This window comes from Peromyscus eremicus, chromosome 8b, assembly GCF_949786415.1.
Source record: "Peromyscus eremicus chromosome 8b, PerEre_H2_v1, whole genome shotgun sequence".
Classification (NCBI taxonomy): domain Eukaryota; kingdom Metazoa; phylum Chordata; class Mammalia; order Rodentia; family Cricetidae; genus Peromyscus; species Peromyscus eremicus.
In genome coordinates, this window is record NC_081424.1 from 45,218,972 (window position 1) to 45,363,150 (window position 144,179).

The following is a 144,179-nucleotide window of genomic DNA, read 5'->3' on the forward strand; positions in this document are numbered from 1 at the left end:
AGAATAGAGAAACCATGAAGGTTAGTGCATGGACCAAAAGGTAAATGAGCAGAAAATGGCGTATGATTCATTGATTGACTTTTTATTAAGACTCCATTAGTTCTACAACTGCACTATATTGTGTGGTGGGGGAAGCATCATCCACATATCCCTGTTATCTTCATCGATAAATTCTAAGTGGGCTCAGCTTAGCACTCTAAGTAAAAAGCTATACCAGTCTAGTGTGTGTCACAAGATACTTAATAACAATATTCATTGAGATTTATGAAGCCATGTGCTTTAATCACACTATCTAATTTCATCCTTCCAGCAGGCCTGTGAAGCATCGTACTACAAGCATCCAACTCATTTGAAAGAGGAAATTCCCTGGCTTGCAAGGTTCAATAGCTTGCCCTGGGCCATACAACTGCAGAGATTTAGAGTCACCAAGCCCGAACGTGTCACTAAGAGTGCAAATAATCAAACCAGTTTGAACATTTCTCAAAAGCCTCCAGTTCTGTGTGGTAGGTACACGGGTAGGCTGAAGGTGCATCCTAAAACGCTGTGAAGATGATGGATGTGAGAGAAGCTTTCTCCAAGACCTGGGTTTGTGATGATGAACAGGATTTCATGATCATAGTAAGAGTGAGTCTCAGTTGTAGATACAGAGTCTTGGCTTGCACCGGTTTCTTGGTAACTCTCCAAAATGGAGGATACAGTGGAAACACAGCAGCTTCCATCTCTCCACACATCTGTCTTAAGCACAGACTAGAGATGTCAAGCTGACTTGTTCTCCTCTTTCCCCTATACCATCTGTGGCATGCACTCTGAACAGGAGGGCCTGAGCCCCTGAATTCCCTTTTTTGTGTGCTCTCTGGCACATTGCTAACTGCTGCATACTCTTCCATGCCATGATTTTACTTGTCCATTTTCCAAGGGCTGAATGATGAGTGCCTTCCAAGGTCCTATCGCTATAAGTGACATGACAGTCAACATTTTATACCCTTTTTGGATGAATTTTGGAAGGATGTACCTACTACAGTAGAATTGTTGAACCTGTCAGCCAGCCTTGATGTCACAGGCATTGGCTCCCCTCTATCAACATACATATCTATATGCTTAACAAATATAATACATGCATTATACTTGGCATGTCATTATACTTATCAAAGTAATTTTACAACATTTTCCTCACAGTCGTTAATGCATCTAGGCTAAAACCACTCAGATCATTCATCACTATATCCAAGCTGCAGACCAAATTGCTAAGCATGCCACTGGTTGGGTATCCATCATCCATTGCTCTTCATTCATTCATCATCAGCTCTTCATTATTATTTTTTATTTTAGTTTTAAGACAGGGTATCACTATATAGTCCTAGCTAGCCTGGAACTCACTATGCAGACCGGGCTGGTTTTAGAACTCACGGAGATCCACCTTCCTTTGCCTCTCAAATGGTAACATTAAAGGAGTATACCATCATACCCAGTGAGCTCTTCATTCTTAGCGCTAGCTAAGCACATCCTCATTGTGTTATCTTTGGTATTCAGATATTTGTGATTCCTGTTGGATCACAAGTTTTCAGGAGCAGGGAATAAGCAACCTCATCTTTTAATATCAAGAGAACTCAACCCTGTGCACAGCATAGGGGCACTTGGTCCATGACTTGAATATATAGAAAACAGAAGAACTATTTGAGAGAGAAGCAGATTATAATTTTGGTGTGTGGACCTAGATGAGAAATTTAATTAACAGTGAGATGTTTGTGTTTCTTTGTTCCATGGGAAACCCAGAACTTTGGTTTTAAAATAAAAGAGATATTTTGTGCACTGGGCTTTCTCTTGGGGGCCAGCAACCAACTTCCAAACCATGACACAGAGACTTATTATTAGCTACGAATTCTTGGCTTTAGCTTATGCTCATTTCTGGCTAGTTTTTTTTCCTTTAACTTAAACTAACCTGTTGCTCTTCATCTACATTTTGCTTTGGGGCTTTTTATCTTTCTTTGTTTATGTACTACTCCATGTCTGCTGCCTGGCAGCTGCCTGACTGGCCCCAGGCATCTCCCTTTCCTTTCTCCCTCATTCTTCTTTTCCCTCATTCCTAGATTTCTTCTATTTATTCTCTCTGCCCACCAGCCCCGCCTATCCCTCTTCTGCCTGCCTAGCTGTTGGCCATTCAGCTTTTTATTAGACCAATCAGGTGCCTCAGGCAGGCAAGGTGAAACAGCAACACATCTTTTCGTAAACAAATGCAGCATAAACAAATGCAACACACCTTTACACAGTTAAGGTAATATTCCGCAGCACAAACAAATATAACACAGGTTTACATAGTTAAAATAATATACCACAACAGTTTGGGGGACAGAGTGGCTTTTGAGTCATTCACAGAGAGTCTGTGAGTTGCATGGGGAAGAAGCATACTGAGAGAACTATGGAAATCGGGATGGTTTTCTACCAGAGAGGGCCAAAGGAAGAGGCTCAGAAAGTAAAAGCTGGGGAGGACAATCAGTGGCTTGTCATCTCAACAAGGGGGTTACATAGCGGGAGAAACCAGTGTCCAGTACCACAAGGCAATAGGTCAGCATGAAACCAAACAGAGGTTGCAGAATCTGACATCGTCAATGTATCCTATTAATGTATGCTGTTACTACAAATGTATAACATTTTTTTCTTTTAATTATTGAAAACATTCCCTACTTCCCAATTGTTTTAACTTCGTTGTGTTGAAATACTTGTAGAGGGAAACAACAATTCAGAATCTAATAGCTTTATGAAAAACAGAATTTATCTAAAACAAGTTATATTAAAATATTTTGTTTATAGATTTCTCTGTTCTGACCAAGCATTTTTAAAAAATGTGAGTGTGGGTGCCCACAGAGGACAGAGGAGTCAGATCCCCTGGAACTGGAATTAACAGGTGGTTGTAATTCAGCTACTGTGGGTTCTGGAAACCAAACCTGGGTCCTCTGAAAAGCAGGGCTGGCTCTTAACCACTAAGCCATCTATCCACCTCCACTCTCCCAGTTTACTTTTAATGTTAGCTAGTTCCTTTGGCTCATCATATTGCATAAGTTTCTCTGAACAGTGGAGTCATGTGTTTTTTTTCTCTTTAGAAGATGCACATATTTTAAGGAAAGGCACAGAATTTCCACCACACACTCACACTGACATCATTTATTTCAAAGAATCTGCCTCCCCCACCTCACAATTCCACAAGGAACTAAAAGATATATGAACATATATATTCATTCAAGGTTACATAATCTATCATTACATTCTTATTTATCATCTAGTGTCTTCCTCGTTGGGTTTCCATTTTAATGCACACTCTAAGTTTTTTGTCAAGAAAAATAATAAAAATCCCCTGTCTCCATTAATCTAGTGGGGCTTCTGGAGAGCATAGTTTTTGCAAAGATCTTAAATTTTTACCTCTTCAGGAAAAGGTCTACTTTACAGCTTTTATATTTTATAAACCCCTCGTGGTGATTCTCATGAGTTATTCTCACCTTCCTTTTACCAATCAAAAGCAAAATTCTTTTGGATTTTCTGGAAAGAAAAAAGAAATTGCCTTAAGTCATTTTCTATTATTTCCAGGAATAGAATTAAATTAATGCAATAAAAGTTAAGAAAGTCTCGCTTTCATCCAGCCTCTGTGCTCCTTTTTCTTTTATTTCTTTTGTCCCTGGAATTTATGTCTCTGTGCCCAGTCAGTGACTTATAAATTGTCTTCGCTCATTGACACCACTGATCTCAGGCCCTGGGAAAAGACTTCTAAGACCTGTAATTTCTGCTTCTGCAGTGTTTGTTGGATGGCGGGTTATGTTAAGGTGGGTTGTGAAAGTTGCGTTCTCTGAAATTCCATCAGGGCTTAATCGGCCCTTGTTTCTCTGATGTCAGGGCTGGCACCTCCTTCACTGTACTGTAAGTGTTGTGTAAGTGACTGTAACTTGTGCCAAATGACTGTAACTTGTCCCTTCTAGACTACCAAGGTTACCAGTATGGCTTTGCTAGGTGATTTATCTAAACAAGGCCTTTCAAAAATCATCACCTTGTGTCCTACTTAGGTGTCTGTTGCTGGGATAAAACACAATGATCAAAAACAACTCGGAGAAGAAAGAGTTTATTTCAGCTTCCGGCTTCCAGTTCCTCCTGAAAGGAAGCGAGGGCAGGAACTCAAAGCAGGAACCTGGAGGCAGGAACTGAAGCAGAGACACTGGAGTTACCAGCTTGCTCCTCATGTCTTCCTTTCTAATGCAGCCCAGGACCACAGCCCAGAGGAAAGAAACCTACAGAATTTGTGACGTACTTGTGGTAAAAGGAGATTCATTAGACTAACTTATGTTTATCTGGTAGGCCAGCAATGACTATTTTTATGCGGAAGAGGCTGAGAACCAAGTAGACCCAAGGGTTCTCAACCTTCCTTACACTGCAACCCTTTAATACAGTTCCTCATGTTGTGGTGACCCCCAACCATAAAATTGTTTCTTTGCTACTTCATAACTGTATTTTTGCTACTGTTATGAATCATAATGTAATGTAAATATAGATCGGATACACAAGCCCTGTGGGGGAGTCAGGATCCACAGGTTGAGAACTCCTGCAGTAGACACTCAGTACCCAAGACTGGGCACATTAACAATCTTAACCCAGTGCTGAAGACTTGCAGGATTCTTGGAGAGCCCCTGGTCTTCAGTCCATTTTGGAAACTCAGAGAAGCTGGGTTCTGATACCAGGTAAGGAACACAGTGGCGGCTTCAGCAGTCGAAGTTGTAACAACAAGAGGGTAGGTGAGACAATAAAGGGCATAGACGAAGGTGCTATCAGTAAATGAAATAACTCACCATTGAGATGTGCACGCACGCAGGCAAACAGCCAAGCCCCTTTCCTCAGACCTCTTATCAGGCTGCCACCTGAAGGTCCCACCCATAATGAGGACAGCTCTTTCTTGGTCAAGTAACCTGTTCAAAAACATCCCTTACATGGGTGCCCAGCAGCTTTCCTCTCAGTTGGGTCCAGATGCAAAGAACTTCAGAACCCAGATTAACCAACAGGAGGTAACAACCCATTCATCAAAGTGCTCACGCTCAAGAGTCACCCTTGAGTCCCTTTTTTTCCTCACTGGCTGTTTCCAGCAAACACCACAAATTCCACAGGCTTCTTGCCATCTTGACTACGGTTGTGCCGAAGTTCAAGTGGCTCTTTTCTTTCTGGGCCTAACTTGATTCCTAACTGGTCTTTCTACTCCAACTCTTAGCCACTGGGGCTTCTGCTCCATGAAACATTCAGAAAGGTCCCGCTAAATGTTGGATCGGCTCTGACTGCCCCTGTGACTAGACCTTCAGGAGCTCCAACAACACACATGCAGCAGGCTCTAGAACCTTTAGGGACTTGGCCCTGCCCCCTCTTTCTATTCCAGGCATTGTCACTCCCCAGTCTCACCCTGCTCCAGCTCACAGGCTTTCCAAATACACCAAGCTTAGTCCTGGCTGCTCTACATTCTTCTCCCAGCTATCTTGTGTGACGTTTTCTTCATATTTTTTTTTTAAAAACATCACTTGTAATGAATGTCATACAATGCTGTCGTCTTCTGGTCTTGTACCTATGCCAAAGGAGAGTACAGTTGGATAGAGTCTAGGTTTCATTGTTGACAAGGGGAGGAAAAAGGGGCGTGCATCCAGGCAGGGATCCCAGGTTGCTAACAGGTTGCTAGGGACATTGCTCAGGGAAGAATGTGTATACACGGTACATGCTAGTGAAGAATCTAAGCTATCAAGTGCATTATTAAAAGAGGGGTTTGTGCATAGCCCAAGCCAAAAGGAGTCCACAGTTACTAAACTATTTCCTATGTTTCTCTGCCTCACTTGAAATGGTGATTACCTCAGACAGGCAGGCATGGGTCCTTTCCTTCATTGTTTCCCAGCTATAAAATCGTCTGGGTCTGGCCTGAAGAATTTTGTCTTAATATCAGCAACGTTCTCTTAGCTAATTTAAGTTTTATGAAACCAGTACAGGATCCCATATTCGATGAACTTCGGCCCGTCGTGCTTATCATCCTTGTTGGTAATCCTCACACTATTGTACTGGGCTAGGTGGGCACTCACTGAAGTTAGTGCCTAGAATTGAAGCTCTCTTTTCACCATTTATATTTAGACAGTACCTCACAATTGGTCCAAGCTGGCCTTGCCCAGGCTACCTCTGCCTTGGCACCCCAAGGAGCTGGGATTACAGTCTTGTGCCAGCAGGCCACATTCATTTTCTTTTTCTTTTTCTAACCTTAGTTTGTGAGAATAGCTCTGCATCTTATCACCTTGCCAAAGAGTTTGTTGCTAAACTTGTGAATTTTTGAGAATTTGATAGATATCAGTAGGTTTGTCCTAGTAGTTCGAGAGCCTCTGCTTCTCTATTTTATTATATTTTGAATTTTATTCGTTTATTTATTTGTGGGAGTGGGTATGCGCATGTCACGGCTTGTGTGCGGAGGTCAGAGGACAGTTTGTCTCTGTCCCTGTCTCTGTCTCTCTGTCTCTGTCTCTCTCTGTCTAGGTCTCTGTCTCTCTGTCTTTCTCTCTCTGTTGTTCTCTCTCTTCAGTTAAATTTGTCTGTTAAGGGCAGGTGGCTAGGGAGGCTGTCAGGGCTGCCACAGCAGGCTGTGACCCTAGTAGTTCTGGTTATACCAACAGGGTAGGTCCGCCACTCATTGTTAACACCGTAGTTAAAGAGATAAGCAATAAGGAAAAGCAGAGAGAGATGATTTAACCAACGTGGTCATTGTGGGTGGAACAGATCAGGGGCCATCATCACAAGTCCTTCTTTGATTGACAGGAGCTTTAGGTTTAAGTAGAGGATGAGCTGGGGCAGGGAACATAAGAGGCCGGCATAATTAAGCAGTCCTGGTCCAGCAGAGCTTGGTGATTACTGTCTCACTTCTGGTCCTGTAGAAGTTGGTATCATGGTTACCACTTGAGGGGAACAATCTGGTTCTCAGGATCTGATCGTTCTTGCCCCAGAGTGTGACCTGCCATCATGGATAACAGCTAACGGCTCTCAGTTAGGAGCAGTCTGTCCCGCAGGCTACTGGCCCAGTGGTTGTCAACAGTTTCTAAATTTTGTCATACAGACGTTTATCCATCAGTCCTATTCTTTTTTTTTTTTCAAGACACGGTTTTTCTGTGTAGCTTTGCACCTCTCCTGGAACTCACTCTGTAGCCCAGGCTGGCTTCGAACTCACAGAGATCCGCCTGCCTCTGCCTCCCAAGTGCTGGGATTAAAGGCGTGCGCCTCCACCACCTGGCCATCGGTCTTATTCTTAACATCCAAGGTGGCTAAGGAATCAAATGCAGAACCAGAGGGGGAAACCATTAGTGAGACCAGGGCCTATGTTCTTCACTCCCTACAAGAAGGAATAAAATGTTCCTGCAGAAACATAAGGCTCCTTTACCCTCAAAAACAGATTATCAGCAGCCTCCAGTCCTCAGGAACCACAGGGGCCTTGGAGTCAGGAGCCATTTGTCCTAACTCCTGCCTGGAAATAAACCCACACCTGGGAGCAGCTGTTCTCTGCTGAAGTCTAAGGATTTTATTGTTGTGATGACATATTTAACTCATTTTTCACTTGCCTAAAAGAGCTTTTTTTATCAATATCATTTCACTTGTTGGAAGTTACATAACCTAGCTTCTAAGTGCTAAGTTAGCTTTTCTTAGACTGAAAAAGAAAAGAAAAAAGGGTATTCCCAAGTGTTGCTCGCGCTACCTAGCAGAGCCCCGCACCCCCTATTTTTTACCTCGGGAAATGCTGGGTTCATCTTTGGGGTGCATTTCAAATATAGTTTGGAGATGAGCAGAGATAATGGGACAAGAGTGTTTTTTCATGGGTTTCGTTTTATTCTCTATCACGAATATAGTCTCTTGTTCTCCTCTTGGTGACCTCTAAGCCAAAGACTTCTAGAACATTCTTCACCGGCTTTGTGCCTTCCTTTAGAAAAGAAAGGCCTACTAGGTAATAGCAAGCCATAATCTCATGGCTTCCCGCTGGTGCTCCCCACTGCTCCTTGCCTCTCCCTCTTTCAAATATGTTGTCACACATAAATATAACATCCAGAGCCCAAGCCCATTAACAGAAACCCCCACCCAGCCTGCCCCTAATTAAGGTGCCAGCCCCAACCCCCACTCCCATCCACTGAAGAACAGATTGCCTGTTACATCACTCAAGCACGTTACTCTCCTTTCTCCCCGTGGCATACAGCCCTTTCGGATGCTTTCTGCTTGTGGTTTAAACAGAGGCGAGACATATTTAGCATTTTAAGATTAAATTATATATGCTCGACTTTTACAAGGCTAGATACCCAGGGGACTGACGTTTAATAGATGTTAATGGAATTTAATTTTTATACACACTAGGTATGAACATTTATCTTCTAAATAAAGTAGTATGGAACCTTACGGAACACCAGGAAAATTTCAAAACAAATTATTTTTTTCATCTGGCAACCCCGAATCGAGTTCCTGAGCAGAAAAGCTGCTTTCTGATATTTAGACTTTAAAACCTGAATATAATTATCATTAATTACACTGAGAATGTCAGTGTTAACTTTGCATGTTCCATAGTTATTATCATTGCAAAATAGTTCTGAAATGGTATTTAAATAGAAACTTTCTCCGCAATCTACTTTCCCAGGGATTTTCGTTTAAAGAAGAGTCACTGTTGCAAATACAACAAAGCCCAGTTAAATCAAGGAATCAATCAAATGAAAAGAGCCCACACCTCAGTGTATTAAATAATAATCAGCATTGGTTTTTAATTTTCTTTAATGAAAAAACTCTAAGAAAGCATTATCCATCAAAAATACCTTGTAAAGAAGTAAAGGTACTTGACAAGGTGTGTGGGGTAAATTATCTTGGTGTTTTAAGGCTGTGAGCAGGATCATCAGAGACACTTGAAAGTGTATGTGAGGCGTTCTAAAAGTCAAGGTTCAATTTCAAAATCTGGTTAATATATGTGTCTTAGTTAGGGTTTTCACTGCTGCGACAAAACACCATGACCGAAAAGCAAGTTGGGTAGGAAAGGATTTATTTGGGTTACACTTCCAGACCATAGTCCATTATTGGAAGGATTCAGGGCAGGGCTGGAACCAGGAGGCAGAAGCTGATGCAGAGGCCATGGAGGGGAGCTGCTTACTGACTTGATTCCTTCCCATGGCTTGCTCAATCTGCTTTCTTATAGAACCCAGGACCACCAGCCCAGAGATGGCACCACCTACCATGGGCTGGGCCCTCCCCCATTAATCACTAATTGAGAAAATGCCTTAGAGCTGGATCTCATGGAGGCATTTCCTTAACGGAGGCTTCTCTCTCTGATGACTCTAGCTGTGCCATGTAGACACACAGTACCTGCCAGTACAGTACGATTTCCAAAACCCACAGGGTACAGGTCTACAACTACACATCCCTTGGTGTGCCTGATCTTGGAAGCTAGTCCAGGTTAGATGTGATTGGTACTAATGAAGAAAGGACTGTTTGTTTCTTGCTTTGGTGTCTGGTACTGTCTACTCTATAAACATTGATGAATAAATATGCTTTTGACAATAACCAGGTAAAAGTAGGTAGTGTTGTACAGGGCCAGGGGGGAGAGAAATGGGGTCTGTCACACATGTGAACTTCAATAGGAGACTTGAGTTTCCTAGACATCTACTTCCTCGATATAAATTTGGGTGCTGCGGTGGCTAAGGAATGGGCTTTTAGCTCCTGAAGGCTTCTAAATCTTAAAATCAGTCACTTCTCTGCATGTGTGCACATGGTGATTGCCTGTATGTGCATGTCTGAGGCCATAAGTCAACCTCTGAAAACTTCCCAGCTCACGATCAACCTTATTTTTATGGAGAAAGGGTCTCAGTAAACCTGGACCTCCCCATTTCGGCTCTCAAGTGTCCCTGGGATCTACCTGTCTCTGACTCCTCCCCCTTCCCCCAGCACTGGCATTCCAGGCCCATGCCCATGCCCCTGCACCCAGCCTAACTCTTTTTAGTTAGGTGCAGAAGGATCTAGACACAGGATAGGGACTCCATGCAGCGAGTTACTCTGTTCATTGAGCCATCTACTCACCATCCCCTATTATTTGCCTTTTCATTCTGGACTAGGTGTCTCCAAGGGAAGTAGAGACAAGTACAGGGTGCAGAAGTTTTGCATTTTTGACTTCAGAAATAAATAAAGTCTATCAAGAGTCTCTCTATGGCAGCAGCAGAGAGAGGCATAGAATTCTCTCAGCTTCACACAGAGACTTGAGCAAGCACGGGGAAAGTGTGCAAAAGAGGAAAGCGAGAAGTCAAAAGCCAGGAGATTTTATTTATGACTGATTAACAAATGATTAATTCATAAAAGCCGTCCCCTCCTGAGAGAGATGCTTTATTTCCCAATTGGGCAGTGCCCTGAACATAAATAAGGGAGAATTCTTGCCACCTACGGAGGAGAGGCTTCCACAAGACCGGCTTGTTCTTGTCTCTATCCTGATTTACCACATGACCTTGGGCAAGCCATCCATCTTCCTCCAATACAGTTTCCTTAATTGTAAAATGGAAATAAAAATACTCACTGGCTTGCTGAAGATTAACGAGACAAAATGAATGTCCTGAAGCTCCCTGAGGGGAAGAGGCTGTGTTTGAGAAGGTGAAGGACTATTAAGTAATGTTATTGGACTTTTCACACAGCTTGGGAAAGAAAAACCATGGCAATAAGCTCAAAAGCTTTAAGCTTCCTTTTTCAAAAACAAACAAACAAACAAACAAACATCAAGAATAAATAAGAGACGAAGCTTTTACAACTAGCCCGATGTTTTCTGCTTGTTACTCTCTAGGAGCAGTTGGGGATCTGGAAGTCCAGTAGCTGGAAGCCTGGCCCTAAGTTCCCCTCTTCATAGTTCTCTACCCCCTGACTCTATAGTGAGCAAATGCGGAGGGAATGTTTCAGAGATGTATCGTCTTTTTCTGGAAGCTAGCGGATAGTGCTATTATGTACCACATATGTTTAGACATACATGGAGATGCCTGGCATACGATACCAACTTCCAAGTGGGTATCTGCTGATCGCTTCTGTTCCCTTGCAGAATTATTTTGAAACGACTGGAATATTCGCCTCTCCAAAAACACAAAAGTTTTCCTGACAAAGCACTGAGATGCGGAGGTATCCATGAGGACATCATCTGTACTTTAAGGTGACTAGGAACCACAAAGCCCTCTTCCTTCTGCTGAACAAAACAAGTTTGGTACTTGGGCAACGCCTTAAAATTCCAGCACTTGGACACGAGGGGGCACTGTGAGCTTGCTTTGGCAAGGCACAGAAGGCTAGCTGAGATCTGTGTTAGATAGGGAGGGTCGGGTGCTACCCAGAGCATTGCACTGGAGGAGGACCTTAATCCAGGCTCTGGAAAGGGCAACTCAGGTGATATAGGGCTAGGGACAGCTACAGCTCCACAACTACCCACGTTGTCTTTCTCCTCTTCCCAAATATAAGGTCCTTTCTGGTAGCTCTTTTTCAATGTGAGATTCTTGGGTCCAGGAGCTTGGGAATGGAGACACCCAGCCACCCCCCCCCCTCCTCCCGCAACTGTAGAAATATGGGAGCATTTTAGGTGCATCTATAACAGGTATTTTCCAGACCGTAAAAATATCATCTGATTCTCAGTGTTCATGTTCCAAGGGGGCTACGCTAATTTAGAGGAAGAGAAACACAGATAATCCCTTCCCCACAACCTAAGGCCCTGAAGATAGGGAAATGACACTAAAACCACTAGTTCTCACCCATCAATGTCATGGCAAGAGACAGTCAAGGCCCCATGAGGACTCCAGGAAAAAGGTATGGGTCAGGTCTTCAAACACTAGCTCAAGAGTGAACCTGGCTCTTACTTCTGTGAAAAGGGAGGAAATTGTTGCCGCCTGTAATGTTTCTTAAGGTTTTATCTTTTTCCCAAAAGATCAGAGCCAGGGAAACGCTGTCCAGGAACTCGGGTCCCCCGCCCCACACCTTCAAAGCTGGGACATTGGCACCAGGGGGAATCTCGGTTGATTTTGTTGCTCTCATCTAGACAGAAAGTGCTAGATGCCCTAACGTTCTTTTTAAAGCAAGCTGCATGGTGGTGTATCGATTAACACGCGATCCTGGGGCAGAGAAGGGAGAGTCTGCTGTGATCCTTGTCTCAGAGGCAGAAAACCTCACATGTCCCTGGGCATGCAGCCACCCACCCGGGGTAGAATGATTGTGATGAGAGGCGGGGGAAAAAGCAGAAGGCAGGCGAGATTGAGGGGGTCTGACACAACGCGGTGTGTGTGTGGCAGGATGGGGGTGGGTGGGTTATGGAGACCAGGTAGGGATGCGCTGGCCAAGGAGAAAGTAACAGCCCATCCCAAACTTTCGCAGATCTGATGGTCCTGGAAGGGCAAGGCAGCCAGGAGCAGCCGTGCCCCTCCCGATGCGCACCCATCGTGACTAGCTGTAGCGAGGAGGGGCTGCGCGCCCATCGGGCTGGACGGTCCCCACGTTGCGCCCACCCTGCTGCCGAAACGCTGCTGCTCAGGGCACAGAGCGCGGGATCACAGAGGCAGACACACCGTGCGACTCGAGACTGGCAGCAGGCTCCTTGGAAGGGACATTCTGCGTGCACCGAGAAGGGAAAAGGGACACTGGACTTAACAGCTTCGCTCAGCCCAATGAGGTGGCGGGGACCTGCCCTTGGACGCGCTGGCGAGAGTCACTGTAGGCTTGGGAACTGAGCTAAGAGAAATCTAAGGGTTTAGAGAAGTCGGATTCAACAGAAATGTCGAAAGATATCAAAGGTAGCCACCGGAGTCCGGAAGCTTAATAACCGCCGGGTCACTGTGACCCCGGGAACGACAGTGACTGACACGCGCGCAGACCAGGAGCTCGCCCGCATCCCCGGGTCTGCCGGCCGGAGCCACCTCCCCCGCGTGGGACGCGGGTGCAGACGCCCACGGCGGGGGCCAGAAAGCGACATGCAGCGCGCAGCCTCCGGACTGTCCGGGCTGGGGAAACTCCTGGGCGGCGCGGCGCGACGGTGACCCGCGCGGGTGCGAGGGGTGTGCCCGGCCCCGCCCGCGCGCCCCTCCCCGCGGAGGCCGCGCATCCAGGGGCGGCGCGGAGCCGAGCCGCTCGCCCAGCCGCCAGTGCCCGCGAGCGCCGCGCCTGCTCGGGGAATCCTCTTCGCCGCTGCTAGACGCTTCTCGCTCACGCTTGCTCTCTCCCAGGCTGCTTCCCATGGCTTTTGCTCTGCGGCCGGAGCCTAGCCACTAAGCAAGAAACTTTTCCAGCTGTCTCTTCTCCCCACCCCCTTCCAGGAGAGGATTAAAAGTTCCAAGAACTGGTGCCGCCAGTGCCACTTGGGTACTCGCCGGCGAGTTGCTAGTCTCAGCCATGTGCACCAACATAGTTTACGAGTGGCTGAAAGCGTTACAGCTCCCGCAGTACGCCGAGTCCTTCGTGGATAATGGCTACGATGACCTGGAAGTGTGCAAGCAGATCGGAGACCCGGACCTGGACGCCATCGGGGTGCTGGCTCCAGCGCACCGCCGGCGCATCCTGGAGGCTGTGCGCCGGCTGCGGGAACAGGACGCGGCCGCCGCCGGCCTCTACTTCACGCTCGAGCCGCAGCCCGTGCCACCCGCACCGCAGGTGGACGCCGTGCCCCCAGGCCGCCGGGGGGAGCCATGTGGCGGCTCGGCCCAGGGTACTCGCGGGGACCCCCGTGGCCAGGCGAGCGCTCCCCGCAGCAGGGAGCTGGTGAGCTACCCCAAGCTGAAGCTGAAGATCATGATCCGGGATAAGCTGGTCCGAGATGGCATCCACCTGAGCAAGCCCCCGTACTCGCGCAAGGTAAGGAGGCGCCGCCGGGGCGGCCTTGGGGGCGCGGCGGGAGGGGGACCAGGCCTGGCGCTTCTGCAGTGGCTCAGCAGATAGTCTAGGCGACAACTGAGAGACCAGGGTGTTTGGGGTGTCTGGGACTCTTCTATTTTCTGCGTTATCTATGTATTCTGTCCGTCCTGGCGTCACTAAGAGCTGGTCAGTCAGATTCTGCATCTAGACAACTCTGAGTCAGGCACACAGCACCCTGTTGTATGTGGGCTTGATGGTCAGGTCCTGGGCAAGGAATAGGTGCTTGCTTTTGGCGACCACTGGAAAATCCGAATGCCTCTAGTAGTGTTTGCATTTGAAGAATACCAAAAAGATGGGTCAGGTCTGCTTTATTTTCAATCTTCTTTTTTCTTTTTCTTTACTTTTTTTTTTCTGAGTTTTGAGAAACTTCAAGAGGAATGGGTGGCTATTCCTGAAGGAGAAGGGAAATTCAGGTCCTGCTGGTCTCAGTTCCCTGCTACTGAGACATGTACCATTAACCTGAGGGTAAGAGTTGGGGGAATTAAACACAAGGCAGGTGCCTATTCACATGAGACAGGTTCCTTAGGCTGAAGTATTCCGGGATGATGGGGTGCTGAACAAATGGGATAACTGGACTTCAGAGTATGCTTTTGGGATCTGTGGTATAACAAGTTTGACTCATTGATCCAGACGAAAGGACGGTAGATCCTTCTAGAAAGTCTAGAGTGGATCTGTTTGGGAAAGGACAGACGGAAGCAGCATTTCAGTTCCCAGAAAGGAATTCTTGCACGTGAGGCCAGGCTACAAGTTCTCACAGTTGCTCTGTGAGACACGCTGTCATGTGGAGTGTGTGTGTGTGTGTGAGTGTGTGTGTGTGAGGGGGTGGTGGTGGTGGTGGTGTTGAACAGTTAAGTACCAGAAAGTTCATTTTCACACCAGAGCGCTGCCTCTAGCTCCGACTGGCTTGGTTTAGTTAAGCGGGTTGGTTTGTGGCAGAGACGCTGGTTTGCCCCGAACTCATAGGAAAATGAACATATCTCAGCCTGGAAGTAAGGGCCTGGAGAAGTTGAAAAGCCCTGGCAAGAAAGCGTAGCTGGCCAGGAGTGTTAACACAACACTGCAGGAGGCAATGCCCGCTCTAATTATCCTGTGGGCGGCACCTGCCCTGGAGGTGCCCTGTAGCCTCAAGTGAAGGTGATATCGCCTAATGGAAGCACGTTCAAGGGTCAGCGCTGCAAAAAGTAGAGACAGTAAAAGGAAACGAAGGTTTATTATTATCCACCTGTTATCTTGCAGGTAGGGGAGGCAATTGAGATCACCTGTCTGAGAACGTGCATTGCTTTTGTAAGGATAGGTGGAGGAAGGTTTGCCTCAAATACGTGTGCCAGCCACCTGCTCTGACTGTACCATTGATGGGTGCTGGGGGTATCAGGAATGGAGAGGCGCAATCACATGCATCACTGGCAGCTAGCCTTATAGTGTGTCCAGTGTGGTTAGAAGGACCATGGTCAGCAGAACATACACTCGGTCCAGGACTAAAGGAGCAGGAGGCCAGCTCCATGTTTGTTACTAATATCCCAGGAAGGAAAGGGAGGTTGTGCCAAGAGCCAAGCGAGGACCAGTGGAATCTCCAGGACAGCTATTGTGAGATGTGGCTGAGAGGATGGGAGGCATGGGCTGGGATGAGAGTGGATGGCATAAAGTAATGCGCTTTGGTTCCATTGTTATAAAGCACAAAAACAAAAAACAAAAACAAACAAACAAAAACAAGCCTAAACTTCCAATTTCCAAGCTGGAAAGTGTAAAAGGGACAGATGCAATGTTTAAGCAGAGGCTCTGAGCTGTGAGTCCTGCTTACAGCAGTAAGTAAAATGGCAAATGCATTTCCCTTTCTTTCTTGTGGCAAGATCTTGTAGCTTCGGAACTCACTGTAGAGCTGAGGCTGGTCTTGAACTCCAGATCCTCCTGCCTCCGTCTCTTGAGTTCTGGGATCACAGGAGTGATCATCACACCTAATGACAATATATTTTTGTAAGTCAGATTTGTATAAAAACAATCAGTTTGCAGGGGCCAGGCAGTGATGATGCATGCCTTTAATCCCAGCACCTTGGGAGGCAGAGACAGGCAGATCTCTGAGTTCTGAGCTCAAGGCCAGCCTGGTCTTCAGAGTGAGTTCCAGGGAAGCCAGGGCTTTTGAAAAACTAATAAAATAAAATAAAATAAAATAAAAATAATAAATAAAAAAATTTAGCTTACATTGTAATACTGTTTACTTTCCATGTAAAGAATTACTTCTGTCAACTTTATTTAATTAAGCTATGTAGTCTAAACTGTCCTCAAACTCATGACCCTCCTATCCCAGCCTCCCCAAGTGTTGGGATCATAGGCATGCACCGCCATGCATCACTTCTGAGTTTACTTTTACCTAAATATCTTATAACAGTAATGCTTAATGATAAAACCTGTCCACTTTCACTTTCTATTTTTTTGTTTTGTTTTGTTTTGTTTTTCTAGACAGGTTTTTTTCTCTGTGAAGTCCTGACTATCCTGGAACTAGCTCTGTAGACAAGGTTAACCTCCAATTTACAGAGATCCACCTGTCTTTGCCTCCTGAGTGCTGGGAATAGAGGCATGGGCCACCACCACCCAACCATTTTTGCTTTCTGTATGTATTTAATTTTCCTTCTTTAACTGACAGAAGACTCAAACAGGGGCAGTAATGGCCTCATTATCTCCTTCAGGAAGCTCCTTCTGGGGACTGAAAGAATGGAGCTGGAAGACTTAATTGTAAGAAAGAAAAGCACAAATAGACATAGGATTTAAAAATGTAATTGATGGATATAAAACTAAACATACAATTATGAAGTAGCAAATCACATTGCTCCTTTGGAATTTGCTGTTTATATATGATGGCCTCTTAAGTTCTAGAGTTTCAGTTGTGTGGGAGTTTGTTTTCTGATAACAGTTCTCTTTCCCACAGACAGTGCTAGGCCTTTTTCTTTAAAATGTGACCACATTCTAGTTCTGATTTTCATGATTTCCTTGGTTCTGTCATGGTCATGGTCAGAATGTGCATTGTTCATTATACTGATTTGGAGTTCAGCTCGGTAGAGCAGGCTCCCTGTTCCTGGCAGTCATTAGCATGGTCCATCCTGGAGATTTTGTACTGCAATGAGAACATTGTGTGGCTTGGAGGTGATCAAGCCAAGGATGGTCACAGTGGGGATGGTGAGCCTCTTGCAGAGAAGTCTGAATTGAGTAATTTTTTTCAAGGATGACCTGAAATGGTTGTAAAATTCGCATCAGTAAAAAAGCCCAGGTTTCCAGATCAGCGAGCTAGACTTTAAGAAAAAAAAAAAAAAAAAAAAAAAAAAAAGAATGCTTCTCCCATGTTTTCTTCAAATGGAAAATCAAGAGCTTGGGAAGGCCAGGCTTCAAGTCAAGAGCATAGATGACCCTATGGCTGCTCTTTTTAGGTTTTTCCATTGCTATGATTTCTACCTCTGTAATGGGACATACTTATATGCACATACATACAAATATAAATGTATATAATTTTCATATACATTTTTGTGTGTATAACTTTTTTATGACTGAGCTTCTCCAACCAATACCTTCTTTAGGCTCCAGCCTCCTGTGGTTGGCAGGGTGCAGGCAGGTATCCTGCCCTCAGAGATTGTGAGATCTATCGGGGAAGATCTAGATAGAATCCACAGTGGTGACCCTGTGTGGCATTGCCCTGATGGGAAGCATAGGATACCATGAACAGTTGCATCCAACTTTTTTTTTTTTTTTTTTTTTAAACAGGGAACTGGGAGCATGGGGCATGTTAGCGGAGAGGTAGGAGGAAGTGGAATTCTGGAAGCTGTTAGAAGCCATGATATTTCAATGCAGAGAAACTATTCAAGAAGTCACATTGTGGCCGAGTAGGACATTAATGGGGTGCATTGATAAAGCCCTTGAAAATTTTAATTTGTTTATTATTATTACTATCATCGCTCTGTGGGTGATATGTATGTGTATAAGGGGATGTTGCATGTGCTATGGCATATGCGTGAAGATCAGAAGACACCTTTGTGAAGTTGATTCTCCTCTTCAGCTTTTATTTGGGTTTGAGTGTAGGTCATCAGGTTTGCCCAGTGAGCTCTGACACCTGCTAAGCCATCTTCTGGACAGACTTCTGGAGTTCTTCCCTGGAAAATGTCTCCTTGCTTCTCTACCAGTGGGAGCTATTTGAAATGCTATAGCTTTATTTAATAATGCTATAGGAATGTTAACCATCATTCACACATTAGTATAAATTAAATTAACAAGGCTCCATGGTAATAAGGCTATGAGGAGGTAGCCCAAGATGAAGGAATTTGGAGAGATGAAGTTGCTTCGAAAGCTGCTCTGCGTGGAAGGCCTTAGAAAGGAAGAGATCCTGGCAAAGACATGCTGTGGCCTTTGGAATTTTGCCTGGGGTCTTGGCAGAAGCCAGCATGACAATAAATATTATTCCTCCCAAGAATCTCTTCTGCCTGTGTGACATTACCAGGACAGATTGAAAGCTGGCAAACTTCAGTTTCTACAGTTCAACCAATATCCTCACTCTAGCTCCTTCTAGGCTTTTTTTGGTTTGGGTCCAGTTGGAACACTGGGAAGAAGAAATGGGAGGATGCAAGAGCTGATATTCTGGACAGTTTATGATCTGTAGAGTTTCCATGTAAGTGGACCCTCTGCTGTCCACCAACATGTTCATTTGTCATATCCATCCATCCTTCTTTGCATCCATCCATTCTTGTTTCCTTTAAGCTACCTGCATAGCTGTTCATCTGTTGACCCACCCACCTGCCCATCTTACCTTCCATTTAACCAATAGTGAGTGTCTATCATGGATTAGGCCCTAGGAGTCGGATTACAGCATGCTATACAGACATGATCTTTGCCTGTAGGTGGAGGGCCTACCCTAGTAGCTGACATATGGTAGTTGTAGCATATCAAAGGTCAATGTGATTTTTATAAACATTAGATGTCAGAGAAGTTTTCCCTTGTATTTATTTCAGTGACAAAAAGGATCAATTGTGGTGAAATGCCATTAAAAAAAATTTATCCCTTAAGAGTTGCTGAAGAAGGCTCAGGAATTAAAATTCTGGTCCTGTTGGACACTCAGAAAAAGACCTCTGCCGTGAGGGAGTCAATGGGGTGCTCAGGGTGTTTGGTTTAAAGAGGTGCTCATTTTCAGAGTCCTCCTGGAGTAACAGCCAGGATCCGAATAAATTCCTTTTGAACTATCAAGTGTGAGTAGGCATCATAAGCATCTCTGGGGCCACCCATAAGCAGGCTTCTGTCTTCCTCCACTTACTAGCTACTCTGGAAGTAATGTGCTGAGAGCAGGACTGCCAGTGCTCTCCCAAACTTCACCAGCACGTGGTTTCTGTGACTTACATGAATCTCAGAGTTCCCCAGGTAAGAAAAGCACTGTGCATTCCTATCCCTCCCTCTGAAGACACTGTAGTGTAATGGTTATGGGCACAGCCTCAGACTAGATGCTAAATTTAAGTCCCAGCTCTATTCCGTGACCGAGCTAGGTCACCTTTGACAGCATCGCAGAAAAAGACAACCTGAGTGACTACCTCATAGGGTTGCTACGTGGGTTAGATGAGTTCACGCTCTTGAACTTAGGAGATCAAAATCATGTCAGTCTAGAGCTGTTCCAACAAGAACCACACACAGGCTGTTAGGCATTTAAATTTGTTCTCTACCAGTTCTGGAGGCTACAAGTCCAAGATTAAGGAACTAGCAAGACCTTGCTTGAAAATCCTAAGGGCTTTTTGTATGATTCACCTAACAGGGTCTTGCCAAGGACTCCAAACAGCTTCCTTTTTTGTCTTTCCTGAACACCACAAGCACCACTGAATCTACAGAATCATATGGCCCGAGTGACTGAGTGGCTTCACTGTGGCCTGGAGCTGTTGCAGATCTTCTATTGTTTGGGGACTTACTCCAAACTAGCAGCTTCTTGGGTTACATGCTAACAGGCCAGAGTAGCGCACTCAAGGAGGAATACGTTGCCTCTCAAGTGCAGAAAAGCACTTTGGACACTCAGTATGGGAGGAAGAAAGCTGCTACAACTTACCCTCCACCTTGGAAGAGGTATTGCATTGTGCACCACTCCAAACAACTGGACACCTGAAAATCCCCAGAGGCAGAAGCCTTCCAAATTTTTGTCAGATTTGTTCCTCACTTTCTCACCTGCAAAAGTATTACCAGGAGGGCTGGAGTAATTGTTTCCTCTTGCTCACTTGCCCAAACCATCAATGTCCGGGACCAATGTGAGGTATATAGATGGAGATGTGGTGTGTGTGTGTGTGTGTGTGTGTGTGTGTGTGTGTGTACATGCATGCATATGTTAGGTTTTTGAGAAGGGATGTTCTATAGCTCAAGACAGCCTAGAACTCAGAGAAAACCTGTCTGCTTTCATGTCTTCAGTGCTGGGATTATAGGCATGAACTGTCAAATCTGGCTAGAGATGATACACATGTGTAAGGTCAGGCAGGGAGATGCACTGCTGGAGTTGCTAGCTGAAAGCAAAAGGCTTCTGGTGAGCTGTATTACCAGGCATTCTGGAGGAGCACTTGGTAGATAAAGAGTCTGGCTTAAAAAAACAAACAAACAAACAAACAAAAAAACGGCCGGGCGGTGGTGGCGCACGCCTTTAATCCCAGCACTCGGGAGGCAGAGCCAGGCGGATCTCTGTGAGTTCGAGGCCAGCCTGGGCTACCAAGTGAGTTCCAGGAAAAGGCGCAAAGCTACACAGAGAAACCCTGTCTCGAAAAACCAAAAAAAAAAAAAAAAAAAAAAAAAAAAGAGTCTGGCTTATGGTAAGTGCTTGGCTAGGTTATCCCCAGTTGCTCTTACATGGAGGCTTGCTCAGGTACCTCAACTCCATATGCTATGTAACACACACACAACTATACGCAGCTGAATGCAGATGCACTGGATGTAGAATGGCCTCCTGACACCAATGGTAGGGGGATTTGGTAATACCCATTTATTTGGTAATAAACCCATGGTAGACTATTCATACAAATGATGTCTAATCAATTCTCTGCCATGAAGATTGTGATAATGAAAATTATTTCTTAAAATAAAGCTATTTTGGCTGGGTGGTGGTGGTGCACACCTTTAATCCCAGCACTTGGAAGGCAGAGGCAGGCGGATCTCTGTGAGTTTGAGGCCAGCCTGGTCTACAGAGTGAGTTTTAGGAAAGGTGCAAAGCTACACAGAGAAACCCTGTCTCAAATAATAATAATAATAATAATAATAATAATAATAATAATAATAATAATAAAGATTTCAAAATTGCATTGTGATCTTTAAACTATTTACTTATAAGGTTTTATTTAGTATTGCTGATATTTGAAGCATTTCTTGAACTCCACACATACAAAGATGTTTTTGGATGGTCTTCCATGATGGCAAGCTCTGATTCTTCTCAGGTAGATCTAATTTGGGATAAACATCTACTATAATTGAAACCCAATCAGGTAATTAAGAGGAATGATGTAATTCTGTTGTAATGTATAGAGTGGGTTTTATGCTGTATGGTATTTATAATCCTTTTTGTATTTTTACAACAATAAGAAACATGCTTGCCAACGTGGAAACTCACCCAAAGAATTTGTAACCTACAACTGTCAGGTCCACGGTATTTTCAAATAACAAAGCCCCAGTACTGATCTCTGCCAATTATGGTAAAGGTGTCTGTGGAACACTGGGGAGGACTTAGGTAGACTGTGGAGGACATCCATTAACTGTGCTTCACTCAATAGATTGCTCAGCATTCAGATGGTGTCACAGTATCCTTAGGGCTTGGCATTTGCTTCTCCTTATGTTGTCGCAAATTCCTTCCGGATGCTTCCAAGTCAAGTCTTAACAGTTTTCAACATGTTCCTTCACTTGAGTGGGGAAAAAACAACAACAACACTAAAGCAGGTCCATAATCAAGAGTGCCCTGTGACAAAATGAGATTTGTGTCTGCTCTTGCATGGTAAGGCATGCTATGAAGTGAATTTTTCTGAAGGTCAGTCACATGAAGACTAGGGATGGCTTTTAAGATAGCCAAGTGCTATTCTTGGGTACTTGGAAGAGCATTTCTGAGGTGGAAGATAATGCACTAGGAACTGTGGTGCTCATAGTTTCTTGAGCTCACAGTCTGGATAAAGTTCCAAGTAATGTGTATTCCTTGGCTGGGGCAGACTTCTTATTACCACTTCTAGGATTGAGGTGAAATGGTTTTATCAGGCCTTTCCTAAGTTGTATGAAATAATGCTATTTGAATTGATTACTGACTTGGGCTTGGGGAGGAGAACTAGAAGAAGAAAAAAGACAATATTTGTTTTCAGTCGATATAAAAACTATTAAAGACGAATGACTGGCTCATGCCAAGAGGCATTAAGCATACAATTTGTCTTCCATAAAGACTAAGTGACAGCTAATAGTTTAAAGAGATCTCATTACCACTTCTAATTGAAATAAATGGTCCGAGGATCTCTAAAAATCTCGCTGTTAAATTTCCATAATGTTACAAATATAAACAAAATAAGATCTGCTTCATATGGAACAGGTTAAAAGGAGAAGAAAAATAATTGGTATGTATTCTCTGCTAACCAAACTCATAATAAACAGATGAGACAAATTCTAAGATTTTTTCTTCTATGAACACAGTAAGACTAAAGATTACCTACCATGCTTGACATCAAGTACATCATTATTCAATATCTCATCTCTATTTGACAAATTATTTTAAGAGTCATGCAATAATTCACTATTATTATTTTATTCATTCCTTTTAAAACAATTAATTAAAATAAGATAATTTTAAAGTGTTCAAATTTAATGGAAACCTGTCATCTATTGAATAGAATTTTCACCTAGATATTTTTCCTTGCACTTAATAGTCTGTTTTCCTTTTTAAAAATCTTAATACACGAACTCCAAGTGGTCACAGAAGAATAATAGAATTGAAGTACCCCACATGTTATTGTTTTGCTTTTACAAATCATGATACCGTTGTTACTTGGTTCAGATTGACTGCTTCTCTTGGGACTATGTGATACTACAGTGCAGGTGTGGCATCCCAAGTTTACTCTATTAAAAGGACTCTTGGAGCCACTTCTGTGGGTGTGGGGTCAACTGTGTAATTGGGAATGTCTGCATTACCATCCATGTAAACCACAACACTTATCAATGACAGAGGCTAAGAGTTGTAAATCTAAAATAAAGTTTATGCTGTCCCTTGAAGTTCAGCAGAACTACCCCAACCCCGAGCAAAAGAAATATCTTATCACTGATATTGTTGAGAATTGTTGATAGGGCTAGTGCTTTTCTGTGTAGGTATATATGTGGTATGAGTGTGTGTGTGTGTGTGTGTGTGTGTGTGTGTGTGTGTAATGTAAACATACATGTATGCCTATGAAAGCCAGAGGAGGACATGAGTGTCCTAATCTACCTCTCTTGCTTTGCTCCTTTGAGACAGTGTCTCTTACTGAACCCAGTGCTAGGCTAGTGGCAAACACTTGCCAGTGATCCTCCTGTCTGTCCTCCCCACTGCTGGCTTTACAGGTGTGTGGGGCTGTGCTTGGCATTTTCTATGAGTGCTGGGGATATGAACTCAGGCCTTCTTGTGCAGCAAGTACTATTACCCACAGAGTCGCCTCTCAGTTCCCATGGGTCATATGCTTAATAAGAAGTCATTTTGTTCTTAATAACTTCTATAGGTAGCAGCTGAGATACACTTTCCTGTTAGTGTAAAACACAAAACCCTGATGATTTTAGGAGAATTTTCTCTGTGTAAAACAATGCCTACATCCATCTCATAGACATGCAATATGAACTCAATGATATATGTGAAGCTACTTGGTAAATATTAATGAGCTTTCCAGATTTAAGGTGTTCTTATTGGCAGTGTAAATCATTAGGCTTATATCATTTTTTTTAAAGTTGAAGAGTAGAGCTACTGCACTGAAGAAATTTGGAGACGCATGAGGTGGATCAAGAGAAATTTTAAATAGCCTACATTGAAATTTCTAGCATGACATTGCCTGAAAATTTTTAAATTTCATGTTAAAAACCATAGATGTGTAAAAACACCTGGTCTATATAGCTCCACAAAGCTGGGCATATGTTAGCAAGTATCATTTGAAAACTGATTTTCCTCAGCATTGTGAAGATACACTTGACAGACTTGAACATAGTGTATACAGTGTGATATTTTTATATATGAGTTCGTTGTGAAACGACTCAGTCATTAGTTTACTCAGATATTTATCATGTCGTCTTTGTGCTAAAAACATTGGAGGTCTAATCTCCTGGCAATTATTACATGTACAAAACATTAATATGAACTCTAATCACTGTACTGTATAATGGATCTCCACAATTTATCCTAATTGGAACATCATACCCTTTCACCAATACATTCCCAATTACACCCCGCTTGAAAAGTGGTTTTAATACTAAGTCGTGTTGTAACTCATCAGGTCTCACTTGGGTTCAGCATCCTCTCACTGGGCTGAAACCTACCCATATCGTTACTGGTTTTTATAATCTTGGTTATTTGAAAACGGCATTTTAAGAAATGCCATTTTCCCACTCTCTAAGCTGCATTTTCTTCAGTTACAGATTATACCCCTTTATGTTTGTGGTTTTCTTAAAATTACAGTTGTGTTTTTCCTACTCAGGATACTTTTCCCTGCCTGTTCATTGCCCTCCGCTGTTTGTTTGGCCAATGCTTTCTATGTATTAAGGATGTTAATCATATTTTAATAGAGGGTGCAAAGATTTTTCCAAATATAAGAATGTGTTAGTTTAGAACTTCGTGGAATTTTTTTTATGTCCGTAGACTTAAGTTTCTTATGTGTTATACTTTATCAGTAATTTTTAATCTATTTCTTCTAAGCTGGAGGAATACAGGTGGTAGATATTCAAGTAGAATGGAGTTGGAATTTTATTTGTTCTTTATTTGGAGAAGTGGTTTCATCTCACTGAACCTCATTCATAAAACGGCTATAATCTCACCCATTTCTTAAGCTTCTGTGATGAATGAATGAGATACTATGTGAGAAGAGCTTTATATAATACGAGCATAGTATTAATAATTAATAATCAATTAATAATATGAGCATAGTTGTCATTCAAAATATCTGGCTAATGTTTTGATATTATACATAACTTAATGATTATAAATTATTCTTAATCTGAAGGTCATCTCTCCAGTTATTTATCTCTTTGCCATTCTGTTGTGAAAAGATCATCTGTTCATAGATAAAATTAATTTTAAAAAGTAATAAAAACTCAAACAAGCACAACAACTTGCTGGATATGATGTCCCATGATGTAATCCAGCTCTTAGGAGGTTTACAAGGGGAGAATGTAAGTTCAAGTCCAGCCTGGGCTGCATAGTGAGTTCCAAGTTAGCCTCAGAAACATAGCAAGACCCAGTAGCCACCCAGAATCCAACTGCTTGGGCATTGGAAGCAGGAAGATCAGGAGTTCAAAGTCAGTCTCACTATAAAGAGTGTTCTAGGCCATTCCTGGGTACGTGAGACCCAGTCTCAAGCAAAACAAAATGAACAAATAAAAGTCCCAGAGAAATAGACCCCAAAATCAAACCAAACCAAACCAAAAATCAAGCCAAACAAACAAGAACTTTTTGAACCCGTTATAACTATTGAAAATATTAACTTACTTGAATTTTCCTTTGCCTTATATACTTCCCTTTACATAAGTAAGAAGAACCAATCTTGATTTTAGTGATTGTTTGTGTCCTTATAAAACCCCTGTTCAAGTCTATTGCCAGTTAATATTCATATAAATATCTTTCTTTATTTCCGTTAAAAATTTAACCATCTAATTTGTCTGAATTTTATTTTGGCACATATATTATGTCATATGCTAATGCTATTCATAATTATGTTAGACACTTATGTCCCCCTTATTTACTGAAATTAAATTTCTCATTTCTTTTTCTACTGTTATTGCAATGGGCTCACTTTATAAAACAGGGTTAAATAGTTATTGCAATCAGGCATCCTCATTCAATTCCAAATTTTAATGTAAAATTGTAAGGATTTTTTTTTTAACTCTTATCGTGCCATTGGCTCAAAGTTTAGGCCTTCATGGTGTTAAGAAAACATCCATCCTTTTCTAACTTTGAAATAGTTTTTTTTAATTAGGAATAGATATTAAATGTCATTAAACATATTTCAACAACTTAAAAATAGCCTAATTCTTGGCTGTCAAGATGGCTCAATGGGTCAAGACTCATGTTGCCAAAAATGACAACCAGAGTTCGATCCCCAGGATCCCTGTGATGGAAGGAGACAACTGATTTCTACATTTTGTCCCTTGATCCTTTTTGTGTGCCATGGTGAATGATTATGCACTTCAGGCACACACACACACACACACACACACACACACACACAAATAATAAACGTATAAAATTAAAAATAGTTAAAGGTTTTTCTTATTGAGCTCCAGGTTAAGAGAGTATTGAACTAACAGACTTCCCAATATGGAAGCATTCTTACACAGCTTGTTGAGTAATGATGAAATTGTCCTTTGAAGCAACCAGGGTATGAGATAAAGAATGAATAAGAATCTTGTTATCCAATCCTTACCACATTTTTTCCATTGTGTCTTTTATTTTGTGAGTAATGCTTGGCGTTCACCCTCAGTCATTTGATGTCTTCACCAGTCATTGTCATGATGTTGTTATATTTGGCTTTATGACAATATTTTTTTATAAAATAGTGATGTCTGTTTAGGGGGTATAGGTGATAATAAACTGTTCTTGGCTTCCATAGCAGTCTTGATTTGAACCCCAAAGCAGAGACTCTGTGGGAGGCAGTGGATAGTTTTTCATAGCAAGGAAGGAATTTTTTTTTTCCTTTTTGCTCTGTATAGTTAAGGAAATTCCTCCCAGGGTCTGGAAAGATCCTCCTTCATCCTCTCACTTGCCCACTTTGTCCTTCCCTCCCATGCTCCACCCTTTTCCTGTTTCCAGCCAACTCCCAGACCTTTCAGTGGAAGACACGGGCTGGAGGCTTCTTGCCAGATGCTATGTCAAACTGAAAACCCTTGTAAGAAAAATTGAAGTGGCATTCATTTTCATTTAAATATTTGGCTTTGCGTAGTAGTAACAACTCGATGGGTAACAAAGGTAAAATTGGAAAACTCTACAAGGAATACTAATTTAACAAACCTCAATTTATATTTAAACTTTCATGGAAAGGTCAAATAGATGTAGATTTTTTTAAAAAATTAAAAAAAAAGTCAGGGATGCAAGGATTAAAAATGGAGCTTAGGAATCATGTGTTTGCGGAGAGGATGTGTAAATCAGGTGCTGAAGTCAGCTGAATTTGCAAAAATGGACACACCCAACACTCCCCAAGCTAGCTATCAATCATGCAATAAAGATAGAGCCACTTTAAAGGACCCATGTATCAATGCAGAATGCAACCCCGCTGTATTATGAAGCACTCCTCTGGGAAGCTCTTGATTGACAAAAATAGTACTGCTTTAAGTAGTAGCAATATTTTCATGGCCAGAAAGTAATAAAGCTATAGATGAGCTCCGTGAAAAGAAAATATTTGACATAAAACCCCCCAGAGCAGTTCTTAGGACGTGCTTCCTACAGGATTAGGTTAAGGTGCCAAGTGGCTCCCCCTAATGTGAAAGCTGATAATTTGATAAGTCGTTAATTACATCCAAGACCCCATCATCTGAAGGCATCCGAAGAGAGAATGGGATTAGTCGCCACCTGGGATGACAGATGCACTGTATCACTACTTGCTTAGGTTTGTGCACTAGGAAACAAGTCAGGAGATGCCTCTTGCATCCATTATACATTAGAATGGAGCCAGAGGGTATGCAAAGTAATTTACTCTTGGAGACCTACTTCATTACAGAGAGGTGGTGGAGAGTTACCGTTAGATTGGCTACATTCACGTTCAGGTTTATTGCTGTGTCATTTTAAATCAGACTTTTTACTGCTGCTTTTGGCATAGCAATTTGGACCAGAGCGAGATCTCTGTTAATGGGGTCCTTGAATGGATATACTTACCCTAGCACTGTGCTGAATTGAATCGTCTATCTTCTGATCACTTATTAAAACATGGTGGTTTTGACTCCCCTGAAGTGCTGGGCCATATGAGGCCTGCTTTCTGAGAAGTATACTCCCCAGGACTGGAGATATAGCTCAGTTGGTAGGGTACCTGTCTAGGTTCAACCCTCAGCTTCTTGTGGTGGGGCGTGCTTATTATCCAGGATTTGGGAGGCAGAGAAAGGAGAATCAGGAGTTCACCAGTATCCTTAGCTATGTAACAATTTCTAGGCTAGCCTGGGCTACAAGAGACCCTATCTCCAGAAATAAAACAAAACAACAATTATGACATTCTTAGTCACCCTAACAAAGCTGGTTTGGGAGCCATCTGTTGAATTATATTAAAAGTGATTTTAGAAGGAAGGGAGAAGGCAATGGTGCTTTTCGTAAGCTGGTGTATTGAAAAGCAAGAGCTTGCCAGTTAACTGAAGGTGTTTTCACTGGGATTTCATTTTTATTAATTGTGATAATTAGACTTAGTCTTCATTTGATCATATGTTAATCAGTTATGGACATGTTTGGTTTTTCTCCTCACATCTGGAGGGAAAGTCTTAGTTTGTATTCCTTTCCTCTCTTACCTCATGAATTTGGAAATAGAATGCTATTTTCAATTCTCACCTCGATCTGCTTTGTAAGTCAGCCTTGTGCAAGTAAGACAGTGGACCGGGCTAAGCCAGATCACAACTGTAACACAAGTGTAGTTGTTGTTATCCGGGGAAGAACTATAGGGCACTGTTTCATTTGAATATCATGACAGCCTCTGAGGTAGAGGTTATTTTGGTTGTTTCTATTTCATAGATGAGGGAAATGAAGCTTAAAGAGTTTGGGTGAATTATGCAAAAGTCAAAAAATTAGCAAAAACTATATGTACTGACACCAAAGCCCATGGATGTGATTCTGCCTAAAAACAGTACATTGTGGGATTTGACAGTGATCTCTGCTTATTGTGACAAATAGGCATAGGAAGGGGATTGGATATAACCTATAGTTTCTAGTGTTTTTTTAAAATAAAAAGCTTAGTATAGTATACTAATTAAATTTCCATGGTATAGTAGAATGTACCATATTTGACTTAGCATACGGTTCTTTTATTGTTACAACATATGTTTTAACTATGATAGACAATAGGAAGATGGACAGATGATGATTTGTAAGTCAAATCATAGAAATCTGATAAGTAAAGTTCCTATTAAACTTGGGTATCCATGGTCTTATTCCATGTTTGCTTATAGCGAGAAGAGTTAGTCCCACTACCTACGTATGGCAGGGACTGTTAAATATAGAGCAAACATAAGCTCTCTTAGGAAAGTTCAGGGCTGTGGGAGTTCTAACCATTCCAGAGACTACTAAATCCATGCTTTTCTAGGTTAGTTGTTGATACACTCTTAGGATCCATGGCTCTCTTTCCTTTTGACAATATAGAAAACAGTATGACGGCAGCAACCATTTAATCAGATGGTTCTTTTTGTAGGCCAATTCTGGACATAAATTGGGCTGTTGTTATAACCCACAGTATAGTTTTTGAGTATCCATAATGACTGTTTGGCATCTGAGGTAGAATTTGGAAACAGTTAATAATCATTTTGGTAGAGAAATTAGCAATTGGGTAGTCTCATTGTAAGATCCAAATCCCAACAATTAAATAAAAATAAAAGCCTGGTTGCAAATTGTCATCTGGTTTTATGAGGAGTGGACATGTACAAGGGACTTTTGCTTTGTTCCTATGGGTAGCTTCACTGTTGACATAAGTAAGGGATCTCAGCAATAATTACTTTTTTTTAAAAATTTTTATTTTGCAATACAATTCAGTTCTACATATCAGCCACAGATTCCCTTGTTCTCCCCCCTTCCGCCCCCCTCACCTTCCCCCCAGCCTGCCCTCCATTCCAATCTCCTCCAGGGCAAAGCCTTCCCCACAGACTGAGATCAACCTGGTGGACTCAGTCCAGGTAGGTCCAGTCCCCTTCTCCCAGGCCGAGCCAAGGGACCCTGCATAGGCCCCAGGTTTCAAACAGCTGACTCATGCAATGAGCACAGGACCCGGTGCCACTGCCTGGATGCCTCCCAAACAGATCAGGCCAATCAACTGTCTCACCCACTCAGAGGGCCTGATCCAGTTGGTGACCCCTCAGCCATTGGTTCATATTTCATGTGTTTCCGTTTGTTTGGCTATTTGTCTCTGTGCTTTATCCGACCTTGGTCTCAACAATTCTCGCTCATATAAACCCTCCTCATTCTCGCTAATTAAAGATATATCTTGGCGTACATGTTTTTATTCATCTGCTTAAAATATAGCTAAAAGTTTCTAATAAGCAGCTAATTTATATAGCCATGTATTTGAATAATCTTCACAGTAATTATTTGAAATTCCGTTAGAACTTTTTTCGAAATTTGGGAAATGGACTCCTTCCTCCTCAGTCTTGTATAAGGGACATTTAAACTAGACCAAATTTCTAGTTGTTATATTAAATCGCTCTGATAAGATTTGCCTGTATTTTATCTGTGAAAGTGTGTGTTTTCATGGAAATAGGGCTAGACTACCATTAAAGTTTTGACTGTGGACTCTCTACCAGGGACTCCCAGTAATCACATAGTTCCCAGCACCCATATGGTGGCTCACAACCATCTGTAACTCCAGTTCCAGGGAAATCCGATGCCCTTTTCTGGCCTCTGCAGGAGATGTCTACATATGGTGCACATAAATACGTGTAGGCAAAACACTCATACACAAAAAAAGTAAAGAAAAATTGACAAATATTTGGACCTTTACCAAAGAATATATATGGATGAAAATGATGTACATGAAAATATACTTAATGATAACATCATTAGTCATTAGAGAAAGACAAATTAAAGCACAATGAGACATGGCACAATTAGGATTAAAATTCCCATTAGAACCAAGGGCTCTCAGGAATCTACAAGTGGAATTCTTAAAGATTCTGGGGAAGGAAGAGATGGTACTACCATTTTGGAGGATAATGTGGTAATTCTTAGAAAGTTGAGCATAAACTCCCCAAGAAACCAATCTGTACCCCATTCTTAGCCATTTACTCAAGGGCCATTGAAACAGAAGCCTATAGAGACTGAGGTATGAATATGCACAGCAGCTTTACTTAAAATATGTCCAAAGTGGAATCAACACAAATGCTCACATACTCGATAATGAAAAAAAAAAAAGTCACATATTCGTGGTGTGGAGTAAACTCAGCAACACTAATAACACTGCCCATGTTTCCAACAATGGGGATAAACCTCAGAGTCATGCAACCAAATGAAATAAGCTAGACACAAAAGATTGTGTCTGACTTCATTTCCGTGGCGTTCTAGGGAAGACAAACTGTACTGATAGTAGAGCAATGATTATCCTGCACTGGAATGGAAGGAAGGGATTGACTCCAAAGGGGTCCAAGGCAAACATTTGAGATGACAGCGGTACATATCTTGATTGTGGTCATGGTTATATGATCACATGCATTTGTTCAACTTCATTTTTAAAAAATAATCAATTATGCATAGGTTATTTTTAAAAAGCCTGTATAAAGCTTTATTACACTGTAGAAGAACATATAGAAACCATCATAAAAATCTCTAATTAAAATGAAATTTAAAAAAACATTGATTATGTTTATAACCATACTGTGCTGTCTGCTAGCACTGGACACTTTCTCAATGCCTTTGTTTCCTTATATATAAAGTAAGATAGCAATGTCATCTTGTATGAAGCACCTAAAAATGCCTAGGATACAATAAGTACTCAAATAATGTATAGTCATATTGAAATTGCTTTAATTTTTCTGTTGGACAAAAGGCAGGTGTGTTATATCACTATGTACTATTGAGTCCCGGCAGAAAAGAACTTGGAGAATGTTACCACTTGACTTTAAAATTGATGTTTATGTTGCTGCATGGTCTCATTTCTGCCTTCATTCAAATGTTCCTGTTAACATCTTTCCTAGTTGTGTTATGTTATGTTATGATATAATAGAGTTGCTATGAAGGTCAATGCTCAGTCTATGCCCTCATGAACTCACTGTGGAAACCGACAATTTCATAGGTACTACATCTACTCTGATAAGTCCTCTTAGTAGACCTTTGGACCAGGCATGGGATCCACAGACTAAAGCATCTACTATAGTCAGAGAGGAAGATTCCTGTGGGGAAGGTGATAGTGACACTATGCTTCAGAGAGAGAGAAAGAGAGAGAGAGAGAGAGAGAGAGAGAGAGAGAGAGAGAGAGAGAGAGAGAGAGAGAGAGAGAGAGAGAGGTGTTTTTCCAAGGGGGTCTTTAATGTATATTTCTTGGGGTAGAAGTCCATAGAGACCCCTTTCCCACAAGGCTCCAGGAACGTTGTGGAACAGATGGCAGACAGAGTCAGAGGTTGAGAAGAACTGCTCTGAGAGAGTGTCTTTGGGACATGGCAGGGCCAGAACACTCATGCATTCACTTGTAACATGAACCTTAAAAGGTCTTATTAAAAACAAAACAAACAAACAAAAAAAACCCAGAACCAGATATTGGGGTGAAAGTTGAAAGATCAGAGAAACAGAACAAGCCAGCCACAAATTCTTACTTCTAGGAAATTCTCAATCTCCAGAGAGTGAGTTCCTCTTTCCTCACACCTTATATACCTTTTTCTGTCCTGCCATCTTACTTCCTGGGGTTAAAGGCATGTGTGCTTCCCAAGCAAAGGCATGAGATCTCAAGTGTTGGGATTAAAGGTGTATGCCACCACGTCTGGCTCTGTTCCCAGTGTGGCCTTGAACTCACAGAGATCCAGAGGGATCTCTGTCTCCTGAGTAATAGGATTAAGGGTGTGTGCCATCACTGTCTGGCCTTTGTGTCTAATCTAGTAGCTGGCTCTGACCTCTGATCCCCAAATAAGTTTTATTGGGGTGCACAATATGTCAACACATTCACTAGTGAATCCCTGCAGCTGTGGTTACCTGCACAATACTGAGCCCATCCACATTTCACCAAGGAAGGGGGAAGGCTCAGGGACTACTGATGTTCATGGTGGCTGCTTGTGTGTATGGAGCTGGGGGCAGGGATACCACTTTCTTCTGTGGTATAACTATGGTTAAGTTGCCCATGCTTCAGTAAATAACCTCCCAGGCCCATGCACACAACCATGTTTAAATTCTGCTCTCACACACAAGACACGAAAGTTGGAAGGGGACTTGGGGAGAAGGGTTTCAGTGGAAGAAAGGGTTGGGGGAGGATGAGACGGAATAAGAGGAAGTGATATATATTCATCGTGTGTGTGTGTGTGTGTGTGTGTGTGTGTGTGTGTGTGTGTGTGAAACTATCAAAGAATAAAAAAGAGTAACAATAAACATCCATGTGACACTAATACATAAGGGGAAAACTTACATGGAATCAGTATATTGATAGCCACAGAACACAAAGAATGTGCTTCTAGTTTTTCCCCATTTGTGTTTTGGCATTGTGGAAGGTCGAACGTAATAAACCAAAGCCTTCTAAAGAGTTTCATGTAGATTTTAATTAAGGCATAAACCATGTGGTTGGTTACTGTGTGATCAATATTGGCAATGCCTGTTTTAAAATCTGATGAAGGAGCCCAAGAAAAACACTGTTTACAGGACACACTTCTTACTATGCTGGACAGATCCTGCCTCTTAAGCAGGATTAGTCTGTTGACCATATGCAGGTAGAAAAACACCTCTGAGCAAGTCAACCTGTCTCCTGGAAATGGAGATAAAAGTATTAATGGTGGTTGTAGGACATTATCTTTAAACCAATCTTAAGTTCCCAATTTGGGGACAGATCTACAATGATCGTTGGATATACCACAAAGACAACAGCTGGCAGCCTCTGGGCACTCTATCACTGTCACTCATGCACCCCCTTCAAATGGACTGTCAGAAAGTCATCCCTGGGCCAGGGCTTGGATAGGGAACAAGATTTGTGGCTATTCAGTTAAAAAGCATGGACGTGTGCAGAGGGCACAGGGACAAGTGTGATCCAGGGAAAGCATTGTACAAGTTCTTAAGGCTTAGATCTGATGGGTTGCCTACTTCTGCTTAGGACTGCTCTTAACATATTATCTGCTAATTATTAGTGTTGATGGTTATGTTCGGCACATATATGCATATTTATTACATTCCAATATGCAAAGCACTGTTAGGTGTCATGTGGGAGAACTCAAAGATGGCTGTGGTTGTAATCTGGAGGAGGATATGCATATATAGACATGCACATGTATAAATCCATCCATTTATAAACATGTAAGTATATATGCCATTTTAGTGTAATGTGAATGCCAAGAAGAAATATAAACATAGTTCTATGGGACTGCCAAGGAGAGACTTGTTCATTTTGACTGCAATTTGAAGAAACTTTGGGGAGTAACTGTAATGTAGACACTAGGCAATGGATCTCACTAGGGGAGCTGGAGCTGCTGTGTGGCTAAGCACTGGAAACTTCCAGGAACTGCAAGCCTGTGGATTGCACGCAGATCTTGTCCATTTTATGTGCTTTTGTGTATTCAGCACCTTGCAGAAGATGTTTGTTCCATGAGTGCATATATGAAGTAGCAAATCCGAGACTTAGATAGGTGAGTGGCCTCCTTTGTGCTGGCAGTGAAGCTCAATGGCTGTTTGATATGAGAAGAAGCACAGATTTGGATTATGTGCCCGATGTCTGTCAATGGGCCAAGGTGTTTGAGACAAATAATGTAAACAGAGGGGCCGTTGATTCCGGCCCATGGTTTCAGAGGTTTCAATCCATGGTCACTGGGCCTTGTTTCCTTGAGCATATGGTGAAGTAAAGCATCACAGAGGAAGCTCATGATAGTTAAGAGCTGCTGGCATCATCCCTGCGAGGATGAGAAGTGAGAAGAAAGAGACAGGTTCCCAACACAGCCCGCAGATACATGCCACCAGTGACCAGTTCTTCCAGATCCCACCTCCTAATAGCACCAGTTGTCCTAGCTAGGGACCAAACCTTCAACATGAGAATTTGGAAAATACTCCAGGTCCAACTGTAAGAGAGGTAGGCTATTGAGGGACCTCTTTGTAGTCTTAATGAGTTTGGAATTTATTCTAAGACCTCAGCACTTGTCATATATATTGATCTGAAGAGTTACCCAAACCTATTGGCTTTATGATGTAAATAAACTCTTTGTCTTGTTCAGATATAGGGCAACTGGACACCATTGTCATTTCATTATAGATAGCTTCATAGGAAGCCAGACAGAATATTTACATAAAAGAAGCATACCAGTTGTAGAAAATACTGAGTAAACTTCTTTGGTTTCTGTCTCCATCTTACTTCAGAGAAAAGCAGCCAGCTTCCCACTGATGCTTTCACACAGTGATTTTGCTAGTTTAATGCTCATTTCAGGACATTAAAAATATTCAGCAAGGAACGCGGGAGAGATAACTCTGTATCTGCTAGCCAGGCAGTGGTGGCACATGCCTTTAATCCTAGCACTTCAGAGGCAGAGGCAGGCAGATCTTTGTGAGTTTGAGGCCAGCCTGGTCTACAAAGTGAGTTCCAGGACAGCCAGGGCTACACAAAGAAACCCTGTCTCGAAAAACTAAAAAAAGAAAAAGAAATTGTTGCTTTTACAGAAGATGTGAGGTCAGTTCCCAGCATTCACATCAGGTGGCTCACATCAGCCTGTAACTCCAGCTCCTGTGGATCTGACACCCTTGTCTGGCCTCTATAAGCACTGGTACACACATATGCACACACACATATACACAGAAATTAAAATTTCGAAGTCTGGAAATAATTCAATAAAATTGGTTTGGGTACTTTGAAATATTGTGTAATGTACAGCATTTTAAAAATGTTATTATAATAATTTCAGACTTTCCTCAGTTTGTATAAAGTTACTGAAATACACATGCTTGCATAGTATGTTTAAAAGAATGAACTTATGGACCTGGAGAGATGGCTCGGTGGTTAGAGGACTTACTGCTCTTGCAAAGGACCTAGGTTCAATTCCCCTCACTCATGTCAGGTGACTCACAATTACCTGTATGTAATTCCAGCTTCTGGCCTCTGCAGGTAACTGCACATATGTGCACACGTACACACAAACACATACATAAAAATAAATCTTAGAAATACAAAAGAATAAAGTTAGTAAAAATGATTTCCAATTTTAGATCTGGTTTGGGAGGACATTTAAAAATGTATACTGCTAAGATTCTGAAGCCACTTTTTCTTAGAATGGTTATTCTGTTTCCTTCAAAATGGCTTAGCCCTTACTGTATGGGGAAACTAATTTTCTGATACCAAGATTATGTTTTCAGACTAGCAGAACTATCAAATATTTACATTAGGTTTTACCTCAGTAAGGAAATTATTGGTATTGGCGATTTCTGATCAGCAACAATTAACCTTGCACTTTTAATTATAAATAAAGGCAATATGAACAGGAGCCCTAGGAGGAATGCATTTTGGTGGTACAGTAAAACACTACCATGCTGTGTAAGTATGCATCCATGCACAGGGCACATAGAGTACATGTTCCTGCACGTATTATTAGAATTTTCCTTGGAGGAGCAAGGTCTGTGTGCAGCCTTCAGGAGGCAGGTGCAGAAGGATTTTTCCCCTTTAGTGATAGGGCATGTCACTTTTCATTTCCCCTCAGCTGAGCAGTAAGAAGAAGGCAGCCTGCTGTGCTTTCTGGGGCAGCCAGCTCCTTCCATCCCCTGGCATCCCAGAGACAAGGCATCTGGCCCAACCCCTGCCTCCCCACTTGCAAACTGGCTGCGGTTGGTTTTGTTTTGTATCTTGTAGCCCTTATAGAGATCTGTGCAATTAATTTAATAAGCGGAACAGCAGTAAGAGGCAAACCTTGCAGATGGGAGAGTCTTATAATTGCTAAAAAGACACCAGCTGAAAGGAAGTGAGCAGGCTTGCAGAGCCTCATGGGAGGGGAGTTGATGAATTAGTCTGGCCGGACCAGTGGCTCCCAATGGCAGAGCAGGCATATCCTGGGTGCTGAGCCTGAGGCCTTTTGCATAATCAACCTTCCCTGTGGTTTCTATTTGATGTCTTAATGTGTTATTCTGAGAACTACAAAATCATGAAATGCAGATCCGAGTTAATCCAAGTTAACCTCTGAACTTGACCCGGTTTCATTTAGAATTAGCCTTGTTTCAAAATGTAAACTACTGTCTTGACTCTAGCATATGAAATACTGTCCTGTTTATAAAACCCAGACTGCCTTCCCCTAGATCCTTTCTGGCTTGAGAGGTCCGTATAATAAAGCCAGAATGGCAACTTCATTTATTGCAGAACATTTAAACCTCTGAGGATTTAAAAATAATAGTTTCTTTTTCATTTCTGTCCAATTTTAGAATTAAGAGATTTTTTTTTTTTTTAGGCTTCAGGGTGTTGTTAGTTTTTATTCTAATTTTTCAGAAGAATGCTTTATTCTTGTTTATGTGAATCAAGTCCAGTCCACATATAAAATTACACTAAAGCCATAATGATCAGTTGTGATTATGTAAATTGTAGGATGGAATCTAGCTAGGCATTTAAAAAACCCTGCCTGAAATGACAGTGTTTAATTGTAATCTTAGATTATTATCAGGATAATTGCTGTTTTAAGTCTTCTTATTTCCGTAAGATGTGAAGGCAGGCCCCCATAGCTTAGTCATTGCTGTCCACTGAACCCAAGACAAGGCCTGGTGGGCACTCAGTGAGCGCCGCCCTGAATGGGCGGGTCAACTTTGCTTGCCAAGGGAGTAAACACACACACACACACACACACACACACACACACACACGCACGCACACACCAGTGTTGATGTTGAGACAGTTACTGCACTAGACTTCTTGGTCATCAAACTTTAAGGAAGGAATGCAAACTGGACCTGGAAGTTAGTACAGTTCGTGGACAGAAAAGGGCCTTGGCAGCATTTGGGGATTTCACACATGGCGCTTGGACACAGACCAATCTATTGAGCCAACAAAAAAACCAGGATTCTGGGACATGATATTTAAAAACATTAGGGAGCCAGGCAATAGTGACATACGCGTATAATCCCAGTACTTCAGAAGCAGAGGCAGGCAGATCTCTATGAGTTCAAGGCCAGCCTGGTCTACACAGGGAAACCTTGTCTTGAAAAGCCAAAACAAAACAAAACCTTAGGGAAAAGAAGTAAAAGTTAGATAAAGAATTTAGGCAATAGACCATGAGACTTAAACTTCATGGTAGCTCAGCCTTCTATCAGCAAAGAGAGCATTAAAGAAATCATGCTTACAGCTTTTTGTCATGGAGGTAGATAGCAGGGTTTGATCATCAGTAGTGACAGGAGGCAGCAAGAGGGGGGTCACCAAATTCTGGCAGGATAAAGAACACTATATTAGGTAAGCAGAACCAGAGAATGTCTGTGCCCCGCCCCCCCAATGGATTGCATCAACTTTGTAGGCCTGGTGATCTGAAGGATAGACCAGACTGAGATTCAAGGAAAAGCTGATGCAGTGTTGAGTCTGAAGACAGCCTGGGAGCAGAGTTCCCTCTTTCATAGGGAACTTTAATGTTTTCTCTAAAGCCTTCAATTGATTGGATGAAGCCCATTCATATTATTACATTAAGCAGGATAATTACTTGACTCAAATATAGTGACTTATATTCTCTCTCCTCCTTCCCTGTACTGGCGAGTAAAGCCAGTGTCTTGTGCATGCTGAGCAAGCACTCTGCCACTGAGCTACATCCCCAACACTTAAAATTTGTTTTTTCTTTTCTTTTTAGTCAGAATACAAAGTATCAGATTTCCTTCTAGCATTTTCCTACAGTAAGGAAGTCAAACACATATGGTATGAGGGTAGAAGAGGAAATAAGGGGGCCCTAGGGATACAGTAGTGTGAGGGCCAGGGAGATGAGAAGGCACAGGAGCTGTGGAGAGAATCTGTCAAAACAACACAAAGAATCAACCAAAATGTACTGTTTAAATGCTGATCACACTGACACTGTTTCATAGGAACGTCTAGGTTAACAAAATCTACTATCAGGGCCTAGGCCATGAGAGGTCTTACAGGAGCGGGTCACCACCTGACACAGTGTGGAGACAACTTCTGGCACCTAAAATGATTGTATGGGGGCAGCAGTTGAGTTAGGGGCTGAAATTTTCACTCTGTGCTTAGCTGCTTTAGTTTCAGTCTGGAGGAAGAGATGACTTTTTCTCTTTCAAGCCTGAATTCTCCTGCATAAAGTGGGAACATTTTCAGAGAACTACCCTGCCAGAGGCAAAAGGACTAAGTGTTTTGTTATTATTTTCCCTTATATAACTCCTTTGGAAAAAAATATAGCACTGAGAAATCTGACCTCCCCCAGCAGTTAACAGCTGTTCATCTAAATGAATGTTTGGGGAAAACAGAAAAGAACAGCTCCCTTGAGCTGTTGTCTGGCCTGAAAACCACTGGAGAGTGTCATTCTTATCCCACATCACTGAACAAATGACGGTCTCAAGATCATGGGATGACAAAAATTAAGACTTGAAGTCATTTTTCTTTTCAAAGCCTGTAGTTTTGCTCTTCTGTGTATTGGTTCACTTAAACGGAGGCCCCCAACTTCTAGAAATATTTATACAGCTTAAAACGATAGCGTGAAGTAGTCAAGGGTTCTTTGCTTAAGAAATTTCTCGTGATAGTGAAGTCAGAATTAGAACTTAGCTTAATTTATGTGGAGGTGAGAAAATTTTAACATTCAGAAAATTCAGTATTGAAATGTCCAGATTGTTCATATTAGGGCTGATGTGTTTGAAGTGCTTGAAGCAAACTTGAGCATAATTATCAGAACTCACAATATTGAAGTTTCGATAACTTGAGGAAGGACATATAGTTCTGACAATATACAAACGATAGATAAGCACTTACAATTATGCCCAATTTTCTTTATGATTTCCGACACTAAGGATGACTCCATGGTGCACTGACAGTTGATAAGAAAAGATAGGAATTTGTGAAATATTTAATGCATGAGTTGAGATCAACTTAAGGTAATGAATTTGAGAAATCTGTCTGGTGACTGAATATACTAAGAAATGAGAGTAGGGAGGATGCAAACACTTTCCAAATGGAGCTAGCCTTCCAACTTCTATTGTTATTTTTGTTTTGCTTTGTTTGTGTCAGGGTGCCATGTAGTCCAGGCTGGTCATAAACTAAGAATTGCTTTGAACATCCAACCCTTCTGGTTCTGCCTCTCAGGTGTTTGGGATCACAGGTATGTGCTACTACACCTGGTTAGGAAGCCAGAGTTTTAAAAAGATGAATTGTATGGCATGATCAGTCACATGGTAGAAATAATATATGCACATATACTTATGCAAATCCCAGCATTTAGGGAATATTTATCTATATGTCTAAAAAATAGCAGGTTGAGTATCTGTCACCCAAAAGTCTAAGGCCCAAACTGCTCCCAAGTCAAGGTTTTTTGAGCAACAGGAGAAGTGTAAACTTCCACATTATAAAACTATTTCATGTGAGAAATATGCAAGGCTATTATTGGATGAAATTTCCTTCAGGTGGTGTATGTGACATGTATGTGCAAAGCAAATAAACTTCCTGTGTAGCTCTAAACTCAGGTCTTGGTCCCTTCATCAAGGTAGCTCATCCTGGATATGCAAATGTTTCAAATTGCCCACCCCGCCAATCTGAAACTGGGTCCAAAGCAAAACTGGACAAGGGTTATCCAGTTTGGAGATACCAGTTTTTCCTGCCTAATCAACAGTTCTGTGGAGAGAGACTTATACAAATTCATATTCCTAATGAAACAACTTGGACCATAGTTATCAAAAATGCTTATCAGAGGAGTATTATAATACTTTACAAGGTTGTTATTGTTATTAGCCATTAAAGTTATATTTGGGGTATGGCCACCCATCACAATGACTTCACCACTCACTCTGCATGCTCATTTATGATTTTCACATAAATAAGAGTGATGCCATCCTGTATTTGTTCTCTTTTTGCAGATTTAGCTTCATGCCTTTGCTATTTTCACAGAGAAAATTTTGATGCTGATATTATAGGATCTTTTAGAGTTACCTGTGATGGGCAAGGTGGGTTTGTTGGTGACCTGGGATGCACATAATGTATTCTATTAAGTTCTTTTAATTCTATTTTTTTTTGCATAGTACTGCTGGTTTTAGAAATATAAAATCCTCAGTGAATCAGAAACAGCCCTCATAATTTTTTCTTTGCTCCAAAATCGGCTCCCCAAATCTTACAGTGTGAAATGTTCTTACTCATTGTTATAGACAGAGCAAATGCTTTCAAGGTTAATTCTTTAATTTGGCAGAGCTGAAATTCTTTTGGCAACAAAATAATTCTGAATACTAGTAGGAAATTTATGGATTTCAATTAGAGTTTGTAGTGTATCATAATTTCAGTTTTATATTCCATGCAGTTCAGTGTTTTGGATTTTTAATGGGGCCAGCGCAGTAATAATAAAAATGATTCAAAATGCACCCAGTAATTACAGAGATTTGCTGTTGCCTCTGCATTAAAAATGATGATGATTTATGCCCAGTGAAGCTGTGGTCTGTGGCTCTATGTAGGGTAGTCTCGCTATTAAGTTGCTTATTAGTTATGGTCAGTGATTTAAGGCTTAAGAGCTACATTAGAGGCTGTAAAATTATTTATTTCTTAATAGATAATAGTAAATTTGAAACAGACGTTAGGTTAATTATAATCTTGTACATTAAAGAATGCGTATTAGCCCTTTGTCTCTTCTTAGGTCTTTTGAAATTCATTTCAAGTGAATGGGAGAGGTGCGAGAGTGGATCTTTTTTGCAAATAGTGAACATGCTTTGTGAATGTTCAAAGCAATTTTAACCTCTCACCATGTGTCTTTACCATGCTAAGCAAGTGCTGCTCTTCGTTATGATTTGTCATACTTCCAGGTTGACATTCCTTAAATGAGACTGAGAAGACCAGAGAGGTGGGCTCCTCTGACTGGGGGAGGGGTCAATAGAAGGTAGAAACATACTTAGGAGTAAGTACATTCATTTAGTTTTGCTGGTGGAAGCTTGTCATTATTCTTATCCATAGTGATAATGTATAGATTTGCATGTACATAGGTGTGTTCATATATGGCATATATAAAAATTAGGTTTTATGCTTCCTAGAGTTTGATATAAGAAATAATTCACTATAAGTATAAGAATGGAGCAGAATAGGAACTCCTGGGACTCACTCTGTAGACCAAGCTGGTCTCAAACTCACAGAGATCTACCTGCCTCTGTCTCCCAGTTTTGCTGGGATTAAAGGTGTGCATCACCATGCTTGGCCTAGAACATACATTTCTTGTAGCATTAACTAAATTTGACATATGAGTTCCTGTGTGATGTTTAGTATTATACTAAATGAAGAAAAAGATCTGAGGAAGACAGACTCTATCAAGCTGTGGAGGACACAGTTGAGAAGACTTATGGACATTCAGGATAAGTCAGGATGTGCTTCAATGTGAAAATACCCAGTCCTCCCATCTCTAACTCAAAACTGTAACTGGTCAACTATTCATTTAAGGCTGGACAGAGTCCTACGGTGGTATCTCTGAAGGCTTTCTTCCATCTTGTGACTAAGGGACCCATGTTCCCTTTCTCTTGTGATTTATCTCAACATTGCATTCTCCAGAAACATTAGCTAATGGTGTTTTTTAAGAGTGAGACTGGGTGTGACTGGTTATTTCTGGCTCTATCCCGTGGATGCTAACACCACTCATGGGCCTCCATCTACTGGTAAGTGATGCTGGGAACCGGAGACTAAAACCTTTCTTTGTGTTAGAGAAAGGAGAAATGAAAAAGCATCAGATGGACATGATTTTTCATGTCCTACATTATGTAAATGATTCTGAAATATCAGCCTATGATCTCATGAATTCACAATGAAAAAAGTATCATGAATATGTGACATCTTTATTTCATGATCTCCCTGCTACTCCTGACCCACATGCTAATTAATGAAAAGAAAATCAGTTGGTTTTACCCAGATTCCTCTCACTGTGGTTCAGTATATGGTCATTTATCCTGGTCTTTTTGACTCCTACTTCCTTTACAGTCATTGGTTGCATCCCCTAAGCCTACCTTGCTCAGTGGGCTGATGATGTTTCCAATTAGTCTGTCCCACGTTGGGCCCAGCCTCTCCATCACTGACCTCCTTACTTTGTCCCAGGTGAATTCCTTCCTTTCAGGAGAATTAATGGTGCACAGTCGAAAGATGGGAAAGAGTCATTATTTAGCCGTTTAACAGAACACTGAAGTTGATAAATCCAGTTACATGTTGTATTAGTTTTCTATTACTGCATAATTAATTACCACAAACTTAGTGACTAAAAATAATACCCATTTATCATCTCCTAGTTTCGTAGGTTAAAATTCTGGGCTTGATCGAGTTCCCTGCTCAAAGCCAGATTCACGGTATTAGCTGGATCGGGCTCTGAGTGCTGAAGAAAGCTGTGCTTCCAAACTCATTTAGGTTTTCCGATAAACTCAGCTCCTTGCTGCTGTAGAGGTGAGGTCTCCATGTTATGCTGGCCGGTAGCCATAGTCCATTCTCTCTGATCACGCAGCTGCCTCCGTTTCTTTTCCCATGGCTCCCACTCATTTCTAAGTAGCAATGGTAAGTTGTCTTTCCAAGCTTCACATCTCTTGAATTTCTCATCTTCCAGTGAGAGGAACATGATGCTTTAAAGTATTAGCAGTGTTAGATGAGGCTAACCCTTCTGACTTTCTTGCTGTCATGCACTGTCACCAACCTTCTGGGCATACGCCTCATCATGTAGTCACAAGTTCCTCTCACACTGACTTAGGAAGGACAAGTTCTTCAAGAGCAAGAATCACAGGGTCCTTCTGGGAACTCTATCCACCACACATGTCTCCAGGACGAGGTAGGAAAGACGTATTGCTCAGTGGAACCCTGTGTTTCTACCTAAGGGCAGATTGAAGAAGAAATTATTCAACAAAAATTAGTTGTGAGGGTGTCTGAAGTTAATCAGGAGAAAGGATGAATTTTTTGGGGGGTCCACAGAAAAACCAAAACCCAATCCAAACCAAGCCAAAGCAAAAAACTCCAAAACCAAGCAAATAAACACACACCCTCAACACAACTCAACAAGAAACAGATAATGGCCATATAAAATAATTTGCATAGCTTTAAAATTTCACTTAATGAGTACATATTATATATATATAGATATATACAATAATATATATATGTGTGTGTATATATGAAATTAAAAGAGATTGATTTGACAAGGAATGGGGAGTAAAGAAAATGCAGAGTGACATCACCATAGAGTAGTGATAACCCCTAGAGTGGAGGATGCTGCTGCTAACTGTTATTAAAAGCCAAATTTTGATTTTACACGTGTGGCTTAATGATTTTCTTACATGTTACCTCCTCGGAGAGATCATCACTTGTGAACTGACACACCACCCCTCCCTGTCACATTACTTCCTTACTATTTTTACAGAATATGACAGAGTTTGAAGTTATCTCGGTTACTGACATGTCTAATTGCTTGTTGTCTACCTTTAAACTAGAATATAATAACATGATAAGCCGTATGTCTGCTACCACCCTTATCCTGGGAGGGAATACAGAGATCCACTTCCTGTCTGGGTTCTGTTCTTAACTTGCTTAGATGTCACTTCATTGGTGACTTCTGAGAACTGATTTCATCGGAGCAGCTATAACATGGATAAATTCACATATAGAACTAAAAAGAGAACAGTACCCTTCAAAGGTGTATCCATGCCTTATTTTCTCATTGGAAACAAAATCTACAGGAACTGATCTGCTTTCTTCCATTGGGAGTTAATGTTTCTAAAACATTTGGGTTTTAGAAATTGTTTAATTGCTAAATTAAAAACATTTCTTTGGGATATGTGCTCAAAGAAAAGATGGTATCATCACCAACAAGCTTGCACAGGAAGCCCAGAGTGAATTGTTTTCCTATCTTCTGCTTTCTGCCTCCAAATGTATGGCACATTCCGTGTGTGTGTGTGTGTGTGTGTGTGTGTGTGTGTGTATGTGTGTATGTGTGTGTTTGCATTTATGTGAAAGTGCACGCTTGCCCACATATGCCCATACATGCCCACACATGTTTCAGGCATCCTCCTCTATATTTTTTTTTCTCCACCTTCTATTTTGAGGTAGGGTCTCTCTCGGAACCTGGTGTTTGGTATTTCAGCTAGATGGGTTCCAGTGAGCCCCCAAGATCTGCCTGTCTGTGTCCCCCAGCACTGGGTTTACAGACAAGCTCCACATGGCCAGCTTTTCAAGTGGGTTCTGGGGATCAGGTCCTCATGCTTGTCCATCAAGCAGCTCACCCATGGAGTCACCTCTCCAGACCTCTATCACTGCACTCCCGATAACCTCTCCTGCACTGCCTCTCCTTGAAGGCGTATTAAGTACCCCTGCCCTTTAAACTATGACACACTTCGGTCCAGGAAAGCTCAGGAGGACTGATGTGGGTTTATTCCGAGCAGCCTCTTTACAAACCCATGCAAAGTTTATAATTTAAACCTTTTCCCTTATTCTCAGTGCTGGCAATATTCCCGAGAGAGGTGGTTTGGTCAGCTCTGTACCTCGGCAAAGAAAACGGCATGGAACTATAGCTGACCCCTGGTAGACTTGTGAGAACTAATATGAGTGAGAAATAAGCCTTTGCGGCAAGCTATTGAAATGCTGGGTCATTTGTTACTGCAGCATAATTGGACCATCCTGACTGATACAGATGGCCTGGCTCTTGTGTGCATCACTCCAGAAGACCTTGGCCTTAAGTCTTGTTCTAGCCACTGCTGAGCAAGCGATCCCACACAGACTTCAGCTGACATCACCTAGGTGTAAGTTGACAGCTCATTGGTTTAGGCCCGTGCTGGCTTGACGCTTTCTCTCCAGCATCTTCGCTCACTCTGTCAGGTGCTCCCTACTGGAGCTGACTAAGCACTCACATGGATAAACAGGAAGTACTAGGAAATGGCTTTGACAAGTGGCTAATGGGAGCCGACGGAGAAATGTTTCCCTCCTTGCTTTCTTCATGCAAGATTCTGAGACATGTTTCCTAAGGCTCCTGGGAAAGCACCATGTAATTGAGCAACACATGGCCGAGTGGATAATTCCATCGTGTATTCTGTACTGGCTTTTTCTCCATTGTTTCATTCTTTTCTTCCCCCTGCTATGTTCAGGAATTGTATCCCTAAACAAACTCCTGCCTGGGGGCCTTTGTCTCAGGCTTTGCTTCCTGGAGGAATAAGATTCATCATCTGTTAGTCTTCAGCTGAACCAGGCAAAGCATTATCTACCACCATGGTGAATTATTTACATAATTCTGCTATGTAAGTGATCATACTATATATTTGCAGTAACTTCAAAATGTGTTAACTTTGTCAGTCACATTAGAAAAGTTATTCTCATTATATGAGTTGGTCCCAACATAAGTCACTCCCCAGCCCCAGGCATGTAGCAAGTCTATCTTCCCGAGGATATTAGCTCGTAGTGTATACTTATGACATAGCACATCCGTTTTAGTTGGATGGAATCTATGTTTGCTGGTTTGAGTTGCTGGCTTTCTATGCTGTGGTGAGGTCTTGAACAGGTTATGTAGCCTATAATAACTTTGAACTTTGGATTCTTCTTCTTTTACTTCCCAAGTACTGGGGTTATAGTGTATGACATTGTGCCCAGGTTTATGCAGTGTTGGGGACTGAACCGTGCATTTAGTGCATTCTGTATAAGAATTGTACCAACTGAGCTACATTCACAGCCCAAATCTACAGATTATGAGACTGGGTTTTTGAACAGAATATTGACAGAAAAATCTGAAGTGTTAGAGTACAATGTGGGTTTGAACAGCACTGTTACCTTCAAATACTTGGCTGCTCTTCAGCTTGGAGTTACCAGTCCACTACAGTGTCTTGCAGGACAGGTTTTTTTTTTGGGGGGGCAGGGGGAGGTAGACCAGAGCAAATGCTATTTTGTTTGGGAATTGAGTTGACTATATTCCAATAGTTCCTTGGCTCTGGTACTCTACTTCCTCTTCAGTCTGTCCTTGCAAATCTCAAAATCACAACCCAGTAGGACAGAGAGTATCTTCAAATCATCCAGCCAACCTCTTTATGTCATCTATCAAAAAACAGGTCCATAGAGGGTAAAGGAATTGGTATATTTTGTGATTTATGGGAGAGGCATAAAGAGGGATATAATCTTAACTGTTGGAAAGATGCCGTTCCCTTTTTGACATAATTAAATTCTTGATTGTGATGCTCTTAAATGAACCATGAAATCCTAAGCACTTACACTGCAAGTGTGATTTCTAACTACGGCTTTTTTTTCCTGCCCCCAAAATCTGAATGTGAAGGTGGCAGATGCATAACTAATCTTAGCCGAGTCTATATTAAGAAACCTGCAAGGTGTCTTTATTTAACTTGCATGATCTGTGAACGTAATGTAGTGTTAAGTAGCATGGTTTTGCACATTACTCTGAAAATAAAAACAGCTTCTTTAATGTGAAAGGGTTACTTTATATTTAGTTTCAATGGGAATGAGAAATATAGAAGTAAAACATTAATACATGTGATCACAGCGTGTGTGTGTGTGTGTGTGTGTGTGTGTGTGTGTGCGCATGCATTTCTGATGGACAAAAGCCAGTGTTTGGGATTTTGTCCTGTATCCCACAGACAAGGGAGATTCTAAAATCCTTTTATCCTACTGTAAATTTGCTGAAAAATATCCAACCCAGTGGGCTGTGTTTTTGCTTAGGGATGTTTCCACGGTTCTGCTATTAGTTACAGGAAATGTGGGTATTTTCTGTTTCATCTCTGGAATCTCAGTTTCTGAAGAAACTATCAGGGATTATCTGTGTGTCTGTTTAATGTCTTTGCTGCACTGGGGCGGATTACCGAGGAGGGGAACAGTGGTATTTCAAGTCCCAGCTGTGGAAGAATGAGTGGGAACAAACCAGCTACTCTGAGTTAAGAGAAATAATAATGTCTCTGCAGACTCTTCTAACCTGTTAGACACTGCCCAGTGCAAACACAGAGAGAGTGCTCATGTCACATTTGAAGTTACAACTCTGGGACTTGGCTTTTGCTCACTTAGCCCGTTTGTCAATTAAAAAAAAAATATATATGATGATGATACCGCACTGGGAAAGCATTCCCAATCTAAAGACGGCAGATCCTTAAATTAAGGCAAGAGATCTCAACCTCTTCAGCTCCAACTCGCTCCATAACTGGCATGTTTTATGTAAATGTACTTGAAGTTCTTGAATTCCTGGTCACTTTCAAAGCAATATTTTCCTCAGTAAAAGACAGTAGGAAAGAAATAGACATATACTGTTATAATGTGTGTATGTGCGCATGTGCACACACACCGGTACCTGGAGGGAAAGTCTATGTTTTTAAAACAATTAAAGAGATCTTTATGCTTCAACAAGCTGAGGACCACATCTGTGGCAGCTACATTCTATAGGGCATGCATCACAAAGCTAAATGAAATTTTTTTAAAAGTTAATGGCTAAACAGTGCTTAAAGCATACACATTACTCACGATCTATTTTAATAACATTGTGGGTGACTAACTCAATAATGCTGCTGCGCACCCATTACAGTTTTTGTTCAGAAGATATGCCTGAGAATCTATGCCTCCTTAGGGGTGAGTTTACATTCCTTGGTGACTGAACAAAAAAATGTGTAATTTCATGTCTCTGTATAGGGTGGATGCTTGCACGATGCCAATACTCCAAACAATACTTGCCACAGCCCTCAGAGATGTGGGACATGGTGGTGTTCGTATTTGACAGAGGGTAAGGAGAAGCAGGGGTGAGGTCAGATGGACACAGAAGTTCATCTCGGAAGTGACAGGCTTGGGGTTGAATCCAGCCTTGTGCTACTCTCGCCAGTGATTTTCACAGCTGCCCTTGAAGGAAAGAATAAGAAAATTCCAGAGCTATCTAGAGGCTGACTGTCCATTTAAAACCACTCTGCCTCCTTCTCTGACCACCCTGCTTCCACATCCCCGTTCACTTCAAATCATATCCACCCATACATGTCCACACTTATCCCCGCCGTGGGCACTGAGACTGGAGCACTCTGGGAAGCTGCCTGTTTCACACTCTGCTCCTACGTCTTCTCTTGGGTACCAGCATTGCCTAACAGCAAGTGTGCCTGGATGCAGACTCCAGGATATGATGAAAGGTGGCCTGCTTTACATGTCTGGCTGCTACAGGTAACCCGTTCACACCTCCTCAAAGTTCATGTAGGTGAGGTCAGCCTTTTGAGAGTTGGTCTGTTGACTTTGTACGTGCTGCTCCTTTAAAGGCCCGAGCTGCTAGTTCATGAGAACGTGGTACTGTCTGAAGGCTCCCTTTTTCCCCTGCCAAAATCAGAGACAAAGAGAGCAATGGAAAATAATACAACTCCCCTGCACCCTCCCTTCGGGCTGCCACTAACCATGCAAATATGCCCTGGATGGAATTGCTAAAGAGGATTATGACACTTGTCTTGCTTCCCTGCCCATTTCAATTTGGCAGGTGAGGTCAAGGCCCAGCAGAGGCCACGCTTCAGTATTTGGGGGCTGAGTACGGATGCTAAGAGAGCATGGGTAATTTTGATAAAGCAGGCCACGTGTGTTCAGAAATGCCCCAGTCGCTTCAAAAGCTCTTGCTATTTTCAAAGCTGGCAAGCTAAGCCCCCAAGAGAAGCATGCATTTGTGAGCAGCCCAGCCATCTTTGCAAATCCTCTCACCAGACAGGAAAGGGCATCTCCTCTGGAAGACAGGAAGGTCCCAGGTCTGTGGGACTAAGCCAGATGGGAGGCCAGAAGGGTAAGTGTGGAGTGACTGTTTGGAAGGTGTTGTCATGCGAAAGGGCAAGGTATAATATATTCCACACTGAAGACTTGGTCTGAGACTGGCTGATTTTGTGGTCTCTGTGGTGTGTGGTGTCTAGAAATGAAGTAGCACAGTGGGTCTCAAAGTGTGGTCTGAAGACTCCCAAGGGTACCCTCCAGGAGACTTTGAGATAAAATGTCACAAGAATGCCATGTCATTATCTGCGTTTTCACTGCGTAGATATGTGCGCTGTCAGAAAAGCAATGGTGGTTATAAACGCTGGCACATCAATGCTGTCTCTGGACTTTCCCCCCACACCACACTGCCACAAACCCAAAGGAACCATTCTCCGTCATAACAGCCTCGATGATGAAGCAATAGAATTAGCAATGCGTTCATTTAATCTCCGCCTTGGTGGACTTTTTTTTTTCCCATTCTGAATTGCATGTGACAAAATGGAAATACGTGGCACTCTTCTGTGGCCACTGGAAGTGTGAATGACCCTGTTTCTGTGGCAGACATTGATGTTGTCTGTTGCCCTGTTAACGGAACGTGTTTCTCTATGTAGCAGTATTTTCCCTCCAGAGAGAGCTGCTGTGGTGGAGGAAACCATGAGTATTCAGACTGAGGTATTGGGAAGATTTCTTGAAAACAGATAAAGTGAATTCGGTATTTTCCTTTTCTTTTTAAAAAAGTATTTGTAAGAAATTGTGTGTGTGTGTGTGTGTGTGTGTGTGTGTGTGTGTGTGTGTGTGTGTAAGCATGTGTGTGCAGGTGTCCACAGAGTCCTGAAGAGGGCATCAGAGTCCCCGGAACTGGAGTAACAGGCTGCTGTGAGCTGCCATGTGGAGATGGGGAACTGAACTTAGACCTTCCGCAACACAGCTGGAGCTCTTAAGTGCCCAAGTCATCTCTGTAGCACTTGAACCCAGTATTTTAAGGAAGACAACAGATAATATTTATTGTTAATGATGAAGTGTGCATGTGTAAGGGGAAAATAGAATCTAGAAAACTCTATCTCTTGACAGTTCCTATTGCTTCCTTTTCTTTAATGGGATGTGCTAGTGGATGTATGTATTCATAAATATGTGTTTTATATATAATACATACATAAATAAATATAGTGTAGTTCTTAATGTATTTTTATAAATTATGTTTTATATAACCCAAGCAGTCTCTGTGTTATATAGACTAGGAAGAGAGCAAGCTTTTCCATATGTATCATGAGCGATATAAACAAAATCAAAATAAGCATTTTGCACAATACCTAAATAAACATTTTGCATAACATTGAATGTTCTGTGTGAAAATAAAGTTCCCTTTCACTAAAAGTCACCTTTGCATATACTTTCTAAAAACAGCAAAGCAATTAAAACTATCCCTAAGAGCATTTGACGAATTGTGTGTGTTGGTGAAAGTGCTCCGTGTTTGTTACCTAAGGATGTAGTGACAGCTATCACAAGCTGTATGAAACAATAGAGAGATTTCCCATCCTGCTTCTGGTGGCTTGAAGTAAAAGACCATGGTGTCAGGAGGACTGGATTCCTCTAAAGACTCAGAAGAGAGCATCCTTCCTTGTCCTGGACCCTCTGGTGACTCTAGGCTCTCTGGGCTTATGGTGGTTCACACTTGTCTCAGCTTTTCCCTTCACCTGGTCTCCTTAGTATGACTCCACTTCATCTCTTCTTCAAACAAGGACACCAGGCATTGGGTTTAGGGCCATCTAAAAATCCCCTGTGATTTTAACGCTGATCTGTGACAAATTCCCACTGAAAATACCCTGTTTCCAACTGAGGTTTCATCCTTAGCATTCTTGGGCTACTTCTCAACTACTACAGATTGCCCATCAAACTTGACTGCCCTGAATAGATGTAATTTGATAAGGTAGAACTTGCCAAAGGGCAGAACTGTTCTGCCCTAGATTATCAGCTTTCCCAGAGTAGCTCATCTGCATCTCAAAGCCTTAGCTTCTCCATTTATTTATTAATCAGGTTCTGGCTCACTATCAAGTTGGTGTGGGGTGAGGAGGAGAGAGTATATGCAAGCACACATTCTCAACATGGTGCCTGCCTTAGAAAGATTTCCCTCAGTAAATAGTAATAGTGTCTTTACTATCACAGGGCAATGGGTAATAATCATCATAGTATGCATTAGACACCTACTGTGATGGCAAATATACTAGTGATCAGTGGAGTAAGAGAAAACAAACACTGAGGTTAATGGTGATTCCAGAGATTGTTAATAGTAATAGATGATGTTGCTACAGGTAGGAAAATGAGACAGGGACAGGGCAAGTGGAGTAACAGGACCCTAAGTGAGTGGCCCAGAACACTGAGTAGACATCAATGTCACCTAGGGCTTTTCATCTAAGTCATGTGCCTTCTCCTTAGAGTTCTGACCTCACTGCCCATCCTGCAGCCAGCCTTGGCCTGTCACTACTGAAGAAGGAACGAGCCTTGCTCGGGAGCTGCCATCCTCAGCTGGTGTCTGAGTCTTTCTGGTCATTTGTCTCTGAGTCTTCCTGAAGCATGGTCCCTCTTCCCTCTATGACTACCCCTCCCCTGATTATCATTCTTGACCTCAGCAGACCTTACAGCCCTTATTAATCGCCTGTGTGGACTCCAGGGAATCCCTTCACTCAGTCTGGAACAGTGGCCAAGCTCCTTGTCTGTTCTAAGCTCACTACCATTTCGCTTCCTCGGCCATATTATTACAGTTTTGAAAAGAGAGATGACCTAACCTTGGGTTCCTGTTCTGACTGGCTGGCTGTTAATTATTCCAAAACAACAGAAAGCCTAATGTAGAATCCCCTGCAGTTAAATTCCTGAGCCTTTGTTACTGATGGAGGAGATAGATGAGGCTCTGACTCCAGGCCTGGAGGACCTCCTGCAGTACTGGCTGTCCCTGGCTGGCCATGGTCCTGCAGGTTGTACTGTGTGTGTGTGGAAGAAGTCATCTCACTCCGAGTGCTCAGGGCTGTGAAGCAGCCTTCTAAGCTTCTGAAAAAGTTGGGAATTTACATTACTATTCAGCTGGAAAAATTATAACATCAGTTAATGCCCCGAGGACAGCATAGACAAAGATGGTTTTGCTTTTTAACCTCCGAGTGTGTTTCTGCGAGTTTTATGAATAATAAGTGGGTAAGAAAATTCCCAGGCAGCCTCTCTAGTATAGTTTGCATTTGCTGAAGAGCTGTAGATAAGTCGGGGAGTGAAGATTAGAAATGCTTGTGTCCAGAGGAGGCATGGAGAGGCAGTTGCTTCTAATCCGTTTAATTTGTTCCAGAAAGGAAACATTAAGTCACCCCCAGCACATAAAGATGGAGACAGATTGGATAATCATCAGGAACTGTTCATCATTTCTGATGATTTCATGACTGAGGACATTTAGGTGTTTGTTTCTAAAGAAAAAAAATTGATTCTTCTAGTCTATAGAATCTGAGGAAATCCACTCTATAAGAGTCCCTAGTATAAAAGACTGGTAAAAGTTTTATATGGCAGCTCTTTTACAACAACACACCCCATCATCTTTTCTGTTGGGGCCAGAGGCCGGCCTAAGCATCCCCAAGCAGAATGCTGAAGGGAACCAAAAATGACCAGCAAGACCCACGATGTGGATCCACATCACTTTTTCTCTATGCAGGTGAAGGCAAATGGAATCCCATCTGACTTTCTAGGTTCAAATTCTACAACAGGAGCTTGTTTTGATGAGAACTTGTATGTAAGAATGATAATATAGATGGTCGTAGTGAAATCATAACAGTGGACAAACACAGAGACAGCATTCCTGCGGGAGAAAGACGGAGGTCTGAAATGTAGGCTCTGTGCTCAGAGAGCTTTACAGCGAAAACCCAGCTGTACTTGTCTCCTCTCAAAGGAGAGTCCTACCTTCTTCAGTCCAATAATAACGGCCAGTATGCCATGGCTGAATATCAAAAAACCTTAGCTTTAGTTAGGTCCTGAGGTTAAAAACAAAACAAAACAAAAACTGTTACCAGCTAACTAGATTTCCAACTTTGGTTTTCGTCTATTATCATCTAGGAGGTAGTATTAACAGTGACACCCCCCCCTCCCCATGACAGAAAAGATAATTGTTCAGGAAGAGTACTTTTTTTTTTTTTTGAGTAACTAAATATGGAGCATGTGTTCCTCTGTGGTTGTTTCTTTAGAGTATTGTCAAAGTTGAGACCAACTTCTCAGGCTGGGTTAGCTTGCACAGAGCTCTGATTGCCTGTAATTAGAGGAAGAACCTCTAGCTCAAAAGAGTAACAGACTTGAAATTGGCCAAAAATCAGAATAATCAAACTGAGAAAAATCAGATCTCAGCTATCTTGATTTTTAAGTACAGAATAGTGGTTTCTGTCTGGGTTCAGCTGTGTTTCCTGTCGCCGTCCTGTCCGGCGTCCCACCCCACCCCCATGGCCCGAGCATGCGCTGTGTTTCTCAGATTACAGTTACAGCATTGGTAGAGATGCAGAGGCGGTAACAGCCAGATCCTTGAAGAAGGAGCCCCCACCCAAACCTAGAACAGATATGACTGAGAAAGAGCCAGTGTAGCCCAAGAACTAGGCCGGGGGTCTCTCCTGTGAAGATTGAGGCGTGCTCTCCAAGTCAGGGAGGAGAGAAACAGAACTGACCCACTAGGATGTAACCATTCAGCAGTGCTGGCCTAGGGATTTAGAGATGATAATCTAACCGGCTGGAAACAAGCTGCTGGCTGTCTTTTAAAATCGTTAGGATTAATTTTAAATTTATCTTATTCTTTTAAGGCAGAGGCTCGCTCTACAGCCTTGGCTAGTCTAGAAATTACTATGTAGACCATGCTGGTCTCTGTTACAGAGACCAGTCTGCCTGTATTTCCCAAGTGCTAGGATAACAGATATGTATTACCACACCCCGCAGGAAATTTAATATTCTCTGTCTCTGTCTGTCTGTCTGTCTGTCTGTCTGTCTCTCCCTCTCCCTCCTTTCCCCCTCCCTCTTCCTCTCTTGCTCCCACCCTCCCTTCCTTCAAACTCATCTTGGATTGTCCTGTGTATTAAGACCTGAAAACAATGTGGTATTCATTCTTCCTGAAGTTGGATTTGAAAAAGTTTGAGAACATACCAGATACAAGATTACATTCATGATTCTTATCTTCATTTCTTTTTTTCTTTTTCTTATTTTATAATTTAAATTAATTTTACATATCAACCACGGATTCCCTTGTTCTCCCCCCTCCTGCCCCTTACCCCCAGCCCACCCCCATCCCCATCTCCTCCAGGGCAAAGACTCCCCTGAGGATTGAGTTCAACCTGATAGATTCAGTCCAGGCAGGTCCAGTCCCCTCCTCCCAGGCTGAGCCAAGTGTCCCTGTATAAGCCCCAGGGTTCAAACAGTCAACTCATGCACTGAGTGCAGGACCCGGTCCCACTGCCTGGATGCCTCCCAAACAGATCAAGCTAATCAACTGTCTCACTTATCCAGAGGGCCTGATCCAGTTGGGGGCTCCTCAGCCATTGGTTCATAGTTCATGTGTTTCTGTTTGTTTGGCTGTTTATCCCTGTGCTTTATCCAACCTTGGTCTCAACAATTCTCACTCATACAAACCCTCCTCTTTCTCGCCAATTGGACTACTGGAGCTCCACCTAGGGCCTGACAGTGAATCTCTGCATCCACTTCCCTCAGTCATTGCATGGGGTTCCTAGCATGACAATTAGGCTTCATTTCTTTTTTCTCCTCTTCCCTACCTAACGCTTCTTGTAGTACTGAGAATTGAAGTCCATACCTCATAATGTTAGGTGAGCACTCTACCATGGAGACACATCTTCATCCCACTTTCATGACTGTTAAGTCAACCTTGCTCACTAACCAAGGAAAAAGACACAAAGGACTATGATTTATATGATATGATATCAATATATATCAATCAAATATATTGATACGTTGCTAGGTGGAATGAAGAGAGACCCATTTTTTATTGTAGGAGAATGCCAGGTAGTTTAGACGGAAAATGAACAATGAAAAAAAAAAAGCAAGGTATGAGAACTGTACTACTGAATGCATGTTTGCCCCTAAGATGTCTTCATTGTTTGCTTAGCTAGTCAGGGTTCTGAGTCTGCTCATTTGAGTGGGACCTGTGAGGACTAGGCTGTGGGATTTCACAATGTGTCTCAGCCATCAGAGCACTAAGGGCATTGGTAACAGGGAAAATATTAACATTTCCCAAGTCATGATGCAACACCGGCTCTGCTAATTACTGCTCTTTGTGGCTGCTCTCCCAACTTGAAGCTCTCCATGACCCAGCTGTGGAAATCCTGTTTGTCAGCCTCCCACCCTCTTCCCTCAGGAAGGAAAACTAGCAAATTGCAAGACTCAGCTTGCAGAATGAGTTTGCTTTGCTTTTGTGGAACCAAAGGCAAGAGGGATTTTGGAGGCTATTGGCTTGTGGTTAGATTTGTGAAATGACTTCATGTTCCCTCCCAGTGTCCAAGTAAGTTTAATGTGAGACTGTCAAAACTTGAAGGCTGATAACTTGTCCAAGGTATCTACTCTCTTCATATGTTCCTGGAACACATGAGACCGTGAAGGCCAGTTGGCTAACTTCATCCAGAGTTCTGCCTAGTCTTGGGCAGGTGTATAAGGGACCTGTTCTTTCTCAGCCAGCATCTGTCTTCTTCCTAGTGACTGCTAACATCCTGACTTGAGGCTCTTTCTGATCCTTGCTCTTCTTCCTGATACCAACAGCCAGCTGTCTGTGTCACACACACACACAGTAAATATAATAGGTGTTGTTAATATCCTGTCGTTTGTTTGTTTACTACAGCATTACAGAATGATAAAAACAACTCCTCCTGTGTTTCAATGATCTCCCCTCTCTAGGATTCACCTTACTCCCCTCCTTTCCTTCAGACCATCCCAACAACTTCGCTTGTCAAGATAGATTAAAGATTACTCCACCACAGATTGTAACAGGAAGTGGTTTTTAATAGAGGTATTAAATTAGGCTAGATATTTAAAAGGTGACTTTTTGAATATATTAATTATTAGTAAGATTTTCTTAGAGTTAGAGCCAAATACAAAATCACAGGACTACAGATAGTTTTCTCTCTGGAAAGGAGAATGGTTAAGCTTGGTCAGTGAAACCTCTTATCAGCTTAGGTTGCCTGATGGTGTCTCTCAGACGAACAGACAAGGACATATTAGCTACAGGTGGCCGTCAGCAGGTGGCCACTGTAGAGCAAGGGTGAGAATGCCATGTTCTGAGAAAAACCTTAGATGTGTAGAATTGCTCTTTAAAGGAGTCTACATGGAATCTGCAATATGACTCGCGTTTGGGAGGGCACTGCTAAGTTTCAAAGAAACTTCAGTATAAGGGTGGAGTGAGACAGAGTGGGAAAAGACAACATACACAACCTTCCCTCAAAGAACCTTTTTCTAATAAACAACAACAACAACAAACCCGAAACAAAAAAACTCCAAACCAAACAGTCAGATCCAAGAGACCCCCAAAACAGGGACAAATCTCAGGTTCCTTTGTCCCTTTAACTGCTCCTTTCTTCTTCTCCTCTGTCCATCCTGGGCCTGCAGGGGCGTCTCAGCACATGGCAGAGTGTTATGGATGGGCAGAAAGCTACCATCAGTGGCTGTCTTTCAGTTTCAAGGGAGTCAGTGTGACAAGAAAGGGGTGAAGAGTGTCAACACCTGTCAGAACTTGGAGATGATTCATGTAATGTAAACCTGAGGCCCTAGAAGCCGATGACCACACAGGAAGTGCATTCTGCTAGGCTATTGCTTTCACAGAAATCCTTATTCATATACCTCCAGCTCACGCTTCTGAAATGCCTTGCAGAAGAAGTCATTGTTTATGCATACAAATGATGATTAAAGATGATTGTGAATCGTCTTTATTTTGGAAGATGCATTCATTCTGAACTAGCACTAGCATCTACAGTTACAAGTTGAATACAAAAGTTCCCTTTGCATATGAGACAGGCAACCAACCATTAGCATTTGGAGCATCTGCAGGATGTCGACTTAGGCTCTGTGATTAAAAGTTGCTAATGCGTGCATTGAACAATGTGATTGAGAAATCAGAGCTACTACAAGGTAGATTTGAGGTTTTCATTTTCCTTTTCTTACAAGGGACATGTAAGAAAAAAAGAATTGGACCATTTAAAAATAAGCCAAAGTCTTCAGAAGAATATAATGCATTTTCCATTTATTATCTTAAAAGAGAAAATGAATGTGTGAGAAGCAGAAGCATTGAATGCTGTTTTTCAAAAGTCTACGTGGTAACCAGAAAGGTACAAGCCTGGCTTGAAGACAGGAACAGGCATCCATGATGGACTAGGGGAAGGATGGGTAAAACAGAACTGCAGTAACCCAGATATGTTCAAATCCACAGGTCCCAATGGCTGGCATCCTAGAGTACTTAATGAATTGGCCGAAGTCATCACAGAACCGCTAGATATCATTTTTGAGAGCCCGTGGAGGACTGATGAGGTGCTGAAGACTGAAAAGGGCATATTTAGAATCTTCTTTCACAAAGGGAACTGGATGGTGACTCTGGAAACACTCATCAGCTTAAATGTCTTGCTTGGAAAATTCTGGAATAATCAACTTAGTAAGCCGAATCACTTACTTGTAGCTAGTAATAAGGTGGCAACATACCGCCCATGAAAAGATATTGAACTTGGTTTTAAAAGGATACTCCATGTGGGAAGAAGTCTGATACATCTCTTGGAATTTCTCTCTTTGAATTTGCTCTTTGAATTTTTCATCATACTAGATGGGGTTGATTAAGGCTTGTGGGTAATTACTAAATTTGAGTATACTATACAAAAGTAGATTTCTTACAATAGCTAATTAATTATACCACTTTCAAATTAGCCTCTATCTTGAGAACAGTAACTTTCATCTTCTATTTTAACATACATGTTATTTTACTTTGCATAGAGCTCTGTTTTCATTAAGCTATGATGTTTCATATAATTCTATATAAAGTAGTTTGGTGAAGGAACTCTTATTTTAGATGCTTTATATTAGTAATTTCACATATGAGTATAACCACAACACTGACAGATTAAGGAAGAAATTATTTTCTGACTTTTAATTTTTTTTTTTTTCGAGACAGGGTTTCTCTGTGTAGCTTTACGCCTTTCCTGGAACTCGCTCTGTAGACCAGACTGGCCTCAAACTCACAGAGATCTGCCTGGCTCTGCCTCCCGGGTGCATGGATTAAAGGTGTGCGCCACCACTGCCTGGCTTGACTTAAAATTTAATGTGGTGGAGGTGTGGCTGTTCTGTTAAGAGTATCATGTCCTGACATGATATTGAAGACCTGTCAGCTGTTTTATTCTTCCTTGCCTGGAGACTTCTCCAGCCTCCCCCTTCCCAAGATGCTTTGTCTCCCTCTCTTTAGTAGGCTTCTGACACCAGTTTGGGGCCAGAGACTGTGGCAATAGGTAAGAGGACTTGTCCATGGACCTGGACTGGAGGAGGACAGAGAGGAAATTGAGTAGGAGTAAGAAAATTAGGATGGCTCTAGAGATTTTTTTTCTTTCTCGTCATTATTTCCTTTGGGTGTCGGTAGTTTGATTTCCTGCTAAGAAAATGCAACAGTGACGACGGAGCCTGAACTTAGAGGAGAGAAGGCTATGGGAGGTTTAACAGTGCTGGCAGGCTTCTGGGGCTGGCGAGTCTAGAGAGCCTGTCAGCTGTTCTGTATGCAGAATCGTCCCTTCACTATGCAGAAGGACATCAAAGATGCAAGCTTGTGTCACTGTAATCATGGACAAGAACAGGAAACTTTTAAAGGCAAGAGACTGACGTTCACCTTGTTTCTGGGAATAAGTAGGTAATTAAGAAAGGCTTAGAGTTCCAAAGGCATTCATGGCACAATATTGTTTTTAAAGTATAAGGTTCAAACACTCGAGCTGCCTTCAGAGATAAATTTAGGCACCATTGCAAAGCCTTTCTCGAGATTAAATACAAATGTAAGGAAATTAGCTTCTTAGAGTATGTGTGAGTTGTTCCTTCTGTGCTACATACGATCAAACACTCATCACCTTTTCAAATAAGCTGGTCTTTAAAATACCTGTTAGACTTTTTTTTTTTTAAAGAGGTATGGGTGTCTGCATAGATTACTGATATGATTTATTGTGATAATGAATGGCTTCCTGGTTGAGACCTCATTTCCAGGTGCCACATCTGTGACAGATTTATTTCACAGATGTACATTTGCATGCATTTGTTGAGCTGTGGCTAGCAAGGACCCAGTTTCTGAAAAAAAAATCTATTATTTACCCTAGAGGCAAATGAAAATTGAATCCTCTGCAACCAAAAGGGCTCTCACGTCTTTTCAAGTTTTATTTTCCATTTGAATGATGTCCGACTTCAATCATTTGGCTACATTTAAATCTTGTCTCTATGCCACTTTTGGAATTTGAAATTAACAATAACCTACCTTAATTATGAGTCACAATTTCAAATGGTAGACTCACCAGTGGGTCTGAAAGACTTCTTAGGTAAAGATAGAAGAATAAAGGTCTGTGAAGAGAATCAGTGAAAAGAAGCTTGCTAACCTCTGTGCATTAAGTCAAGATGAGGTAAGACAGCATATCAAAGGAATTCTGACCTTGAATTGTATCTTTCGTGACTAATCTTTAGGAAGAGTCAATTTCTCACTGTGTCTTTTCCTTTTATCTAAACACTGGTGACTTCCTTAATATCTGAATGTGAAAGATGAAAATAAGACAGCAAGACTCATGTCTTGATCATGTCAATTCATAGTTCTCCCTTCAAATAACTCATAAGTGACAGGGTCTTATTTCATAATACTGAGAGGTATAGAGAATAATAGCAAAATTTTTTTCATCTTAAAGAAATCGGAGAATGTATAAAGAAATCTTAATCATGCAAAATGTTGCTTTCTCAAGTATGACAGCACACATGTGTAATCCCAGCAGAATTCCAAGTCCAAGGGTAGCCTGGGCTGTGTAGTGAGATTCTGTCTCAATAAACAAATCAGAACAAAACAAAATAAAATAGAAGGGACTATATGGATATAGCCCAGTTAGTCAAGTTTGTGCCATGCAAGCACAAGGACCAGTGTTTGAGCCCTAGAATCTACCAGGTAAAAAAGTCAGGTGTGGTGGTATGCACTTATATTACCAACACTGGGGAGGACAGGACAGCAGACCCCTGGGGCTTGCTGGCTGGTCATCCTAGCCTACTTGGTGAGTCACAGGCCAATGAGGACCCTGTTTCAAAACATACAATCAAAACAGAAAAGCTAAAAGAGGTACGCCTGCAGAGGGACACCTGAAGCTGACTTCTGGCCTCCACATGAGTATGTGTTAGTGTGCATGTGTGAGCGTGCACACGCACATGCACACGCACATGCACACACACACACACACACACACACACACACACAGAAACACAATTAGTGAAGGAGGAAAAGGAGGAGGGAGGGAAAGAGAGATATTTCTGGACACAGGGAAAATAACGATTTAAAGAATAAAGCCAAAAATCTCAGAAGAAACGTAATTTATAGCTACTCAAGATGGTAGTTTCTCAATCCAGAGGATCAAGTAGTTTCTTAGATTAGAGACATTTGCATCATGGTTGGTTGTTTGAACTACAGGATGACAGTGAGCATTAAGTTTTTCCCTTGAAATTACTCAAACCATAGTTCAAATTCTAGAATGATCCCAGTAGTGTTTTCCTGTGGTGACTCTCCTAGGTGCACAAGCTCCAGAGTAGCTTGAGGAATCATCACAAATAATTCTGAAATGAAAGCCTCTTTTCTCTCATCCATAAAATGGCAAAAATAAGTCTCTCCTCCACTTAAGAGGCTTAGGAGTTACAGCTTATCTCTATTCTCAGTCTTTGGCTCAGGCATGGCATCAGCGGGCACTGTCTCTCTCCCTACCCCCTTCCTGAATTTCGGTTATTTTCTTCATTTCTTCTTAGGTGGAAGAGATTATCTTAAAACCAACCAGAGAATTCATGTATATATTGACATGTCCTGCTGCTGTTCATTAAATAAGGCCCCTTTCCCCCCCTTAAGGGCTCAGGAAAGCTACCTTGTGCTATCACACTAGGAGTTCAGTGCATGATTAGTGACCGAATGCAGAGAATTTGACTTAACAATAGGCTAGGGAGATGGCTCAGTCAGTAAGATGCTGTCCTTTCAAGTACACAGGGCTGAGTTAGACCCCAGAATCCTCATTTAAAAAGGACAAGTACTTGTAATCCCGTGATGGGGAGGTGGGGACAGTTGGATCCCTGGAGCTAGACTGGCCTACTTGATGAGCTCCAAGTCAGTGAGAGACCCTGTCTTTCTCTCTCACACACATAAGGTGGATGGCATGTGAGGGACAGTATCTGAGGCTGTCCTTTGGCCTGCACACACACTTGCACCAACACACACACACACACACACACACACACACTAAAAAGGGATCAAGTTCATAAAGGCCAGCACTGTTTTCACCTGGAGAAACTGTCACATGGGCACACATGTAGATATTTTGTTAGCACTCTCGTGTTTATAACAGCATCAGGTATATAAATTCGGGGAATGAGCATGGCATATGTATGTGTTTGTGGTTTTACCACTGTGTTGCACAGTGAGTTCAAGTGGCTTCCCCTCAACACTGCAGCTGTGGTGAATCCAGCCAAAGAATGACGCAGATGATGAGGAACCAACCAGCCCTTTTGTAAGCTTTAAAGAGAAGCCAGTCACACCAGTGAGCAGAGAGAGAACTGGCATGTCTGCATAGTTTATCATTTAGAGCCTGAGTATAGTAAGCAGTTCCCTTGAGTAAGTGGGGTTGACGAACAACCAAAAGAGAAGTTGGCAAAGTTAAAATGTGTGTGGGGGGAGTGCTGCACTCATATCTAATATGAGTGATATCTAAGTAGTTATGAAAATAGCTTGTCCAGGTAGATGAACTATTCCACACTTTCCAGGATGCAAGGGAATGACAGGAGAGTACTGGAGCCAGGGACATAAAAATGAAGACCCAACCTCCAATCGCCAAGTCTTAGTCCCAACCAAGTGGCAAGACTTGGAAAATTTTTGCGTGAGATAAACTGGTAATGTAGAAGAAACCCATAGGGATGAAACCCATACATGGATGATTTACTAAGTAACATCAGGCTGCTAAGAGAAAAGCAAGTTAGGCTTTGGTTTCTAGAACTTTCTGTTTTTACACTTATAATGGGTCTTATCCTTAATTATATATTCCTGTATCAGATAAGCTACAGTATTAGATTCTTGATTTTAAAATCTGCTGCAGCTTGACATTCGTAATTTCTAATGACATAAAATCCAGTAACTTTCTTGCACAAACACTAATCATTAGTTTAGATATTTCTATTAAATATGAAGGGAGAAAAGAGTCCGGTAGCTTAGGAAAATGATTGAACTTACCTTTCTCTTTCTACTCATCAAAATAGGTATTTTCTCTTTCAAATTGTCTAAGTTATGGAAATAAAATTTTATATTTTATGGCTACTGTTCAAGATACCTTTTAGGAAAATAGATGGTTAAATTCTACAGTAAGAGCTGTGTGACTCCCCCCCCCCCCCCGCCATTTCTTTATTTTTATTTTTTATTTTTTTACAGTTTTCTTCAAATTTCTTCCACTGGGCCAAAATCCAATTAGTTAAATTTTGAACATTCAAATTGGACATTTTTATAGATATATTCTGTATAATGTGTTTCATTAGATGAATTTTTTCTTACTCCAAAAATGAAATACTCCCAAAAACAAGGTGGCATGTTGAATAAGACAGATGTTAGACAGTCTACCATTCATTTGCAGCTGCTGCCCTGTTGGCTGGGTATGTTATGAGATACAAGTTGGGTTATTAAAGGCATTCTCTCAAAAATTGTCTCCCTGTAGAGGTTTGTATATGGGGCTGAGAAGTCAACATGGGTCTTTCCTAGTGGTCAAACACAGATTTTCTGATTGAAACCACCATTTGGATTTGTAAACATAATGACAAAATAATGTTTTCCCCCTTTCAGGTTTTTTTTTTTTCCTTATGGAGGGACTACATGTGACGAGTCTGTGAAAAGCCAAATGGGGACATTGTTGTGAGCCATGTCATGTACGCAGCATTGTGATTTGCAAACATATGTTTCCCCTTCAATAAATGTCACGGCTTTCACAGCGGTTCCACCTTGGTCTCTCTTGTAATCTTTTACATTCTGATGAAGGCAACAGTATGAGCATTGTTTAAATTGGTAATCTATGCATGTTCATGTCATGGTAGATAAATGGTCAGCCTGGAGAATCTGAGTTCCAACTGCAAAGAACATCTCCGACACTGCATGTAAAGCTACGTGTAAGTCCATCATACACACTGGAGTGGATGTGTGTGAAGGTTATACATGAACCAAGTGACCTTCCCTTGTGTGAGTCTGCCCAGTGGCAGTGGCTTACACAGCAGGAGTGGTGGGGTGTGTTGGTTGGTGGGAAGGGTTCTTGTAGCAGTTCCTCTACATGTGTGTCTGCTGTGGCTCCCACAGCACTGCATCCACTTGAGAATTGTAATTCGTCTGCAGAAAAGCCATGTCTTAGAGATCATCAGACCGAGTCCTGAACTCAAACCCAAATATAATTGATTTGGAATTTGAGGACCCCAGAAAAGTCAAAGAATCATTTTATTTGCTTATCATAGTCCCAAAATATTAGTTTGAAGTTTGGTGATGATGCTTTGTGCTGTATGATAATTTCTAGTGACTGTTTTTGTTCACATTGAATATGAGATGGAAGTAAATTTAAAGTGAAGATGTAGTTGGTTTTTTTTTCACATGACCCCTACTCTTGTTTTTTTTCCAGTATATATATACTTAAAGAATGCTATGACATCTTAAAAGAAAAAAAAAAGACTTCTCTTTCTAGAGTGCACTGAGTTTGAACTTAGTCGGTTCATGATTTAGCCTTGGCACTCATCCATGTAGTCCCAGGGGCCTCCAAGGACCAGGACCAGGCTATGAAACCCAATATTTCACCTCCACATCTTCCTTGAGCTCATAAGCATTTTTAGCAAAGTTCATGGTCTTGAGAGATAGCATTGAAACACTTTTTTTTTTTAAATTTAAGTTAGGGAGGTAATATGCAGGCAACAGAGCTCACCAATATGTGTTTTTAGAGAATAGATAGTTTATGTCATTAGTAAAAATCAGCTCACATCAGGCAGCTTCTAAAACGTCTTTCATCTGAGTCTGGATAATGAGTGGCCCTAGTTCCATTCCAGGCCATCTGGTGCCCCGCTGAGAATTTTTGTTAATTTAAAAGAGAATTCTTAAACAATTTTAAATGAAGAAGTTACTCCTTGCTCCCTCCTGGACTCATCCCCTGAGGACAGAGTAGATTCCTGTAATTATGGACGCTTTTTTTTTTTTTTTTGACTAGCATCTTCTACTTCAAAATACATTCTTGCACCACAAACAGCATAGCTGTGGGATCTCATCTGCATCTTGGTTGAGTAATGAGTACTGGTTGTGAACTCCGTGTACTCAGGATGCATGCCTTCACATCCCTATCAGCTCAATCAATTTAACTTCCACTCCCTTCTGGAAGTTCTTCAATCTACCCAGCAGCATTCACAAAAATAGCCTCTTGGAATGAAGAATAAACATTTAATTTTGTCCTAAATCTTTGTAAATCAGAAACCCGAATCCAGCCTTGGCTTTCTTGGTGAGTAGAGCTGTCTAAGTCACTTCCTCTTACACCTTCCATCTCCCATCTGTAAAAGCATTCAGGGAACAGAACTGCCAAACACACTCTGGGGAAGGCTGGAGAAACAGATGGTCTGTGAGTAACAGCTCGTCTAGGGAGGAAACCACCAAGTGATGTTGCCTGAGGTCTTTGATGACCTCCCCCAGGCCAGGAGCATCTTTGTTTGCTCCCCCTAAGCTTGCTCCCACTTGGTACTGCCTCAATTCCTGGCATATTGTTCAGCACCCTGCAGGTGCTTGGTAATGTTGCTGAGTGAATGAATGAAGGATTGAATGAATGCTTATGCTGAAGGGAACTAAACTTCAAGATCTGGAAGTTGGTTCTATTAGGGCGCTTCCTGTTTTCAAGGAATGTGCAGAACACTGTGGCTTCTGTGTTCCTAGGACAGCATGCCCTTGACCTCCAGACACGGACAACCACATATCCCATTGTTAGGCATCTACCTTCCATGTTTTTGTTGTTATGCAGATCTTCTAGATTTCCTGTTTTCTTTTGTATAAAATCAAATAAAATTTTATGTACTCTATGTATTAAATGATTGATGAAGTCACACCAAATAATAAAATGACATTGGAATCAAGATTTTTCTTTTCATTGTATTTTTCTATTTTGAATTGTCAAAGGAATGTCTTCTATTCCTTCAACTAAAACTATGAGTATCCATCAGAAAGCTAGTCACACTATGGTCAATGAACTTGCCTGTTACATGTTAGTATATGGTTTCTGCCAGACAAAAATATAAAGATATTTTGAAGGATAAACTTCCTCTTAGCACTTTGGACACACTCTGCATTGGCAGAATTAATGTGAAATTTGTGCTCCCCGACTTTGTCCCTTTAAGAAATTATTTTTTTCTCTAAGGTTACTTCTGCCTCCTACAAGTAGAAAGGTGAGTATTTAGGAATAGTGCAGGGTTGTTCTGACCTGGGTTCGAGGCCCTCAGAGCTGTTGAGAATTAGGATTGCTTCACCTCAAAGGGATCATGGCTCCCTGCAGTGATTATATGGCTACTTTCTTTTCTTCCTCTGATAGGCACGGACTACATGCAAGAAAGGGAGAGACAGCAAGCCGTTAGACTCACAAACCTGGACACAAATCCCAGCTGGCCACACTTGGCTGCGGGACCTTATACAAGCTACTAAGTCTGTTCTGTCACTTGAAAGTCAGGCCATGCCTTTAAATTACCATACAAGCCAACTGGTAGAAGATCTTATGTTGAGGGAAGATATATCCTTACTATATAACAGGTAGGCATTGTTTGCTGATAGAAGGCGCTGAGGCAGGCATCCTGAACGGGAAGTTTGTAACCTATGAATTAAAAAACATTTCAAAATATATTACAGAAAATGCTTATATTCATGATTCCATTGCAGAACAATGTTAAAAGGACATTTAATACATACCAGGCAATTAAACCATTGATATAATCTTCATAATAACTATGTGAAAGCTTTTTCATCTATGAATTATTACCATTCTATTGTTAAAGAAACTGAGATAAAGTTGAGGCTTTGGTAACTTACTCCAAAGTCTCATAGCCAAAAACCAAGAATCTGGAATTTGAGTACCAATAGTGGTACTTTAAGCCTACTTTCTTGAGCTTTATGTGTGCCTGGAAGTTAAAATTACTGCCAGAATCAAATATACAGACCTCTATCAAGAAGCCCAGGAGAGCAGATTGGCAAGAGTTATCAGAAAGGATGGGGTGCTGCAGGTGTGAGAAGATCAGCTGAAGATGGTGTCCAGTGCAGTTGTGCTATTAAAGAACACTCAAGCCTCAGTTATTTTTTACAAGGCTCTGGAAGTTAGAAAAGCCAAGACTAAAGTGTTGGCAGGTTTAATTGCTGGTGAGAGATGCACCCTCTGTAGGGATGCTGAGAAATGCTATGACCTCACATGGCTGAAGGCAGAATGGAAAGAGAGCAAATGAGACATGAAACCTCCTTTGGGATGGTCTTAATCTCATTCAAAACGGCTGAGCCCCCTAGACACAGTTTCTTCTAAAAGTTCTCACCTCTTGATACAATTATCTTGGCATATGAGTTTTGGAGGGAGTATGTTCAAATCACATGAGTTCTCCTAAACCAGTTTATAAGAAATATATTCATTCTATCCCGGTAGCTCTCATAGTCCTAACTCATCCTAGTATCAACTTAAAAGTCTTAAGTCTGGATTCCCTTCCATCATTTTAGTCAGATATGAGAGTCAAAGATGGGCTTCATCCCAAGACCAGTTGCTCCCAAGTTCTAAACTTGATGTAAAACATGTGTTTCCAAAATTCAATGGTAAGACAGTAATACTAGAGTATCTTAGTCACTGTTCTCTTGCTGTGAAGAGACACCATGACCAAAGCAACTTATAAAGGAAAATATTAATTGTGGACTTGCTTACAGCTTCAGAACATTTGTCCATGAACATCATGACAGGGAACATGGAGGTAGGCAGGCAGGCACACAGGCATGACATTGGATCAGTAGCTGAGAACCCATGTCTTATCTACAAGATACGGGCAGAGAAAGAGTTAGACCGGACCTGGCATGGGCCTTTGAAAGCTCAAAGCCCACCCTCAGTGACAAGGCATACTTCTAATCACTCTGAATAGTCCACCAACTGGGAACCAAACATTCAAATATATGAGGTTATGGGGGTCATTCTGATTCAAACCACTACAGAATGATATCCCCATTCCAAAAGGAAACAATAGCAAAGAAGGAGAGAGTTACAGGTTCTCAATGAAGTCCAAACACAACAAGGCAAACATTAAATCTTAAGGCAATAGAATCATCTTTTAGATTATATGTTCTACTGTCTGGACATACTGGTTCAAGGACTGGACGCTCAAGGATCCAGACAACAACCTTCATGGACTTGTATTTCAGCCTTTCTGAGTAGGAGATCCTTGGTTTTCCTCCTAGGCTGGTTAGGTACAAACACTAAAGAAAATAATACTAAGTAAATACATGATGATTCTGTAATCATTTTTGTAGACAGACATGTGTCCAGTACTTTTGACTCATGTTCAACTGTGACCCCATTGGCCTCAAAAGTTCTCTGACCTTCAGGTATGCCATTACAGAACATTTATGAGAGTCTGGCCTCTGAATTTAACCCAGATCCTTTTGAGTTTAGGTGCTGGAACTTCTTGATTTTTCTCAGGGTTGTTGGCAGAAGATTCTTGAACAGCAACCCATTTTTCCTTCAAATGGCCACTAAATGACTTGTTGGATAAAGTGTTATGGGCTTGTGGCTCTGCAGTTGAATCACCAGGAATGGCAGCCACCTTCTGACATGTGCATATGATGAGCTGATATTTAAAACTGACTCTGTTGTGCTAGAGATGCATGGCTCAGTGGCAGACTGCCTATGTAACATGCACAGGACCTTGTACTTAATCCCCACCACATAAGGAAATGACTGTGGTTCATTCTTAATCCTTGGTTCACACATTTAAAATGTAGAAGTGCGTACACTCAAAGCAATGAGGTAGCCTGTAGCAGCAATCTTAAAGAGTCTTATTAATAAAATCAAACCTGGAGCCAGGTATTGAGGTGAACTGGAAGATCAGAGAGACAGAACAAGCCACAGCTAACCTCACCTGGCCAACTTCTCAGCTGGTCTTGTTTCCTCAGACTGGAAGCTTCTGTGTCCTCATCCCAATGCCTCTCAGCTGAACTGCTGCTGCTAGAAGCCTGAAAGCTTAACCAGCCAAATGCTTAACCAGCCAAATGCTTTTAGTTCTTGGTCTTCACGCCTTATATATCTTTCTTTTTTCTACCACCACTCCCTGGGATTAAAGGCTCGCTTTCTGGGATTAAAGGCATGTGTCACCATGCCTGGCCATTTCCAATGTGGCCTTGAACTCACAGAGATACAGAGGGATTTCTACCTCTGGAGTCCTAGGATTAAAGATGTGAGTGCCACCATTTTCTAGCCTCTGTATCTAGTGGCTGTTCTGTCTCTGACCCCAGATAAGTTTATTAGGGTGCACAATATTTTGGGGAACGCAATAACACCACAGTAGCCTGTAGCACAAATTCTAATTGATCTTAATAAAAACCCAGAGTCAGATATTGGGGTAAATGCTGAAAAATCAGAGAAGTTAAGGAGCCAGCTACTAGAGAGACTTCTTAGCTCTGTAGAATCCTCAGACCAGATGGAATGGGCCGAGCTCCTGTCTCCACCCCATCTTATCACTTCTTCTCTCCACCCAGCCATGTCACTTCCTGTTTACTCTACCGAAATTCTGGGATTAAAGGTGTGTGCCACTATTGCTTGGCCTCTAGTAGCTAGCTCCACACTCTGATCTCCAGGCAAGCTTTATTTATTAGAGCACAAACAAAATAATACCACAGTATTCTTGCCTGTTAAGTTACAAGGAATTTTGACCAACTGTTAGATTTTAACCACTCACTCTTGTCTATGCCAATGAAGATGTATTCATAATCTTGCCTTGAGCTTAAAATAATAATTTTTTGGATTCTGTTTGTAGTTGAGCCTGTGCTAACAATCTCTAGTGGGTCCCAGGCATGATTTACCCCATAGTGGTATAATCTATATTGGTAAAGTTTGGCTCACTGCCCTGCCTCTGTGTTTTATGGAGACCCCTGGTTCATAAGAGCCTTTAAACAGTGATTTAAACATCACTTTATAGAATTTAACACTTCTCCCTATGGAATAATAATAACTTCTTACTTGAGTGTTTTTGTTTTTAATAACAATGTCCAATAATAGCTGAGCCCTCTAATACCTGTATACCTGCCCACTGTCTAAAGCAGGGATTTGCTCTCATGCTCTCACTATTCATTCAGGGTGGTGTGTGTGTGTGTGTGTGTGTGTGTGTGTGTGTGTGTGTGTGATTAATATATAATTATGATATATGTATAATATATGTTATACATACATACATACATACATATATATATATAATAAATGCATTTTCCAAGTAGAAGCTCAAAATTTACTACGTTGACTTTAAATATTAAAGTTCTGTTAAAACATTTTAAAGATTTAAAACATCTTTGGAAACATTAAGTTTTCTGTTTGTTAAATTCAGAATATGTGTGGCATATTGGAACGAGGGTGGGGGTCATGGAGCAGGGGAGAAAAGGTCTTGAACTATTTATTATATGTATTTGAAGGGGAAGGGAATAGTGCCTTACTATTGAGAATAAGCTATCTACAGAATCCATTTAATTCTTCTAACAACACAATAAAGTAATGGGTTTTACTGAGCTATTGTGTGGGTGAGAAGATGAAGGCAAAGAGTTTAAGTCCTAGAGAAGTGACTTCACCTCTCTCAGTCTTGATGTCTGTAGGTTTTTAAGAAGCAGCCTTGCTGGGATTGCTGTATTCTAAAGCACACTGAATTTGACTGGTGACTGAAATGGAATCTCAATTATGAGACCGTTTTTAACTGCTTTTCTACCCTATTCTCTAAGGAATGTTGTTAAATCCCCATTTGAAATGGTGCCATACCAATTCTGAAAGAAAAATAATTTTTGGGGGAATTTTAAGCCTAGCAAGTAATTTTCTATTATACAATTTCATTCTCTCTATTATACCGATTAATAATACATACAACATGAATGAATACATATGAATGAAAGGGGAAGAAGGAAGGGGGAGAGAGACAGGGTCTGACATATCTCACTGTGTAGTCCAGGCTGGCCTTGAACTCACAGAGATCTGCTCGCCTCTGCCTCCCAAGTGCTGGGATTAAAGATGTGCACCACCACACCTGGCAGAAATATTTTCAAGGAGAGAAAAACCAAAAGATAGTTTGCTACTGGTGCCCAAGTTTTCCTAGTGCCTACGGTATCCTCTGTGCAGCCCATGTGGAGGAAGAGTGTGGTTATAGTGATCAGGCGTTTTCAGTGGGGCTGTGAAGGAAGCACCTTAATGTCCTCCATCCTTTTCTGAACCAGTAAGCCCTCAGTTGGCTCCATAACGAACTGTGACCCCAATGGTTCTTAACCTGGTCCGCCTCAATGTTACTGTGGAGGTACTATTTTCAGAGAGCCATTTGTTTCGTTGTGTGCATCACATTCAGAGCACAGTAACATTACACGTTAGATGTTAATGCAGTAATTTAATAAGTATAATTAAGGCTTAGATTCGAAGAACGTTGAAATTATTGCCTCAAGGTTTTTAGCATTCCTGCCTGGTGTTTGCCCTCCTTCTTTCCTTCCTTTCCTTTCTTGTTCTCTTTTTAAACTTTTTTGGAATTGACAGTGAAATAAATTGAATGTCTCTCGTTTAGCCTACAAATCTTCTTCATCTGCTCTTCTTTTGCCGTGCTTTAATCTCCTTCCGAGCACATTTGAAGAGTAAGCAAGCATACTTTCTAAAACATTGGCATATTTCCTGGTTTGGGAGGTATAAAGAAAGGGTTGCCCCGCCCCCAAAAAAGTGAGTTTTGAATGAAAAATTAAGTCTATATTTACATTTAAAATCCACAGAGAAAAAAATTGACGTGAGCCAAAGCAACCATTTTCAATACAGGAAGCAGCTAAATTGTATGTGATTTTGACAATTGTGTTTTAGAAAAGCCATAGCAACTGACTATATACGTAAATCTCATGTACAGTACATCTATAATATAGGCCAGAGTGTAATCTCAACCAATAATTGGAAAAGAATAAGTTGATGAAAACTATAATCTAGTATCAAGTATACTATTACAAAGGTCCAGTCTATCAAAGCAATAGATGTGCTAAATGCAATTTTTAGAACAAAGGGAACTTTCTTATTCTCCCAAACAAAGGAGAGAGTTTGAAGTGCATTTACAAAGCTCAGTTGAGGGGAGGTATTGGTGGAGAAATAGAGTAGACCCAGAAAGAGCTCTGTATTTAATGTCCTGTTTCTCAGAAGAGAATTTTCTCTTGATTTTGTAAGGTTTTGGAGTTCTGTCTTTGATTGTTTTTCCTGTAATTATGAATTGCTTAATCCTTATTTTGATATGAAGCCTGCCTAGTTGTATTGTTAGAACAACTCATACCTCTCCACCTATATTATAATCAATTAAATACTAAAATAGGTTTTATATTTCTATACACATATGTGCATGCATGTATATATGATATATGTACCCATATCCATTCTTTCCTTGAAGAAAATGGTGCTTAGGTTTCAATAGCAGCTTGCTTTGCAGATGCTCCTGATTTTGCCTTTGTAGATCACAATGGGGCTTTTAAGTCAGTCATAGTAAATTTCATGAGAAAATATCTTTATAATCAAGGATGAACTTTCTTTTCTCTCTGTGGGTCATGTGTGCATATATGTGAGTATGTGAGAGTGGAAGCTGGGTGACTTCAGTTTGTTCTCTGCTTAATATATATTTTTAACATTTTAATTTGTTTAATGAGATGAGGTATCTAAGAAACAACAATGAATGACAATTTTTCATTTGAAAAGTGACATTTATGTTAGAGTTCAAATGCCTTTAATCACTTTTCCCACACACAATAATAAAGTAAAATTTGAAGTCATAGTAAGTTGAACACATAGTTATATTTAATCAGGTTTTTAAAATCACAAATAATATTGGGGCACTTTTGTATTCAGATCAGAGTTAGAATAATTATTTGATTTACATATGACTTTATTATTTTTCTAATTAGGTTTTATCTTTGGGAACTCATATACATATAAAGTACATTCTGATTTCTCTCTCCCCAACACCTTATCTCCCTCCATCCCAATCAATCCCCACTCCTCCCTACCTGTCCCTTTCCCAGATTCATGACATTTGATTTGTTTTGTAACCCATTCATTTTTAACAAAGCTCTTCTGCATGATAATTAGATTGAAACTACCCATTAGAGCTCACTACTGAACATAAAGACCCTGTCTGTCTTTCTGATTCTATAAAAACTAAGTAGGTCAATAGTGAGGAAGCCCCTCCACTATCCATGCTTGACTGTTGATGGGTCCATTCTTGTGCAGGCCCAGTGTAAGACAGGGTCTCTCACTGAACCTGGAGCTCAGTAATTGGCTAGACAGACTGGCCATTAAACTCTAGGTCCCCACCGCTCAGCACTGATATGTATTGGCATGCTTAACTTTTGTGTAGGTGCCCAGGATCCAAACTCAGTCCCTCATGGTTGTGTAAGGACTCTACCCATTGAGTCATTCCCTCAACACTTCCTCTTCCTCTCTCTTTAAATACAGCTGTATCAGATCTTGATCATGGAGAGGACTTTTCTGTTGTTGTTTGCTTTACTCTTTCAGGTCTTTGTGGGACCAGCTACCCAGCTCCCAAATAAATACAAGGAGGCTTATTTTTACTTATAAATGTCCTACCTTAGCTTGGCTTGTTTCTTGCCAGCTTTTCTTAACTTCAATTATCCCATCTATCTTTGGCCTTGGGGCTTTTATCTTTCTCTATTTCTGTATACCTTTTCTTTCCTTCTTACTCCACGTCTGGCTGGGTGGCTGGGTGGCTGGCCCCTGAAGTCCTCCTCTTTCCTCTCTCATTCCTTTTTTTTCTCCAAGATTTCTCCTATCTATTCCCTCTGCCTGCCAGCCCTGATTATCCTTTCTCCTGCCTCACTATTGGCCGTTCAACTCTTTATTAGACCAATCAGGTGTTTTAGACAGGCTAAGTAACACACTTCACAGAGTTAAACAAATGCAACATAAACAAAAATAATACACCTTAAAATAATATCCTACGACACTGTTCTTCAAATGAGTTTATTCTGTGATAAAAATATAATTCTGAGAAATCATCTACTTTCACAAAAAATTAATATAGTTTCCCTTTGATGGTTGAGTTGGTGCTAGTAGACATGAAGAATCATAAATATGAATAGGTTGTGACTCATAATAGGCACTATGTTTCTAAAACAACTGGGAATTAAAAATTATAGGGGAATATATGACAGAAGCAGAAAGTTTTATGGGTAATAATCCTTGATATTTTATATATAGCATCAAGAATAATATATACAATGTTGTATAAACCTAGACCAAACTTATTAAAGATGACAAAACATAGTACATCAATGAAAAGGAGGAAAAGTATTAGATATTCTACCCTGACTTGCCTTGGGTTACCTAACTCACTTGTTTTAGGTATACATGAATACTTTGCCTAGCTTTGTCTATATATTAAGTGTCAAGTAAATATTTGTTACCATTATAATATTCATTTCAATATTTGATACATGTGCTTCTGAGATTGCGTGATGATTTAAGAACCACCCCCAATTCCTACCTAAAAACCACGCATTGAGAAGAATTTCTTGGACTGTGTACACTGCCAGAATTGCAGTGGTCTCAGAGGGAACAGTAGAGGAGGTGAAAGCAGACTGCTGTGTATAGGAGGAGATAGACATTCAGAGAAGGCAGTCTCCATGTGCTGGGGAAGTAAAGTGGTGTGTCATCTAGATAAAATGCTCTTACATAGCAGGGAGAATTGTGATCACTGGGAGGTGGGAGTAAAGTGTGAAAGTGCAGGAAGGAGGGATTCCCAGATGAGGAGCTATGGCCCCTGGTCAGGGGTGCACAGTGTTTTGTTGTTGATGGCTCTGCACCAAGGATAAACCGATGAAGAAAAAAGGATCATGTCTGCCATCACATTAGAAGCAGGATTCAGAGTCTTAAATGGTATAGTAAAGGGGGAAAGTGGATTTTTGGCACTGCATATTTCCAGACTGTCCTCAGGTTTATAACTGATGACATTCACGGAACCAGCGTATTTCATGTGATGAGTATACCGGGCACCATCATATGTATTAAAAGAAAAATGACATCTTGCATCTGCCTTTTTAGGATTAGCTCTAGAGAAAGATGGGTGTGGCAGTTAGGTGCTGGCTGTTGCTTTCTCTTCTCATGAAGGCATCCCAGAATGTAAGTCTGTGGTCATCCGGTATGATAGGGAGAGCCTGCTTCACAGAAGAGTAGATCATTGACAAACGACCTCTGTAAAAATTCTTGGTTAGCAACTCTTCTGATTGTCTGATCCCCAGCAGTGGGGAGGAACACGGTATCATTTAGGAAGGGATGAGAGGGTGCTAGCAAGAAGGCTCATCTTGCACAGATGTCTCAGAACTCCATGGTCACACTGGTCTGTGATTGGCTGCATTTGCTGAGACCTCTTCTGACTTCTTTGTGAGCTCATCCATTATGCCGTAAAGTAGTCCCCCGACCAGCTGTTTCTCTGCAAGCTCACCACTGGCTTTTTCTTCTCTTCTTACAGTGTTCCTCTCTTTGTACTAATGGCTCTTCTTCTGGTTTCTGTATTGACCCTGGTCTAGGCCAGCACTGCCAAGTAGGACTTTGTGCAGTGTCTGTAAGAATGCCATACTCTGCACTCTCTATTATGGTTGGCATGTCCGGCCACTAAGCACTTTGTCGCTCCTGTGACTGAGAAATCAGATTTTAAATTTTAGTTGATTCAAGTAGCCATGTGTTCCAGTGGTTATGTATGAGACTGCACAGGTCTAGATGTTCATAGAAAGTATCAAGTTTAGTGCATATTCTATTTCCTTGAAAACCATATGCCTGGTGAGTTCTTATATCCAATTATTCTAGTTTTTAAAATATGAGAAACTCTTTTCTGCACTGAGATATGAATATTTTATTTTGTTTTATTCTTTTACAACAGAAGCATCCTACATAATTTAGAATTTACTATGTATCAGAGACTAGCCTCCTGAGTGCTGGGATTGCAGGTGTACACCACCACAACTGGCCCCAAATTGATATTTTTCCAATTCTGTATTAGATCTAGGAGTGAGATGTGGCCATACCATTTGCTCCTTGTCGGTTGTAGAAGAGGTCAGGAAGGGATGCTCTGTTGAGACTAAATCCCTGCTGTGGCTTTTGGTTACTCCGCCTCTTGGCATTCTCCAACCCAGAGAGATAATAGTTCTCCCTACTTTTGTCTCCCTGTCTTCCCCAAATGGGATTCCCAGGTTAAGGACTTTAGGGTGGAGAAGAAGCTCTGGTCTTAGAGAACCAGGGCTGACAAGTGGTACCTTTCTTCCTCACAGGCTCCTGCTGGACAGTGGATCTGTTGGTAAGGAGAGAGAAAACAGACATACGGCACAGGCCACTCTACGACAGTGCTGCTCTGACATAAATTGTGCATGTGAGAAGGACGCAAGCTCAGTTTTGAACATGTTGAGTTTGAGCTCTTTATGGGGAGACATGGCTTAGATGTCTGTATTTCTAGAGAATGATCTCTGTGTGTGTGTGTGTGTGTGTGTGTGTGTGTGTGTGTGTGCGCGTGCGCGTGTGCGTGTGCGTGCGTGCGTGCGTGCGTGCGTGTGTGTGTGTGTGTGTGTGTGTGTGTGTGTTTTGGGGAATCCATAGACATGGAGTAATTGAAACCACAGGAAGAGATATAATGGTCCCTAGCAATAATACTTACAGGATGGAGATGGACCCAAACCAAGATATGGCAGTCATGAAAACAAACCCAAAATAAAGGACAGTCAACTGTGTCACAGGTCACAGATCATGTGAGGTCAAGACACAGGAAGGCAGTAAAGTATACATTATCTGGAGTTCCCATATCAATAAAAACTAGAGGCCTCGGAGAGAGCAGAGACAGCAAGTGCCCAGGCTTTCCTGGGTGGGTGAAAGGTGAAAAAAAATAAAGACTGTGTCTCAGAACATGTCTGACTATTCAGGCAGAGACCTGGAACAGTTCCAGCTGGAGAGGCGTTGAGGGATGATGGGTGCAGAACTTTGTAGAAGGTTGACTGGGGTTGAATGTAAGTAAAGGTGTCAAGGGGAGGGGCTGGTCGACCAAGATTGAAGATGCAGGGGTGAGTCCATCATTAAGGGACCAACCACCAAGAAAGAAAGAACACCAGATTTTGGATATTTTAGATAGACTAGGAAGATCCCAGACTTGAGCAGAGAAGCAGGTGGTTGTACTGTGTAAAGTGGAAAAGGTGGGTGTGGCTGCCGCTGTCAACAGGTTCAGTAGACAGCAGTTGAGAAAGGTGTTGTCTGTGCTGTCCTTTACCCAAACCAGCTTTATACCCAGGATTCTTCAAGTGACTTTTATATATGAATGAGTACAAATGTCCTTATAAAGAGATTTCCCATTCAAGTCATTTGAGCATCTGGTTGGTGTATCCCTATAGTAAAGTGTCCTCTATAAATGGTCTTGGTAGTAGTTTGTTGGATCTGCCATAAAGAGGAACTTTAGGCATTGCCTTTAGCTAATTTAAGGCAGAAAGCAAGCACAGCAACTGTTTTGACTTTTTCCCCCTTGCCATTTGTATCACGAGCACACAGTTCTAATTTTAAACAAACCCTGTGAAAACATGTCCTTGAGTGTCTAAGGTACCTAGCTCTGAGCAGTGAGTGAAGCTTATGATTGGCCCAGATGTGATCACAGGTCCAGCCTTCTGTGGTTAGCAACATCTGCTTGTGTGGAGCCGGGTGTGTGTGAGATGCTTGCCTGCCACCCTAGGCAGCTGATACATGACCTTCGCAGGTGCTGGAAAAGACACATATGCCTCAGGCCTGCTGTGTGTGGTAGGATGTGAGTGCTATCAATGTCTGAGGAAGTCTTGTTATGCAAAATGAAAATGTAACTAAACACTAGAATACTTAATGATTTCTTAAAGTCATGTGCCTTTTCATTAAGCAACAATAGGATGTATAATATCCATATCTAGTTTTAAAGATACACATTTCCTTGCATGAATATTTCTCTAATACGAAGCTGAGCAGCTGTTTCTCCAGATGCCACATCAGGCTCTGAAGGGAATTGTTGCTAAATCCTAAGCCATAGTTAGCTAGATATTGAAGGAAAGACTACACGATGTATCTGCTCTAATCAGTAAGCCTCAGTGAGCTAAAATTTAAACACCCAGCATGGAAGTAATGTGGGAACTTGGATTACATTCTAAACAAGGGAAATGTAATTGCTGTGCTTCTGAGCTTGCCACATTGTGATTTTTATTATTTAAAACCTATTAAGGACCCATCACACACACAGAAGGAAAAAAAAAACCTCTTTGTTTTTGCTATAATCAGTTGTCATTGTGGCAGCCAATTGTTCAGAGAGTCAAAGTACAACATTATCATTTATGAGAAAGAGCTGACAACACATGATACATATTCTTAGCTGACTCCAATGTGCCTGGGCCAGCATATTCAATTAGAAGTATCCTGTCTGAGTGAAGGGCCCAGCAAGTTGCAGGTGGTTCTGAATAGGAACCTTCTATGCTGAGATAAAAAGCTTCTCACCAGCCATGTCATAACATTTTGCCCTTCTGCCCCACAGTGGCAAATAGTGAGTGGGGGGAAATTTGTGGAGGGATTTCTTTGGTTTAGAATGTTATACTTGGAGATCATGTTTAAAATGGAATTTAACACATGCATATATATATATGCATATATATATATATATATATATATATATATATATATATATATATACACAAAGAAGCACTTGGCAATTTACCTAAATGGTTTATTAGTGGGGATGGAGAGGTGGCTCATTCAGTAAAGTGCTGACTATTCAAAATATGAGGACCTGGGTTCAGATCATCAGCACCAAAAATGCGGCTTACACCTCTAATCCCAGCTCCAGGGAGACAGAGACAGGAACACCCCTGGGGCTTGTTGGTCAGCTAGTCTAGTCAAAACAGTGAGCTCCAGATTCAACAAGAGCTCATGTTACAAAAAGAAAGGTGGAGCACAATTCAGGAAGGTACACAACATTTACCTCCTGTCCCTCCCTCCAGACAGACAGACACCCCCAACACATGTACACACAGGCATATACACACATGAACGTACACACAAATTATTAGGGAAAAGAAAACTGGTTGTTTTTACACAAGATAATTCTATTGAATGTTCCCCCACTCCAGAAACATTCTTAAACTATTCATTTGTATTGCTAAGTTTTAAAAAGCTTTGAAGTACTCTTATTTTAGGGAGTATTGGTTTTATTGTAGATATATACAGTTAGAAAACATTGGGAAGTTAAATGTGGCAGCTTGGCAATTCTATTTTCTAACTGGCATCATGCAGCCATTTTATTATGGAGTCCTTTATTATGGAGGGCTGGTATTCCTTGGGTATTACTTCCATGATCTTGAAAACACAATCCAGCAAGCAAACAACCCTTAAGTGTAGAGTTTATACACATCCTTCAGCTTTTTTTCTTTGACACGATACTATACAGATAAGGGAATCCCTTCACTGCTTCCTGTAGCTTGATCAATGCTCTGTAACTCATCTCCATACATCTTCCCTCTCAAGGTCCCTAGCCCTGAAGTCCTGGACAGTGTCATTTCTGATGTCCCCCACCCCTTGGGCCCTCCCCCACTTCTGCATGTTCTCTTGCCTTGTCGGGAGCCCACATTCCCTTGATTCTACACAGCCTTTCATCACTATGAATTAATTGTCCCATTAAAATTGTGTCCGTATTTTGTTAGCATGATAAGCCTGCGTAGAAAAAGTAAACAGGGAGACCTGCATTTCTCTTTGAAGTGTTTCAGGGAAATAATTGGTTTAGATCTGTGAGTGCCTAGCAAGATGTACCTGTGTGTTATTCTTGGCAGATATGATCCCAGCTATAAAGCGTTATTAGAAAATGTGACTGGAAGGGAGGAAACCATGAGAGGAAAATCATTGTGACTTCATAAAGGCACCTGCTGCTAAAAATAGATGTAACCACCCAATGGCTCTTAATACTTTAGAATACTTGACTTTGTGAGTACTCAGGATGGATTTGGAAGAAGGGAGAGCATGTAAGTCTTGTACGTAGTCCTGTTTCCTATGCTTGCTTTCAACCCCCAAAGTTCCAGGAATTTGAGTAAGCTGCTCTGATTTATGAGATATGTGTTGAGGCAGATGACAGACCGAGAGCCATTGGTTGTGACATGAAAACATGGAGACTGTCACAGCTGTTCCTAGATGGAAGATTCTCTAGAGAGGGATGGAGGCCAGTGGAGGGGTTTTAAGCTTCAATAGGTTCAAATGCAGAACCATAGAGATAACTCTGTGTAGGTGGAGAAGGATGAGGCCAGAGGACTTAGGGCACAAATGCTTTCCTAGTGACTGCTAAGTTAGCAAATAGGCCCCCAAAGTCAATAATTAATCTCACCAAAGAGAGTAATATTTTGCTCTTAAGAGCTGTGGTGGGCCTCTGGTGGACTTTATGTAATGTGCAGGAGCTCATAATGAGAAGCAACCAAGTGCTCTTGCTCAGTAGCTGCATGAGTGGCCTCATACCACTTGGAATTCATTTATTAAATTACAACTCTAGCATAAGAAATCAAATCATTACTAAAAAGTCTGAAGAAAGTGTTCCCAAGGAGTAACAATTTACTCTCAGCTAGACCAGAAACTTCCTACGATATTAAAAAAAAAAACAACAAACAACAACAACAAAAAAACCCTGCTGTTTGTCAATTGTAAAAGCTTTCTTAGTTTGGTTCACAAATAGTATTTCATGAATTTCTGAAGGCCTTTGGTTTTCTGAAATTCTAATGCTATCCCTATACATATTCATTCATATGTATATATTCATATCATGAAGGCTAAACACAGCTAGGGAAACAGTAACAATTTAGTCAATGGACTGCAGGAGAAATGAGTTGTGAATGAAATCAAAACTCTTTGTTTTTCCATTCTGAGTAACATGGTCACGACAAAAAGAAATGGGTCACAATAAAAAATAGAAAGGCAAGAGTGTGAGTTCAGATCTGAGTTAGCGTCATCCTTAAGCATGGCCATCATATGGCATCATGATTAATTAAGGCATCTGCCAATCATGTGGCTTGGAATCATTGCTTTGAAAGGGCAGAGAGCCTGGATATTTACAGAGGGATCATCTTCTCATATTCTGAGCGCAGCACAGCTTCCCCTGGCAGCCTGTGGCTTGTTGGCAAAATGTCTTCAATTATGGGCAAACTGCCTAGTCTCATATCATAACTAACCAATTTGTCAAGAGTGTGTATTTGGAAAGCTACGGAGACAGAAATATTTTACTTATTTCAAATGGGTTGGAAGCAAAAGCTACTGAACATACATTCAAAAATACCAAATCTTATGAAACTTCACTGTTAGGTAAATATTTAATAAAATGCCCATGTCTTACATAAAGAAAAATTAGAGATGAAATAATATTAATAAAAATGAAATCGATAGGTATTAACACAAAATTCCTACATGAAGAAGCTAAATTTTTTCTTTCTGCACTCCACGTGTAAACTAATAAACACGACCATGCTCTCTATTTTATTTTATCTTGTAATTTTATTTTATTCTAGACAGGGTCTTATTCTTAGCCTTGCCTCAAAATCATAATCCTCCTGCTTCACCCTCCCTATTGACAATCCAAATGCTGGGATTACAGGCATGTGTCACCACACCCAGCTACAGCATGATCTTTCTTTAAGTCCAATTGCCAAGATTTTTTTCTCCCAAATTATAATCTCTTATGCATTCTCTCCTGATCTTTGGATTCAAGTATTGGCTATTAGAATTTATATTACAGATTATAGAGAGACGTATAGAATATATAAGAAAGTCTACAACATCAAAAATAAAATACAGCGAAGGCCACTTAATGCAATAAAAGCAAGACTGAAGACATATGTTGGCTTTCTTCCATTTTTCTTGCTCCTTGTCTATCTTTAAGGACAGAATTCAGGATAATGGGTGATAGTAAATAGTTATTAGCAGACAACTACATCAGCAAAGATTCTGTCTTTATTCTTCTGTATTATGTGTTATTTTGAGCTTTGAAAAATACCTACTTTCCTGCAAAGTTAATTGTAAATTCTGTAGCTAAAACCAGAAGGCATTTCCTGTTCAGTTTCACTATGGAGCTTTTGAGTATTTATTTACTTGTGTGATCATTTATTTAGCCTTGTCTTCCCTACTTTATTAAAGACTTTAAGAGAGTAAGGACCATGTCTTCTTCAACACTGTATTTCCAGTGTCTACAGCCAAAATAATCTCTAAAAATCATTAATGACATATAGTCTGTAAAATATCTTGTAGAATAAATCTAAAATTTCCCAGAATAAATAATATAAGATTACCTGCAATCATATAAAAAAGATAATGTGTGAATAGGATTGTTATGTATGAATAATTATAACTTACCTTGATTGTAATATATAAATATGATTGTTAATATATGAATAGGAATGTGCTTTCTGGTACTAAATTAATCACAGAGTTACTTACCTTTTTCTCCCTCTGTATTTTCAAGATCTGAGTCTTAGTCCATTTTTGTATCACTGTGACAGAACACCTGAGGCTGGTAACAGAGACAGAAGGTTCGCTTGGCTAGCAGCTCTACAAATCTAACAGCATACACTAGTATCTACTTGGTTTCTGGTGAGACTCTCCCAAGAAAGACCAGGAGGTGATGGTAGGCCCACTTTCTAACAACTCGCTCTCAGAGATAATGAGTCCAGACCTGCAAGATCTAACTCCCTCCTGTGAGACCTAACATAGTCTCTCCAGAAAGACATTAATTCATGGTGGCTCTAGATCCATCATGACCCTATCATCTCTTAATGCATTGCCACCTTTAGCATGGTTATACTGAATCAAATTTCAACTTGAGTTCTGGTACCATGAGAATTGGTAGCACTTTTATTCTTCTGAGCTTTCTCATTCTCTGTCAGTGTGTCCTCTGTCTATCAAAGCAATTGCCTATTCCTGGAATATCAGCCAGGTTTGAACTTACCCCTCTCCTCCACTTCACAACTAACTTTGTAGTGCCGGGGCAGGACTATGAGGAGCGGCTTTTTCTGAAGGGTACTCCATACTCTCTGTAAATGTGTGATGCTAAGTAGCGCTGCATTTTTTTTTTCAAACTGAATTGTGGACTTCCTAGGTTTAGAACTTTGTACATGAACTTTTTAGGATGAGAGATACTTTTTTTCCCCCTAAAGTTTATAAAACAGAAGCAAAGGAATGAAGAGGAAGTGAGCAATAATGTGAGACTATCAAAGGTCAGGGGGCAAAGTCTGAAATATGAAGCTGCTTTCAGTTTCTCGTGTTTATTATTCTCAGCAGCAGTCAAATGATAATAAACAACTCTTGGTGAGAACACAGATATGCATCTAATTTACTTTCAAATATTTATATGCATGCACACTATGAATCACATTGCCCACTTTCAGTGACTCATTTCCAATTCCTGAATGAATTTGTTTTCTTATTCTATGAATGATGCCATGTAGAAATAGCTTATGGAGTCTACTGCTCAAACAGTCTGTGCATCAATATAACATCATGGCTACCAAAGGGGATCACTTAGTGTAGGGAAGCGTGGCTTGGGATTGAGTTAATTCTGCATTTTTAGTTTATGACAGTTGTGCTGGGCCACTGCTTTCAGTCACAGAAGTGTGTACACTCATGTCTATGGTTAGTCCACCCATGGAATTCAGAACACCGTCCATACAGTTTGAAGTTCTCTTGCCTGGTTTCTCTCCAGTTCGCCCACCCTTGCTTGTCTTTGATGCCGATAGGACTAACACAGCCACGATGAAACATGAAGGGCCAGGAACTGAGCCAGACACGTGGGTCCAAATACCAGTTTGGGCATTTGTTGTCTGTGTGACCTTGTGCAAGCTATCCAGCCTCTCCAAGCCCTGTGTCCTCATCTGTCCCTGGCAGCACTGGTAGTTCCTGGAAAGGCAGTAGGGCAGGCCTACCCTCCAATGCACAACTGTATGAGTAAGAATTCCCAGCTCCACTCTGACTGTGGGCTCTGGAAAAGTCGTGTGATTTGGCACATATAAAAGTTCTTAGAATAAAGTTCAGCACATGGAAAATGCCCCGTCAACGTTAGCAACTGCTATTAGAACTCTGGGGATTATATATAGTATAAAGTCAGTGCTTAGCATGTAGTCAGTACTCAGCAAACGAGATCTGGGTATTTACCTGGCACGTCTCTGGTTTGTGTCCCATCCGAATGCCAGCAATAATGTGTGCGTCACGGGTGTTCTAAAACGGTGCATGCATATATATGTCTATGTCTATGGGGAATCGGAATTAGAAACGCAGAGCCAACCCTGCTTTCTGTCTTCAGAGAGACTTCACAGGATGCCAGAATGCAGTGAGAGATCTAGCAAAGTGCCAGCACATTTCCAATAAGATGCAAATATGAACTTCACTTGTTTTGAGAGGCTGTATATAAAGGCTTTGCTAAATTGGAAACATGGAGAAGGCACAGTTTAGTTATCCCGTTTATTTGAAGTGAGAACCATAACTACAATGGTTTAATGGTTGCAAATATTATGTTTTTCTTTTTTTCAGGAGGGGGAGTTTTTTATCTTTAAAAGGGCCAGACTGTTTCCCCAAATGGCTTAGGGCATATTTTACTAACTTAAGAGAAAAAGAAAAGCTTAACAAGAAGGCATAACTCCTATGCAGAAGGAACTCTTCCAGTGGATAGCTATTTGATTGTCCTACATCCCTCGAGAGTCTCACATGAATGAAAGACTTGATGAGAATCTTAGGCAATGTGAGCTGAACTGAGGGTCACCCTACACAGTAGAGATCAACCCAGGCTTGAACTTAGATTTTCCTCTCTCTCTCTCTCTCTCTCTCTCTCTCTCTCTCTCTCTCTCTCTCTCTCTCTCTCTCTCTCTCCCCATGTTTACTAGAAAATATTCAGTAATAAGAATATTACTGACACTTTGTACATAGTTATGAGCATTTCTTTCTGATCAGTGTGTAATTGAAGATGGGCATTCTGGCTGAAATAGCTGGATGTGATGTGCTGCTCAGTTTTCCATGGAAATGGTAACGGTATTAATTTAAAAATAGGACATTCTCACTAATTTGACTTATTATGCTTAGGATAAGAATAGAAGGACTGCTGTGACATCTTTGGAAAGTGACTTAACTGCAGTAAGAAAGTGCCTGCCTTTGCATAGCTCTCTCCAACCTCTAGCCAGCCTCTGCTCCATGAGTATGAAGCTTAGTCACTGGGCCTCTGAGCGGGTCTGTCCCCTCCTCAGGCAGCAGTTCTGTTACTTGAGGAACCTTTAGAGAAGTCATGACCAGAAAGTTAGCATTCCTCTGTCTCTCCCTCAGTCTGTCTCTCTCTATCTCCTATCTTTGTCTGTCTGTCTCTCTGTCTCTTTCTCTTGACTCTGGAATGTCTCCCTGTTTGAATTCAAAGTACCCAGATTATTCCCAAACACAGCCTCACTCCATGATCAGGACTTGCCCTTCTCCCCCAGCTTCTCTCCAGTCTTGGATACAGGGGTCCATGTTTCTCTCCTGCCATATGCTAAATAGGTAGATCTAAGGGGGGAAGGTCCACTGTGGAGGCTTGGGAGAAGCACACTACCTGACTTATCTGGAAGCTCACAAGGTGTTCCTGGAGGAGAAGGCATGCAAGATAAGCTGAAAGTACAGCCTCAAACAGGAGAATTTCTCCTATTAGTTTGAAAAATGAAGTCCAGATTCACTCAACTCATTTCCCATCCATATTTCTATACTTGTTTCTCACTTGGCTTGTAACCAGCTTCCCACACAAATCACCACCTCTTCACACATTTTGGGTCCTCTTGATCTCTACCTTCCCCTACTTTCTGAATGATAAAGTTCGTATGCTCAGACAGGTCCTGAGCTGCAGCCCTGCATTCTTCTCCCAGTGAATGGGGCCAACAAGTAATCTCTTCTGTTCTTTAAGTTGCCAAAGCTTGAATGCACGAATTAGTGGTACCCAGAAATCAGATGATGGTGATAACAACTGTGTAAGCTCTTCTGTGTACCTTCCTGTATATCTGTAAGACAACCAGGAACACCCATACTGAAGGGTTGCTTGAGACATAAGAGTGAATGTGAGCAAAGTTCCCAGCCTTGTAAGCAGCCACAAAATGGGCCATCACAGATGTTGTAGTAAGTGTTATCGTCACTCTCTTTCCTCACACTGTGCCCAGGATCCATCAGATTCATCTATTGCTGAGACCTTGAACCTCCTTCAACCAAGGTTAATATTTTAAAAAACTGTATAGTACAATTCTGAAGTATTGTGGGGAGTAATTAAAGCTGTGTGCTGTTGGGCTTGAGTTCATGTTGCAGAGACAGAAATGTTGTATAGCTCAGTGACTTTGATGGGGCACACCAGAAGTTAGTGTCTGGGCATGGAATCCAGGACCCATGTATTCATCTGTCTCTCTGTCTGTCTGTCTGTCTGCCTATTGATCATTCACTGATCTATTTATTCATTTTCTTGGGCATTTAGAAGTAATGTGTACTCCATCTCATACTCTAGGAAAACACTTGGATTTATAGTGCCAAACAAATCAGATGGCTCCCAGTCTCAATGAAACTGCCAGCTCAGCAGAGAGACAGAAAACATACCAATAACTACTCAAATGACTAGGTGATCAATATACTAAGTTAAAGGAGGTAATTAAGCAAGAGGGGCGGGGAATCTACTTTAATCCAAAGGACCAAGAAAAGCTCCCTGCTCCCAGAATTATCAGTTCAGCAGATCTTTACCCATGCTATAAAATGCTTGCTTAATACATTCGGTATGTTCTTTACAACAAATGTGCTCAAAATACCAACGAGTGCCCCAGAGCTGTGTAGCAGCATCGGCCACTCATCATCTGCGCTTGGCTGAGTTGCATTATTTTTCAGGCTGTCTTACCTGAAGGTCTTTCAGAGGCTGACAAAGCCCAAACACAGATTTCATAAGAATTAAACCCACAAAAGCGTGCATTCCATATTCGACCGCATTGTGCTCTTTTCATCGGCATCCCCTGCACTGGCATTCCTTCTGAGTCTGAAGGTTAGGGAAAGCAACCATTGCAGGAGGCCGCTCACTTTCTTCACAAACTCATCCCACGAGTCTACAATAAAAAGCAACAGGAGGGAAGGAGGAAAGTGCCACACTGAGCACTTTCATTACAACTTAATTAGACTATGTATGAATTAGCTGTGCTCTTGGGTCTAGTCCCCCCTCCCTCGCTCATCTCTTGCTCATTTCTCTACTTGTTAAGACACGACCAGAGGTTAGAAAAGAGCAGAAAGAGGAGAATGCAGTCGTCCCCACTCTCTTTATTAACGCATCTTGCCAAAGGTTTGGGTGGCCTGGAATAGCGAAAGTAAAATGAGATTATAATGAAGTTTACAGATGTCACTTATTTTAATTATGCCAAGTTCTGAGCGGCAGAGCTAAGTGGGATGGAGTTTCTATGACAAGTTCTCATCGAATCCATTCTGCTACAAAGGCATGTATTGCTAATCTCTGTTTTCACTCTAAGGGGAATTACTAAACAGACAGTAGACTTAGGATAATGGATGACTCTTTCCAGCAGTGAATAACAGGGCTGGGGTTGTAGCTCTGTGGTAGGACACTTACCTGTCATGTGTGGAGTCCTGGGCTTGGTCCCCAGAACTGCAAATAAACAAAGGGAAACAAAGGCAGGATAATGAAGCAGAGACCAGTCCAGGGTCCATCCAAAGGACAGCTGGTTGTAGGAAAAGAAATCTTGAACTGTCTTCAGGGAAAATCAGCGAAGTGGTCTCCAGGTAGCATCTCTCTAAACTTTGCTCAAATGAAGAAAACTGGGGGTCTTTTCTGCCAGCTCCTTGAAAACTCCCAAGGAAAGCTGATGTAACTTTTGGTGTTGGGTGGCACTCTGTTAAGTATTTTATGCCTGTTTTCTTCAAAAGGTGGTGGTTTTCTGTAACACTTATTCAGCCAGGACTTGCTTTTCCAGCCCTAAGTCTGACTTGACCTCAACTCTGATGGTAAAGCATAGAGAAATTGTTAATTGTATACGATAGGATAATTTTCCTAAACCTCCTTAGACATAACTGCTCTACTGCTGAAGACCGCTGTGGATTAGGTCACCATCAGAATTGAGATAGCCCTGAGCCTCGCTCCACCAAGCAGCCCTTTAAAACGTTTTCCAACATGTTTGAAGTGCTTGCCCCTTCTATGGGATCGATTTTTCAACCAAAACGACAGGAATGAACATTGCTGATTTTAATATTACATGGGGAAATAGCATGTGCCCTTTGCTTCCTCCTTTTAGCAGTCGGAACCTTGGAGTAACTTCCCTAAGAGTTAGTAACAGGCAGGTTTTGACTCCAGTCTTCATCAACTTGATATTCTGTCCCCCTCAGAACTGAGGTGTTCTAGGCTAGGTCCCCGCCCCCGCCCCCGCCCCCAGTCACCACCTGTCAGGAGAAGGGACTGAAGTACAAAGTCATTCATAGCCAAGCCATCCACATTCCTCACCCTCCATGTTTCTTAGCTGGAAAACAATAACATGTACTCTATGTGTTCTAGCTATAACCTCTCCGATGATTGCCAGGCTCATAGTTAAGTGCAATAATCATCGCCATGTAAAATTAATTGAAAATGGTTTAGAAAACAAGATTATTTGGCATTTCTTTTATCCTCCTGAATTTTTTTGCTCTTGGCTAGGATTATGGTTTTGTTAATGTATTTTCCTCCAAGGTTTTCTTTTTATTAACAGTCCCAATAACTTTCATCATGCAATATATCATAGTGTGGACAGACTTAGGGCCACGTCTGTGTCACCCATCCACTGTGCATTCAGTGTGGTAGCTCTTGTACAGTAGTTAAAGTTTCAACTTAGTATTATTTAACAATGGATTAAAAGTTTATTTCCAGCTTAAGATTTATTAAACCCACAAGTCTGTGGCTGAGGTCTTAATTGATACTCTAGCAAAATTTTGGTTTCTGCGTATGCAAGTGGTTATCAGAGACTAATGTTCATTCTATAACAATATATTTTCTGGAAAAATAGGATTGTCTGTTTGCTCTAAGAGTGCCATTTAAAAAAATCTGATTTGAATACTGATTTATTAAACATCATATAATATCTCCTGATCATTAACGAGCTGTTATGAAGGACTTTGTGAAGGTTAAAGAAGGGTTTGTAAACTGTATTTGGTTTACTTTCTTTACCTTTCATTAGCCTTTGTCTCTCTTTCTGCACATTTGTCTGGGGATGGGGAGTGGGGGTGGGGTGCACATGTGTGTACATGCGTGTGGAGGCCAGAGGTTGATGCTGTGTGTCTTCTGTGACTGCTCTCCACCTTATATAGTGAGACAGGATCTCTCCCTCAGACTCAGAGCTTGCAGATTGGGCTAGTCTAGCTAGCAAGCTTCAGGGGTTCGACTGTCTTTCCCTCCTATATGCTGTGATAACATGCATGCCATACCATCCAACATTCACGTAAGTGCTGAGGATCTGAACTCCATCCCTCACGCTCGCATGACAAGAGCTTCGTCCCTGCCGTAGCCACTGAACCATCAACCCCAGCAGCATTTCTTGTTAAAACGATTTCGTACACTTGGCAAACATGCTCTTTGCTTACATGTGTGTGTATCTCCACCACTTGCTAAGCAGGTGCTAGAGGAGAGGGTCTGTGGATCTCTGACTTTGTGTGAGACGTGCCTTGTGGACCCATTCCACCAGGAGATGGTCACACATCTTTACTCTTGTTTATAACCTTTCTTCAAGGCTTCAGTTTTGGAGTTTCACGATCTAGATGAATAATGTTTGAGAACTCTGTGCTGAGTGTTCACAGTGCTGTTCATCATGGTGGAAGGTCAGGGGTCAAGATGTGGAGGTGCTGGGTCATCATGGCCAGCTGGGGCATTACCTGATTCACGGTAGCCCCAATGTCCTGTTGCCCCAATTCAACGGTAGTTGCAAATACTGAGTCAGCCAGAGAGTGCTTTAGAATGTTGATCATCTACATGCCGCTTTACCAAATAGGCATTTTCTCAACTGTAAGGCTGATGGTTTTTAGGATTAATTACTAGGGTTATTAATCCAAACAATTAAATTCTCTCCTAAGAGTACAGCTGTCTGGTTAATTAATTTATTAATTAATCAGGGGTTTCTCCAGATGTCTGTTGGGATACTGTTCCCTGAGTTATTAGGATGTGTTTTCAGATCATGAATTAATCCCTCTCACTTAGTCAACTTTATAGTAAAAAGAGACTATTTATAAGAGAGCCCTGTTGTGAGTTTGCCATGAGCAAAATCTACTTGTAATTATTTCAGGTAATCCTTCTCACTCACACGTGTGACATACTTCACTCTGAACTGATAGATATGTTAGATAAAATCTTATTAGCTTTCCAGATGTATTCCCCCACTATCTTAGAATGTGTAGTTAAAAAATTAGACACTGTAGCTGAAAAGAGAGGAGTCGTCACGTGATAAAATATGATACCAATATGTTCATTCATACAAATTCCACAACTTCTGTGAGAATTATTACTTTCTAGGGCAAAACTTTCAGGGCCACTAGGTGTGATGGTGCATACCTGTAATCCTAGCATTTGAGAGGCAGAGGCAAGAAGATTGCCACCAGTTGGAGGCTAGCCTGATGTACATAGAGGAGGAATTCCAGAGCTACCTAGAGGGCTTTGTCTCAGAACATATCAAGGGCAGCCTGCCTTTACCTGGCTCTGGCTTTGAACCTACAGGAGCTGTGGGTCCCCTGGACAGTCCTTCCCTGACCCTCTCTGGGAATCCCTAAGGAGTCATTGTCTAGTACTTTCCAGGGTGACTTCCTCCTCTAGGTGTGCCTGAGCAGCCCTGTCCTTTGGCCACTCAGATGCTGCTGAGGTGGGGCCTCTTCCCCGTGGGCCACTGGTCCTGCTGTCTCCTAGGTACCATATTACTTTACCTGGATTGTGTCATATGTCTTCCACTTCCCCAGATGCAGTTGTAGACAGATTTGTTTTTGGGCCGCCAGCTTAAAAAAAAAAAATGACACAGAGACTTATTATTAATTATGAAAGCTCAGCCTATAGCTTAGTCTTGTCCCACTAGCTCTTATAACTTAAATTAACCCATTTATGCTAATCTATGTTTGCCTTGTGGCTTTTTCACCTCTCTTCCATTTTGCACCTCCTGCTTCCTCTCCATGTCCTCTAGACGTCTCTCTCTCCCACACCTAGATTCATCTACTCTTCCGCTCTCTCTGCCAGGAAGTCCCACATAACCTCTTCCTGCCTAACTATTGGCCATTCGGCTCTTTATTAAACCAATCAGAAGGCTCCTTGGAAAAGACACATCATCACAAAGATTATCCCACAGCATGCAGTCTTATCCCACCACTGATGTGGTGGATCCTGCAGGTAACAAAGTTGTCAGAAATTCTTTTCTAAAGTTAAGAGTGAACGATTCTCTCTACAACATTGTTGTTGTTGCTTTGGTGAATACATGAGGGATGGTGTTGGGGAGGTATACTATAGCTGTAGAGAGCCGTGCATGGCCGCACCGCAAGGATGGCATCGGCATCCGGCTTCTGCCTTCCCGATGGCAGGTGCTCCTTATTTGGCTAAGGCTAGGATCTGGCTTGCTTCTGCGCACCTGGACCTAATCTGGCTTGCTTGCGTATGTCTGACCCTATCAGCATTGTCCACGTGGCACTACCGGATTGGTTGCCCAGTGGCTATAAAGGGCATGGGCTGGCTTGAGAGAGAGAGAGAGAGAGAGAGAGAGGGAGAGGGAGAGGGAGAGGGAGAGGGAGAGAGGGAGAGAGGGAGAGAGGGAGAGAGGAGAGAGAGAGAGAGAGAGAGAGAGAGAGAGAGAGAGAGAGAGAGAGAGAGAGAGAGGAGAGAGAGAGAGAGGAGAGAGAGAGAGAGAGAGAGAGAGAGAGAGAGAGAGAGAGAGAGGAAGAAGGAGAAGAAGATGGCTTTCCCTGGGGTCAGAAGATTGTTCAAGGTTCCTGAATAAACTGCTTGGAGAAGAGCCTGGGGTTGCGTCTTCCTTGCTGGTCGAGGCAGACGTGACATATAGCAACAAACCACAGAGACTTTGGAATTAGAGAAACTGTGATCGAAGCACCCATCTACCCAGTGTTTGAATGCATTTACAGAGATGAGGACACTGTCTTTGATGGACAGCTGTGTGATACTGCATTTGGGAGACTTGCCATGACCCAAGCATTTTATCCTGCTCCTGGAGCCCATTTTCTGGGGCCCTGAAAAGTTAACAATATTCTCTTCTGCACATCTGTCCTGAGCACCTGTTCCTTATCTGGGGAGCCTGGGCCAACTGTGTTTCTCTCACTCAAAACTGTGTTGACTTATATCCCAAAGAAGTGTCCCAGCTGTATCATGGGAGGCCAAAGAATCAGAAGCAGAAAAGATACCTGTGTGGTAGGTCATGGCAATAGATACATTTGGAGTGCCAGAATGAACATGTAAAAATGAAGAGGATGCCTAAGGCTGATCTATAAGGACAAAGACTGTTCAACAGAGGGAAGAAGAGTGATGTCAGTGAAGAACACAGAAAAGGAGACATGGTCAGCAGGGAAGAAGGGCATTCTGTCATGGGACAGAATCGCAGAGAGTTGAGTGGAACAGACATGGGCACATTCCAAGGGTTTTTTTTTTTTTTTTTTTTTTTTTTGGGCAAATGGGTCCATGTATCTCTCTGATTGGGCAAGGCCCAGACACTGGTGTTTTTGATAATGTTGTGGCAAGGAATGCCCAGTTGCTATAGATTGAGAAGTTGAGAAGTGAATAAGAGGAAGGTTATGGGGTTTCTTAAAAGCAGCCTGATTATGCAGGGGAGGTGCTAACAGTGGCAACAGAATTAATAAAGCTCATATTTTCCAATGGAGAAGGCTGGGCATCTTGTGGTAAGTTCTAAACGAGTTTGCTTAGCCCAGTAGTTAAGAATTTGCAATGCAATAGATTTCTGAAATTATATAAATATTCATTGATTACCTCAGTATTAATTATTAGAGAAGATATAAACTTAATCTAACATAAATACAGAGGTCATCAGAGTTAGGGAGGATTCATTTTATCTCTTTTTCTAAAATAAACCTGATATTTCAATTAGTGAAATACTTGGGGAGGGGGGCAGGAAGTGCAAATCCAAATACTTCACTGTGAACATCTTCGAGGCCTCCATGTTCCACTTGGAGATTTTTCTCCTGAGTTAGACCTGGCAGGAAGAAGAACCTATTGTGAGCTGCTGGCTCAGTTCTGTTTCTTGTCCCTGGAGATTTGAAAAACCAAGCCTGGCTTTGCCTGACTGCTGGGCAAAGCCCAAGACATCAGTGCATACACCAAACTGGGTTTTAGATGTTTCTTTCACTTGTTCACTTAAAGCCTTAAATAGTGACTCTCCCTCCCTCCCTCACGGAAGAAGCCCCCACCTACTCTAGGGTGGGTACTACTGTCCTTCTCTTGCATGTCTCTTTCCCTCTCTCTAAAGCACATGCTTAGATATTTACTGACATTTTCTTTTCTTTTTTCTTTTTTTTTGTTTTTTGGGTTTTTTTTTTTTTTTTTTTTTTGAGACAGGTTTTCTCTGTGTAGTTTTGGCGCCTGTCCTGGATCTCGCTCTGTAGTCTCGGCTGGCCTCGAACTCACAGACATCAGCCTGGCTCTGCCTCCCAAGTACTGGGATTACATTTTCTTAGTAATCTCCAAATGTTCTTCATTAACGAAGAACTTTACTTTACATGTGTTTTGTTGAACTAACCAAGCCTCATCATTGCCGGGCCTCTGAGAGATACTTAGACCAGGAGTTCTACGTCCTGCTCAGGGCTTCCACTCTATGCTCTTCATTGTCTAGTGTTTCTGGAACTTTCTGTTAGTAGGGCAATGAATCTGCTTATCTGCAGAGAACAAAAGTCAAGCCAGCAGGCACGTAGATATTCTTCACAGTGGGGTAAGAACAGCAGTCGTGTCTTTAGCTCTGGGTCGCAGAGAGGCTCCTGAGGGTGGAACAGGTGTGGAAGATGCTTCCTTATGACCGTGAATGTACCTATTGATGATGGGCTGTAATGACTCCTGTAGTGTTCTCCTTGATTCCTCCTCTACCACATATTTCTGTGTTTACCTCAGCTCAGTTCTACAGAGTTCACTGAGCGTCAACAGGTTTGTGGATAAAGAGTGACTAGGGACCCAGGGCTTGGGATGCTGCATCTGCTTTTCTGGTATAGTGATGACTATAACAACAGTTGTCTAGAGTTTGAGATGCCAGACTTATCCACATATATAATATTACATATATTTACACACACACACACATATATAATATGTATTTATTATTTGAGATTCTGACAAGTTCTCTGTTCCCACTATATAAAGACAGGCAAAAAACAAACCAAACAGAACTGAGAAATAACCAGTATCCCACTTCATTTCTTCTTGGGACTCTGCTCTCTCTCTAGATCAGAGCCCTCTTTGCCCTCAGCTTGCCTTTCTTTCTCTTTCATTTCAAAATTAGGCAAAGAAACATTATCTATTCTCAGAATGCATGCGTCACTTTCTTCCCACTTTCCCTCTCCTCATTTAGACTCCTGTGTTTTGACATAATTTATCATGGGTTGTCACCCTTGATGATTAAAAAAGGCATTAATGAGATGGGGCTTGTCAAGGCTTGATCACGGGTCTCTATGTTCTGTTGGATGGTAATAGGACATCTTTGAAAGATGTGGAGGAACCAAGACGTGTGAAAACAAATCACAGCTTCTTGTGGTTGAGGGCAGAGGTGAGGCGAGCCTACCCAGAAAGGGAATTTCTTAGGGAAATCAGACACCACCCACACAATTCTACCCTTGACTGTGTTTTTGAACACATGTGTTAGAATGAGATGTTTGTAGTAGTGGCATCTTCAAAACATGAATGTGAGTTTTTCTTATGATTAAGCCTAGTCTACAGAACGAGTTCCAGGACAGCCAGGGCTACACAGGGAAATAAAAAACAAACAAAAAAAGAAAGGAAGGAAAGGAGGAACGGAGGGAGGGAGGGGGAGAGAGAGAGAGAGAGGGAGGGAGGGAGAGGGAGGGAGGGAGGGAGGGAGGAAGGAAGGAAGGAAGGAAGGAAGGAAGGAAGGAAGGAAGGAAGGAAGGAAGGCTGAACTAAGATTGTCTGAGTGACAGAGTCTGCTGTCACCATTATCAACCTGCTGTGGGTTTCTTGTGGAATGTACAAACTGACCCCAGGCAGATGAGGCTGTTTACCCACTCTTCCGGTGGGACTTCTTTGCCTGCTATCTGTCTTTTACTCTGGACCAATGTGTATAACAGGCAAGTTGGCAGCCATTCACCAGGAAATGAGAATCCAAAACTAAATAAATCATGGAATCCTTCCCACGTCTGCCGAATGAACTTGCAGGCTATAAATTCCCATTATTGTGTATATACCAAGCATCAATCATATCTTTTTTGAGGGGGATACTGGCAACTATTTTATTCTGATTTTAAAGCATCATGTTTCTTCATGTTCAGAACAATATTTTAACTTTATTTACTTGTTTACTGATTTTTGAGACAAGATCTCATCATATAGCATAGAATGAGACTCACTGTGTAGACCAGGCTACCCTTGGGCTCACAGAAATCCGTCATCTTCTACTTCTTCAGTGCTGAGATCAGAGTCAAACACTACCACCCCTGGCAGAAGAACTCTTTAACTCTTGTTAAACTTGTTTATTTTAGTGGAAGATTAGTAGTTTACTAACTTGTGACTCGTGTTTTTAATCATATAGGTACCTAATGTTGCTGTAAAAAATCAGTTCTCAAGTTGTGGGTCATGACCCCCTTGGGAGTTGCATAACAAATACTGTATGTATCAGATATTTACATTATGATTCATAACAGTGTTAAAACTACAGTTATAAAGTAAAAATGAAAATAATTTTATGGTTGGGGGGTCACCACAGCATGAGAAACTGTGTTAAAGAGTTGTAGCATTAGGAAAGTTGAGAACCATGGCTGTAGGAATTTGGTAGGCCTTAAGGGCACGCTCTTCAAACTTCTGTAAATGACTGTAAGCTTATATTATTTGAAGACAAGCATACTCTAGATAACAATCCTCAACTGTGGTCATGTATTGGAACATATGCTACAAAAGACATGAAATATGAAGAAAATAAAGAAGTGGAGGCATTATTTCTGGCAAGGACTACTGTTTTTCTTGTCTGCAGTGGGATTAAAGGGTTAATCATGGCTTGCTGTGGGCCAATGGATACACTTGACACAGCTTACTTCAGTGTGAACGCAATTATGTCCTGTCCCGAAGAAGCAGCTGCCAGAAGAAATGTGTGCTTGGGAGCATTCATATTTTATGAAAACCATGTTGGTCCATTGCCTCATTCACTTGAATTAGCACTCAATGATGCTCAAGGAAGGGCTGTAGACCAGGCAGAATGGAACGGGTATGCCACCTCCTCAGGACTGTAGCAGCTGCCCGCACCATCCGTCATTACGGCGGCCCTCTCCGCTCCCCGCCCATTTGCTCTCTTACTTTGTCAGCGACAGCACATTTTACATTTTATAAATGTCTCAGTACAGATTGAGAACTGTGTAACAGCTTGAAAAACTGGTAAAAAAAAAATCTCTCACCTTAAATATCATCCACTCGCATCTGAGATTGGACAGGCTAAACATTGCAGACACATTAAAAAGAATTTTTTTCATGAAACTGCATCATTTTTGACATAATATTTTCAATTCTGAGCAGAATATCTAGACTGGAAAAGTTGATGGTTGTAGGTAAAGCCATTGGCTCTTTCTTTAAAACTACATCAGGGGATGGAGGGGTGGGGGCTCAGTGGATAAAGTAGTCAGCATACAAGCATGAGGACCTGATTTCGGATCCCCAGCACCCCTGAAAAAGCCTGGGGTGGCAGTGACCATCTGTATTCCCAGGACTGTAGGGGTGGAGACATGTGGATTCCTGGAGATTCCTGGCCAGCAGTCTAGCTGAAACATTAAGGTCCAAGTTTAGTGAGAGACTCTGTTTCAAAATTAAGATATCGTGGCTACAGAGAAGGTTCAGTGGATAAGAGCACTCATTACTCTTACAGAGGATCTAGGTTTCCTTCTTCTCACCCACATTGTAGTTCACAACTGTCTGTAACTCTAGTTCCAGGAAACCTGATGCCCACTTCTGGCATCCTCAGACACCAAGTATTCACATGGCATATGTACACACAGGCAGACACTCACACATACACACAAATATCAATAAATAAATCTTAAAAGAAAATAAAATACAGAGTGAAAGAAGAAAATCACTGGCTCCTTACCTTCATGAGCACATATGAACACACACACACACACACACACACACACACACACACACCAAAAATCACATGACTTTTTTAAAAAAAATTTACCTATCATGTATTGTATCGTATTTTAGAAATGTCTAAAATTGATGCTGTGCAAAACAAATACAGTTATGAAATCTCCTCATTCAATAGAGTAGGAGTGAGATGACTAAAAATGGAGACAGAAGAGAGAAATACTTAGGGCTAAGATACAGTGTGTCAATTAGGTGGTTAGGGGCCCGGTGAATTCACAGGATTCATGAAAGCCGGGAGACACTTGAAGCAGAGTGGCATCGACTAAGATGGCTGGAACATGAACTTATGTCCAGACTCCACACATCGCTGTGCTAGTTTCAAAGCGGAGGGAAGGTAGAAATGAAACCAAAAGGATGAAGAAACCGATTGTATGCATGCATTACCCATCTTTGGAATGACATCACACACAGCCACTGAAGTTACCGTTGGGCGATTTCAACAGAAATGAAGGTGACTTTTGAGGGTATATTAATAAAACAAAGCCTGCTGTTACTTGTCCATTTAACATTTGAGAGCCTCAGATGTGTTATCTGGGTGAGTGTAACATTTTTAGTATGATGATTTTTGTGAGCTTGGAGGTGTCTGTAGATGTCAATCTGGGTCTCTATCGACAAACAGATCTTTTTCATTGGATTTCTCATTTTAACCTGATGTCGTTTCAGAGTCTTTGATTCTCCCAAGACGACCCTTCCTTTAAGCCGTAGGGCTAGTGTTTAAATTTTCTCTCCTTAGCACTTGACAATAATACATTGAGTTGAAGAGGGCTGAGCAGGTGGCACACTGGGTCTCACTGGCTGCATCCCCAGCACCAGGGCCTGCCCTCCTCACACTGGTTATTTGGCAGCCCAGTCAGAGAATGTCACTTGCTCAGGGTCCCATGGCTAGTTACAGGTAACTCCAGGTCTCAAACCAGCGTCTCCCAATTCCTTGATCAGTTCCTTTCCATGAAGACGTCACTGTGAGTCCAGGTAAATTGACATTTCGCATATTTATGAGTGAAACAAGCCCTTTGGTTACAACAATTTCCCTTGCTGGGAGGTGGAGGGTGGATGAAGGAACTGACATCTTGGCAGGATGCATCTTTGCATTTCTGAGTTTAGGAGTTGCTGTTGTCTAGTAATTGTTCTAGATACATTAGCATACGAAGATACACAAATACTTTCAAGGTTTATTTGTTTGTATGTTTTTGTGTGTGTGTTATATGTGTCTATGGGGCAGGGGAGGTTTGCATGCACCTCTGCATGTGTGTGTAGAGGCCCGAGGTTAGCAGTGGCTGTCTTCCTCTGTTGTTCTCTCCCTTTCTTTCTGAAACAGGGTTTCTCATGGAACCTGAAATTCACCAATTGACTAAGCTGGCCGGCCCCTGTATCTGTCTCCTGGAACTGGAGTGACCAATGCGCACCACCACACTAGCTTTTTATGTTGGTGCTCCGGATCCAATCTCAGGTCCTTAGGCTTGCCTAGAGAGTCCTTTACCCGCTTAGCCATCTCCCCAGCGCATATATTGGCCATAGCAGTTGGTTTAAAGTACTTAATTTTAAATGTAACAACCTCGGTTTTTCATCTAAAATATGGATTTAGTATTATTAGAAAACAATGTTTTATTGCTAATCCAGACACAACTGCAGAAATTGCAGATTTACAAAATTACCAAAGTGAGTTGTGCAGACTAATTTCTTTTCTATATAAATGTAGGTACCCCCACCACCACCACCACCTTGTGGTGGTTGGAATAAGAATGACCCTTCTAGGCTCATATATTTGAATGCTTAGTCACCAGGGAGTGAAACTACTTAAGATGGATTAGGAGGCGGCCTTGTTGGAAGAAGTGTGTCACTGGGGAGTGAGGGGGCAGGTAGGCTTTAAGATTTCAAAAACCCAAGCCAGGCCCAGAGTCTCTCTCTTCCTGCTGCCTGTGGATTTCGATGTAGAACTCTCAGCTGCTTCTCCAGCACCACGTCTGTCTGCATTCCACCATGCTCCCTGCCATGATGACAACGGACTAAACTTTTGAAGCTGTAAGCAAGCCCCAATTAAATGCTTGCTTTTTTAAGAATTGCTGTGGTCATGCTGTCTCCTCACAGAAATAGCACACTGACCAAGACATTCTTCTTTTAAATAATGCTTAAACATCAGGACATATGGCTTGAGTTAGTGCTTAGATCAGTGAAAACTCTCACTTTCAGTACTGCCTTTTATTTTTCCTAGTTGAGAGTTCCAGCAGTTCTGAAAAACATGACTGTGAAGGATAGCAATAGGCTCATTCATTTCTGCCATTGTTACGGGACCGTGAGGGGACTGTGTGTGCCCTGTACTCTACCACTCAAGCCCCAGCCAGGAGACAGTTTCCCTATTAGGTTAAATGCTATGTGATCACATGGTTGGCATTTCTGGAGAGTTCTCAACTCCCAAATCTGTGCCAGCAGCATTAGAGGGAGATCCAATTTCAACTCTGGTGTTCAGGCAGGGAGCTAGCTTTGACTCATCTTTCCTTGAAATGCCCAAGATCTTTTTTTCAGCTTGGTTGGAAGAATTCTTTGGATTTCACTTACGCATTGACTTGATGAAGCTCCAGCTTTATGGGATTGGTGAGGCTGGGCTGGCACACTCACCAAATGTGGACATGTCCTATGTTATTGCAGTAGAGATGACCCCCCAGAGAGGTCTCCTGGAAGGCCTGCATTGATGTTCATGAAACTTCTTGGTGTGCCTTGTTGGGAAACTGGAACTGGAGAACAGGGGAGCTATCTTTACTAATAAAATGAAGACCCATGTGGTGGTATTTCTACCGGCTGTCTTTGACTGTTTTCTGTGTTGCGTTCAGGACTAGGTCAATGTCATGCTCACATTACTGTCTTTAGCAGCATTTTAACCTTATAAAGATGTACTGGCAAGAAATACGGCAAGGAATCTGTAAGTAATTCTTGTAGCCTTAGAATCATCATTCAATTTTCTTGAAAAGTAAGTATCTTAAGGCATTCACATAAGCAAAGGAATGGACAGAAAATAAGGTGGATGGAAGGAATCTCTCCAAAAATATTTTTGTTCTTGTGTCTCTGTGTGTGCATGTGTTGTGTTCACGTGTGTGGATGATTTTAATGTGTGTGTGCATGCTTGCTTGTGTGTGTGTATATGCCCGAATGTGTATGTGTGTGAGCATGCATGTGTGTGCATGTGTATGTGTATCTAAGTGTGTGTATGCTTGTATATGGGTGTGTGTTTACGTGCATGAATATATGTATGTGTACGTATGTGTGTATGTGTTTGTGTGTTTCTATGCATGTATATGTGTGTATATAGGCATATATATGTTTGTGCATGTGTTTATATGTGTGCATACATGCATATATGTGTACATGTATGTTTAATATGCATGTATGTGTATGTATGTGTATATGTGTGTGTGTGTGTGTGTGTGTGTGTGTGTGTGTGTGTATGTGTGTGTATTGTTCCTCAAGTGCCTTCTACTTTGTGTTTGAAACAAGGTCTCTCATTAGCTTAGAATTTCAGGTGAAGTTCTAGGCTTGTCTGTCCTGTCTGCCCATTTCTTTCTTTCTGGCTTATAGTTAAATACTGCCATACTTGGCTTCTTACATGGGTTCTGGAGATATGAACTCAGGTCTTCTTTTTTCTTTTTCTTTCTTTTTTTCTTTTTTTTTGAGACAGGATTTCTTTATGTAACAGTTCTGACACTCACTTTGAAGGCCAGGTTGAAGGCCAAGTTGGCCTCAAACTCACTGAGATCTGCTGCCTCTGCTTCCCATGTGCTGGGATTAAAGGCGTGCACCAGCACTGCCTGTCAGATTTTATTCTTATAAGGCAAGATCTTTATAGACTAAGCCATCTCCCCAGCTCTGTCTTTGACAACATTAATCCACTTTAAAACCCTGTTGGATTTATGGGCCACTCCCTAGAGGAAATGCATGCCTGGCACTGTAAACTTGAGACTCCTTGAGAACCAAGACCCCATGGTTGGGGCAGTTACAGACCCCATGGGTGAAGCTACTATTATTATTTTGTTAACTGGGCATTATATCAAACTCCCCTTTAAATTTGTATCTCTACCCATAGGTCAATGCGACTCTCAGACTTAATCAGAGCAGTTTTTTTGTGTGATGGGTACCAGTGAACACAGAGACTCAGGACTAGTCCAAGTGCACAGGATAAGTGCTGTGGAGCACTCAACAACAAATGGGACATCTCAATCACACTCTTCGTTCTAAAGGTGGAGGTCAGCATGGGAATGGAAGCATGTAGAAAGATTGTAGGAGTCGGAGGTGGAGGAGGTGTGTTTTCTGGTCTTGATATACCTGTGAATTCACAGCAGCTGTGTTACCACAAAAGACCAAGCCACTCAGCATCTTAGTATTGGGTGTGGGCCTCAAGAGCTCCCAACCCTATCTGAGAGGCACCAACAGTTGCTTCTGGGAGATGGAGAGTCAATTTTCTTTGAAAGGCCTTGGTAGGTTGACCACACCCATTGGGAGTCGGGGGTAGATTTAGGAGGAATTATGGGGAGGAGTTGGGTATATATCATCAACACATATATGCATATACTAAATTCTTTTTGTTTTTTTTGAGACAGGTTTTCTTTATGTAGCTTTGGAGCCTGTCCTGGAACTTACTCTATAGACCAGGCTGGCCTTAAACTTACTGCCTGTCTCTGTCTCCTGAGTGCTAGGATTATAGATGAGTGCCACCACTACCCAGCAGCATGTATGGAATTCTTAAGAAATAATAAAATACTATTTAGAAGTGGTAACCCACTTTTAAAAATCTATTGAAATACCATGAAAACAAACCATTTACCATTTTCTGTCTTCCTGAATTCAATAGAATTTACAGTTAGACTGTAGCAGTGGTTCTCAACCTGAGAGTTGTGACCCCTTTGGGGTCGAAGACCCTTTCATGGGGGCTCACATATCAGATATCATGTATATCAGATATTTACATTACGGTTCATAACAGTAGCAAAATTACAGTTATGAGGTAAAAACAAAAATAATTTTATGGTTGGGGTCACCATAACATGAGGAACCATGTTGAAGGGTCGCAGCGTTAGGAAGGCTGAGAACCACTGGAGTGCAGCTTTTTGTGGGACTATCATTCAGTAACGTAAGAACCTAAGGTGGAGAGAAGAATTGAAACCCCCAAATGAGGAAAGCGACCATGAAGGTGATCTGTGGCCCTGGGCAGTGCATCTCAAAGGTAAGAAATTTCCACTTGTAAGGATCAAAGCCCATAGGACATAGTTTGCAGAGACACTGTTCCTGTGAGGGGTGTGTATATAGTGAATGGAGGGGAGGGACAAAAGGGGTATGTGGGCCTGATGGTGGGGATATGAGAATAAAGACCTAGTAAGCCTGGAGCGGTGTCTACTAGTCAAAAGTGTGAGTAATCAGCTAATTTTGAAATCATTTGAAAGAGAAATCAAGTAGGTTCTGTTCGGTCCCACAGACAGAATTGTACAGTCAAATGAAGAAGCTCCCACTGTGAAGCTCTCTGGAGGCTGATGGGCCTCTGCAAAAGGGTTCGGCTGTGGGACATGGACTGGTTGGCTCTGTGGCCATGGGTATAGAAAATTAGGTCAGGTGACACTTGTGGCTCTTTTATTTTGACAAGACTAAACTCATCTCGAGTGTCTCAATGCCTCCTGGATTTTCTTTTTTTGTTTCATAGTCCTAGAGATTACAGTGGTTTCCTAGGACTTAAAACAAAACATGCATGGGTGTGATTACCCAGCCCCGATGGCTCCAGGAAAACCTGTGAGCGAGATACTCATAATGTACAGATGGTACGAGATGCCCTTGTTTTCACAGCATTTTAGGGCTTGTTTGTATTTATTTATTTAGATGTTTAAGTGGCCTCTGACTTTCTAATAGAGCAACTTACTATTTTCAAAGAGCCTAGTTAGTGGATGATTGAGAATAATCAGAGTATAGACTATGATAGGTAAAATGTACAAAGTACTACCTAAGCTGAACACTGTTGTAAGCAATACACGAAACTGTATGTATTTAACATAAATACATATACCCACTGTCATGCACTCCTTACATCATATTTCTTTGCCCCACTTTACAGATGGGAAAACTGAGGAACAGTGGCACTAGGAAACTTTTTTCACAAGGTGATAGAGTAGTGAAACCGGGATAGAGTCCTTGTAGATAGCTCCCAAATGTATCCCCTTGTGAGTATCACATGTTTTCAAGGCAGAAAAATTAAAAAGCCTGTAGATACATTCAGATTCATTCTTGTTTTAACTAAACAAAATTTCACTTATGAGGTCCCCACTTAACTGGCAAGTCTAACTCCAGGCTTCAGGCAGTGGTTAGCAGTTGTGGCCAGATGTGGTTGTTATCTTACATATGAAGTCTTATAAATCCTAAGTTTCCAGAATTGTCTTCCTTACTCTGATGAATTCCAAAAGTCTTTTGGAAGCAGGAAACAGACACTTTCTAAATGATATGTATTTCTCCTTTAGCAAATTGGTAAGCAATTTACCTCCTTGAGACAGGGTCTCACTATATAGCTCTGGCTGGCCCAGAACTCACTCTGTGGACCAACCAGGCTGGCCTGGAACCCACATAGATCCATCTCTTTCTGCCTTCCAAAGTTTGGTGACTAAATCTGTGCATCACCAAGCATAGCTTCTTCTAAAAGCTATTATGTTTTAAACTTCCTGTTAGGGCTTTATCTGTGCCTCTCCCTACAGTACATTTATATGTTAAACTGTGAACCCCAGCACCTCAGATTACAGCCTTATTCCAAGCTAGTCTTTAAGAAGATATCAAGTTTAAGTGAGCTCATTTTAATAAAAATGACTTGGGTCCATATAAATCAAGGAAATTTGCAGATAAATGTGCTCACAGGGAGGACACTGAACTTGAAAAATATCTGCTCATGTTCTGACCATGGAGAGGGGCATGGAACATGTCCTTCCCTAATATCCCCCAAGAGGATCCAGGTCTGCTAACCTTGGTATTGGACTTGGCTTTCTCACGGTGAGACATTCCATTTCTGTTGTTGTAGCTATCCTGCCTGAGGTTAGTATTCTGGAAAACAGCCCCAGAAAATTCAGAAGACAGAACTCTGTATGTTTACTAGACCACACAGAGAAGTCCATGTGTGTGCTAGACTGCATAGAGAACTGTGTATGTGTGCTAGACTTCAAAGAGAACTCTCTCTCTCTCTCTCTCTCTCTCTCTCTCTCTCTCTCTCTCTCTCTCTCTCTCTCGTGTGTGTGTGTGTGTGTATGTGTGTGTATGTGTGCTAGACTGCATACAGAGAAAACTCTCTCTGTGTGTGCTAGACTGCATAGAGAACTCTGTATGTGTGCTAGACTGCATAGAGAACTGTGCATGTGTTCTAGACTACGTAGAAAACTCTCTCTGTGTGTGCTAGACTGCATAGAGAACTGTGTATGTGTGCTAGACTGCATAGAGCACCCTGTATGTGTGCTAGACTGCATAGAGAAGAACATCTTGAGTACATTGTGGGTGGGGGTACTTGCTTTATATAAAATGGTTATTTTCCCAAGGTATCTTAGAATTTAGTTTTTCTGACAGTTTAGTTTTAAGAGCACAGCTGTGACTCTTTGCATGTTCCTTCAGTGGTTGGGAAGGCACTCCCATGAAGCAGGAGGATATATACTACATATATATACTGCATGCTGCAGTCTATAAACTAGGAGCATCATTTTTCTCATGTATGAAAAAGTTACCATGCTAGGCACAAATATCTTTTTATACGCCATACATTGTTCACGTTCAGGTCCACATTTCCATTTGTATGTGCAAAGCTTCCAGGCTGTCTGATAAACATGTGGAAAAGAAGGAAACAGATAGTGTAACTGAAGCCTTCAGTCCATTGCAATTTCTTTGTTTCTTAGCTGATTACCTCTTTGAAGGAAAATAATAGGGAAAAAAGTCTCCTCTCAAAAAAGACTGTGTTCAAAGATATGACAGGCTTTGGGGCAGTGACTATACTCTTGGGGACACTTGTCACACTGGACAGTGTTGAGTATGAGCTATACTCATGGATGCAAGTCACTAACATCCTTCCCATGGCTGCCTGTCACACAGTATATTTCCTGTAAAATTAGAACTGAAATTTGTATCCTTACCATTAGTTTTTGAGTCCATGCTAGCTGGATATTCCAGCATTCTAACAGAGCATGTTGGAAATTCAAACACCAAACCATTGCTTTAAATCAGACCTCAAGCGCTCCTAGAGCCTCTGAGCAGCCTCATTCCCAGGAGACAGACCAAATTCTGGAGTCCACATTTTAGCAGAGTCTTCCCTCCATTTTTTCATGGTTATAGAAATTCTGATCAGGTTTTGAGGAGATCTCAGAGGATGCTCAGGAATGAGAGCCACCAGAAAGAATTGGATGAGAGAGTGTCTGGGATTCACAGACATTGTGGCGTTTACTCAGAAGCCGACAGATATGGCTCTGGAGTGATGGATACAAAGCCTCAGAGGGAAGATGCAAGGCAAGGGATCTGAAAGGAAGACTGGGAATCAAAGTCAAGTGAATGCTGGTCAGAAGCCACCAAGGAATGCCACCAAGGAATGCAAGGAGCAATAGCCATGACCTCCAGCTTGTGTGTGTATGTGTGTGTGTGTGTGTGTGTGTGTGTGTGTGTATGGTGGTGGTGGTGGTGGGAGCTCTTCAACGCTGCTGCAATTTGATTTTGTTGGTGAATTGAGACAACACCCCCTGGAGTTACCTGAAGAACTACAGCTTGGTTATTAAAATCTGTGGCTGGAATCTCATTCACGTAGTTGGTTTTGAAATCTGGGGACCAAGTGCTCAAACACCAGATCCTGTGGGGGACATTTCACATTCAAGTCATCGACATAGGACCATCCACCCCCACAGCTCTTCTTTTCTGCAGCGGTGGCGGAGGGTCCCCATTTTCTCCTCTCCGTATCTGTGTGGTCAGCACCAGCCACACCACCTGCTGTCCAGATGGAGGAGTAAACTGATTTTTATGGAAACCCGGAAGCCTGGAATTCTGTTAAGTGCTTGTCAAGTGAATTAGCTAACCCAGGGAGAGAAAAATAGGAACCTCCCCGGAGAAGGAAGCAAAGGATGAGGTTGAGAGATGTAGAGGATGAGAGGAGGAGCCAGGGGGAGGAGAAAGATGAAGGGCAGAAGGTGGAAGGGTAGAAGAAAACCAGCAAAGAAGAAGTAGAAATGAGAAGGGAATTGTGTGGATGTATTTGTCTTCATCATTTTTTCTCTAGATCTATCTTCCATGTCTGCTTCTCGTTTGTTCTCATCCATCACGTGACCAGCTGCCTGTCTTCTCTGCTCCCCATGTCCTGGAAATCAGTGGCTGTGTAGGGGTGGAGGTATTGACACTTGAGGTTTCCTCCCTAGAACCTGCAACACATTCAAGAGGCAGAGTGAAAATTGATACACACAGTTTGGTCTGAGGAGGTGGCAGGGGTGTCTAGAGGGGTTTGTGAGCCAAGGAAAATGGGCTGGTGACAGGCAGGACAGCCTTTAGAAGGTTAAGGAAATAAAATCAGTGAGCATCAGTACCTGAAGGAACACAGAGGGATCTCAGAAAATCTACTCAGCAGAAGAAGCCAAATGAAAAACAGGCATTCTCATGATCTCATGACTGTGAAGGAAAAAAAATAAAAAGAAAATAGGTGGGACTAATCTGATGTTAGAAGTTGTGATACGGTAATGTCTGAAGAAGAGCCAAAGAGAACTTAGTGGAATGTTGTATGTTTTCTATGTGTGGACTTGGATATTGGAATGTATGGGTATGTGCATATACAGTAACTCATCAAACTGCGTACTTAAGATTTTTACACTTTAATATTTACATATATTATTTTAAAAAGCTAAGCAGTATGAAAGTGTACTTGTAAATCAGTCTGTTAGAATGCAGTTAAATAAAGCAGAGCAGCCTCTGGTTCTGATTTTACAATTTATATTTCTGGATTTTAAATGCTGGTTGAGATTTAAAATTAGGTTTCACCCACACCATGGGAATACATTAGAGCTCTGATTTTTAAGATTAGATTCAACAAATGTGTGCCTTTAAATATTTATTAACTTAAAAATAGATCAATGATAATGTTTATCTCGTGCCTTTTGGTTGCCTGTTTTCTAGGACTTGGGGGAAAGTGTTCATTTTTATTTACATCAAAATAAGTTGAGAAAAAAAATCAGATGGGGGGGTATTCATTATTCTATCCATGACTGTGAACTTGTTTATTAAAGCCTTCCAGAAATAAGGGAAGTAGTTGAATGCTTACTATGCTAGCAAAATCCAAATATTGACAGATGTTTTTAGTTCTTCCAAATATGCCAAAAATGTGTGACAGTAGAGTGACATGAAAACATTGGCTATGATACATAGTGTGTTTGTGTGTATGTGTGTGTGTGTGTGTGTGTGTGTGTGTGTGTAGACTGTGTCTGCAGTTGGATGTTGTTTTAAATCGATAACTATTAACTATTAGGATGTGCCATCCCAGAGCGCCCATTGTCTTCACAGAACTCCACTACCGCAGATGAGAGGACACACATTTCATCCTTGCTTAACTTTAAGAGAAAATGCTGCAAAGCCTGGGGATTGAGGAGCTGGTTGAGGTCAAGCCTTGCATCCTAGTGGACTGTGTGATGCTGGACTTTCACCTTGATCTTTCCAGGGCTTGGTCTCCTCAGGGGAGCTACTAGTGACTGTGGCAGTGTGCAGTCCTGTGGGGACAGAATGATCAAAGTCAGGAATCTGGGTCTGGCACATGACAGGTGCTCATGCATGGCTCTCCTCCCCTCCCCCTTTCCAGGGCTCTCCTAGACAAAAGCAATGACAGCACACACACACTGTTGCCTTTTGGCTTGAACAATTCTGTTCATGTATGTCAGATGTAACAAAATATACAATGGTAGGCAGTGGGGGGGTAACGTTTTTTATTTTATTTTTTATTTATTGTTTTTTTCTTTACTATTGGATAGAGCTAATTAAAATTACCTGTGTGATTTATCTGTAGAAATCTACATCTTCTACCCTGGGGATTTTCTTGTTCTTTTTCTTTTTGTAGATGTAGGGATGGAAACTAGAGCTTAAACTATACTAGACCATCACCCACACACTGTACCACGCCTCCAACAAGTCTCTTTTTCTCAGCATTGGTCTATCTCAGCTACTTGAGGTGATAGACAGCCATTTAGCAGGGGAATCTTATTCTTGGAAAGGATGGTATTCCCTGAATAGGAGATTTGCATAGTCACTGGGATACCAGGAATGGTTATTTTTTCCACAAGGTTACTCATCTTGACAGGCTGGTGGGAAATGCTCAGAAACTTCCATGAAAGCAGGACCTCTCATGTGGTTCATGAACAGGCCCCAAATAACTGCAAGAGCCAGTCTGGACGAATTTAAAAAAAAAAAAAGCAACTTTTCTGATTCATTGGCCTTCGGAATTGGTTTGTAACTCATAGACTCTCCTTAGAACATAATGATGTCATTTTCATCTCCACAAATGTGGCAGACTCTCCAATCTGAGCTGCGGGGATAGCTTTATGAAATGAAATCGCCCCACAGTGCTTTAAATGGAAAGTGCAGCATCAGCGCCGTGGTGGTATCTGTTCTGGAAGCTAATTGAAATTGCTCTGGCAGATGCTAGAAGCAGATGCTGGGGTACATTTGCTCGTGGGGTCACTTTCTCCACATCCCTTCCCAAATCACTCTGCTGCCCTGGGTTCTAGGAGGGAGAATAGGGCCAGCGGGAGGGGAGTTTGTCTCCTGCCCTCCGTACATGACATCTATCTAGTGATGTCATAGGTCTGTCTGTGACTGGCAAGTGCCTTGTGCAACAACGCTGTCTGGTTTCCATAACTACCACACGGACTTGTTGGTATGAATTTAATGTAAAAATTTTTAGAAGAAAAAAAGTCACTAGGTAAGTGAATCATTTAATCTTTAATACCGAGTCTATCGTTAGACCAATACTCATTTAGTCAGTCGACAGACAGACAGACATCTCTTAAATTGTATCAAGTGCTTAGAATACGGCAGGACATAGTGTTTAAACTTGCCGAATCCTCCCAATAGCCCTATAATCTCTATTTTATAGGTGACATACTGCTGTTACTAAGGCTGAAAGGTAAAACAACAACAACCAACTTCCTAGATATTTGTTGAGTGCTGGGAAGTTCTAGACACTTGGCTGCAGAATGAGAACACACAGATTTCTCACATATGACTCTGGCACTCAGACATCAGAGCACAGTAGGAGTGAGGAAAAGTACAGAGCTATCAACATGTCTTTGTTTAAACCCAAAGATGGGTTTAAAATGGCTCAGTGCTGGAGCTGTCCCATGAAGGGACATGCGTAGCCCTTAAAGAGGTAGTGGTGGGGTGAGGTTCCCAGGGACCAGGAGGCAGGTGGAATTATTGGGGTCTGGGGCTTTCCCAGGATGCTGGTTGGACCTGCAGGAGCATCTGGAGTTGTGGTCCAGGTATAGGATGTCAAAATAAAAAGAAGTCATCAGGAGCTGGACTGCAAGAATGAACGCAGAAACTCAGGGGAAATGTACCCTCCAGGTAGCCATGTTGTGAAGAGCTCTGTAATGGTTAATTGTCAGTTGTTGACATGGGGTTTAGAGTCACCTAGAAGATTAACCTCTGGGTGTGTGGCTGAGGGTATTTACAAGGAGCTTTAATAAAAGGCTCACCTGGACCATCTCTCATGCTGGGCTGTGGCAGAATAAAAAGGAACAAAGGAGAAAGTGAACTGAGGCTCAGAGTCATCTCCACGCTTCCTGACTGCAGTGGAACCCAGTCAGCCGCCAAGCCTTCCTGTCATGATGGACTGTGTCTTCAAACCCTGAGCCAAGATACAAACTTCCTTCCTTAAGTTGCTTTTTGACAGGTACTTTGTCATAGCAACAATAAAAGTAACTAATACAACCCGTCAGCCCCATCAACAATCAGTGCTTCATGGTTATCTCATCAGCTTGAGCAGCTGCTAAAGTTTGGAACCCATTTCTAATCTACCCATGCCACCTATGAGCACAGTAAAGATAGTTAGAGAAACTGTCCCAGCTTGTTCTTCTTGGCTGCTGAATCACTTGAGCAACATGCTTGGACCCATGGAGTTCTCTCTTCAAAGAGCTGCCCATCTTTGGTCCAGTTGATTGTATTATTCACGTTTTAATGTTCCTTCATCTTTCAAAGAGAAAGTATCTCTAGGAAAGTGACAGGGAACAGTGGCTGGGGGGACAAGTGTCTCTTTCTTGAGTGATGTAGCCACTGACAAGTAGCCCAGGCCCCGGTAAACCTCCCATCCATGCTCACTTATCAACCTTAATTAGACTCAGAGGCTCATGCATACAAAGGACATGAAGGTAGAGGATGTGTTGGGAAGAGGGGCTTCTGCAAGAGAATGAAGGGGGTTCTGAGAGTGGGGGGGTAGAATGATTAAAGTTCATTATATACATGTATGACACTGTTAACAATAAACTTAAAAATTACAATACACACTATCAACTGATTTAAAAAAAATGAAGTCTTCCTCATCCGTATCTTTTTGTTGGTGATAGTTTTTATTTGTCTGTTTGTTGGAGACAGGGTTTCTCTGTGTAGCACTGGCTATCCTGAATCTCACTTTGTAGACATGCTGGCCTCGAACTCACAGAGATCCTTCCACCTCTGCCTCACGAATGCTGGGATTAAAGTTGTGTGCCACCACGCCCAGCTCCATATCTTTTTAAAAATATAAAATATGAACTCTAAAATGAAAAGAACTAGAAAGTTACTACGTCCTTGGAATTAAGTACTTACAGAATATGGCGGGTATCTCTAATTTCCTAGTAGCCAAGGTAAAAGGTAAATGTGTTGGGTCATTTGGTTTTCATATCGTGACAGAAATAAAGCACTCCTTGACCTGGGGTGTTGCTGAGTTCTGAGTTCTGTGTTCAGATCCTGCGTAGATAGACCATTCATAAGACACATTCATGTAAGTGCCTCCCAGGCATTGTGAAAGTCATAAATGAATATAAGAAAAGCCCCTCACTTTCTGTCCTTAATAAATGTTATTAGGCTGAAAATGGTCCCCTTTCTGTCCTCTGTGGTTTCCAAGAACTGTCCCTTCAGAATGACTTACAAAAGAGACCATTCTCGGGGAGAATGTGGCAGAAGGATTGGGGTGCTCCATTTGTCCCAGTCAGCCACCTGGGACCTGGGGGAGCATCTTCTTTTCCCAGTGTCTGGAGAGGCTGGCACAGGGAGACAGGGGCCTACCAAACAAGGGAGGTTGCCACCAAGTGGTGATTACTCTATGATGTCATCTCAAGTCCTCTGTACTCTACCTATCCCTCTCTCTGAAGCTAGGCCCCCTGCCCTCTCTGTGGAGTCCTGGTAGACAGTGGGGGGTCTTGGTTTCTAGTTCAATGGCATAATTTTCTAATTTAATGGTTAAGAGACACACTATCGCCATTTGAATTGTTACATTTTCTACAGGAAGTTTAAAGTATTGAGTCAAAATATATTGAACGTGTTTGGCCTTGGGAACCATGTGTAGCCCTCACTGGAAAGAGCAGCCACATTGCTCTTTCTCAGCGCCATGGTGCTCAGCCCCGGCTCAGGGTAGCCCTGTGGATCCCTTCCCTTCTTACTCCCCTCCCCTTCTCTTCCTTACCCTTCCTCCCCATCCCTTCTCTCCCCTCCCTTCTTCTCTCCTCCTTACCATGAACTAACCCTTCCTCCACACCATCACTTTTTGATCTGCTTGTACTGGTTGAGCAATGCCTTGCATACCCTGGTCTCATTCACTTCTGCTCCATCTCCCTGTCCAGGAAACACCCCTCATCGATTCAATCTCATCTCCATCTTATTCCTGAAGGACTCTTCAGCAGGCTGACCATGACCCCTCGCTTGAGCTCAGTGGTCAGAATGAGAATTGTACTTCACAGTAGCTAGTTTGCACTCTTGTATTTTGTTGTTGTTGTTTTTTGTTTTGTTTTGTTTTTATACTCATATTTACTTCATGTAAAAACCTGGGCCTTCAACGACTATATATAGAGGGAGAGATAAGAGCCATGTATAGCTAATTCTGCTTCAAGGCCATCATATCAAATGCATGAGATGAATTACTAAGGGAGGACCACACAGAGGACATGAGGAGACAGCATGAAGGAGACTGTTCAGAGCACAGCTTTCTCACCAGTGTGCTGGATACTGGAGAATTTCAGGGCTGTCCCTTTGGCAAGCAGCTCACTGGAGGGACTTGGCTGGCTTTGAACTTTATCTTGGTGGGTTGTGCTAAGAACAGCATTCCCTCTGTGGACTACCTGCTATGAAGACAGGAAGAATACTTTCTAATAGAAGGATGAGATGTAGCCATTGCAATTGTGTATGTGTGAAGTTAGAAGGGACACACAAGGAGTGAAGTGTGGTGGTGTTATGATTATAGTCCCAGCACTTAGGAGACAGAGGCAGGAGAATTGCTACAAGTTCAAGTTCAACCTTGGTTATAGAGTAATATCCTGTCTTAAAACAAAACAACAACAAAACTCAAAAGAAGTAGAAGATAAAAAGGAGGAGAAATGGTAAGATAGAAAATGGATCATGCCTCTCCCTCTCCCCTCCTCTGTCTTTGCCTCCCTCCTCCCCCACATGTGTGGAGAGCAGTAGGAAGTGAGCCCACTTGCCAGTAGGCACTAGGGAAGGCGGGTTGGTTTGACACCACACACAGTCTCTGAGGTCGAGCTAATGAGTGTGAATCTTACTCTCAAGACGGAGGAGTCAGTTCACGTGTCAGAAGCAAAACAGAATGATGTCATCTCAGCAGAGCTTTAGAGACAGACCTACGTCCTTCTCGGGCCACAAGGAGAGAGGATGTGGTGATGAGAAGACCTCAGGGGACATTTTCAATGTTTCACGAGTAAGAAGCAGACATGCAATAAGACAGCAACGATGAGATCACAAGGCTGAGCGGACGCAGGGGGTGGGAGGGTGGTGGGGGGAGGTATTTCACACAGTCATAGGACTTGATACAAGAGGAAGGAAGCAATGCACCAATCAAGAAAGAGGCAGGGCAATAGAGAGAGTGAGGTTGGGGAGCTTGAGCCTGGAGGCTGGGAGAATGCTTATAATGGCCAAGTGACATCCTCCCTCTGTCTTGCCGAGTCAAAGCCCCTTCCTGGCTCCGCTGAATGACTTAGGATTGGCTTGAGCCCATCAGTAAGAGTCTGAGGAGAGGAATGACCTAGTTCTCCTTAACAAGCTCTATAAAAAGAAGTCAGCTGGGGCCCTGGGATAGCTAGTCTTGCCAGTACAAGGACCCGAGTCCATTTCCCAGAACCTGTGTTTTATAAAAAGCCACAAGGGGTCGTGCACGCTTGCAATTCCAGTGCTTAGGAGGCGGAGACGCTAAGCCAGCTAGCTTTGTCTACTTGTTGAGTCCCAACCCAGTGAGAAACCCTGCCTCAAAAGACGAGGTGAAAAACACTTGCGGAAGGACACCTGAACCATTCTTCTGGCCTCTAAATACATGCATACTCATACCCTGCACCCACCACATACATACAAGGCAATGGAGTGGGGGGGCCTCCTAAGTAAAAGAAAGTAGCTAAGAGGTAGCTCTGATGGATGCTGGTTTCTTGCCTGAGGTGAGGGCAGGGCCTCTTTGGTCCACAAAGAGGATTTCAAGAGCCTCATGAAGAAACCAATCCGAAGTCAGGGCATTGTTGGTTTGGGATGCAGCGTGAAACCAGGAATCGGTAAACTGTCCCACAGAGAGACTACAGGTGTATTTTCTGTTCGTGTTTGGTTGCTTACAGCCAGACATAACAGATCTAATAAAAACAACAACACACAAGAATAGGAGAAGGGATGAGAGAGACATGGTTGCGGATTGGGGAGCTTCAGGCTGAAGACACAGGATCAATAAATAATATTTACCCTAATTTTTTTCTAGTCATGTAGGCTTTATCATCTAAGTTTATGGTGTATAAAATGTTATTGCCTATGAATCCCACATAGAATTATTAATTCAAGCTACTTAACCCACTCATCTCCTCACCAACTTAGCCCCTTTTTGTGATGAGAATACTCAAAATGCACTCTTACCTTTTCCCCTTCCTCTCCTGGTAGTAACATCTCCCAGGATGGGCAGGGTTCTTACTACCCAGTCTTCTCTATGCATATCACAGAGAACACAAGCCTCAGCTAAGGGTGCTAAGGCAGTGGGTCTCTGAAAGGGCTGCCCTCCAGGGTTGCCAAGGCTGAGAGAATGCTATATTACTTCCCATTCCTGGTAGCAACTCTTCCTCTATTTCTTAGGAGACAGAGCAGGAAGAGGACTGTCCAACCACACCTCTTGTTCTGGAAGCCCACCCACACCCCAGGTTACTTGGATCTGGGCCCACATTCTTAAATAGGCAATCTGGCCTGCTTAATGAGCCACCCAAGACTTTATAAACATGGAGCTGGGGAAGGGGAGAATAACAATTAGGAGGGGTCCTTGTGTGCCTCACAGAAACTCTAGAACATATCTCTGACCTCCATCACTTAATACAGCTTTTTCCCTTTTGACATAAGTGGAGTCTTGCTGAATAACTAGCCACGCATGACAAACACCTTCAATGCTAAAATCATTATTCAAATGTCAAAGGACTTTAATATAAACAATGCCTTTCCAGATTTGGGGACATATGGCGTGCTTTGAACTGTAGTAAATTTACAGGGTCTTGCCCTTCCCCTGCAGAGTCGGCTCCAGGCAGTGGAGATGGAGGGGCCTGATAGCATCTTTGCTATTTCCATGACTGATCTTCCTGTTAGACCATGTTCACTAGAGGAAATCATATAACGCCGTACTTGCCTGCAACAATTCTTCTGACAACACAAAGTATGGAGTGGGAAATAAAGCCTGGGCCTTGTAACTTCGATGGCACTGTGCCCGGAGTATCTGAAAACCGAAGCTCTCAAAGGGCCAGTGAATTCAACTAAAATGGAATGCATTAGAAAGGTAAAGAATCGGTAAATGGAAGCTGTCTATTACGGTGTTTTAATTAGGTTGGAATTTATCGGAGGCCTGGCTTACTCATTTGATTTTTTTTTTGATGTTACTGACTTCTTAGGTAAATTCGTTTTGCATTTTTAATTTCTATAACTCTGGAAATTAGAGTAAGAGTCTATCCATCCAAACTAGACGTACAACTAACTTAACAGGTGATCCAGCCGAATCAGGGTCTCCAACAGGCTTAGGGGAGGTCCTGGCTCAGTGTGCTCACCCATCCTACCCCATCCTGCACCCTGAGGGATCAAGCATCTTCCAGCACACACATAGGCTCCAGATCTTCAGCATCACTTCTGTTTAATGGCCTTAATAATTTCACCAATAGGCTAGGCTGTGGAGAGGCTGCAGGAAGAGTTTTAAAATTGGCAAACCCACATGTAGCAGCAGTTGTAGTTGTGGATGTGTGTAGGAATGTGTGTGTTAGGGTACATCCCACATGCCATGGTGTACCTATGTAGGTCAGAGAACAACCTCGGGTGTCGGTCAGTCCTGACATTTCATATTCTGAGGTCGGCTCTCTTTGTTGTTCATCACTGTGAGAACTGGAGATTCTCCTGTCTTAGCTCGGATCTCCCCATTGGAACACTGGGATTTCAGGTGCTTGAGTTAGGTATCTGACTTCTACATGCTTTCTTGGGATTTGAACTCAGGTCTTTGCGCTTGCACGGCAAGTGCCTCTATCCATCCATCTCTATGGCCCCGATTTGTCCGCATTTGTAGTGTCATAGTCACTGTGTGTCGGTGTTAGAGGGGACCATGTTTCCTCTCCTCTGACACTCTGGAGCTGGAAAGGATAAAATCATGCCTATTGCCACTTTCTTTAGTTATTCAGTCTTTTGGCGACTGGGGAAAGCTGGGGGAAGAACCTGGCTCTCCTAGTTTCTGGTTTCACTTCTTTGGAGAAAGTAAAAGTGCAGATGTAGAGAAATAATGAGACAGTGGGGTTCATGCATCCCTTCCATGCATCCGTGCAGGGTTAGGGGCCCATAGCTGTACCCTCTGTCCTGCATGGTGACAAACTCTGGAACAGAGCCACTCCTGCCCCATTTTAAGATAATCCACAAACCATTTTTAGAGCCAGGAAGTACATGAATTCTCTCTCTCTCTCTCTCTCTCTCTCTCTCTCTCTCTCTCTCTCTCTCTCTCTTCTCTCTCTCTCTCTCTCTCTCTCTCTCTCTCTCTCTTCCCCTTCTCTACTCCCCCCCCCCGCAAGATTAATATGTAGCAGTGACCGCCTGTGGCCTTCAGAACTTAAAATGTATACTTGTCTGGTTGTCTCCGGAAGTTTGCTGACATAAGGCCCCATGGCAGCCATGGCAACCCCACATCTAGTTGCCAATTGAATCACAGAATCCCATCTCAGTTCTAGATCGCAGGGGCTCAGCTCTATCCGCATTGTGGGTCATGTCCAGTTCTGAGAACTCTATTACATATTCCTTAGCTTGCTTTGTTGTTAGTGGTTGCCTGTGACTGAGTTCTGAACTATGAGACCTAACTGGAGATCTAAGGAGGGCAGCGGGGTGGTTTGGAGAAAGCTCTAGCATTTTTGATTGTTCATTTGGCCTCTCTCACCTCACATCTTTGTGATATGATTGCTGGAGTCACAGCAGCTGTTTTATTACTGTGAAGTAAATGGCCAGAAGATTTCCATGTCATCATTCTTAACATTATCAAATTATCAGTGCTAGTAACCGGCTCTCTCAAGATGTCTTGCTGCATGTAAGAAAATCAAATGCCACTTTACTGAAGTCGCTGTAACTCTTTTATCTGTAATTTGTACTCAAATATCTTCTTACTGATGGACCCCATTTAGCCTCAGCATCTAAATTACTTCCAGAGTCTTTTTCCTCGGGACTCTCTTCAAGTCAGTCCAAAGTTGCTGGACATTTTCTGAGCTACATTTTTATCTGCAATTGCTTCTGTTCCTTGTGATATATGCACACAGGCTTAGCTTTGTTATTAAATGATCTCTATGTATTTTAGATCAGCCTTGGCATTCATGTAACATTTCAGTTTGTGGGTTTCTGAGGTGGGAATGATAACAGCACATACTTCATAAGGTCCTTGTGGCTTTTGAAACTGTTCTGTGCTTGCTCATCCCCTCTCCACCCTCCCTCCTCCTCAGCCCTTTATGCGCTGTTTAATAAAGCAACAAGCTTTGTTATATATGTGCCCTAACGGTGGGACATCAATGGCCTTGGCAGGCTTAGCGTTTTTTTTTAAAGTTTCTTATTAGCATACATTAATTACACACAGTGATGAGTTTCATTTCGTACATATAAATATTTCCCTTTCTTGTCCTTCCCCCCCACTCCAATGTCCTCCTTAACTAGTCCCCCGACACCCTCATTAACTAGTTCCCCACCCCACCCTCCTGTGTGTGTGTGTGTGTGTGTGTGTGTGTGTGTGTGTGTGTGTACACCTGGTGAACCAGAGAGTTTCATTGGGGTTACTTACAGGAGCACAGTTGGCACAGTCCACTTACCTCACCACTGAAGAGGATGTCGTTGTCATACACACCCAACCCCCATTACTGCCTCAGGGAAGTAAGACTTAACCTCAGATTCCATGAGAAAAGCAACTGAGGTCTCTTCCTTCTCAGTATAATTCAGCTGAAAATGGACAAAGGGAGATGGGGAATGCAAAGACAGCAAAGGAAGCGTGTCCTTTCTTTCAGTGTTTCAAGTACCTGGCAAAGCCACAAAACCACGGAGGAGGGTGACAGGTGATCCGGGGAAGGTGCTGGCTTATTGGAGGCAGTTGGTAGATTTAGGATTTTTGTGCAGGAGGCACCTGAGTGGAATACATGTGGGGTAGGAATTTTTATCAGACCAATTTCATATTTCTCATAAAGAAACCGTAGGGATTTGACAGGAAAGAGAATCTATTTAGTGAAATTAGGAACTGGGGGAAAAGTGCCTCTTTTTATTTTTTTTCCGATGATGCCTCAAAAGGAGGAATATTTCTATTGCAATAAATTATTTTTTGATTGCCTCTATTCCTCTTCCTGCTCCACATCCCCACACTGAATGGCGTCATTAAACAGTGCCCGGTGTGAATATTAATGCGAGGCAGAAGAAGGCTGCCAGCCACACACAATGCATTCAAATGTTGGCTTTACATAATTATCCTTTTTCTCCCGTGTTCTTTATGACGCCCAGTCTAGAGTTTGCAGGGCTATCTACTAAATCTGCAGGAAAAAAATTTGTGTTTGGATGACAGCCTAAAATATTGCCAGCCTTCAACCTGGATGAAATTTGTCTCAAAGTGAACATAGGCTACTGGCAAAAATATGAAATTTTATCAGAGTTTCAAAAATACTATTCACACTCCACTGATATTTTACTTGGTGTTATAGATGTTCACTACCACTGGAGCACATTGTTTTATATCTCTATGTGTAAAAAGATTAATAATGCTACCCATTGTATCCCAGTGCCCAGGAGTTGCTCCACAGAGCTACCAAATACTGAGTGCAAAGTCTAGTAAATATTGTTAGTCTCTAATAAATGCACGGTTCCTCTAGATGAAAACAGGTGAGTTGTGGACCAAGGATGCTGCCGGCAGGCTTGCTTGCTACCCATTGTACTGTGTTTTCTCTGAAGCTAATGGAGTTTCTTAACTCTGGTCATGGGTTTTAGGTAGGGGGAAAGTCCCAACAGAAAGGGATTATAGTACCATTTGATTCAACACCTTAATAGAAATGAATTGTTGTCTAATATCTCAAAAAGAATTTGAAAGTCATTTTCCTTGTTTATTATTGATCATTGTGACATATTTGTAAATGGAAAAAAAACCCACAATGATTTCCACCGTTTGTCAAATGCAGTCTCAAAAAAGATAAACTTGGGGCTGGAGCAATGACTTAGTGGTTAAGAGTATGTATTGCTCTTTCAGAGGACCTGAATTCAGTTCCCAGCACCCAATTCAGGCGGCTCACAACTGCCTAATGTGGGATGGCCTTTCCTGGCCTCTGCAAGCATGTGCAATCATGTGCATATACCCACACACAGGCATATCTACGACTGAAAAAAAAAAAACCCTAAAAAATAAATCTAAGAAATGAAAATTTTGCTTCCATTCCAGAGCAACGAAAGGGAGAATATGAAGTATATTTTGAGAACTGAAAAAAAAAAATGAAGAAGCATCATGGAGTCATGAGGATTTTCTAAGATTATTTTCCTTCTGGTTGGGAATACTGTGTATTAGTTACTGGTTTTTTTGTTGGTGGCAAGAAGCAATTTAAGGGGAGAAAGTATTATTGGGGCTCATTGTTCAGTAGAATACAATCTATCTTGGTCAGAAGCATGACAGGGGTTACAGCTTAGACCGTAGCACTAACCAGGGAGCATCAGTTGAGGCTGGGACCCTGGCACATGGGATGATGATGCCGCCCACATTCAGGGTGGCCCTGCCTCACTCAGTTAAACCTCTAGGGAAACACCTTTACAGGCATACCACCAAGAGGTATGCCTCATTGATACCATATGTATTTCTTAGCCTAATCAAGTTGACGATGAAATGAGTAAGCGTAGTACTAATGAGAGGAATGTCCATGCAATGGGTCTGAATTTGAAAGGCTTTTGTCAGAGGATTTTAGGATGGGAGTATAGATAGTAGACAAACTTGGCTTCAATCTACGGTTTTCAAAGACTTGTTGAGCACTCAGGACTTTTCTTTTTAAACAAAAGTAAATGGAGAAATGGGTGTGATTTCCCCTCTCCAACCAAAATAAAGAAGAAAAGAAAAAATACAAATATATCCTAGGAAGAGGAGAGACATATTCCCCCACCCCACCCTCACCCCCAGAATCTTCTTCCTGCCTCCTCCAGTTTATGGAATGCTCTGTGGCATCGAGTAAGAAAACACAAGGCCATGTGACAGAATGCCTATAATCAATGAAGTGACCACACCCAAGAAGAGAGCATTAGTTCATGGATGACAATTCAGTTCATGTGCTCCAGGCAAGCCCCACAGCCTCACCTTCTATTTCTCTTATTTCTTATTTTTAAAATGCATCACATGGATAACAATACTGGTGATCTAATTTCTGACAGAAAGCTGGGGAGATATTAGTATATTGGAAGGCCAAAGAAAGCTCAAAGACATCTCAGAAGGGTAGAGTGAATGACAAGGAAATCCAATAAGATGAAATTAAATGGGACTAGACAGAAAGCTCCACCTTTAGGTCAATAAATCAAGTCATACATATTCAAGTCGGGATGTAATTTAGCAGCCCAGGTGAGACAGGCTTGGCGTTTCTAGGTGACTTTAAGGGGCACACTAGTCATGGATGAAAGATACAGGGTAGTGAAATAGATGCTCTTCCATCCTTTGAGTGCCAAGGCTCACCGAACTACTGTCCTTAGCATGTTGATAAGAATCACTGAGTATTCCCTCAGAGGCGGTTTCTCTTATTTTGCTACCCATGGCTTCGACTCATCAGGAATCCCCCTTGAGCCTCTCTCGTCAGCACATAAGAAATAAAGCCCAGAAGTGGGGTGCGCTTGGCAGGATGTAAATGATTTCAGCCATGATTGTTGGATTTTCTTAAGACAAAATAGTTTTTTTTATTATTATTTATTGAAAGAAATGATTAAAGGGCCAGAGGTGGTTTGGACTGTGGGACTGGGGAATCTAATGATAACAGACTGCAGGGCTATTTGACAATTTTCCAACGTTGGGTTAAGTGACCAAACTTGGAAGTATGCGCAGGAATGGTTGGTTGCTTACCACTCTAGTTGGTGGCATGACCTGGGAGAACAGAGCCTAAAAATGAGGTGGACTAAGGTCTCATGTAACACACAGCTTTATTCAGTGCAACTTATACCGTGTTCAATCATAAGGACAAGTCACACATGGCAAAATCATGTTTTCCCACAGACGCTGCCTTAGTTAGGGTTTCTATTGCTGCAATAAAACACTATGACCAAAAAGCAAGTTGGGGAGGAAAGGATTAATTTGACTTACACTTCCAGATCATAATCCTTCATTGAAGGAAGTCAGGACAGGACCTCAAGCAGGGCAGAAAGCTGGAGACAGAAGCTGATACAGAGGCCACGAGGGGTCCTGTGTACAGGCTTCCTCCCCATGGCTTGCTCAGCCTGCTCTCTTATAGAACCCAAGACCACCAGCCCAGAGGTGCCCTCACCTGCAATGGGCTGGGTTCTCCCCACTATCCATCAATAGTTAAGAAAATGGCCTGTAGGCTTGCCTATGGCCTGATCTTATGGAGGCATTTTCTTAATTGAGGATCCCTCCTCTCAAATAACTTTAGTTTATGTCAAGTTGACATAAAACTGTCTAGCACAGAGATGTATGAATAGCAACAGCTGAAGTAAACTCACTCCTATCCATCACACCTGGGAGGAGCATGAAAACACACTCCCAGAACAATTCCGTGTTTTGAAGAAATTGAGGTTGCAAGACTTGTGTCTTGTTTCCTTAAAGTTTTCTCACAAGTACTCAGAAATCTCCTCACACCATTCTTGGACCATGTGCTGGTGGTTAGTGCTCTTTTACAAATAATAAGTCACAGAATAAATACTCTTTACAAGTGGATGTAACAGGTATAGAGTAAGTTCCATTTACATCATAAATTTTAACAAGCTATGAAGACAGAATTTTTACATGGAAAGTCTCCTTATAATATCTTATCGGTAATCTAAGTACCACTGTTCTTCCCATCATTCCCCGTTCTTGTCTTCCCACGTGCATAGCCACTTTCTAGCCTCTTTTTCCTCCTCCCTTATTTTCTGCTGTCTGCTCACTTTCTCGATGACTAAGCACCTCCCCATGCCAAAGGTACCATAGAAGAAAGACATAATAACACGTCTCCGATTTGCGCTGACCTCTGGATGACAACATAAGTCAAATGAGCTGATAGTGGTCACCCGGTCCAGTAGTGCAGACTCATGATCCCGGCACTGAGGGAGCTGCAGGAGGAATGCACATTCCAGGTTAGCCTGGGCCAGTAGCACATCTTACCTCAGCAAAGCAAACTGAAAATAAAAGAAGACATAGAGGTTAATTTTAATTGGCATTTCTGACTTTTTTTTAAATGTGTGTTTTTTTTTTTTTGGGAATACACAAAAACAGAGTGCAGCCTATTCCGTGCTGAGGGCCACATGCACAGGCTACAGTGTGTTAGAGGCCAACCTCCCGGCCTTTTAGCTGTGAAACTGTAGTAATTATCAGCAATAGGCTTTCGCCATGGTTACCCGGTACTTGTGTTGAAAAGCGGGGGAACTCCAGCTGGCAGGTCCTGCTGTCACTTGCTTTTGGTGAGGTTTCCTGGCTGCAGGGCTCCTTCAGGTTGTGATTTCTTATTCCTCTGACACCAGGAGGGAAAGCAGCAATGACACCTACCAACTCACTTGGTTGCTAAGGACCGAGCATGACGTGGGCATCCTTGATCACTCCTGTGCCTGCAGCCTGGCATGGTCTAGAGATGGCCTTAGGGAGGATGCTTACACCCCCGGGGCTGATAACTATTTTTCCATTAAAGAAAACTCTTGACATTAGTGTGGAGGGGATTTCCCGTGGGGCTAGCAGACAGTAGTAGTTCCTGTGAAAGGGTGGACTCTATCTGGAATCTTACACAGATGATTAAAAAAAAAATTGTAGACAATGATTTTTTAAAAAATTTGAGCCATCGAGCGAGCGCTGCTGATTTTCTCTTTTTGCATCTTGCATTTTATGTTTCCCGTGCTCAAAAATATTAATTTGCTCCTTTGCCTTGGCTTAGCATTTGAAGGTACAGTCCATCGTGGCAGGCAAGGAGGGTGTGGTCACAGGAGTATGAGGTAGCGGGGCACACTGCCCTACAATGAAGGAGCAGAGATAGATGAATACTGATGCTCAGCCTCCCCTTTCCTTTTCATTGAATTCAGAGACCCCGCCCATGGAACGGTACCACTCTTACTAGGGTGGGTCTTCCCATGTCAATTAACCTCATCAGAAAACTCCCTCACAAATAGGTTAGGTGGGGAGAAGATGGGATGGAATGAGAGAAGTGGTTTATTGTACAGGATGAAATGGTCATGACATTGAACCAGGAAAGACAGAACAAGGACGCAAACACTTCTCCTTATCAGGTCACTGTGGGGCGCGGGGGGGGGGGGAAGGGGGGGCTGATGGATAGCTTGATAAGTGGGTCACCTTAAGGCTGTGTAAGAGCCAGAACTTTAGGATACTACACAGATAATAAAATCTATGATTTTTTTTTGGGGGGTGGACAGCTGTGTATATAGTGTCTTGTTTCTTTAGTGTATATAGATATCCTGAAATTATTGAAATTTGACATAAAAATCAGTTGTCATTGAAATTTTGATACTTTGTTACCATTTTTATCCACCCCATCACTGTTGTCACCAGAGACCACAATCATCATTCGGAACATATATTAGACTGTCGTGAAAGACATCCATGTCTTGGTGCTTATAGCACTCTGTGAAAACAGTCATGGGAGTGATAGTGCTAATGTTTTCCAGATTCATGTGTGAGAAAAGTGATACTGTATTTAGAACTGTTAGACTGGCTCTGATGTCCATATGCTCTTCTAAAGTAAGCTGTAAATCTCAAACTTTTAGCCTTATTTCTGTTTCTGCTTATTTTGACTTCATGTTGTTTTTACTATTATGATTATTTGAATAATTGTTAGCAAATGTTTGCGTATAATAAATCAACATTCTTCTTACTGTGATGGGTACTTTAATTACGCCATTAATGTGGTTGCACATGACTGGCTTTAGCCAACAGAATAGTGGGAACATGTAAGCAGAGACTTATATGTGCTTATACACGTTGACTTGCCTTCCATGAGTTGGTGAAATAGCATGAAAAGATGATTCCAGACAGGTATGTACAAACTATGGCATAAATCTGAAATATCCCCCATAGTCTTGTGCTTCAAACACTTGTTTCCTAGTTGCTAGAAATATTTTGGAAGCTTAGAACCTTCAGAAGGTAGGCCTACCTGGTGGAAATAGGCCACTGTTGAAGGGAGATTGGCTTTGAAAGTTTAAGCACCTCTCCTGTTCTATTTCCTGGTCCAATGTGCTGTAAAATCCCTCTGCTATACATTGTTGACACCGTTAGCCTATCTGTCCTGCAGGAATGGATGGAAACTTCTGAGATTGTGAGCCAGAAGAAATCTCTCCTTTAAGTTGCTTGTGTCTAGTGTTGGGCAGAGCAATAAGAAAACAAATTAAAAATATGGTACTAGAGTAGTGCTGTTGATGACTTCCCCTGGACCTGACCATGTGTTTGTTAGGACTTTGGAGCTGGTTTGTGTGAGGAATGTGGAAGAGCTTAGAGATGTGGGCTAGGGAAGCTCGAGAGTGCTGTATGCAGAGCATGATGGGTAGGTAATACTAGTAGGTGAGGGTACCTGCTCCAGTTCAGCTCAGTGGCACATTGGTTCTCCTTAAACCTTGCATTTAATGGATAGCCTCATCCCAGCTCCGCTGAGCCTGAGAGTCTCTGCCAATCTCCAGTTTCTGGTCTCTAAAGTAGAAATAACAGTAACAAGTCATTGCCCTTGGGGTAGTTTCAGAGATGAATGAACTAAGCTGACTTTAACCCTATTTTGCTTTTTTGACATATAAGGTTGCAGGCTGGAGAGCTGTAATTATCTTGTTACCCTCCAAATACATCCAGGTATTTGCAAGGTATTCTGTCTTTTCTTAGAAAAACATGCAGCCCCACTGACAAGACTTTTCATTTTGAAAAATAAAAAGAAACCCTTCGTCTCCAAGCTTCTCTGAGCCCACCTTTGTGCAATGGAATGGTTTTTGCTGTGGTGGCAACGGGAGGACTTATGTTCACTCCCGCTCCTCTGCACAGCTGCTCCTTGAGGATAATAAATGCTACTCTGTCAGTGGAACGCTTTCCTGGGTGTGATTTAAGCATCTTTCTTCTCATAAGCAAGTTCTGCTTCTTTTCTTCCATTTTAAACCAATTTAATACTTTTGTTCAGACCAGCCATTATTAATTTCTCTCCTGCACATATTTCAAATTCCTCACATGACAGTTTTGAGAAACTAATGAAAATTAGAGTGTGTTAGCGTATTGCATTCCTACAGAGACCCGCTAATACATTCAATTATACTCCTTAATAGTAATAGAGGCTACAGAGGGAAGCTTTGCCATTTATACCTACTTGCTCCATTTTGTGTGTGTGTGTGTGTGTGTGTGTGTGTATACACACACATGTGTGCTCTTCCTCTCTCTGCCTCCCTCCCTCCTTTTCCCCTTAGCAGATAGCTGGGGGAAAAGCTAGCATAATGCAAAGGAAAAGCCATTTGAGGTGGTTTTTTATGAAGTGGCTCTTTGTGAAAATGTATCACTTCTTAATAAGAAGCACGATGAAGGAGACGCACATAACTCACTTATTATTTGTCAGCTAGGAACATTAGTCCATTTATCTACATTTCTGAAAATCTTCTTGCTCACCAAAGGCTTCAAAGGAATTACATAAAGATACTTTTCTCCCTAGATGCATACTTTAGCAATTTGATTTTGTTTTAAAGTAGCATAATTACATTGTCTCCATCCATTCTGTAAATCACAGCCCCTTTGGGAATGCCTTTGAAAATCATAATGAGGGAGGAAAGACACTGGTACCTAGTATGTAATCATGGTTTGAGTCTTGGTCTGCCCAGCAGGGCTGGCCCAGGGCTTAGCGGTATCATTTTGAGACAGGTGAGCTTGAGTAACTGTTAGTCAAGTTATTTTCTTACAAATGAACATGGAGGGCCTTATATTTTCATAGCTTATTATGGTATAAATTAAATGCATATTTTATCCTTCCTAAGTCTGTCAATTTCATATTTTTAGTCTTAGATGATGACTTTCCAGAACTTTAGGACCCTATCATTACATTTATTCCAGACAATCTTCATACCTATTTTGACGAAATAAAACATTTTTTTACTAGATAGTGGTGTAGTAACCTAGTGCTTTCAAATTCTTGTGTCAGAGCACACATGGCTTATTTTTTCATTTAGGTGGGCTAGTTAAGATAGATGTACAAATATTTCAGCTCATCTGGGCAAATTCTGGGCCAGACATTGCACTGTATATTATGGTTCCAAAGAGAGATAAAGCAAAGCGTGATCTTTAATGTGTAAGTTGTAAGCATGTGGCAAATGAAGTTATTCAGATTCTAACTAAGCATTTTTACATTTTTTTCTAATTTTACAAATTGTTCAAGGAAGCTAGAATGTCTAGCTTGGATGTGACTACAATTCCAGTCTAAAACTAAAGCTGCCATTGCAACAATTAACTCAATACAGACCACATTTAATGAAGTTGCTGATTAAAAAAAAAAAAAAAAAAAAACCAACTGATTCTATTTATCTTGAAAGTAGCTATATTTCCAAGACAAAGTTACTGCAGCTCTATCACTAGCCTCAATGACCCCCTCAAAGACCAACAGAGGGGCCAGGAAGAATGTAGCTCCTGTTTGAGGTCCCCAAGGATCATGGCTCAACCCAGCTCAGTAGGCTCATGGAAGGTGTAAGTCTACTGTCTCCCCTGTGATGCTCATTCCTTTTGTCAGCCTCCGATCTGGAGGACGCTCAAGAGCAGGGCATTGCCTAATTCTGTTCCTGTAGGCCTTCCTGAATAGAAGAGCTAGGGAAAGTGCTGGGAAACTCTCTCTTTGTGTCTTTTCCTGCAAAGACGTTTATGGGTAAGTCATAAGATCGGTTGTTCACCTCGTCAGCTTGAGCCACTGTTCTGTTTGGGTTGGCAACCTATACGTAAATATCTTCAGCCAAGTTTCTGCCAGAGCACTGAGACTAGAACACTGGGCCTTGAACATGCTTGACAAGTACTCTACTGCTAAGCTAGACTCCTGAGTATATTGTAAATCAATTTGAGTAGTCTTATTTTTATTTTAAAACTAAGTCTATTCACAATAGATCATTTCTTTTCTATTTTTATTTTTTTGCACTGGGGATTGAATCTCTGGCCTTTGGTATACCATTAAACCTCTGCTGCTGAGCTATGTCTTCAGTTTTTTAAATTATTTAATTAGTTAGTTAATTAATTTTGCAGTATTAGAGATTAAATTTAAGGCTTTATGAATTCTAACCAAGGAATCACTCATTCAGATATATCCCGAACTCTTATTTTAATTTTGAGACAACTTCTTGATAAGTTTTTCAACCTGCTCTCAAATTTCCAATCCTCTTGCCTCAACCATGTGACTACATGGGATTGCAGGGGACCACCACTATATGTACCTGTCATAGGTAAGCTTTGATAGCCATGTAGGAACAGTGATAACCTCTAATTGATATATATATATATATATATATATATACATATACATATACATATATATATATATATATATATATATATATTAGTAAATACTACTGCTGAGTAAGAAGGGGAAAAACACTGTAGGCTATTTTCTAAGGACAGAGATGGCCAAGAGAATAATTGACCATTTGTATTCTTCAGCTGATGCCACACACATTATGGCTAAAGGGTCAATGGTCAAAGTTGGAATAAAAATAAGGCAGAGCTCTGGACAATCTAGCCAAAATCTGAAAGGGAACCCTAAAAAATGGTTAAATGCTATGAATTTTCTCACATATTTAAGAAGGGTATAATATTAACTTCTACATTTACCTAAATAAGCCAATGGTATTGTGTCCAATCTCATTTAAAAGAGGTTAACTGGGAAGTACCCTCAAAAAAGAAGTAAGATTTTATGATGCTGTATCCCTAAAACAAAATTGTAACATGCCTTGAAATGTTGCTCACCCAAAGGCCACAGGCTTTGCAAGATGGTGGGTACATCAGTGTTCTGACCTTCAAAGTCAGACCCAGGGACTTTGTGTTTATGAGCATACAGATGGTTATCTTGTTGCTTAGCAGTTAAGTATTTTTTAATTTAATGTTGGCTTCCCTTGTTCTGTGTCCTACCCTTCTCAGAATTCCCTTTGAAGATTCCCCGACTCTGGTTGAAACTTTAAAGTGGCATAATAGTATGTTTGGGCTCCTTAATCCTCTGTAAATTTGCTTTACTGTCAGCCAGCGTTAATAATGGCTGGCCGGTGATGGATGCTGATTACTCTGTTGGGTGAGGTTGGATTCAGGATCTGAGAAGCCCGGCTCCTTCACCTGACCCCTAGCTGTGCCGTTCGTGACAGACAGCCTCCAACACTGCAAGAGCTGCCTTTTCCTTTCCCATTTCCTCCACCCATATATAAGTTTTGGGAGCATATGGTGAGGCTCTATGTTAGCTATATGCTAACAGGCACTGGCTGTAAGGATATCAGCGGTCCCTTGTTACAATGTGTGCTGAAGAGCAAGTCACCCTTCCGCATATGGTAGAGTGATCATGTTCAGAGAGCCACAGAAGAAGCAGGAACACAGCTCAGAATTTCTACAGGCCTTTTCCAACTTGGCTTTTGTGTGATCAAACTTGTTAGTTCTTCTTTCTCTTTTAAAGTAATATTTTTTCTAAAAGTTTTAGCAGTTGGATGACTAGACTCTCATCATAAACTGTCTATAAAGAACTTTTGTTTAAATGATGATTCAGACCCTAACTTCTGGAGAGTTTGTGCTTGATTAACTCCCAGCTGTCTGGAAACCCTGCTGCGAGCTTTCTTTTGGTATTCTGCCCTACCCACTGTTGTGAGATTTTTGAAGTTACATTTTTAGTGTTTGGTGGGAGGCAAGGAATGCATAATCTATTAATTTTACCTACAAGCTTGGAGTAACCTAACTTTTAAAGTTTGGAAGTGAGCTTTTTATGTCTTTCAATATAGTCTGAATGCATGATGTATTTATCTAGAATTATATCCACTATAAAATAATTAGAAGAAAATCTTACTCTTAGAATGCTTGGTTTTTACTGTCTTATAACATTGACTTTCTAGCATAAAGATGTTTGACTTGTTTTCCAGTGTTACTGTTTCTGTTTTAATTCTTACCAATTCAGAAATAATGCATTTTGCCTTTGTTAAAACTTTCCCTTTTGTTTAATGTAAAAGTGAACAATGGGGTTATTATACACAAATTATATAATTTTTTCTTTTCCTTTGTAAGAAAATAATGAGCTAGATTGCAGATTGCAAGAATCTACATCACTTTCATAATTGTTCCATAGTTTAAAGAATTGACTTCCTTTGTAACATTTTCATATTGAATAAATTAATAATTTTTGTAAAGTTTTATCTCTCTTCATTGAACTCAATGATCTTCATGCATTTAATTCCATACAGAAAGGGTTCTAAAAATAGCTTTGGTAAGGTCCCCAGTAACAGAATACCTCAGTTTCCTTGTTTGTACAATATTGGATTTATATTAGATTATCCCAGTGGTCTCTTGAAGCACGGTAGCAAAAAAGGTTAAGTTGTAACACTTCCTGGATTACCATGCTCATGCACTGTGACGTTTACATTCAAACTGCAGAGGTGGCCTCTGTGTACTTACTGTGGCGGCACCCTTTCTTCCAGTTCTTTAGTGCCAGTGACCATCTAACCCAACCCTGTCATTGTATGGGTAAGAAAAAGGAGAGAGTGTTTTGTTGAAACATCTATGTTAAGTTAAGAGAAAGGAATCTTTTGTTCTCTTTCCAACAGCCGTGCAACTAGAGCATCAAACAACCTCCATCCAGTCTGCAGCCTCGAAGCGTATTCTATTGACATTCGTTTTCTTGTTTTAAAGATATGTTTATTCTTATTTTATGTGTCTGTATGTGTGTGCACCACATGTGTGCCTGGTATGTTCAGATGCCAAGAAGTTGTTGGATTCCCTGGAACTAGAGTGGCAGATAGTCGTGGGACACCAAGTGAGGGCTAGGAATCAAACCCATGTCCTCTACAGAAGCAGCAAGTGCTCCTAACCGCTGGACCATTGCTCTAGCCCTCTGTAAACATTCTTTAGCAAACTGAGGACTTGTTTTTCTTGCCAGCCTGGGCTGCAGGGCCTCAGTGTTAATATGAGTGGGTTAGTTGGCTGCTGTCTGCATTATCATCATTTCTAGAATAAAATCACTGAAAAAGAAAGCAGATGACATTTAGGCACGCTGAATTCTGTGACAGCAATAGTTCCTTCCCCAGATGCAAAAATGTATCAAACTCACCACTCACACTATATTAAAACACTCGTATTAATTATTGACCCTGCTAAAGAACACTTTTTGAGACATAACTATTTCTTGCGGACTCTAGCATACTCTAGACTTGATGGTAAGAAATCTCATGTTGAAGGGAATGTGGAATTGTTGACAAGTTATGGAGACTGTTCAATTCCATGTATTACTAGTTCTGATGTAAGTTTGGATTTACAGTGTGCCTTCTGCAGTCCTTTTAATCACAGGAGCAGATTATTATTTTTTTTTTATTAGTTGGGATCTCAAACAAGCTTGACTAGTACACACAGTAAAGAATATTTTATTCAACTCTGTAATAATTCTACTTACTCTTTTGATTCTGGTATAAGATATATGTTGACCTCTAGTCTCAGTCAAGTTTGACTTATTTTGCTGAACAGTAACATTTACAGGAAATAGACATACAATCCACAATTGAGATGAAAACTCATCTCCGTTCAGTCGATTAGTCATTCTTTACCAAGTTAGAAGTCATGTTATGTTATGTTTTCCTACACCAGTGAAGTGTGTGACCTGAAGCATTCTATTGTACACAATAGTGGCATAGTTTATAGGAAACTTTATTTAAGAAAGAGGGAGGGAGAAGAGATGGGAATTGAAGAAAACAGAGGGAAGGAAGAAAAGAGGGGAAATAAAAATAAAGTCTCCAGTACTGATATTTTAACAAGCTTTTGTTTAGGATCTTAACTTGCCTGGGCTTAACTAAGGCCATGGTCCAAAGTAACTGGGTTTAAATGTCGCATATAAGGGCAAGTAGGAAGCCTGGGTCCCTATTTGCAAGTAAATGGGGACAGAGGTGACTGTGTGTTGATTCATTACTGATAAACATTTATCCTTGGTGAGATGTTTTACCTTCTATGAGTTTATAAATGACATTTCTTGCAGGCTGTAAGATATGGATACCAAACCTATGTGTGCTATGTCCTCAAGCATTTTTCCTCTTTACATAAAATAAGGCAAAGAGACATCCAGTCAGAGGAAAGCCATCAATTCTATACCTGGGCCTTTAAAATATCAAGTTGCAAGAGCTTGCACTGGGGCTCAGTGGTAGAGTGCTTGCATGGCACATGAGGGTTGTAGGTTCAAATCTCATTTCTGCTAAAATAAATAACAAGTAAGTAAATAAATAATAAATGGATTTCACTTCCTATATCTCCTTAGGGTTAGTGATGTGGGAGGGACTTGGTAGTACATTTCAAGCATCACTACTGACTTGTAGACAAAGTCCTTTTATTCATGCGTTGGGGCATGTTTAATGTCTGTAAACCAGGACTCTTCTTACAATGTTTTACATTATTAAAACTCCCCAATGTTGATCCTACACACCCTTTCCTAATCTTAGTACTTTCATAGGAATAAACACAATCACACCTGTAGGCTATTAAAGAGAATGTTATTTCTACACAACATCTCAGTGTGTGCTTAGGACTTAAAGAACCTTAGAATTTGATTAGAAAATTGATAGGTCTCTAACTGTCTTCATAGAAAATTACCAAATCCTATTGATTGAAAATACTGATTTTTGTCCCCATGGCTACTTTGCTTTGTAATCCTTTTATTCAGTTGGGTGGTAGTGAGAGCATTTATAGGGCATGCTTTTATAAATCATTTTGTGTGTGCATGCGTATGCCAAGTATGATATATATTTCGATTCAATAATTCTCCAAATCATCACAAGAAGATTGGGATTCGTGAGCGCTTTGGCTAGCCCAGGGTCACACAATAAATTAGGATCAAGTTTAGATTAGAGTTCACCAGCAATGCTGAATTCTGAGCTGCTGTTGAAGCGTGCTGCTTGTGGTTTGATCTGCATAGAACTGGAGGTCAAGATGCTCAGAGTTGGGTTTTTGTACTTTGTGAAAAGATGTCTCAGAACAGAACATCAGAGGCCCCGTGGGAAGTCCCTTTCTTAGGATGGGGACATCAGTGTGCAGAGAATTTAACAAGGAATGCCATAGTCAGAGGCCCCATGGGGCTTGAAGGCTGAGGCTCCCCACACAATGGGACACCTCACTGATTTGAAAAAATGTCACCAGCAGCTGGTGGTATGTGCAAGGGGGCGGGGGACAGCAATCCCCAGTTGGGGGTCCCTTATCCTTCCATCTTCCTTTTAAGAAACGAAGCACAGGCCTGCTCCCCTAGGCTATGTGAGGTAAATAGTCAATCCTCCAGCTCATGCTATATTTCTGGAAGAAAAAAAAAAAGAGCAATGGCAGATATCCTCTGATGGTTCTGACTTCCATGTTAGGATCAGAGTTTTTCTATAGATAAGAGATTTATAACATGCAGGTCCTTGGAGGGAAGATCAGATTACATGGACCTAGACAGTTCTTCATGTGATCTTGCACATGTGTGCCTAAAAAGAGTTTCCACAAATTTAGGGGCTGGAGAGATAACTCAGTCAGTAGAGAACCCAAGTTCAACTCGAAGAATTCATGTAAAAAAAAAAAAGTTACAAGTTTGGTGACACACATTTGTCAATCAGTACTGGAGAGGCAAAGCCAGATGGAATCCTGGGGCTCCCTGGTCAGCCAGCATAACCTACCTGATGAGTCCCAGACAAGTGGGAGACTCTGTCTCTAAATAAAAAAATAAATAAAAGAAAGCAAAGGTGGATGGCACATTAAAGACGCCTGAAGTTAATCTTGAGCTTTCACAAGTATGTGCACGCCTGTGTTCACATGTACACATAGATACACACACACAGATACACACACACACACACACACACACACACACACACACACACACACAGAGAGAGAGAGAGAGAGAGAGAGAGAGAGAGAGAGAGAGAGAGAGAGAGAGAGAGAGAGGGAGATTTCCATTAGTTCATCCTGAATAAGGCAGGGTGACAGGCTGGAAGGAACTTGAGGCAGGCTAGGGCTGAGAGTGTAAGGGCTGATGCCTTAGTGAGATAACGGGCTTCTTGTTTCACCCAAGGGAAGCAGGTACTACTTGGCTCCAGATGCTGATTGCATGAGGAATACAGGCCCAGTGTTATCAGATTTTAAGACGTGTTTTCATAATAAATTTAAGCTCAGCGTTTGTAGGCGAAACTTCTCTATCTTAAATAGAACCTTGAGCCAGATAAAACACACTCACCAGCCAGAATTGCCCCTCGGGTGCTAGTTTGCAGTACAGCAGGGTCCTTACCATGGCTTACTACATGTCAAGCTCTGAGCCAGGTATTTCATCTGTATGCACTCCTTTATATTCATCATGGCTTTGTGGAACAATGTCATCATCCAGAGCAGTTGGATAGCTCATGTGGTGGTTAGTAGCCATTTGTAGGAGAGAGAAAAATCTTAATACCAAACTTGCTGTGCAAGGCTCTGGAGCTCCAATGAAAGAACCAGAGAAATCCACAAAACCTATGGTCTCTTTAGCTAAACACAGCCAACGAGGATAAAGACAAGGTGTTTTAGAAGGACATAACAGAAGAGGACATCTAGCACGTGATTCTGACCAAGAGTTTAAGAGATGTACAGGAATAGGGCAAGTGTACAGGGCAATGCGAGGACATTTAGTCTTCTAGGCATAAATGGTAGGAATCAGAGAAACAAGAGAGGAAGGAGCAGGGGTTCCCAAAGACTTTTTACTGGGGAATGGCTCACTGCTTTGAGTTTTAGGATAATTCCTCTGGCCATTTTCTGTTTCCCCCATTGGAGAGGTCAAATATGATAGTGATCGTGCAGCCAGGGTGGTGGTTAGGAAGCAAACTGGAGCATTCTGTAAGAGATGGTGGGATCTGAAACAAGACAGTGATGTTGGCAGTAAATGATGCAGGGGACAGTCGCATTAAAGAACAGACCAGAGATGATGGCTAATGCAGAGGGTGAGGAAGGGAGAAGATAAACAAAGGTGAGGAGTCGGAAACAAAAACTTTAGAACTCACACAAATGGCATACATCCAACTTGACTCATAATTAAAATAATAGAACACTAGAATAATATTTTTTTTCCTGTTGGCAAAAACCTCCAGAAGTTTGACAGCTTTCTTGAAAAGGTCTGAAGAAGCCTGTTTACAGATATTCTGGGGTGGGAGTTCAAAAGACAATGATAAGTCCCATGGAGAGAAATTGGGCAACACAAACATTAAGATTACCAATGCACTTGCCTTTACCCCAGCAATTCACTTCCAGGAATGTATTTTTAGATATATAATTTCGTACGTATGTCCACAGTTATTTGCTACAGCATTGGCGGGACAAAAACATCCATCCATAGAGACCTGCTTAAATAAATTGTGGTGGATGCAAATAGGACACTGTCTAGATGTAAAGAGAATGTAGGAAGCTATATGTCAAGAATAATAGATATTAGGATATATTGTTAAGAAAAATTAAAAAGAGCACAGAACAACATAGCAAAGATACAGAGCTGTCCAGAAGAAATGGAATGTTTACTTTTTGTTTGTTGGTTTTTGGAGGATTCTACAGTCCTTGTGGAAAATTGCTTCCTTTGTTTTTTGATGTTTATGTGTTTTCGTATGGTTTTATTTTTGTTTGTGATTGACATGGGAATCTTTTTAAATGTAAATTTTATTTTGTGCATTGAAGGAACACAGTCTACCAAGATGAGATTAAAATTTCTGGTAGACTTTTGCTAGGAAAGATGATGAAACCATTCCCAAAGATGAAAATACTGAATCTGGTGATGGATAAAGAGATAAGGATTGGATGTGTTGACTCTGAGTTTGAGATGCCAACATGACACTTGAGTGGAAAAGCTCAGAAATCTGAGATGCCTGGTGGCCTGTGAAGTGAGTGACCGAAGCTGGACAGATAGATACTGCTGGAGAGCCTGGAAAAGGATGAGTTGCCATGTGGGGTATGTGCTAAGAGGAAGCACACTCTCCAAAAGAAATTCATCTCCAGTGTGATGAGTTGCTAAGGGCAACTTTCACCTTCCTCATGTCCTGGAAGAATATCACTTTGCACAGAGGCTCTGTTTCCACCATCACCAATGTCGTGGTCACTTCTCCCAAGAGGAAAGTTGTTGAGGAGTTGAGAAACATTCGTTTTTCTCTGTCTAATCTGTACTTCTGAAAATACCTCCTCTGAACTCATCTCAGGACACTGATTCTTTGGGGTGTAGGTGGTGAGTGTTGATGTTCCCTGGAGCCCAATCTTCCATTGGACTGCATCAGGAGCTACAGCAGACCAACCAAAGACCCAAGGCGGCATTTGAACTTAAATCTCTAGGCTGTGATTTCGCAGTTCACTTGTTATCCTCATCCTGGTTAAGGAACAGACTTTCCCCTGAAGTCAGTTATCATTTGTAGAGTCTACCCACAGACCTTCCTCCCTGGGGGGAGGGGAGTTGGACCCTCTGACAGCTCCCCACTGTCTCTTCCTTTAAGCCGAGGTTCAAGACTTTGTAAGTCATCAGAATTATGTCAGAAATAGAAGACTCTGGGAGATATGTGAGCCACAGCCTCCAATTGGAATCCTCCGACATGGAGCTGATTTATTTTAAATATCCCCGTTCAGGCAGAACAGATGTGTTTGTTCTCTTTTGGCTGCATCTGCAAGTCAGCAAGAAAAACAGAGAAAGTAAGTAAAAGTAATTGGTCCGGAACTTTATTTGAAACTGACTCAATCACGAATGTACTTATAACTTCTATATTTAAGTACAAGTTAAAAGTGACTGGCCAAGGATGCTTCACGCCACACATTTAATCACTCCAAAAACTTGATCGGAGATGTGATTGCTTTTCCTCCACACCAACATCCCATTAAGCTTTAGTCATTCGAACTCATGAAATGCATTAGTTTGCAAAGAAGAGCTGAGTGTGGAAGAACATTCACACATGAGGACATTTTCCGGATTACCTCTGCTGGATTCTGATTAGCAGTGTTTATGTTCCATCTAACATTTTCCATATGCCATTGCTGTGTGAAAGTTTGGTCTGCACATTCATTCTCCTCGGCAGCTGTGGAAGTCTAGACCTTTCAAAACAAATGTCTGCCTAGTCCGGTATCCTGTCCGCTAGAACTGTTTATTTGAGTTGCGTTTGGTTTCATTTTTCATGGAATAAGGGTTTGGGTAACATATCTGTGAATGTAACCACAAATTTCAGATGTCTTTTATCTCCACGATGGAATCATCCTGCCATTTACTAAGCTGACTTTCAATGTGGAGAATGTTGGCATGTTCCATAGCTCTAAAGATAAAACTGAATATTCTAGAAAACTCACATGAAATGAATTAAATTGTGACTTTTTAAAAAAACAGCTTTACTTTGTAAAAGTGCCATATGTTCAAGGAAAAGAAGAAAGTCAGTTAATTAAAGTACAGATAGGAGTGGGAGGGAACATCACTGGAGGTTTTCCTAGTTGAGCAATACCATCCATCCCAAATCTCTCTGTGAATATATAGCTGTGGCTTTGAAATGCTATACTATCAAATAGTCGATAAAATTATCTTGTGCATTACCTCATAGACAATTACTGAAAAAGTATTGCCCTTGACATTTGGAGAATAAAGGTAGGGACTTTTAATAGTCAGGTTAGGACAAGTATGCACAAGATTGTCCCTGGATCCTTAGACTAAGAGCTCCATTCTCAAATACTCTTTACTACACATGTTAATTTATTATACGTTGACTGAACATTCATTATTTGCCAAGTACCAATCATAAAGTAAATGAAGCCAAGGTTACTATCAAGTGTTCACATAATCCAACAGCAACCAAAGTGTCCTGCAGTGAGAATCATGGCAGAAGAAGACTGAGCATATTCCAAGACGACACCTAAAAGTGAGAATGAGAGACATTCCCCCCTAAGAAAGAATGATATATACAGAGACTACATGGACAGAGAAAATATATAGAGTTCTGAGAAACTGAGAAGTGCTTACAATGAGCCAGCAAATGGCCAGGATCTTCGGTGGGAATCAGGGGAGTGGCTGTCAATGAGGCTGGGCATGTAATCAGCAACCTGGTTAGGAACTACCTTCGATGCTCTGCTAGAGAAACTGAGTTTTACTCTAAGGACACTGACATATTATAGGCTGTAAAATAATCACAACTACATTTTATTCTTGATTAATTTATTGTTTATTCCTCTATTGATTTTGAACTAGGGTTTTCTATATGGATCACGTGTTCTTTAAACTCTCTGTAATGCCTCATCCTCCAAAGCACTGGGATTGTAGGTTGGCACCACCATGCCCAGCCTAGACTTGTGTTTCAAACTCCTGAGTGGAGATGCTGTTCATGGGAAAGGTTAGGGTTCATCTGATGAAATTCCAGAGGTCGCACCAACAGCTTTTGAGACAAAGGAAAGAAGGTTACCATGGAGCCCACCCCAGGAGCCAGGCTGGATGGAAGAATCCTTCACAGAGACACAGGATACTCAGGGAAGTGTTAACTCGGATGACAGGGACCAGAGCATAGAGTTTAGATGTCTAGTTTGATGCTCTAAGGAGACATCCATGTGGGGATGTCTACCTGAGTGATTTGGCAGGAACTCAGGAGAGAACTAAGTGAGACTGACTGAGGGGTTGGTAGTTTAGAGATGGCATTTGAAGTCAGGGAATTGGAGGCCAGCTGGAGTTTTATTACTTATCATGAATTTCTATTAACTCTGGTTCAAGGTTATTGAATTTGTAATAGAGTAGAATAAATGGTTGCTAAAATTATGACATTTTGAAATTCATCCACCCCCACCTATTTTCATGAAAGAAACATTTGTCTGGGAGACATAAAATACCACTATTCAGAATTTATTGTTCAAAGGAATTGGCGAGGAGAGTTTTAGCCAAAAATCAAATTTAGAAAAGTCCTGTTTTTTTTCCCTTTCAAAGCAGAGAGACTTGATTGAAGCACTCTTGTTAAACATCCCAAATGTTTACAGTCCAGCCTGCCTTGTGGAAGCAGGAAGCTGTTGGTTCATTGGTATCCATGATCTCAAGGCTTCATAGGGACTACGTCTTTCTCTATTGCTGATGCTTACATACAACTTCTCCTCCTGACTCCTCCTCTGCTTAGGTGTCATCTCCAAATTGATATGTTAAAATCCTAACCCCCAAAGTAATAGCATTAAGAGTTGGAGCCTTTGTGGAGAAATGATTAGCAGCATGAAAGTCAGAACTTTTAGAAAGGGGATTAGTGCCCAGGGGTCTCACTCACTGGTCCTTTCTACCATGGGAGGACATACCAAGGAGCAGATTCCTGTAATCTTAAAGCAGACTTTCCTCATAACCCAACCCATTGGCACTCTGCTCTTAGATGTGCTAATTTCTAGAGCTGTAAAAAATGAATTTGGGGTGCTATTTAAAAACTACTCCCAAGTAGTAGAAACACTAGTGTCCAATATTGTATGAAAAAAATCAAATCAAATTAGGAGATAAATCAAAGAATATGTGCACTATAACGTTAGGATTTCTTTATCCAAATACGACCATATTAAAACAAAGCAACTGAATTCTAGAGCAACTCAGTGTCTTTTTTGAGATCATACACATGCCTGTAAAAGCCACTTCTTAGCCCAGGACCCTGTTAAAGTAAGGTAGTGAGTCTCAACCTGTGGGTTACTTACCTCTTTGGGGGTTGAATGACCCTTTCATAGGGGTCACATATCAGATATCTTGCATATTGGATATTTACATTACAATTCTTAACAGTAACAAAACTACTATAATGAAGCAGCAATGAAAATAATTTAGTCGGGGGTCACCACAACATGAGGATCTGTATTAAAGGGTCGCAGCATTAGGAAGGTGTAGGACCAATGAATTAAGGGATAAACCAGCCACACATTTATCATCTAATAAAGTCCATTTCCTTCCTCCCTCTCCTCCCTCCTCCTTTCTCTCCATCTTCCCCACTCTTTTCTTTCCCCATTTCCCTCCCTCCTTTCCTCTTCACTCCTTCTGTCCCACCTTCCCTCCTTCTGTCCCTTTTCTTTTTCTTCCTACCCATCAATCATTTGTGGATATAAAATACTAATAAATAAACATGTTAGTCAAAATGCCAGGGCAGAAATGATAGGAGATGAACGTGCATTTTCATTTTCTCCTTTGATTCAAACATATGAAGTGTGTTGGACTTCTGGTCACGTGTCCTTAACTTGCTTGAACTAAAGGCCACTTGATTTCATTGGAACATCTCAGTTTTGCATCAGGCTTAACAAATAAGAGATTTTTAAAGTTCGTTGTTGAAGTCTTTTCAGATTGAGCTTTGAAATTTTTATCAATGTGTTATAATTGCCATTCTCTCTGTAACAAACACATAGGCTTTGTTGGTTTGAATTTTTAAATAGAGATTAGAAGGGCCTCTCTATTTCCCTCTCTTTCATTTCTATAATGCTTTTCAACACAAGCTTATGAAGAGAACAGAGCTAGGCATTGATATGGCCATGGCTCAGTAGGAGGCAAGATAAGGGACTGTCTAGCACCATGTTTCTGGAATCCCAATCTATGGCCACTATCGGCTCCCGGCTGACTGCTGTTTGACTATCATTTTTATAGCCTCCTGCAGTATTTCCTGCTTATTACCCTTCAGCCATGACATCTATTTTCATTTTCTCACAGCTTTGACACCCCACACTTTTTCTTATCCTATCTAATGTGTTGCTAGATTCTGTCAGTTTATGTGGCAACATTAATTTACTTTTTATTATTTATTTACTTAGTGCCAGCCACTGTCTTAGAGGCTTTTTTTTGGTCTGTCATCTCTCACACACATTAGCTCTGCCTCCCCTGAGCACCGAGAATACACATTCCCAGCCACTTCCATGTGTTTGCCTCCCAGACATTAAGAATCTCCTCTGAGTTCATGCATACAGTGCATATACTTAAAGACATATACGACCAAGTTATTTTCTTAAAAATCAATGCTGCTTGCAAGTCATCCAAAATAGCAATATGTTGCCATATTTGTGGAACATCAGACAGTGAGAAATAAATTGAATAATTATGACCCATGTTTTAAAGTCCACATTTCCTAGAAATGTATAAACATTTCACCTAAATGAAAAATAATGTAGATCCAGAAATAAATGAATAGTCCTAGATACAATAAAATTGAATTGCCTCACAGTAATACATTCAAATATGGAAGTCATCTAAAGCTGTAACATTAGTTTTAATTTCATTTTCACTTACAAATGGCAACCAGAGACAATTAGGACAAGAGAGATATGTGCCTCAACTGTACATATTGCATATATAAAGTATATACATGTGAAGACATCACATATCCCTATGCCTGTATCCATGGTTTCATGGAGCAGTCCTCTTAATTATGCTTTATCCATGCTTTGTGAAGCTAGGCATTGATCATTCAAGTGCTATTGTCTGGTTCAAAGACTTGTAATTAGGCAGAAATAACGGGTACAATGGATTCTTTGGAAATATCCCTGTGTTCTGTATGTATGAAATTGTCCATCTAGAATTATTTCTCTGGTTAAAAAAATACCAGTTTCAAAGATGTACTAGCCTGTTTTGAAATTTTCACTTCTTCTCTTTATTTACTGATACTCCAAGAATTTCTTGGACAATTGCAAATTGCAGGCCTTCTCTCTTTTGCTGTGAAACTGCTTCCTGCTTTCTTGTTTCTCTGCTAATTGGTGAACTCTTCATCTTTGAGACCAAAAGTCAGGGGCTCTGATTAGCCCATTGTGAGTTCCCTATAGCTCCATGGATGTGAGAGAGAGAAGCAACTGTCTCTGGGACTTCATACCCCTCCTACACTTATGGCACTAGTCACAGCCTGGAAGGTGCCACAGAGAAGGACGAGAAGAATGCAATCCACAGTTGAGAACCGCATCCCTTGACACTGAGCAGTCCATAATGAGCCTTTCCATAGCATTTACCATTTCTTTCACTGTGTTCAGTGAAGTCACTGCTTGGGGTTGGAAAACAAATAATTGACTTCTGCATTACAGTTCTGAAAATCATGAAAGGAACAATGTTTATTTCTCTGAAAGGCATTGTCTTGGTCTGTAGGTGGTGAAGTGACAATGTTTAGAATTCTCTCTGGAAAATGGAGAGGCAAGGAGATACCTTCTTCCTCCTTTACACATAAATGCGCCATGATCACATTCCTTTCTACCAGAGCATGAGTTTACCTGTGTGATAGACTGAGAAGTCATGTCTGCACAAAGAACTCCCTTGGGGACCTAAGACCCACAAGGAGGGTAAAAGGAGACACTCAAGAATTTCAGAGCCCCTGAGAGATGGAATTCCTCCATTGCTATCTAGCTTATTTTTTGGTCCAAAACATGTGCTCTCCTTACGAGGGACTCTATGCTGCTTCATTTCAGTGCTTGTGGAACATTTTTCTCTCCTGATTAGCCTCTGATTTCCATGCCCACTGCTGCACTGATGGGCATGCCTGTGAACGAGCAGCAGCATGCTCCAGCATGTGGGAGGCTTGCCCCTCCAGAACTCCTGACAGCTATTATATCACAGTGACTTTCTTCTGCCTAGCTGGCTTGATTATTTTTTTCTTTAAAAAAAAATGGTATGTGTGTGTTTCTCTAAAACAAAATCTAAAACCATCCAGGAGATGCAAAATACTCTCCCCCCACTCCCTGGTTCAACACTTTTGACATCTGATCTTGTCGGTTTGTCATCCCTTATCCTACCCAAGTTAGTAGAGACATCTGTGTCGGCCTGGATCTTAGCGGCCATCCCATCAGGGGTCCTTGAGACTGCCAAGCAGAGCGAAGGATCAGGACCACAATTGGCCCTCAGCACGTGTGCTCAGTCATCACTGTCCTGGACACCCATCCATTTGCCTTTCTAGCACTGAAATGCCAGAGAGTGCCCCAATGCCTTCCACTGTCCTTTCCATGGTTTCCTGAAGAGCCACCTGGTTCACTTCTGTGTAGCTTTCCTCATGCACATGCTCTGAAAACAAAGATAAAGTGAATGTATTGTGATATACACGTGGTCGTGGACATACACATTTTCACTTCCCCAAAGCGCTTGCGAAATGAAGAATGCACTTTTGTTTCCACAGAATCATATAGATTTGCCTGAATAGTAAGTGCAAAAAGGAACACTTACTTAGTTGCCGAGTACCCATGCCAGAGGAGTGACTTTGCACCAACTGTGAGGAATTTAACAAGTTACTTCATCTATTAGGGCCTATTTATGTCACATGCATTGAACTTTTAACCAAGAGATTTGATTTTTGTTCATATAAATTTTCTTTCTTCTAAAACATTAACTAATATATATATGTTCATCTGAGTTCCTGGTTCCCTGTAAATAATTTAAATTTCTCAAAACTACAATATTGATGAATGAACAGGAAGACATGTCTCTACACAAAGATATCCTGAGTGGCTAGTCATAATAACTTGTGCAACATAATCAGTTCTTTCACCATGTATTCATAACCAGCACGGAAGATGAAAAAACTTATGTATTTTATCAATTTCCACATCTATTCATTCTCTGGAACCCTTGTTAAGAAAATACCGGTGTTGTAAAGTGCTTTTTATTACACATCCAAGAAGTGGCCTTTAATTGTACCTTTTTAGGTCAGAGCTGCACTGGTCACTGCCAAAATGTGTAAATCATAGTGAGTGTGACATACAAAGTTACATAAATGCAAATATCACAGTGGACTTCATACCAAAAAGTATTAAAAATTAAGAAAAATGCTCTTTGGTATTACAAGCCAAATTCTACAAGAAAGTGGTAATGTAGTAATGAATGTGTGTGCACAGTTAACTCCTCATTTGAAACAGAAAGGGAGGAAATAGAATGCAAACTCTAGAATAATTCAATTCCATATAAAATGTATGATATCAGAAGTATTTTTTTTAGCTTTTTGGGTAAATGAGTAACCTTTTTTTTTTTTTTTTTTTTTTTGGTATGTGACACTTGAGCTTGAACCCAGAGCCTTGTACATGCTGAATAAGGACTATATCATTGAGCTGTAGCTCCAGCCCATTTTGTATTTTTTTTATCATGAGAAAGAGTCTCAATAAATTTCCCAGGATGACCTTGAACTTAGGATACTCCTGCCTCAGCCTCCCAAGTATCTAGGATTACAAGCTTATACCACCAAAGTTGGAAATGGCATTTTTAAAAGACAAAATTAATTCATTCTTCACATCATACAGAAAAAAAACCCCTCTAACTACATAATAGATTTAAATGAAAAAACATAGAAACCAAGAAACATCTGAATCCTTTTACATCATGGGTATAGAAAAATGCTATTTTTCCTTTGGAAAAAAAACTAATTTGACTTCCTAAAAATAAAATCCCTGTATGTTCAACCCAAACCAACCAACCAAACAAACAAAAATCCCATCAAAATCAACCAATATCTTCCACCAAACAAACAAACAAAAACCAAAAATCCAACCAA

General features: G+C 41.5%; 1 protein-coding gene and 2 long non-coding RNA genes across 3 annotated transcripts; 1 reads left to right on the plus strand and 2 right to left on the minus strand.

Annotated features, from left to right (window-relative positions):
* The first annotated feature begins 13,182 nt into the window (after window positions 1–13,182).
* On the plus strand, window positions 13,183–62,275 carry Samd5 (sterile alpha motif domain containing 5). The gene is made up of 2 exons (XM_059272760.1): window positions 13,183–13,860; window positions 58,216–62,275. The coding sequence occupies exons 1-2, from the start codon at window positions 13,402–13,404 to the stop codon at window positions 58,276–58,278; spliced, it is 522 nt and encodes a 173-aa protein (XP_059128743.1). The 5' UTR covers window positions 13,183–13,401; the 3' UTR covers window positions 58,279–62,275.
* A 25,535-nt stretch (window positions 62,276–87,810) lies between these two features.
* LOC131918295 (uncharacterized) lies at window positions 87,811–91,901 on the minus strand. Its single transcript, XR_009380936.1, has 3 exons — window positions 91,789–91,901; window positions 91,223–91,291; window positions 87,811–88,288 (listed from the first exon to the last, which is right to left on the minus strand). It is a non-coding gene; the product is annotated as an uncharacterized LOC131918295 (long non-coding RNA).
* Window positions 91,902–106,631: 14,730 nt separating this feature from the next.
* On the minus strand, window positions 106,632–113,558 carry LOC131918296 (uncharacterized). The gene is made up of 3 exons (XR_009380937.1): window positions 113,414–113,558; window positions 111,468–111,608; window positions 106,632–107,047 (listed from the first exon to the last, which is right to left on the minus strand). It is a non-coding gene; the product is annotated as an uncharacterized LOC131918296 (long non-coding RNA).
* Window positions 113,559–144,179: the final 30,621 nt, after the last annotated feature.

Coding starts and splice junctions, on each gene's coding strand:
- Samd5 (XM_059272760.1), top strand. CDS start 13,402: ATGTGCACCAACATAGTTTACGAGTGGCTGAAAGCGTTACAGCTCCCG. Junction 13,861..58,215: donor AGCCCCCGTACTCGCGCAAG/GTAAGGAGGCGC, acceptor TCAAATCCACAG/GTCCCAATGGCTGGCATCCT.